Genomic DNA, 144,179 nt, shown 5'->3' on the forward strand with positions numbered 1-144,179 from the left:
CGGCCGGCCTCCTACCTCGATGCCTGTCAGCATGGCAAAATCATACGGGGCCATTGTCATATCCCCGGTGGTAGAGAAATGGAAAGAGTTGGTGGTATCCCACCATCTCTCTACCAGCATGCTCAGAAGGGTCCTGCTCGCCATGAGGTACGATAGCCCCATACAGAACAAACCAAACCTAGCCTCATCAATGATCTGGCGGACACCATTGGGGAGGTCCATGTACCAGTCCCTCGCTGAAGTGGACCCATATCCTCTGGTACAGCAAGAGTCTACCTGTGTTCAGAATGAGCAGAAGAAATACAGTGTGCACATGTGTTCAGAATAAGTAAATAAAATATAATGCAGAGATGCGAACTATGCAGGAAATGTAAAGTGCATCGCGAAAAATATAAGAATACAGTGCATACCTCGGAGGCACCATGAGACAAGTCAGACTCTGGCTCTCACAGCAGGAGATTTACTAGTGCGCCTCGGGCAAATCCACTAAAGTGACGGACTGCATTGGGTGGTAGTGCATGCGCCTCGGGGCGGTACCTCTCCAGGTGGAAAGGTCGAACTCTAGGTGGTAATGGTATGTAGTCGAGATCTCCCTCCATCCCTAGAGGACCTCCATACGTTGTTTGTCATCTGGAAAGAATGAGAGAAAGTAGGCGAAAATGAGCAAAATAGGTGAAAAATGCCAAAAGTCAACAAAAGTCAACTCTCGGAGAGAGAAAATGGGAGAAAAAGACAAAGCTCAGGAAAAGGTGCCAAACTCAAGACAAACTTGAGGGGAACAAACCTCAAGTGGTGAAAATGGAGAAAAAAGCTCCAAAAACAAATTTTAATCGGTTAAGCGGAGGAAATCGAAAGGTTTTAGCGAATCAACTTTGCGTGGGGCGTTGAAAAACGCGTGTGAAGCATAGATCTAGGAGGAAAAAGTGTCTAGGGATGAAGAGCAAGCAATTTCGGCACTGTGGGTGTGAGCAAATGTGATTTGGAAATGTGTTTTTAAAGATCTCCATGTAAAAAGATCAAAATGGCCCAGATTTACCACAAATGGCCGACCGGCCAATTTTTGTGGCCAACAACATCTTCAAGTGGCCGACACTACTTAAAAGTGGCCGGCAGGCTTCCAGTGTGCTCCCTATGTGTTTTTATGGTGTTTTGTGTCCTTGTCTCTTGAGAAAGTGCAAGAAAAGTTCACTTTTTAGCTCAAAGTGTCTTTGCGGAAGCTTCGAACCATGTCTTCGATGCATGACTCATCGTCAGCTGGCATGAACGAGGTGTACCCTTTTGAAATATATTGTAACTCCTCCGAGAGGTAAATCAGAGGTTGCAATTGAATTGGTTCTATTAAGGCACGTTCTGTTTTTCATTACATAGAAGCACGTTTCTTTATTCGGTGTTTTGCATCGAACGTGCTATTGATGTTGCATTGAATATGCATTGTTATTGTGTAGCATGTGCATGATGTGTTGCATGACATTACACATGCTCTCATGTTTGCATAGACTATTCATATTGCATTGTACATGCCTGTACATTTGCATAGAAAATGTTCGTACCTATTGCATTGAACACACATTTGGTGTTGTATAGAACATGCTCCATTTTTCGTTACATAGAATATGCTTTTATTTTGTGTCTTGCCTACTGTGCATGAAACATGCCTCTAACATTGTGTCACGGTTATTCTTCTTGCATAGAACATGCATTCTTATTGTATTGTACCTGTCAAGTTTCTTTCTTATGCAGGCACGATATTGTATGTACAGTTCATTCAGAGGAACTCCAGGTAAGATCATTCCTGTCCTTTGAATCCCTTGTTGGTTAGAAACACTCGAGTGCGCCCGGTGTTTACACCACTCCTTTGTTGGTTAGAAACACTCGGGTACCCCCGGTGTTTACACCACTTCCTTGCTTTGGTTAGAAATATTGGGGCGTGTCCCTGATGTTTATACCACCCCTCTTTGTTAGAAGCTTTTGGAACGTGTTCCGACGCTTATACCTTGTTGGTTAGAAACATTAGAACGTGTTCCCGATGTTTATACAACCCCCTTGGTTAGAAGTGTTTGGAAGATGTTCTGACGCTTATACCTTGCTTTTGTTAGAAACATTGAGGCGTGTCCCTGATGTTTATACCCCTCCTCGGTTAGAAGCGTTTGAAACGTGTTCTGACACTTATACCACCTTGTTGGTTAGAAACATTAGAACGTGTTCCCGATGTTTATACCACCCTCCTGGTTAGAAGCGTTTGGAACGTGTTCCGATGCTTATACCTTGCTTTGGTTAGAAACGTTGGGGTGTGTCCTTGATGTTTATACCACCCCCTGGTTAGAAGCATTTGGAACGTGTTCCGACGCTTATACCTTGCTTTGGTTAGAAACGTTGGGGCGTGTCCTTGATGTTTATACCACCCCCCCCCCCGGTTAGAAGCGTTTGGAACGTGTTCCAATGCTTATACCACCTTGTTGGTTAGAAACATTGGGACGTGTTCCCGATGTTTATACCACCCTTCCAGTTAGAAGCGTTTGGAACATGTTTCGACGCTTATACCACTTTGTTTTGGTTAGAAACATTGGGACATGTTCCGATGTTTATACCACCCTCTGGTGTTTGCACCGCTCTCTTTTCCCTCTCGCGCGTGACGCATTAGGACGCTTTGGTTAAATGCATCTGGACGGATTCCAATGCTTATACCGCTCTTTGTTTTGGCTACATAATATTTGGGACGTCTTTCACTTGTTATCACCCTTCTTTGTAGTTCGGAACCTAAGGGTGTGTCTCTAGGTTCACACCATCTCACTCCCCGCTTGTGCCACGCATTAGGATCTTGTTTCATGCCTCGGGCTTGCCCAAGGGTTGTGTTGTTCTTTGCCTTTCCTGCATGAGGCGCAATTAAGCTTGCATAATTTCCTTACATCCTTTCTGCATGAAATGTGGTTTGGTTCATGTTTACTTGCTTATAAATGAGTTTGCTATAACGTTTCTTTGCCTAACATTTGCATCTAGATGTTTCATTACAGCCCTCATTGCATGATCATAAGTTATGTTTTGCATTGTGCATATTATTTGCATCTTGCCCCAGAACTACGCTGGTTTGATTCCTTACAAAGGGATACGTAGGCAGCTTGCGGGCGCAACCGTTCTTTGTTTTGTTTGCTTGTTTGTCTGAGTCTTCGGCCTTGTCAAAAATGAGTCGTCTCTAGGCTTTGACATTCACTCCCGTCATTTCATGACTTTCGAGTTTTGTCAAAGAGGGGCAACTGTAGACACCCCATTTTTGACCAACCTCAAGACTTAGACGTCATCGTTCGTGCACTCGATGATTGTGCTTGTTTGTGCTTGTTTTGAGCGCCCAAAGTTCTCAGCGGAACGCCTTGTCTGTGAGCCTCTAAACCCTCTTTGTTTTGTGCTTGTTTTTGGGCCAAACCTTGTTACCTCTTGCCTGGAAGGGAGAGGGGACTTGTCGGCCAGTTTTTAGCCTTGTTGACTAGTTTAAGTGGCCGGTCGGTTAGTTGAGGTGGCCGGCCGGCCACCTAAAGTGGCTGACAACCATTTGTTCCCTTTTTCAGATATTTGTTTGCTAGTTGTGCCAGTTGTTGTTCACTGAAGGCCATCTCCATACACGTATATGGAGGGATGAATACAAGCCTTTAGCTTGATTTTCTATATATAGGGGGGTCTCTCCCCCATTTGGAGAGGTTGGATAATGTTGAGCAAATTTCTCCATTTCTCTCTAGAATTCTCTCTCTCTTCTTGTTTTGTGCCTTATAGTCAAAATTCTCTACACATTTGCACACTAACCCTTAACCAAATTGGACCACCTTGGAGATGAGGTCCCTTGGAGCCTATTTTGGGCTGTTGGAAGGTTGTTTGAGCCTAAGAGAGGGCCTGCTTTGTGCTGTGCTTCAAGAGGTATATTACTTACCTTGTAGGCTTAGTTTTGATCACTTGCTTGGCCATCTTTTTATACTGTTTTGGGCCTAGTTTTCAACTACAAAGGGCTCTAATTTTTGGGCCTTAGCATATTGGTTTGAAGCCATTTTGTGCTAAGAGGTTGTCTACCCTTCTTGTTGCTTACTTATGTGAGCCTTTACACCATCTTTTAGCCTATCAAAATCGAACTTTTTGGGCCTTTAAACCACTAAAATTCAGAGTGATTTCAGTGGTAAAAAGCATGTTTTGAAGTCCAAAAATGGAGAGGTTAGCCTCCCCTCCTTGTGTCTCACTTCCATGCCTAGTTAGCATCACATGGTAGCATGTTTTTGTGGTTTAACTTAGCTTATTTCCAGCATGTGTTTGCCTCTGATTTGGCATGATTTAACTCTGTTTTGGGCTGCTTTGGTCATGTGAGCCTTGTTTTGCATAGTCATAGTGCAAATGGCTTCATTAGCTTGGCATTTTAGGCCTCTAAACATGTTTTTCTTGAGATGATTGCATGTTGTAGTGTCATTTAACATGCAATTTCATTGTATATAACTCTGTCACATGCTCATTTGTTCCGCTCTTTCATTACTTTTGAGAGTTGTGTCTTGAGTTTTGTTTGCAAGCTAACATGCGAGCATGTTTTTCTAGCCTTTTGTACTTCAATCTCAGCATGATTTAGTCATTGTCTTGACCCTTGAGACTTGCTTTGTATGCTTGTAGTACAATTGTGCTTGATAGTCTAGTTTGTGCTATGTTTTGGCCTCTTATTCTAGCTATTTTTAGCTTACTTCAACCATGTTTTAGGACTCCTTTTAGGCTGTTTCAGGACTATTTTGAAGTGTTTGTACCTTATGAGCCTTGTATTGCATGCCTATAGTGTATTGATATTCACTAGTTTGGTGTTTTCGGCATTTAAACATGATTTGCATGAGTTGCTCACATGTTGTAGTGTCATTTTGCATATAATTCCAACACTGAAAAATCTGCAACCTCCCTCATTTCTTCACTTTTTCATTTACTTTGAGGGTTAGTTAACCTTTGAGTTTTGTTTAAGTTTGAGATTGAGATTTGTGCTTAATGGTTTTAATCCTCTTTTGAGGGTTTCTACTAACCGACGGCATGATCTCTCTCATGCCTTAAATCTTCCCTTGGTTGACACCTCTCTCATTAGAGGATACTCACCTTGGACTAAATCAACTAAAGAATGAGTTGATAATTTAAAATGTGTAAATAAAATTGGACAAGTAAAAGAGGTAAGCTAACCATCTTTGTATTGCATTGCATGTGTTCAGATCAGACGTTAATCCGAACACAAGAAAAATGGGACGTTTCATACTCAAAGTGATGAAACGTGCCATTATTCTTGGTCACCGTCACCCTTGATCATGCATGATAGGGTGGTGGTCATTTTGGTCTTGTTTGTGCATTCATTGACCTTGTACAAGCTTGGTTCCCTAGCCATCATGCATTGAAAATGCTTGGTTGATGGCTTGAGAGCCAAGAGCTACACTCCTTTGAGCTTGAGAGATAATAAGGAGGGTAGCAGTGCATATATTTCTTGAAAATGCCTTGCTTTGCCTCTGTTTGCTCTCTGTTGTAGCAAAATAATAAGTCCAGAAAGTGGGTGGCCGACCGGCCACTTAAAATAGCCGATCGGCCAGTTGGGGTGGCTAACAGCCACTTTTTGTAGCCGACCGGCCACTAGTGAATTTTTGCACAAATGTGTTCCTGTGTTAGAGCAGAGGCAATCTAGAAGTTTGTACAATTTTCGGTGATCAAAACGAGTGCAAACAGAGGCATTCGATGGCAAGGCAAGGGCATTTTCGAGTGGAGCAACCGAGCATGCATACGTCCCTCGCCCTCGAGGCCATTTAATCACTTTTGTTAACTTAGCAAAAGTTAGCTAATTCCTTCATACATGTGTTGTAATTAATTAGCTTAATTCGTTTTATAATATTTTAATTAGCTTGGCATAGCTAGTTATTCAATTGTGTTGTAATAATTAACTAACTAGAATAGTTAATTAGTTTTGTATTGTAATAGTTAGCTTAGCTTATTCATTCAGACCCTCCTTCGAAAGGGCGCAATGTTGTAATAAGTGTGCGTGCGTGTGTGCATGTCTTCCAACCCCACTTCTTTCTCCTTTTTATTTATCCGCTTTTGATGGTTAAATTAGGGACATTTTTTATTAGCATACCTTATGCTTGCATGTTTGTATCATTCATTTGTATTTCATGCGCCGAGGCTCGGCGCATCATTCAAATTGCATTGTATTTCAACACTTATTTGAATACGTGTTTCAAAGCATGTTATCAAATTGTATCATATGCCATATTAGTAGCCGAGCATATTAATTGCATATTGCATGTATTGCATTAGACACTTAACATAGTTAGGATCATGCATTCTTTCTAACTAGTTTTTGTTTTGGCTTGGAGTACTCGGTAAGCTTTTACGCTTTAGCATGCTTGCATGAGTGTGAGTGTTGCCATGATAGCATGCTTGCCATGAGGCTATTTGCTTAAATGATTAACTGCATGAATGCCTGTGGATGACGGCTTTGTTATTTGAATTGGCACAATTCAACGAATGTATGTTTTAAGCCCACTTTGCGAAGTGGCAAATTATGTTTTAAGCCCACTTGAGGTGGCAAATCCGCATTTCTAAGCCCAGGGTGGCAAATTCAAACCACTTTCGAAAACAAACATGAGTCGAAATGTTCCAATTCTTATGATTTTAGTCTATACTTGCTTGTGTGCGTCACATAGTAAAGTTAGCTAAATAACCGGAATAAGAACACATGAGATTTATAAAACAACATATCATGATAGTAGAGGCCGATCTTTGATCGGGCGAGCGGGGGTGCTCATTTCAGGACCTTCCTATCTCATACCCAAGTTCTCGAGCCAAGGTAACTTTGGTGATAATAGACACGTGGCCTTTGGCACGAGTCAGGGTTTCCTAAATTTTCCAAAAATAAAATATTTAGGTGGTGACTCTGTAATCTGGCAAAGCAGTCCAATTTTGGAATTATTTGATCTAAAATCAATTTTCGAAAATGATTTGCCTGATTGGACTCTTTAGTGTTTATCAGTTTTACATTGCACCATGTGAGACTAGATTCAGAACCGTGACAGAAGTCCAAACTGTAGGACCAATTCGAGCTCTCCAAAAGGAGGATGCGAAAAAATCGAGCTATACTAAGAACAACTTCTTGTTTGACACTTCTCTTCATTAGTGGATGAAGTTATCACTTTTGGGCAAAAATGAATAAAGAATGACAACGTAATGTAAAAGAGGTGAAAATTGGACTAAAAGTGGTAAACAAGAGTAATAAAATTGGTTTGGGTTCAATTGGACATTACATTGAACCTATTACGTCTCAAGTCATTACATACTCTTTAGTGATGTTAATGATTCAAGAAGCAATGTCTGCCACTTCCCTTGCGGTAACTCTATGATATGGAGGATATAGCGATTCCGGTTTGACCCAACCCATTTGATTTTCTGGACTCAGGTTTTATAGTTTCTAAATGTCGTTTATGTCTTTCTCCCCTTATTCTTACTTGAGTTTGGCTATTGAGTTGTTGTAGTTGCGTTTAGAACAGGTTGATTGCTTAGTTTCCAAACTTTTGTTGCCCAGATTTTTGCCCCTCCGCTCTAGCGGCACTTCTTGGGCTTGAGCAGGCTTTGCAAACTCTCAGTACTTTTGCAGGTCTGCAAAACTACTAGGAGAGTATATTCTACGCTCGAGAGGTTCTTTCTGCGCTCGAGTGGGCTCAGCTCGAGCGGTCTTTTTTGCGCTCTAGCGTTGGTTTGTTGTCTATAAAACTACTAGGCGTGTGCATTTTGCACTCGAGCATTGTTTCTTACACTCGAGCGGAACAATTTATTGTGTCTGATGCTCGAGCATCAACTGTTACGCTCAAGCGGACTATGCGTATATCAGTTCACAGCAACACCTTTTTATATCACTTTTTCACTCTAAACCCTAGATAAGAACCCTCTCCCTCTAAAACTCACACTTTCTCTCTATATTTTCTCCTAGGTCCTTTGGTTTTCTCACCCTAGTGTCTTGGGGAATAAGGTAGAGCATTTCAAGAGCTCCATTTTGATCCGAATAGATCTTGATTTCGGCATTTTTGAAGTTCCTCCACTTCTTCCTCAGTCTTCTAAGCTTGAGGTAGGGACTTTCTACACTCTTCTATGATTAACTTAGTTATTTGTTATTACGTAAAGAAATGTTGGGATTTGGAGGATTTTAGAAAAAAGTAAGGTTTTGGTTTAAAATCAAAAGAGGGGTTTTCAAATAAAGGTATTGAAAATGGTTATGGGTATAGATATAAGGATGTATTGTGTTGAATTTGTTGATTTTGACACATTGGTTGGTTTGGGGGAGAGAATGGAGTTTTGTCCTAAAATATTTAAAATAATTATTTTATGTAAATAATGAAATTGGCATTGGAAATCTTAAATTAGACGAATGTTGATATCAATGGTGGAGTTGGATGTGTATTATCTCTCACCTATAGAAATTTAGATAATTTATTTGTCGTGGAGATTGTATATCTATACAGAAATATCTGTTTTGAGCTATCGGTGGAGGATAGCTATGATTGTTGTAGAAATTGCATGAGGATTAGGTGAACTAAAACTAATCTCTTATTGGTTGTCATTGAACATGATTTTGTTTTAATACATTGTATATATATGATGTTTGAGAGAAGAAAGGGGATGGACTCCAATGAATTAAGCCGGCCTGTGTGTCCGGGGTGAAAGTACTGAAAACTACTTGTATACATGGGTGCCGATTCTGCAGATGAAATTGTCGTAAAATGTCAATGAATGTGTTTGTATGATAACGATATTGATTTGAGACCCGATGAGTTGTATTCTCAGATTGGGTGATTGAACGAAATGAATATGAACAATAAAATGAGATATAAAACTTGGCATATTATGATCTTATAAATTATGAATGATTTTATTGCAGACATTGTATATGCACATTATACTTATAACTTTGTTAAGATTCATATATTGTGTAAGATTGTTTCTACTGGGCTTTGGCTCACCCTAGTTGGGAAAAACCATTTTCAGGTGTTGGTGATATGCATCCGCCAAGGACTTAGCTTGGGAGGATTATGGAGCTGAAGGCTCACTTTTGTTTATTTTATATTTACCTTTTGTACAAGCCTAGGGTTTTATTTGTACTAAGCTTATGACTCATTTTGTTGTAACCAAGCACGGTTTTGGAAAGATGTAAGCCATTAGGGTATATGAATATATGTTTAGCTTTTATTCTTTATTTACGTCTTGTAACACATGTTGTAGATTCAGGATGAACGATTTATGAATGTATATCGCATGTGTCACATTTTGTATATTAACTCTGATTAATGGAAGCTTCTTATTGTGTCTATACCACTTTGTACTGGTGCTTGGAGTTAGATTATTGTAATTATGTTGGGGGCGTTACAAAAGAGGTGTTGTTTTTTTTTTTATTATTTCCATTTATTGATCTTTTGTCCTATTGGTTCATAAATCATCACGCAATAACTTTGCGACAATTGATGGTTTGCGAATTGAGTCTACTCCTCCCTTGATCAGTTTCATGATAGGAAAAGGCAGAAAGGACAAATATCTCCTAGAAATACTCTATTTTGCTCTGTTTCATTTCTGTGACAGCAGGGCAGTACCTAAAAGTAGTGGCCGGTTGGCCAACTTCTGCTCAGCCAACCACTTTCCAAGGCCGGCTGGCCACCCTATTTTGTGCAAGCAGTGTCATTTTCATGGCAGAATAGAGCAAAAGCTGAGGCAAAAATAGAATAATATTCTAACTGCAAACAGAACATATTATGGCAACAAAACAGAGAGGTTTCTGGGAGGACGTTCTCATTTGTGCGCATGTGACGCTTCATTTCCTGTGGTCCGTTTAAAATTAATGCTTTGATAGTAGTATGTTTAAATTAATTAGATTTGTTCGAAATGATAATAGCTAGTTAAATTTAATTATTTGTAATAGCTAGTTAAAATTAGTTAATTTGGTGTTGTAATACTTTAAATTCAGACATTCAGACCCTCTTGTATGAGGGCGCACTTGTAATATTGTGTATGTCTTCCCACCTCCATTTTTTTCTCCCTTTTATTTATATGCTTATAATGGTAGCATCATGTTTTACATTTTCATATCATTGCCATGCCTTGTATATATTTTTGCATACATTGGGTTCGGTTCATCATTCTAAACTTGTTGTTATTCCCTACTTAATTGAATACGTGTGCTATTGCATGCTTTGAGTTGAGCCATATGTCATGTAAGGAAACCGAACCTAATAGTTGCATTTTGTATGTGTTGTATTAGTCATTTGCATATTAGAAAATGCATTTTTCTAACTGTTTTCTCCTATTGTGGCTTCCCTCGGTTGAGTACTAGGTGAGCATTTTTGCTTTAGCATATTGCATAAATGTTTGTGTTGCCATAACAGGCATATTACTATAAGGCTACGTGCTTATTTGATATACCTCTTGAATGCCGATGGATAAAGGCTTTTTCGCTTAAGTTGGGATTATTTTATTAATGTACATATGAGCTTGCTTTTTCAAGTAACACAAATTCAAAACACTTTTTCCAAACAAACATGAAATCAAAACATTCCAACATGAGTGACACAGTCTATACATTGTGTGCTTCACATAGTAAATTAACATTAATAATCAAAACAAGAGCATATAATGTACATAAAAATCACATTATGATTAGTGGAGACCGATCTTTGATCGGGTGAGTGGGGTGCTCAATTCATGACCTTTCCCTCTCATACCTAAGTTTCCAAGCCGAGACACTTTGGTGATGACAGACAAGTGGCCTTTGGCACGAGTAACGGGTTTCCTAAATTTTTCAAAAATATTTAGGTGGCGACTCTAAAATTTGGCAGTGCAGTCCATTTCTGGCATCTCTGGTGATAAATGGATCTTCTAAAGATTTACCGGATTTGAATCAATTTCACATTGCACTTTGTGAAACCAGATTCAAAACCACGAGAGTCCGAACTGTAGTGTTATCGTATCCAAGAAGACTAACCCCTCCGAGGAGCACGAAATGCCACCTACAGTGGTATCATTAATTAATTCCTAAAAGTCCCTTAAAATTTTGTATTATCCATTCTTATTATTACTCTCTTCATATTATCAAATAGAACTAATAGGATCTAATCAAACATTCAAAGAAGATCTAGTGACACATATAATAAGCAAACCTATTATTGAGCATACAAAATCTAAATTAAAATTTGAAACCCCACATTTGAAAAACTAAAAAGTATTCAGATGCAAAAAAACAAAATCAAATCTACAACAATAATTAGTTCCAAACAAAACAACTATTCAATTTCAATCATAAGAAATGCAAACTCACTCTACAACCAGTATCAAGAACAGAGGCTTATATAATATACACACACATATATATAACCTATAACATATACATATATATATATATATATAACTTGATACATATATATACACATATATAGAACCTGAGACCAAATTCCAATCTAAATCAAATTCATTATCAGCAAATGCAAACCTAAATCACTACAAAACAACTAAAAAATAAATAGATACACTAGATCTGCTCGAAGAACAACAATCTGAAGCCCTAGGTTGAGATGAGAGAAAAAGTAAGAACACCTCAGACATTTTGGATCTCTCATAGGTCGTCTTCATTGTCGTCGGTTGCCTTTTCAGTCGCCGATTTTCAGTCCTTCTTTTGTCTGTTCAGGTCCTCCGTTCCTCCTTATCTTCGTTTTTGTCGATCATGGAGTTTGGGACTGCTTCTCAAATTTCAAAATGCCTAACGAATAAGGGAAAGAAAAAAAATAACAAAACTACATTGTTTCACGAACAGTATAGGGAGCACCACAAGGTAACCCTACAGAGGATCTAGACTTCATCCAGACAGCTCTAAATCCTTCAAGGTTGTTCCCCACGTTCTGGAATCTTCAAGGCCACTCCAGACCCTTCTACCATATTCTAGAGTCTTCCAGCGTACTCTAGCACATTCTCATACCATCCAAAACCCTCTAGTGCTTGCCATAAATGTCAAACTCTTCTTCTTGTGTCACAAAAATTCTCGGGACATGACATTATTGCTTGCTTGTTTGGCCCATTCAAATTATGATTAACCATTAATTGACACACACACACACACAAAAATAAAATAAAATAAAGTAAAAAATTATTGGGCTAGCATATATTCTCAAATAAACTGAGACTTGGCTTGTATATAACCATTCAAATTATGATTAACCATTATTTGATAAACAATTTATGAAGCTAGTATAGATTCTCAAATAAAGTTAGACTTGACTCATATGTAATGAATAATTTTGAAGGGGATGTATGCAAAAATAATAATAAATAAAAATGAAGAAAAGCATGCCTTTTAGTTTTAGAGAATTTTTGTAGTTTTCTTTTTTATAATTATTATTGTTCCTTTTTTATTTATCAAATAATAATAATAAAATTAGTCGTTGAGATTATCAAATTAAAATCACACTTGTGAGAATAATAAATTTCATTTCTTCATTTTTGAATTGCATTACTGTCACGTATTAACATTTAGGGTTGTTGTCAGGCTACTCAATCAACACCTTATCCTCTTCCTTGCGGCGACGGTGGCAGGGGAGCTTTGTTTCATATAATGCTATAATAATAATGACAAGTGCTTATACTTTTCCAAAATATTGGTTCATCAGACATAAGTATGCTTACAAACATCCCAAATCCTATCGTTAGCGTCTATAATTTAACAGAAATTATTATTGTGACATCCAACCTTCATCTAAAATTTTATTTTACCGTCAAACTATTCTTAAAATATCAATTAGACCTTTCAATAAAATGAAATTTTTTTACATACTAAACGGAATTTTTTTCATACTAAATTAATCAACATTGTCTTCATATTTTTCTCCCTCACAACTATTTATACCATTTATTATTATTTTTATCTTCTTCTGGCTAGTAGTTCTTCTTTCAAAGTCATCATTGTCCTGCTACTACTGTGTTTCATTTTAATTTTTTAAATTTAATGTTCTAAAAATTGAGTTTATTATTTTTCATAGTTTTTTTTGTTTTTAGTGAATATTTTTTAAATTTTAAGTAATTTTTTTACTTTTTTAGATAAACATTATTTAGATGTATCTAAAAAGTAAAATATTTATAAAAAAAATTAATAAATACACAAGAATACGAAAAATGTATTGAATTTTTTATTATATATTTTTGATATTTAGTGAATTTTTTAAAGATTTGTTTTTACAAATATTATACTTGTTAAGTGTATTTATGTTAGATGTATCTAAAAGTTTCAAAAAATTACTTAGGGGTGATTTAGAAAGTTGGTTAAAAACTGATTTTTGACTTTTTTTACTTTTTTTTTATTTATCTTTTTGTGTGTAAAAAATGTGAAGTGATGTGACCCAAATTGGGTTAAAAGTTAAAGGGTAATTCTAGTTACACAACAAAAAATCTCATTACACCAAATTTCTAATTTCACAACATATCAAAATTCAAAATTTTGATTTTATCTCTTTACTATCCTCATAATACCAACTATACCCTCTTATTTACAACCAACTTACAAACCCTAATTCTACCAAATCCCAACCACCTCCTCCAACAGCCATTGCCATCTGCAATAGCCGACCCACAACTTCTCCACCATCACTACCACCATCTAGATTGCCTCACAACTGCCATCTCTGACGACTGCCAGCCCATTCCCCCACTGTGATCACCTTCCTAGCTCACCTCTACTGTTGCGTCTCCCATTCTATATTCATCCTCATCCATCGCACCTTCCCTTCCAGCCGCTTTCTTCGTCACAATCCTGCTCTCCGATGGCGAATTGTCTGCACCACAACCCATCTACACTGCTGTCATGACCCAAATCCGCCTCTAAAAGTTTGGATCATAACTGGCCAATGATCACTTGATTACCTTTGGCCTCATACAAACATACGGAATAATTATAATAATGGGGCCATAAGCGAAAGCATACAACAAATGAAGAAGTTCATTGAGTTGTGCCAATATGAGCCAAATCATAAAGCTTACACGTTAACACATTCACACATTTATATGCCCATGCAAAAATAAAGTATCGTAGGAAATTTATACGTATTGTTTACATATCCCAAGACCATAATAGCAAAAACAAAATAAATTCAAAGCATAATGTGAGTCAAAGGTAAAACTCTATCTCGGAGACATGACTCGACAGGTTTACAAAATAGCTCCTGAAGCAGACTCTAAAGGTGGGCTCTATGCTGCGGATCACCTACATATACATACATAATATTGCGTGACCGACGCTCAATAAGTAATAATACAGTAAAGCAGTGTAAATAAATGAGCATAAGGTTTTCACAATATCCATAATCATAATACAGAATGGCCTCGAGCCCAATATAACACATAACGACCTTGGGCCCACCATATAAGCAAAACGGCCTTTTGCCAATTACATAAACAGAACGGCCTTAGGCCCATAACATGAATAGAATGGCCTTAGATCCATCGATATCAAAACAGTCTCAGGCCCACATAAGGTACAGAACGAGCTCGAGCTTACATATTAACAGCTATTCAGAACGATCTCAGGTCCAATCACATATTATCATGTCATTAACAGAACGGTCTTGGGCCCACATATGACACAAAACAGCCTCGGGCCCATAGAACGACCTCAAGCTCAAACATAAGCGAAACGACCTTAGGTCCACATTGCACATGTCTAGGGCTGAGCAAGGAATCCATGAAATCTGTAATCCGATCCAGTTTAGTCCAATTCGATAGGTTTGGATTGGTCTTTTGAATCCGTGGTTCGATTTCGGATTGAAGAATTAAAAATCCGTAGTCTAGAATTGGTTCCAAATTGGACTCCACGGTTCTGGATTGGAACTGATTTGGACCGTATACAAATAGTCTATATTTTTGTTATACATCCTCCCTCATAGTATCTTCTCTTATTCCATATAAAACCTAAACTCAAACCTAAACCCGCATAATATCTTCTTTTATTACTTTTGTTTGTTAGTTTTTAATTTTAATTTGTAATGGTCTAAATACTTATGGTGAAACCAATTTTCTTATGGTTGTTTAAATTCTAGAACAGTATGTCGCTATTATAAAAAGACATATTGCTATTGTGGAACTAATACAGCGCTGTGTTTATATTTTTATGAAATTAAAGTGTTATATATATATTTTTTGTTATTTAATTATTTGAATCCGTGGTCCTAAAACGATCCAATCCGTATTTAAATGGATTGGTTCGGATTCGTTCCATGGTTTAAAAAATATTTGAATTCGTTCCAATTTTTCAATGGGTTTCTAACCATCATTTCACTTCCTGGGGGGTTTAAACAAGGTTGGGAATGCATGCCAAAGGTCGAAAGGGTCAACACAAGAGAGCAGGATTTTCACCCCTGCTGGCCGCTCATGCGGCAGGTCCAATCGCTCGAGTGAAAGTGTGAAAGTGTGAGCCGCTGAAACATACAGAAAGAAATCCTCAGACCTGGTTCATGCTCCGCTCGTACGAAACCTCAGCCACTCGAGCGAGCAGTGTAACATCCGTCTCCTTACTTAATTGTTACATTATGTGATTTGCCTTAATTATGTGTTTATTATGCCAAATTATATGTCATGTGCTATATGTGTCATGTGTTATTTGTGCTATGTGTTCATTGTATTGAATTAGTGGAAAAAATAGATGGAAATGGGAAATAAACCTATTTGAATCAGTAAACCATAAGATTGAAATTAAATATTTGAAATAGGCAATTAGAGCCTAATTCACAGTAGTACGTTGCAATTTGGTGTTAATTGAAGAGGCTTGTGATGAGAATTGAGTCATTAAAAATTAGACTTAGAATTAGGAAGACACAAACAAGGCCTAACTCTACTCATCAAATAAGAGGTAGATAGAGATAGATATTTTGTAGAGACTTGAGAGAATTCTAGAGACAAGAGAGAAAGAAAGAAAGCTAGGGTTCAAGGAGAAGAAAGGGGAATTAACCAATCTTCATCAAATCATTAACTTGAGGTAAGAACTTTTCCCTCAATCTCATGAATTTGGGTTGTCTTTATCATGGAATTAGAGAATCAAAGTTGAATCAAGAAGTATAGTGGTGTAAACTTGTTGGTATGAACCTAAGGAGGAAATAGAGGAACTATGGCATTCTTCATACTTTACCACTTGCTTTTGCATGATTTATGAGCAATATGGAGGAAACTCCATGAATTAGAACTTAGCCCCCATGTTTTATGATTTCCATGTTTTTTATGTGTATAATTGATCTTTTCTTTGATAACTTAAGTGTGAATTAGATTATGATTCATATTGAAGTTAGATATGGTGAATTCAAGTTGTTTTGATGCATTTTGGACCTTGATTTTCATTAAATTGAGTTTGGGTTTGAAAGGGGAAAAGTTCCATTTTTAGCAAAATTTTCTCACTGATTTTCACCCAAACCGCTCCATTGGCCCAGACCACCACATGAGTGGCCGAGTCTCCTCTGCCCAAAAATGCACACTATTTCACCACTGAGCAGCCAAGGCCACCGCATGAGCGGCCAGACCACCGCACGTACAGCCAAGGCCACCACACGTGCACCCAACAAGGTAGATTCAACCCATTTTTCTAGCCATGTCTCAAACTGTTGGCCCTTTGTTTGCATGGTTTTCAAGTGGTTTTCATGTGCATTCGCATCTTATAAACATGCAGGAAATGAAGGAATGAAACGGCGAGATTTAATGACTAAGTAACGAGTAATTGAACCATTGAAGCTATATGTTGAACCATTGTGCTTATATGTGTTGATGTAATTCAGACGCCGCATCCGAGCCACCTACTCCATGGAATTAACTGTGAGTAACAATGTTGTAAAGATATGTTTAAGTTGTTCTTCCTGACTGTTATTGTTATTGTTAAGAATTGTTTCTACAGTGATATGATTTACCAAATGACTAAGTATCCCACTTCATGCACTATGTTCACGTGGCCCGTACCTGGGGGTATAATAATACTGTCCTTGCCTGGGGGTAACAATACTGAGGCCTATATGCACGTGGCCCTTACCCAGGGGTATAATAATATCGTCCTTACCTGGGGGTAACAATACTGAGGCCTATATGCACGTGGCCCTCGCCTGGGGGTAATAATACCATGGCCAAATGTGTATAAGACATCGAGTTATATGATTATTTGTATTGATTATGATTTGAAAGACCACTACATACACGTAGATCTTTATGATTGCTATGTTTTTCTTTAACGAACATGCTATTGTTATGTGAATTGAATTGACCTTAACGTTTAAACAGACATTATTCTGAACCTCTTTAGACAGTTGTTGTTCACTAGGCTTTAGCTCAAAGGTTATATTTTCCATGTAGGTGATCAAACTCAAGAAAGGATTTAAGGGGGTCACCTTACCTTCTAGTTTGTCAAGCCAACCATTGTGCCTCCCTTCGAGGTTTTTTTTGGGTCCAACTCCAAGGCTTTTGGGTGATTTTGAATTCACCCTTTTGTATAGTGATCAAGCGACTTATGGCAAAGATCTTTTGTGTTATGAATATATTAATTAAGGGATTAATTCCCTAGGTATTGTATCCCCTTTTGGTACATGTGTATGATATAATATTGGATGATTGTACAGTGATGCATATAAAGGTTGTTTATTCATTGTAGTTTCATAGCTCATTAGATGATGTTATGTAATGTCATTGGCTTTCGCCAGTCCCTTATACTATTTACTGTTAAGGAGGCTTTTGGTAATCTTGGATTACTAGCAGGTTACGTCTCTAATCCTGTGGGGCGAGGGTTGGGTCGTGACAAGTAGAATGCACAACTCTGGTTCAAGCCATGGCCGCTCGTGCGGAGCCCGTGGCCGCTCAAGTGGTCTCGGCATAGACAACCAGTCCGAAATTGGCACAAAATGCAAACTTTCCAAATTCATTTCCAAGCCAAATTCATTTCCAAGCCAAATTCAAAGCAAAACTAACTCAAAAACATGGTATACTAGCATGAGTCAATCGTAATTACATCTTAAACACATCTATCTTGCCTAAACATTAAATTCATGGCCTTAACTATTTCATGCATCCATAAATTACATCATCAAGCTCAAAACACATATGAACATGGTGAATCTTTCAATAAAACTTGGTTGTATGCGCAATCTAGAGCTCATTTCATGCATTAAACACAAGATTGGACTCAAATCAAACAAACATGAGGAGATTTCTTGCATTTAGTTCAACCCATTACACAACCCAAAACCCTAGCTCAAAATTTCTAATTTCTTCTTGATTTCATGCCAAGGGGGAGCTGAAGACAAAGATTCTAAGTAAATTTCCATATCTTAGCTTCAATCTAGGGTTTGCTCTTTGAATCTCTTCCAAAATCCTAGCTTCTCCTCTTTCTCTCTTTCTCTAACTCACTTTCTAGCAAGTCTCTCAACCAAATGATGAACACAAGAGCTATACACATATATAGCTTAACTCATAAAACTTAATTTAATCGTTACAAATCGTAATTTTACAAAATTTCACCGTAAGTTCTAAAAATCATGCTAATCATAAATATGAAGTCAGTTTTGGTTTCTGGCGCCTCAAAGGCTTTCAATTTCAGTTCAAAGTTGTAATTTCAACAAATGCTCCTACATTCAACACATATAAATCTAAAATCATATAATTCACATACTTAAACTTGCAAATTCATATCAAACAGATAAACACATGTATAATTAAGCATAATACGGGCTGGCTTATCACAACTGCCATGAACCGCCCTACGAACCTACCCATGCCCTCTATTATCATGAGCGATTGAGCGAAAGAGGGAGAAGTTTCAGATCTGGATAGCGGCGGAAGAGGAGGAGGAGAAGAAGAATTGCGATTCGCAGAGAGGAAGAGCTGACCTAGGTGGCGGTTCTGGGAAGGAGAAGGGTTTTCAGAGGTAAAGGAAGGGTTTTTGAAGGATTGAAAGAGGTAGGAGAGGGGTGTGAGAGGGTTGCCTGCGTTGGGAAAGGCTTGTCAGAGTTAGAAGATAGCTAGCCGGTGGGGGGAGGGTTGCTGGAGGTGAGATAGCAGTGGTGGAGAATGGTGAGTGGCGTAAGAAAATTGTTAGTTGAATTTTTAGGGTTGGAGGGTTAATTGGTAATTTTATGGAAGGATAAAATAGTAATAAAAAAAATATAAAAAAATGAGGGTGTAGTGAGTTGAAAGTGTTTTGTAAGTAGAATTACCCAAAGTTAAAAGCTAACTTTTTACTAGTTTCCCAAATTGCCCCTTAAAATATTAAAAAAAAATCAGCGGAAAAAAAAAAAAAAAACACGAAAAACAAAAAGTTTTAATTTTCTGAAAAGTGAATTCAGGAAACTCAAACCAAACAATATAAACTTTTATCAATAGCAAATTGTCCTTTTTATTAAAGGTACGTTCACAATTTAGTTATTTTTATTTGAGTTTTTTTTCTTTATTCATGTGTTCTAATAATTGAGTTGTCAATATTTTTTTTTACCACATAGGAGATGTAGTATGGAAAAGGGTAATTTTACATGTAGCAATTTTTATTTTTATTTTTTTGTTGTGCTGCTGTGGGAAGAAGCTCAGAAAAGCAAGAGGAAATTACAAGCATTGTCTAGAATCAATGTGAATTTCTTGGCCAGCCACATGAGGAACATCACCCATCCACACATTAAGACCTTCCTTACTGAGAGCCAACCTGGCAAGACAATGCACCACTTTGATTACCACTGCACTTCACATGACCAATAACCCAATTTTGTGTGCCTACGAGGTTTGATCAAACACACTCCGATACTGATCCTATACTTGAGAGATCGGCCTCATCAGACTTCACCAAATTGACCACTGTGAAAGAATCCCCTTCAATATGGACAGAAGAAGAGCCCAGATCTTTGACAATTATCGATGCCCGAAGAGCTCCCAAAGCTTCCACATGATCGACATCATTGAAATACAAAATTTGCTCCGTGCATGAGGCCAAAACATTGCCCCTGAAATCTTGAGCAACAACACCAACACCAGCCAAGCCATTCCTCCCCACGACGCCGTTGAAATTAAGGCTATGTTTGTTTGGACGGACTAGATTAGGTTGGATTAGCATTCTCATGACTAATAGTCTTAGAACTACGAATCTTTTAGATTGTGTATCCTATCTTATGTTTGAATTTAGTTAGGATTATAAGGAGTGATTAATAAAATATTATCGAATCCGATGTTTGTTTAAGGGAATTGGAATGGATAGGACATGGGATATCCAATATATTAACCATAATACCTCTATTATGATCATTTGACAAGTTAATTCAGACTCTGACCTAGTCTCCCAATTTATATCACACCCCATATATGGAATTGAATAGTCTATCATATGTGGGATATTATATCCGGATGGATTGTTAGTCCGTATTTTAATTTTTTAACCAAACATCAGATTAATAATTTTATTGAACTATTGGTTCATTTCCAAGCATATGTCCGCCCAAACAATCATAGCCTAAGTTCAACGAAACCCACTTCCAACTGTTTCCATGATGTGGCAATCTTGATAGAATTATGGAAAATGTTTGGGATCTCCTTTTGGAGAGACCCCACTACCCCCACAATGATGTGGACCAATGATATGTTTGTATTTTTTTTTTCTTCTCTTTTTTACTTGGACCAATCACAAATGAGCAGGGGCTGTAGGGGTGATGTTTTGTGGGAGTCTGAATCATTACTGTAGAATTATATAACAAGAATCCTTTCATGAATGGTGTTGAATTCTGGAATGTAATTTGCAAACCTTGATACAATATTTAGTATCATCAATATGTGCATCGATTCTTGAAAATAAAAAATATTTTTCAATAATAAAAGATATTGTAGAAAATTGTTAGTGTTTATAATTTAATAGATGCTAATGATTTTTTATTATTATTTATATTTAAAATTTTCCAATCAAAATATGATGGTACATCAAGCATTCTTGAAGGAAATGTTCAATTTTAACAAAAAGAACTTCAAAATTTTGTTAAAGAGTTTATGTAGATTACATATAAAAGTTTTGAGTATTAACAAATTGAACCCAGTAGACCTAGAAATAAAATACTAAGTGTGGGGATATATTTTCTGAGTACCAACACGTGGCCAAGGTGATGCCGATATGTCAACTGAGGTGTCACGTGTCCTGGTCACGACGCCGAGGTGATCTCGGCTAGGCCGAGGTTATTTCTAAAGATATCGAAATTCGAGATAAGCGGATAAGGGACAAGAGTCCTAGAATGGGAGAAGACTTCAGTTTGGATAAAGATAAGACTCTTAGAGAGTTTATCCCAGTCCTACTGGGAGTCCAAGATTAGCAGTAATCCAAAGTCCATTGAAGCAAGGCTTCTATTGGGATTAGGTAAGTGGTGGCTATAAAAGAGAGGCACCTCCATGAGTCTAAGGTACATAATTTGTATTATGAATAGTGAGTTAAGCACTTGATTTATCTTTCAGTGCTAACTGACTTGATCGTCGAAGTGCCCCCGGGTGGACAAACCATCGCCGAAATCTTCTCTTTCTGTTACAAATCAATCAGGCGCCATCTATTATGCCAGTGCTCTCCAGCTGAATACTAAGTTGGCAGTGTGGTCGAAAATTGACACACACAATTTGGCGCCGTCTGTGGGAAAAAAAGGAGAATAGAAGGCTAGCGACGGACAGAAGGATAAGGTTGGGGACGAAACCCCTATTGGGAACGGTAAGCACATTGATCCTAATATGGAGGAAGATGGTCGCAATGAGGAGACTCAGAACCAGAATCACGGCAAGAAAGACGTCGGCCAGGATGGCGACATGCCAAAGAAACCAGATCGAAGCGGATACTACAACGAGGACGACCTCCAGGTATGGAAGGTTAGATGCCTGCGGAGGGACGAAGAGGTGAAAGAGATGGCAAACAAGTTGGCAGACCTGCAATCGGTCGTCAATTTGATGATGCAAAATAATGTCATGCAGCCACCATTCTCGCTGCAGGACACGCCGATTCCAGCGGCCAATGCCCATAAGGGAGGGCAGAAACGAATCCCAATAGCCCCTCAGCACACCAAAAGTGAAAAACAATCTCACCGGCCTTCCAGGGAGGTCGGGCGAGGAGAGTCGAGGAGAGAATAGTCACATAGGACACATCGCACTAAAGAAGCAGAACCCAGAGAATATCGGCATGTTCAAAGGCAGGAGCTATGCTTCGACACAACTCATGGAGAAAGGTCGAAAAAGGGCCCACAACGAAGCTGAGAGTAGTATGCCGAAAAGACTGAAGTCAGGAGATAGCCGAGCTCCTGGGCGGAGCAAAGAAGACTTGAGAGATTACCTCAAGAGGAAACAACAGAATGCCGATGCCGAGGTAACTTCACATGTTAAGCTGAGAACACCATTCTCGGTGGAATTGGACAAATTTGAGGCTCCAAAGAGATTCAGTATGCCGAGGTTCCAAATATACAATGGTAAGTCAGACCCCAACTTTCACGTTGGATTATACCTGAACTCAATGGCATTGTATAGTGGGAACGAGCCGCTGCTCTGTAAGGTGTTCTTCTCATCCTTCGAGGAGATTGCATCAGATTGGTTTCACAAACTGCCGAAGGAAAGTGTGAAGACCTGGAAAGGCCTGGCCGAGATGTTTGTGGCCAGGTTCATGACAAACAAGCTACAGCCATTAAGGGTGGACACATTGATGGCTTTGAGAATTAGTAAGGATGAAGGCCTTAGGGCCAATGCAAAAAGGTACTATGAGGTGTTCAACCGAATACCCGAGTGTAACTAAGAGGAGGCGGTCATGTCTTTCAAGAACGGCCTAAAAGACGACTGTCCACTACGAAAGTCTTTGGCAAAGACATTGCCAAAAAGCATGGAAGAGCTCATGGCCAGAATCGAGAAGTATGCTAGAGCCGAGGAAGACACGTCAGGAACTAAGGAGACAAAGCAAGAGAAAGGTAACGGCTTGCCGAAGCGAGGCCGAGGTAACAATGGATCCAACAAAGAGGTAGGACAGAGTGCTGCACAGGCAGTCACAACTGTGTTCCGAATCCCAATCCACAAAGTCTTGGACAAAATCCGATCCCAACCCTATTTCAGAGCACCAGCTAGGGTGCCAGGAGAATTTATGGGAAAAAGCCTTGGTAAGCATTGTGCTTACCATAACAAAGATGGGCATATGACTCAGGGTTGCAGAGCCCTGAAAGCACACCTGGAAGACCTGGTAAGGCAAGGCCATTTAAGGGACCTTGTAGATGAGGCCAGGACAAAGGAAGAACAGACAACACTACCTCAGGCACCAACAGCTCTGCCTCCCCCAGCACAGCAACCACAGGTACGAAGACCTTGGGTAATTAATGTAATTCACTCGAAGGTCAACGAAAACGAAATAAGGGGGGAGACCCAGGAGGTAAAACACTTGCAGCACGTGTACCAGGTCGGGAAAAACAACATCGAGCCGAGGTGTACCAAGGACTAGCAGTGTCCTTTACTGAAGCCGACCTTGAGATGGTCCAACATCCCCACAATGATGCCTTGGCAGTATCCTTCCAGGTCGGGGAGTGCCAAGTGAAGCGCATCCTAATCGACCAAGGTAGCTCTTGTGACATCATGTACGTCAGGTGTTACAAAGAGCTTGGCCTTCACCCAGACGATATGGAGCAATCCAATGGCCCAATGGTCGGGTTCAATGGAACGCCGACGTGGCCACTGGGAACAATGAGCTTGGAGGTGCAGGCTGGCACCAGGAAGATAAAGACAAAGTTCACCGTAATCGACACGCCCTCCCTTTACAATGTTATCCTGGGAAGGCCATGGTTGCATGCAATGAGGGATGTTCCCTCAACATTGCATCAACTATTGCAGTTCCCGATAGAGCATAGGATAGAAGAAGTTAGAGGAGATCAGCTACAGGCAAAGAATTGCTCCATGACAGCAATGAAATCCACCTGCAGCATATGAGAACCAGAGAGGCAGAAATCGAAGACGAAGATGTGGAAGTCCTAGAGGACGTCGACAAGGAGCCAGCCGGGAAAAGTGAAGAAGCACTGAAGAAAATCCTCGTCCAGGAGGGGGATGAAGAACGCTTCTTCCTTCTCGACTCGGGCTTAGCTGAAGAAGAAGAAAAAGAGTTGGAGGCTTTCCTGTGAGCAAACATTGAAGTGTTTGCCTGGACGCCTTACGAAATGCCTGGCATTGACCCCGAGGTCACTTGCCATAAACTGAACGTTGACAGGTCGGCCAAACCTGTAATCCAACGAGCAAAAAGATCGACATTGATGTACGTCGAAGCAGTGGAGAAAGAAGTAGACAGACTTCTGGAGGCCAGGGCTATTCGAGAGGTAAACTATCCGACATAGCTATCAAACACAGTAGTGGTGATGAAAAAGAATAGAAAATGGAGGGTCTGCGTGGACTTCACCAGCCTAAACTAGGCCTGTCCCAAAGACAGTTTTCCTTCACCCAAGATTGACCAGCTGGTGGATGCCACATCAAGGCATGGAAGGATGAGCGTCTTGGATGCCTACAAGGGGTACCACCAGATAGCCATGTACCCCCCAGATGAAGAGAAGACTGCGTTCATCACCCCAAAAGAGCTGTATTGCTACAAAGTGATGCCTTTTGGGTTGAAAAATGCAAGAGCAACTTACCAAAGATTGGTAACCAAGATGTTCAGACACTTGATTGGCCGAACGGTGGAAGTTTACATCGACGACATGGTCGTGAAGACCAAGGAACCTGAAGGTCATCTGGCCGACCTAAATGCAGTATTTGAAATCCTTAAAACATATCGGCTCCGACTCAATGCATCGAAGTGTGCATTTGGAGTTGGATCTGGTAACTTCTTAGGGTACTTGGTGACCAGAAGGGGCATTGAGGCCAGCCTAGATCAGATCAAGGCCATCCTGGAGTTGAAGAGCCCGACGTCAGCAAAACAGGTACAAATGCTGACTGAAAGGGACGCAGCCCTGAATAGGTTCATAAGCAGAAGCTCAGATAAGTGCAAACCTTCCTTCAACTTAGTGAAGAAAGCCACAGACTTCTTATGGACCGAGGAGTGCGAAGCCGCCTTGGCCGACTTAAAGAAATATCTGACCACAGCTCCAGTTCTTTCAAATCCAGAACCTGGAGAGGAGCTGTTCCTGTACCTGGCAGTTTCAGAACATGCGGTAAGTGCAGTGGTAATTCGAGAAGAAAAAGGGGAACAAAAGGCTATTTACTATGTAAGCAAAACCCTAGCTGATGCAGAGACTAGGTATTTACCCCTAGAGAAATTGGCGCTGGCCTTAGTAATGGCTTCAAAGAAGCTGAACCATTACTTTCAAGCCCATAAAATTGTGGTGCTCACTGAACATCCATTGAAGTCCCTGCTGCAGCAGGGAGACCTGACAGGGAGAATAGCCAGATGGGCAGTGGCCTTGGGCCAGTACGACCTGGAGTTCAGACCCAGAACAGCAATCAAAGGCCAAGTTTTGGCCGACTTCGTGGCCGAGTTCACACCAGAATCCATCATACATCGATCTCCGATGAGCCGAGGTGAACGATGTCATACCAAGCAAGGAGGAGCCCAGCCGAAGGCGACAGAACAAAGGAAAGAAGAAAAACTCAGACCCTGCAGCATCTACATCGGCGACTCATTCCGACTATTCATCGATGGGAGTTCAAACCAACAAAGAGCGAGGGCAGGAGTAGTACTAGTATCTCCGGATGGACAAATATTAGAACAGTCTATTCATTTGGGGTTCAAGGCCTCAAATAATGAAGCAGAGTATGAAGCATTGATTGCAGGATTGAAGCTGGCAGTAGCATCAGAAGCAGATAAGGTAATAGTCTTCTGTGACTCCCAGCTCATAGTCAACCAGACGACAAGCAAGTTTGCAGCCAGAGATGAGAGACTGTCGGCCTATGCAAAAGAGGTCAACATGTTGGTGGCCTTATTTCAGAATTGCCGACTACATCAGGTTAGCCGAGATGATAACAGTCACGCCGATGCACTGGCCAACCTGGCTAGTGCAATACAACTTGGAAAAGCAAGGACGATAATGGTCGACTACTTGTCGGGCCCGAGCATCGAACCACTAACCACAGAGCATGAAGTAATATGTGTGGACATAGGACCAAGCTGGATGGATGCAATAGTAGCATTCCTGAAAGAAGAAAACTTGCCAGATGATCACAAAGAGGCACACAAGATCAGATTGAAGTCGGCAAGATACAGTCTGACAGTGGAAGGACATCTCTACAGAAGATCCTTCACTGGACCCCTTTTGAGGTGTGTACATCCTTCACAAGTTGAAGATTTTTTATATGAAATACATGAAGAAATTTGTGGAAGCCACGCTGAGGGCAGATCACTAGCTCATAGGGCCATCACCCAGGGATATTGGTGGCCCTACATGCAAAAGGATGCAGAGGCCTATGTCAAGAAGTGTGAAAAGTGCCAAAGGTTTGCGCCACTGATTCACCAACCAGCAGCAGACCTGAACCCAGTATCCAGTCCTTGGCCGTTTGCCCAATGGGGCATGGATCTCGTTAGGCAACTGCCCCAAGCAACTGGACAAAGGAAGTACCTGCTAGTAGCAACAAATTACTTCACCAAGTGGATAGAAGCTGAGCCCCTAGCCAAGATCTGAGATGTGGACGGGAAGAACTTCATATGGAGGAACATCATCACCAAATTTGGGATTCCAAGAGCAATAGTTGCTGACAATGGAACACAATTTGACAGTAAGCTAATCAAGAGCTTTTATGCAAAATTCAAGATCAAAAATTATTTTTCAACCCCAAACTTTTCTCAAAGCAATGGACAAGTAGAAGCATCCAACAAAGTTATCCTGGATGGGATAAAAAAGAGGCTGCAGGTAGCGAAAGGAAAGTGGGTGGATGAACTGCCAAGTGTACTCTGGGCATATCGGACTACGCCGAGAAGATCAACTGGGAAATCCCCATTTGCCATGGCTTATGGCACAGAAGCAATCATTCCTCTGGAGGTCGGCATCTCAAGGATCAGAACCCAAGGAGTAGAGAATGGGACCAATGATGTATTATTAGCCCGAGATCTGGATCTACTAGAAGAAAGAAGGGAGAGAGCTGCAATTCAGCTGGCAGCATACCAGCAGCAGCTTGCCAGGGCTTATAATAAGAAGGTTAACCCAAGGTCTTGAGAAAAGTCGTCGGCAACAAAAAGGATCCAGAGAGGGTAAGCTTGGCCCAAATTGGGAGGGACCCTACAGAATCACTTCGGTATTAGGCAATAGGGCATATCGGCTTGAAGATAATGAAGGCAAAGAGTTGCCAAGACCTTGGAATCCTTGCAATTTAAAATTTTTCTATCATTAGACTTTTTTGTTCTTTGTTATTTGCCAAAGTAAATAAATAAAGTTTTAGCTTGACTTCTTACAATTATACGATACTTGCCGATGTTCCTGGAATGCATGCATAATGAGAACCCAAGTGGAACTTAAGTTCACATTAGGGAGCAAATAATTGGAAAATGATTCCTAGAAAGATAGAATATACAAGCTAAAATTAGGTTAACACTTGTTGAAATTTGTGAAAAATTTACAAGTTGAAGTTAAACTGAGGTTATGTCTAACAATTGTTGAAATTTGTGAAAAATTTACAAGTTGAAGTTAGGCCGAGATCATGTTTAACACTTGTTGAAATTTGTGAAAAATTTACAAGTTGAAGTTAAACTGAGGTTATGTCTAACACTTGTTGAAATTTGTGAAAAATTTACAAGTTGAAGTTAGGCCGAGATCATGTTTAACACTTGTTGAAATTTGTGAAAAATTTACAAGTTGAAATTAAACTGAGGTTATGTCTAACACTTGTTGAAATTTGTTAAAAATTTACAAGTTGAAGTTAAGCCGAGATCATGTTTAACACTTGTTGAAATTTGTGAAAAATTTACAAGTTGAAGTTAAACTGAGGTTATGTCTAACTCTTGTTGAAATTTGTTAAAAATTTACAAGTTGAAGTTAGGCCAAGATCATGTTTAACACTTGTTGAAATTTGTGAAAAATTTACAAGTTAAAGTTAAACTGAGGTTATGTCCAACATTTGTTGAAATTTGTGAAAAATTTACAAATTACAGCCAAGGTTGTGCTGAACTGAGTACTTATGTATTTGCCGATGTAAACTGTTATTGGGTATGGCCAAAGTGTTTCACCCCGAGAAAACTACACAGATAAAGTGTGTATTGAAGATATGCAAAATATTCTAAGTATGGAATCATACAAGAGCATTAAAGGGAAGACAAATATGCAAACAAAACAAAGAAGTTGTATTTATAAGAAGGCACATCGGCCATGTGAAGAGCTTACATTGTTTAGAAAACCAAAGTGCAAAGTAGAGAAGCAAAAGAAAAACATCCAAACTAAGACTCTTCTGCGTCTTGAGGAGGATGGGTCTGGAATTCAGAAGACTGTTGAGAAGACATCTCAGCGTCCTTCTCAGCCGCGAGCTTGGCATCTATCTCTTGAAGGGTTTGATCGAGGCTCTTGTCGGCAAGAGGGACGTCCGATGATGCCTTCTCAGGAGGAGCATCCTTGAGAACCTCCTCACCCTCCTCATCTTGAGTCAAGTCCAGGACTTGCTCAATTGGAGTAGGGGACTTGGCCCCAGCAGGTTCCTTTGACTTCCTCACCAAAGCCTCCTCCTCAAACTCAGAATCGTCTTCAGACTAGATTGGAGTTGGAGGGGAATGGCAGAGGAAGGACGTCGGTATTCCTGAGGAGGGAGTCATCGGGGATTTCAAGCTTTTTTAGCAAGGTCATCCAATCAAGGGTGAAACCCTTGTTGCATACCTGCTTTACCTGTTTCTCATAATTTGTCGTGACATCGGCCACCCCCTCATTGTATCCCTTCTAATCGGTGGCCTTGAACTCAGCGTCCTTCGTGGCCAAGGCATCTTGCAGCTCTTTCTAGACCTCGGCCGCCTTTTCCTCGGCCTCTTTTCTCTGGGCCTCAAGAACCTTCTTTATGGCATCAGCAGCCTCTGCATTTTCCTCGGCCACGTCTTTGGCTTTGACAGCAGCCTCGGCCTAATTTACCAAAGTCTTCATTTTTTATTGCAAGTTTTTGTTGGTCTTTTGCAGACCAGCGGCCTCCCTAGTCTTGTCGGCAAGCGCCTTCCTTGTCTCAAAAGATTGCATTGAGAAGGAGTGGGCGTACTGGATTCCCTGAAGAAAATAGACAAAGAAAAAGTTGTTAGAAAAATTTTCTAAGTATAAAGAAGAAAAGAAAGACACCAAGTGTGAAGACTTCCTTGAACAGAGCACTGGAGCATCAGAGCAAAATTTTCATACTCGCTCATCTCAGCGTTTCGGTCGAGATTGCCAGGAAGCAGCAGAGCGATACTAAGAGCGACGCCAACGTTAACATCATCGGCACTATTGCCAGCCACCACTGACTTGTCTTCTAGTGTTATTTGGGGGGCCTAGGGGGAATCATGCTGTAGAGACCCCGAGGTGGCTGCAGCGGATGACCTTGGCTTCTTTGATTTGATAGACTCAGAAGGTTGGGCCTCGGCTGACCTCTTCTCGGAGATGGGAGTGGTTTTCTCGCTTGAAGCCAATTTCGAAATTGGCAAGGTATCCTCAGTGTCAATCTGAGTTAACGTTGCCTTTGGCTGAGCCTTCTTTATCTTTTTTTGCTTTGGCTTTGCCTGAGATTGCGCAGGTTGGGCGTCTACGGTAGAGGAAATGCTGGCTAAAAGATATTTAGCAACTGCTTTCTGGCGGCCCATCTCGACAGAAAAAACAGTTCGTTGCCGGTGTTTGCACTGGGATATTGGGATCAGATATGGAGCCAAAGTTGACGGCTGTTCCACTGGATCAGAAGTCGATCCTTGATCTGGTCGAGATGTGAAGGCATCTTGAGGAGTTGTGGCGGAAGGAGGAGACAGACTCTTCTTCTTCTTCTTCGGAGCGTCGGGAAGAGAAGACTTGTACGTAGGAATGAAATTGAGTGCCAAAGGGGCTCTTCTCTTGTGGACTGGCAGATCCAATTGTTTTCTTAAGTCTTTGCTGGGAAAGAAAGATTGGCGGAAGCCCTTTGGCGGCTGAGAAAGAACTGCCAAAAAAGAATAGCGCAGACATTAGATCAAAGTATTGGAGACTTTAGAAAACAAGTAAGTGTAAACACTAGGCTCTTACCATTACCCTCTACAAAAACTGCTCGAGGAAGAGGGTAGAGGTGGAGGTCCTCGTCTGGAGCGAACTCCCAGTTCCACGAGGTAATGAAGTAATTATCCCCAGCTCCCTTGTTAGATTCTGGGAGGTTGGCCATGATTTTATACTTTGTGGACCTCGGCTTGAGGTAATAGATATAACCTTTCTCTTTCAGTGAAAGGCCGCGCATAGTATAACAGTACTGGATGTCGGCTAAGGTAACCCCAGCATTCTCTTGTCAGGCTAAGGCTATTATGCCATTGATGACTCGATAGGAATTGATGGCGAGTTGCATCGGGTTCAACTTATAGTAGTGGAGGACCTCTCGAAAAAGGATGTTGAATGGAAGCCTAAGATCACACTCAATAAAGGCCACAACAGGGAAAGGCATAGAATCAGCTGTGGGCATGATAGAGTCATCCTCCCCAACCAACCTCAAATGGACGTCAGCCGGGATGTCAAACTCTCGCCTAAAGTGCTCTAATTTGGTCGGGGTGTCTACCCTATGCTTCCACATACCCATGATATCTGCTTAGCTAGAGGAGTTAGATTTCAGATGAGAGTGTTTTGGAGGATTTAACGGACCTCGGCTAAAACCCCAAAATACACAGAATCTATGGGGAATCGTTTCAGTTTTTCCTAAGATTCGTGGGTTCTACAAACAAATCCCAAAACCTAGATCTAGGGAAACGAAGATTGAAGGCACGAATCTGGCAAAATCACAGAAAATAGAAAAGCAAGAATGTGTTTCAGAATCAAGAACAGTGATGAACTATCAAGAACATTGTGCCAGAATTAGTGCAAGGGTATAAGGCCAAGAACAGTGGCAAAAGTGCAAGAAGATTGTGAGCAGTATGTGTATTCAAGACATGGGCAAAAGCAAAGTCATGCAATAAACATACTCAGATACATGATTCATAAATTGAATACTTGAACAAAACAACAATGGCAACAAGTGATGAAGCGGAACTTCAGGAAGAGCAACAAGAGATAAAACCAGGAGGAACAGTGGCTTACCAGAAAAAGTGAAGCCGGTGTTGAGATCGCCGAAGTCAGACTAACGGCAGCAATGGAAAAGATTAGCAAAAACCCTTGCCGGAAGGGAGTGAACGGAAGTAGTTGCAGAAAGCTTCGCGGGAGCAACAATAGTGTATTTTGAAGAAGGAAGCTAGAGGGAGAGAGAGTTGAGACCTTGAAAATGAAAATACAAAAGTGAAGAGACAAAGAGAGAGAAATTGATTTTGATCAGAACGCAAAAACGGCGGCAAAGAGGCTATTAATGTGCTTAAAAGAACGTATGCGTCAGACGGCGCACGCGAGAAACATTCGATTTACAGGCACGTAACAGATACGATCTAGTAAGGGGTAGACACATGTCCTAAACGGTTGAGTTATTATGCATGACAGCTCATACGCGTGAAGGAGCTCTTGGAATTCTTGTTCTTTAAAAAGACATGTCGGCCTTTATAATGATTTTGGCTAGAGAAATTTTAAGCCGACGTACTGGAAGGAAGTTTTGATATAGGTTCCATCACCTCAGAGTGCCGAGGTAATAGAACCTAGGGGGCAGTTGTGGGGATACATTTTCTGAGTACCAACACGTGGCCAAGGTGACGCCGATATGTCAACCGAGGTGCCACGCGTCCTGGTCACGACGCCGAGGTGATCTCGGCTAGGCTGAGGTTATCTCCGAAGATATCGGAATCCGAGATAAGCGGATAAGGGACAAGAGTCCTAGAATGGGAGAAGACTTTAGTTTGGATAAAGATAAGACTCTTAGAGAGTTTATCCCAATCCTACTAGGAGTCTAAGATTAGCAGTAATCCAAAGTCCATTGAAGCAAGGCTTCTATTGGGATTAGGTAAGTGGTGGCTATAAAAGAGAGGCACCCCCATGGGTCTAAAGTACGCAATTTGTATTCTGAATAGTGAGTTAAGCACTTGATTTATCTTTGAGAGATAGCTGACTTGATCGTCAGAGTGCCCCCGGGTGGACGAACCACGGCCGGATCTTCTCTTTCTGTTGCAGGTCAATCAGGCGCCATCTATTATGCCAGTGCTCTCCAGCTGAATACTAAGTTGGCAGTGTGGTTGGAAATTGACACACACACTAAGTTTTGAAAGTTTACAAATTGACCCCAATGGAGTTAAAAACAAAAATCAAGCCTGATGTTGAATTTTTAATCTTCTATAAATAAATTCATAATTTGTTTATGTTAAGACTTATTCCATATCATTTTTGTAAACCCCTCAAGTTGAGTTCATATAATCTAGCAACTACTCCATTTATGGCCAATTAGTGTCATAATGCAATATATTTTGTTTGTCTTTGTACCGCTTATTTGTTGATTTGTTTGCCTATTTATTTGAGATTTGTCCCACATCACATCTCTAAATTATCCAAGTTTGATTCATCCACATCTTCTCGAAATCACCCAAGTTCGAATTATATAATTTAAAGGCTACTCCACACATAACCAATTGATTTTATGTTGGATGTCTCAAATAATTCTAACAATTAGTTATGTTGCGTTTATCCTCGAATAATTCTAACAATTTGTTCTCCGTCAAGTCACGACAATTTAGTTCTCTAACAACCACTGTAGTGTTTATTCTCATAATTTATTTTTTTTAATATTAGGATTTGTTTTTTAATCTAGTAATTTGAATTTTTTTTTCAATTTAATTGAAAATATATATGTGATTTACAAGTATTATGTGAATGCTAATATTATTAATAGGTTTTGTATAACTAAAATTACAAAATAATAACATTAATGATGACTTGTTAAATGACATCATTGATTGAAATTTCTAGTTACGCCACTGGATGTAAAGGATAGGAACAAAATTATTCAATTTGAATCAAAGTATAAGGATTAAAAGTATAATTTATCCTAAAGTTTGAAATAAATTCTTCATAAAATAAGTTATCTGTGCCAATCGTATAATATAGGTTAGATGGTGACACCCCAAAATATTTAATTAATACCACAACCAACCACGATTATTAATAATAAAAAAATAATAATAATCTATAATAGTAAATAAAAGAATTAATTTTGTGATTGTATGCGATAAAGTAAAATTTAATAATAATAATATAAATAATAATAATGGAAGTAATAAAATAAATAAGCTATACGTGTTGTGTAAATTAATTTGTCATTGTGGTTATCAAATATGTGATGTGGAAATTTATTTAGGGCTAAGTTAATCACTAATTAATGTGAAAAGATTAGCATGTATAAATATAATTAAGGGATTTTTATTGATAAGTCCAATTTAGAAGTGTTTTAACCCAAGAAGTCCATGAAGGAATTTTTTAACCCATTTAGTCCCATGTATGTATAGTTTTATTCCATAAAGTCCATTTTCTTGATTTACACTATTTTCTTGGACACTTATGCCCTTATATTTAATTTTGATACCCTTATAAATATTTTTTGAACGATTAGCAATTTAATGATGTGAACATTCATATTTTAAAATTCACATTAGTAGGAATGTAAAATTGGCCCGTGGGCGGCCCGAAACCCGGCCGCAAGCCGAGGCGGGCCCGGGCCGTTGACAATGTGAATATTCACATTGACATATTAACATTCACATTAATAGAAGTGTAAAATTGACCCTCGTCCTGTGGCGGCGCGAAACCCGCCCGCGACCCATGGTCGGCCCGGGGCGGTCCCGGTCCGGCCCGTCGACAATGTGAATATTCACATTGACATGTTAACATTCACATTGATAAGAGCATAAAATTGGGTCGCGGCCCATGGGCGGCCAAAAGCCCGCCCGCGGCCCGGGGCGGGCCCGGCCCGGCCCGTTGACAACGTGAATATTCACATTGACATGTTAACATTCACATTGATAGGAGTATAAAATTAGCCCGCGCCTCATGGCTGCCCAAAACCCGCCCACGGCTCGTGGGCGGGCCCGGCCTGGCCTGTTGACAATGTGAATGTTCACATTGACATGTTAACATTCACATTGATAAGAGTATAAAACTGGACAGCAGCCCAGGGCGGGCCCGACCCGGCCCGGCCCGGCCCGTTGACAATGTGAATATTCACATTGACATGTTAACATTCACATTAATAGGAGTGTAAAATTGGCCCCCGTCCCGTGACGGCGCGAAACTCGCCCGCGGTCCATGAGCGGCCCGGGGCGGGCCCGGTCCGGCCCATTGACAATGTGAATATTCACATTGACATGTTAACATTCGCATTGATAAGAGTATAAAATTGGGGCGCGACTCATGGGCGGCCAAAAGCCCGCCCGCGGCCCGGGGCGGGCCCGGCCCGGCCCGTTGTCAATGTGAATATTCACATTGACATGTTAACATTCACATTAATAGGAGTGTAAAATTGGCCCCCGTCCCGTGGTGGCGCGAAACCCGCCCGCGGCCCATGGGCGGCCCGGGGCGGGCCCGGTCCGGCCCGTTGACAATGTGAATATTCACATTGACATGTTAACATTCACATTGATAAGAATATAAAATTGGCCCGCGGCCCATGGACGGCCAAAAGCCCGCCCGCTGCCCGGAGCGGGCCCGACCCAGCCCGGCCTGTTGACAATGTGAATATTCACATTGACATGTTAACATTCACATTGATAAGAGTGTAAAATTGGCACACAGCCCGTGGGCGGCCCGAAGCCTGACCGCAGCCCGAGACGGGCTTGGCCCGACTCGTGACAATGTAAATATTCATATTGACATGTTAACATGCACATTGATAGGAGTGTAAAATTAGCCTGCGCCCCGTGGCTGCCCGAAACCTGCCCACGGCCCGTGGATGGCCCGGGGGGGCGGGCACGGCCTGTTGACAATGTGAATATTCACATTGACATGTTAACATTCACATTGATAAGTGTGTACAATTGGCCCGTGACCCGTGTGCAGCCCGAAGCCTGACCTAAGGCCGGGGCGAGCCCGGCTCGTTGGCAATGTGAATATTCACATTGACATGTTAACATTCACATTGATAGGAGTGTAAAATTGGCCCGCAGCCGGTGGGCGGCTCGAAGCCTGATCGCAGCCCGAGGCGAGCTTGGCCCGACCCGTGACAATATGAATATTCACATTGACATGTTACCATTAACATTGATAGGAGTGTAAAATTTGTCCGCCGCCCGAAGCTCGCCCGCGGCCCGGGGTAGGCCCGGACCCAAACCCGGGCTGCCCACGGGCTTCAGGCCGCCCGTGGGACGCGAGTCAATTTTACACTCTTATCAATGTTAATGTTAATATGTCAATGTGAATATTCACATTGTCAACGAGCCGGGCCGAGCCCGCCCTAGGCAGCGGGCGGGTTTCGGGCCGCCCACGGGCCACGGGCCAATTTTACACTCCTATCAATGTGAATGTTAATATGTCAATGTGAATATTCACATTGTCAACAGGCCGGACCGGGCTCGCCCCGCGCCGTCCACGGGCTTCGTGCCGCCCATGGGACGCGAGTCAATTTTACACTCTTATTAATGTGAATGTTAACATGTCAATGTGAATATTCACATTGTCAACAGGCCGGGCCGAGCCCATCCCGGGCTGCCCACGGGCCGTGGGCTAGTTTCGAGCACCCACGGGGCGCGGGCTAATTTTATACTCTTATCAATGTGAATGTTAACATGTCAATGTGAATATTCACATTATCAACGGGTCGGGCCGGGCCTGCCCAGGGCAGCCCACGAGTCGCGGGCGGGTTTCGGGCCGGCCACATGCCGCGGGCTAATTTTACGCTCCTATCAATGTGAATGTTAACATATCAATGTGAATATTCACATTGTCAACAGGCCGGGCCGGGCCGGGCCCGCCCCGACCCGGGGCCGGGCTTCGGGCTGCCCACGGGTCATGGGCCAATTTTACACTCTTGTCAATGTTATTGTTAATGTTAATATGTCAATGTGAATATTCACATTGTGAACGGGCCGGTCCGGGCCCGCCCCGGGCGGCGGGCTGGTTTCGGGCCGCCCACGGGCCGCAGGCCAATTTTACACTCCTATCAATGTGAATGTTAACTTGTCAATGTAAATATTCATATTATCAACAGGCCGAGCCGGGCCTATTTTTTTGGCCTGTGGGCCGGCCCGGCCCGACTCGAATTTTTCCGGGCACCCACGAGGATCGACATGGGCCGGGCCCCTACACATTGACGATATGAACATTTACGTTGACGGTGTGAACATTCACATTAAGGGTATTTTGGTAATTATGTCACCCATAGGACTTATTGAAATATAAGAAAATAATGTGAACTAAATGGAACATAAGTAGATGAAAAGGGTATTTTGGTCTTCTTATCTCAAATTGGACCTAATGGAATAGTCAAAAAGAATATGGGTTGGATGGAATAAAGCTCTTAGAAAATGGATTTATCAAAAAAGCTCCCTATAATTAAACGAATTAAATATCACATAAATATTTATAGTTAAATATAATTATGGTTGTATGTGATGATATATTATTAAATAAATATATAAATCTAATTTGGCATTGGGTTATCAAATATGAGATTAATTAGGAATTATTATTTGAGACTAAATTAACATAAATACAAAACTATAATACTAGTTGGGCCAAATTAAAATTAAAGATAATAAATAAATAGTAATATTAATAAGCTCATATGAGATAAGGCCAATCAGTTTTCGTCATTAATTAATAGATTATAATCTTTTAGGAGAGATAGTTAATTGCCACCTGTATCATCTAGCTTTAGGAAGCATGAATCACTCTATGTAGGCATCATTGGTTTGTAAGAAGTGTGAAGCATGAATCACTCTGTGTAGGCATCATTGGTTTGTAAGAAGTGTGTGTGTGTGTGTGTGTGTGTGTGTGTGTGTGTGTGTGTGTGTGGTGGGGGGGGGGGGGACTGCATTAGAGGAAAAGGAATGAGGAAAATATAGAAGACTGAAATAAAGAGAGACCGAAAAGAGGAATAGCAGTTTCGAAAAGATAAGAAAAATTGAAAGGAAATAATAAGACTCAATTTTAAGGTGAGTTATATTATACCTTGAATTACTATAATATATTTTATGTATGTTTTGACATATTAAAATTTATTTTATATAAGTTATATTTTATAAGTTATATTAATTCAAGTTATGTTTTAGAAATATTTTAGTTACGTGGATTAATTTCTAAACTCTATTTGTTTAAATGAAACTCATGAATATGTTTATTTAAATTTTAAAGAATATTTGATTATAATCTTATAAATAATTATGTTTTGTAAATACCACTACAGGAGTCCCACGCCTTGGGGGACTTAAATAACCATTGGTCTTTGTTTGGTCACTTTGTGGTCCTCTGTTTGTCATGGATCCATTGACCTCTGTTCTGATTGTCACTTCTGTGACCTATGTTCTGTTCTGTTCTGTTCTGTATCGTGGTTATGATTAGTTATTTACATAATTTCTGTATTTCAGTTTCTGCCACTTAAATGATTTATTTACTAAATTGAGTTATGTAAATGTTTTGGCTTAACTAACTATCCATGGTTATTTTGTATTCCCTATACTCTTGGCATAATATTTCTTACTCTGGTGTGTGCTTATAGCTGTTATCCTTTCAAGTGACGAGATGTAGGGGAAACCCATAACCTCACCAAATGGAACCCGCACGTGGATTGATGTTGAACCACTTTTTTTTTATCTTTCTTCCTTTTTTTTATATTTTTGCTCCCTTTTGTTCTACTCGGGGCTGGTCACTGAATAATAAAATAATAAAGGTCCTATAAATGTATTTTCTCTTATTAAAATAGTAAAATGGAGTAATTTCTTGTTTAATTATTTTTTTTTCCGCTTACGCAGTTTAATTTGCTACGAATAGAATAAGTTAGTAAGTTGCGATTCCAACCCTAAGCCCCTTGGGTTGGGTCGTGACAAATGTGGTATCAAAGCAATGGTTCAAAAAAAAGGGAGGGGGGCTATTTTAATTTGATCAGAAAGTTCAAAAAGTTATAAATAAATCTATAAATAAAACTATATAGATAGATAAACATAATAAAATAAAATAATAATAAATATTTACTTGCAACATTAGTTCTTTTGTGTAAAATCTCACATTTATTCTGGTGTTATAGGAATGTCATGAGCTCCAGGCCATTAATTTAGACGAGATTTTAGCCGAACACCCCCCCTCGCCTCACCTGAGGGTTGGGGAGATTCAGAGGACATAATCAGAGGACTGCACCCAGGCCTTGGCCGGTTGATGGGTTGGCCGGTTTATATCCAGGCTGATCCTACCGATGTCCCACATTTACTATGGAGGCAAAGCCTTATCGATACACACAGATGTTTTCTTGGACCATCTCGTGTCCTTGGTGTTATCTTGGGACATGACCGCCCGCACTATATTATAGGTCCTCTACCCCCAGAGTTTGTGACTAGAAAGGGGAACGTGTACCCTGAGGATTATATTTTCACCACAGTCCCTAACCCGCTAGAGATAATTAATATTCAAAATGTTGACTTTAATAATGACCTGTCATATATTGAGACACCCAGCTAGATTATCAACAGAGCATTTTTGGGATACATACAATCCATCCCCATTTTCACAGTCCAAGTAGCATGGATGTGTTTTGGTGTAGTCCAGTTGGGGTGGGAATTTGAGCTTTTTATGCAGCACTATTTCCCATGGTTTTTCGGCCCATTTGACCCACCACTCTAGATTTGGGTAGAGGAAAATCTTTTTGTATGCTGACTATGATGTGTTCTAATCCCTTTTTTGTTGTCTTTTTGTTTTTGTTTGCCACAGGGATGGGACACTAACATATTCTGACTGATGTAATATGAATTGTAAAAAAATGTAAAGTTGGCATTTCATATAAATATAGATTGCGCTAGACATGTTTATATATATGTTGCGTTGTGAATGTAATGCCTTGTTTATTACTTTGTAGAATGGCCAATAATGGTAACGGAAGTGAGTCATCAGTCAGTGGCACTGAATCGATGGAAAGAATAATGAAAAGAGTGGTTACTAACTTTCTGCAAGACTTGCAGACCAACATCAACAATGGGATGCCGGAACGGCGAAAAGAGTCAGTTACCATAAAATAGTTCCAGGATCTGAAACCCACCACATTTACCGACGGCCAAAACCCAATGGTAGCAGACGCTTGGGCTAAAGACATGGAAAAGATTTTTTGCGTCTTACCCTGCACCGAAAGACAAAAGGTAACTTTCGCCACTTTTACTTTCAAAGACAATGCACAGGAATGGTGGCTTCTCACTCTAGCCAAAGAAAAAATTACGACTTAGGCAAGATTCTTGGAAGTATTCTACGAAAAATACTTCCCAGATTCTTTGCGGGAATAGAAGGCATCTGAATTCATACATCTAAAGCAAGAAACCATGATGGTGGCCGAATACGAGAGCAAGTTCACTCAACTCGCTAGGTTTGCAACATACATCATCCCCACCAAAACTCGAAAGGTAAAAAAATTTGAAACAGGATTGGATGCTGAAATTAAAGACAGGCTGGAGGTCTTAAGACTGCTAACCTATGCAAAAGTGGTAGACCGGGCGTACATTGCAGAAAAGGGGATTAAAGCCTCACGTTCCGGGGAACCAAGCCACAAGAAGCGATTCTAGGAAAGAGACAAAAAAAGACCCGGTGTTGCGCCTCCTAAAAAGGTGAATATGGGCACAACCAGCTCAGGCCATCAAGGTCCTACCAACCCCTGAGGTGGCACTGTTCCAATTTGTCCCACTTGTGGGAAGGCTCATTGGAGACAATGCCATCGAGACACGGGAGCATGTTTTAAATGCAGTCAAGTTGGCCACTTACTGAAGGATTGTCCAAAACTGACTAATCCTACAGTCAACCCCTCTGGCCCAGTCAGGAAACCCGCAGGACCTAGAGGAGAGAGGAATGACCAAAAACGTCAAGGGCGGGCTTTCGCCTTAGTACTTGGAAAACCAGAAGTTACCGAAAATGTTGTGTCAGGTATACTTTCTATCTATGGTCATTTAGCTCATGTCCTCATTGACTCTGGGTCAACTCATTCTTGTGTTGCACCACACTTTGCTGCCAAGTTGGTATTAACACTCGAACCATTAGGATATATATTGTCTGTGTCTTTTCCTTCCGATAAGTCTGCCTGTAGTACTGATATGTATAGATCTTATGCTATACTCTTAAAAGGCAAAAACTTATAAGTAGACTTGATTCCCCTCTGCATTGAGAACTTTGATGTGATCTTAGGTATGGATTGGCTGGCTGCCAACCACACCTCTATTGATTGTAAAGCCAAAAAGGTCTCCCTCAGGTTACCAAACCAACCCGAACTTGTCTTTGATGGGGCTGGAGTTTCTAACCCTCCCTGTATTATATCCTCCATGACAACCCAACGACTTCTAAGAAAGGGATGTGATAGTTATATTTGTTATGTGATTGATACACAAAAAGAGGCCCCCACCGTTGATGCAATCCCCGTGGTTCGAGAATTTCCGGATGTTTTTCTTGAAGATCTACCCGGTATTCCGGTTGATCGGGAGATCGAATTCACCATTGAAACCCAACCTGGCACACAACCAATATCAAAAGCTCTTTATCGTATGTCGATGACAGAATTGAAAGAGCTGAAGACTCAACTCCAGGAACTGCTGGACAAAGGTTTCATTCGACCTAGTACCTCACCCTGGGGAGCTCCAGTATTGTTCGTATAGAAAAAGGATGGCACGATGAGATTATGCATCGATTACCAGGAGTTAAACAAGGTCACCATCAAGAATCGATATCCTCTGCCGCGTATCGATGACTTGTTCGATCAACTTCAAAGCGCCCAAGTATTTTCCAAAATCGACTTGCGTTCTGGCTATCATCAGCTAAAAGTCAAAATAGAAAGAATCGAAAAAACTGCCTTCAGAACTCGTTACGGGCACTACGAGTTTCTTGTCATGCCTTTTGGCATCACAAATGCCCCAGCAGCCTTTATGGACCTCATGAACCAAGTGTTCAAACCCTATCTTGATGAGTTCGTCATCGTCTTCATTGACGATATCCTCATATACTCCAAGTCACCAGAGGCCCATGAGCAGCACTTGCGAACAGTTCTACAAACACTATGTGATCACAAACTTTATGCTAAGTTGAAGAAATGCGAATTCTAAATCACTAGTGTAGACTTTCTCGGTCACGTCATTAACAAAAATGGCATCTCAGTTGACTCCCAAAAGGTTGTAGCAATCGTGGACTGGCCACGACCTACTAATGTGTTAGAAATCTAAAGTTTCTTGGGTCTAGCTGGCTATTATCGACGCTTCGTGCAAGATTTCTCAAAAATAGCATCACCTTTGACCCAGCTAACTCAGAAGAACACACCCTTTGAATGAACTGATAAACAAGAGCATTGCTTCCAAGAATTAAAAAGTCGACTTGTGTCAGCTCCTATACTAGCACTCCCTACAGGAGCAGATGGGTTCGTAATCTATAGTGATGCCTCATACAATGGTTTGGGTTGCGTTCTCATGCAAAACAAAAAAGTCATTGCTTATGCGTCGTGAGAATTAAAGACTCACGAGAAGAACTACCCGACTCATGATTTGGAATTGGCTGCGGTAATCTTTGCTCTCAAAATCTGGCGTCATTATCTCTATGGTGCAACTTGCGAGATTTACACTGATCACAAGAGTCTTAAATATCTGTTCACACATAAGGAACTGAATATGAGGCAACAGCGGTGGCTAGAATTTATGAAAGACTATGATGTAGAGATCCATCACCATCCAGGCAAAGCTAACGTGGTGGCAGACGCGCTGAGCCGAAAGACGACGAGAAGTTTGGCATGTACTCTTGTTTCCCGCAAGATCAATGGACTACTCGTCAACATAACCGTGGAACCCACATTGATTGAAGAAATTAAAGCGCGCCAATGGGAAGATAAACTTTTGAAGAAAAAGTACGAAGAGCAAAAGAGTACGCCTGATCCTGATTTCACTATAAGCAATGGGATACTAAAATTTCAGAATCGAATTTGCATACCTGACATCCTGAAACTCAAGAAGAAGATGCTGGAAGAAGCTCATAACTCGAGATGTGCAGTCCACCCTAGCAACACAAAGATGTACCATGATCCGAAGGAACACTACTGGTGGACAGGAATGAAAAGAGACATAACAAGCCATGTCTCCAAATGTCTGCATTGTCAATGTGTTAAAGCAGAACATCAGAGACCTGCAGGACTGCTGCAACCACTCCCTATTCCTGAATGGAAATGGAAACACATTACTGGCCCCGTTTGGTAGAGCTGTGGGAAAGTGATTATAGATTATAGCTTAACAAATTATAACTTACAGCTGTGAACAAAAGCTGGTAACCTGTTTGGTGCAGCTGTGAGATTATGGATTTAAGTAGCAGAATAGTGTTTGGTAAATAAGCTGTAAAATAGCTTTTTGCTGTATAATTGTCATTTTGCCCTTATAAGATATAAAATTTATGATTTCATTTATAATACATTTTTTTCATTTTTTTTTTCTTTTCTTTTCTTTTCTTTTCTTTTTCACCTTATTTTCTTCTTCTTTTTAAATTTTTTTTTTTCTTATCTTCTTTCTTTGTTAATTTTGTTTAATTTATTAATTCATTAAAATTAATATTCATGTTCTAATTTATATTAATGTTGTGATTTCATTACATATTATTTTTTATATATTCATTTTTATTATTTATATGTGTATTTATTTTCTTTATTATTATTATCAATTTGCTCATCAATTATTAAAATTAGTATCAATTATTATTATTATTATTATTAATTTGTTCATCAATTATTAAAATTAGTATCAATTTGTCCATCAATTATTATTATTATTATTCATTTTAATTATTTTTAGTGATATTTCATTTTTTTCATTTTTCGTAATTAATTTATTCATTCGACAAATCCTTTCATTTTTTTCAATTTATATCATTTTTTCATTTTTAGTAAAAATATTTCATTTTTTCATTATAAATTAATTAGTGTCAATTAATGGCCTAATTAGCATCAATTAATAGTAAAATTAATTTTTTTTCATTAATGGCCTAATTAGCATCAATCAATAGTAAAATTATTTTTTATTCATTAATTATTATTTTTTTAACTAAAAAAAACACTGAAGCTCCACCAAAAAAAAAAAAAAACCAACCTAAAAACCCTAGCTCCGGCGCTAGGGTTTCAGATTGATCCACAAAGAAAGAGCCGTTGTCACGCCGGCGTCGATCGCGAAGAGGGAGAGAGAGCTAGGGTTCAAATCACGATGGTTGAAATGTTCAGATCACAATGATAAACCCAGAGCGATGGTTGAAATGTTTAGATCGCGATGATAAACCCAGATTTTTGTAACATCTTCGATCATCACTATGGCCATAGCTCCGAGATCACAATGGTTTAGATCGCGATGATAACAGTGTTGAGTCAGATTACGATGATAACAGTGAGAGTGAGAGTGAGAGAGAGAGAGAGTTGAGAACAGTGTTGAGTCGCCGGAAATCGCCCTTGCCGGAAATGGCCTTTGTCTCTCTCTCACAAGTGAACAGTGCTGAGAACAAGGCTTATATAGTGGGTTTTTGGTAATAGTTGGAATATCTGAGGGGCATTTAAGTCATTACACACCTCAAGGATGGGCTGCGCGCTTAAGCTATAATTTGTAAACATCCCCTGAGCAGCTTCTCCATTTAAGCTGAAAATAGCTTTTTTAAAGCTATAATCTGATAGTTTAAGTTGTACCAAACACAACAGTATTGCTTAAATTAAGTCAAAAGCTGAAATAAGCAGGTTATAAGTTTTACCAAACAGGCCCACTATGGACTTCGTGGTCGGGCTACCATAGTCATTTTTGAAGAACGATGCAATATGGATTATAGTAGACCGATTGACGAAGTCAGCACATTTTCTACCAATCAAAATCATATACTCCCTTAATAAGTTTGCCACTTTATATATCAAGGAAATTATTCATTTGCATGATATCCCAGTTTCGATCGTGTCTGACTGAGACCCCCGCTTCGTGTCTCACTTCTGGAACAAATTGCAAGAAGCTTTGGGAACCACACTGAAATTTAGCACTGCGTATTACCCACAAACTGATGGATAATCTGAAAGAACAATCCAAACGTTGGAAGACATGTTACGTATATGCGTGTTGGACCTCAAAGGTAACTGGGATGAGCACCTACCTTTAGTGGAATTCGCCTATAACAATAGCTATCAAGCAAGCATTGGAATGGCGCTGTACGAAGCTCTGTATGAAAGGAGATGTCGATCACCTCTGTGCTAGACGGAAGTCGAGGACAGGAAATTGTTAGGCCCCGAGATCGTGCAAGTCACAAGTGAGAAAATCCAACTCACTCAACAGCGAATTCGCACTGCTCAGAACTGCCAGAAAAATTATGCAGATACTCAGAGACGGAACTTGGAATTTCAAGTAGGGGATCATGTGTTCCTCAAGATCTCACCAACAAGAGGAGTGATCCGATTCGGAAAGCGAGGAAAGCTAAACCCATGTTACATCGAGTCATTCGAGATACTAGAAAGGATTGATCCTGTAGCTTATCGCCTTGCACTACCTCTTGAACTATCCAATGTCCACAATGTGTTTCACGTTTCAATGCTCCGACGGTACCTCCGAGATCCAGAACATGTCGTCGACTATGAGAACCTGAAAGTTCAAGAAGATCTCTCTTATGAAGAATAACCAGTGCAGATTCTCGATCGTCGTGATCAAATTCTTCGAAACAAGACCATACCACTAGTAAAGGTCTTATGGCGAAATCATTGTATCGAAGAAGCTACACGGGAAACGGAAAGTCAAATGCGAGCCAAATACCTACACCTTTTCAAAAATTAAAGTACGTCAAGTTTGGGGACAAACTTCTATTTAGAAGAGGAGAAATGTGACACCCCAAAATATTTAATTAATACCACAACCGACCACGATTATTAATAAAAAATAATAATAATCTATAATAATAAAATAAAAGAATTAATTTTGTGATTGTATGCGATAAAGTAAAATTTAATAATAATAATAATAAAAATAATAATAATGGAAGTAATAAAATAAATAAGCTATGCGTGTTATGTAAATTAATTTGTCATTATGGTTATCAAATATGTGATGCGGAAATTTATTTAAGGCTAAGTTAATCACTAATTAATGTGAAAAGATTAGCATGTATAAATATAATTAAATGAATTAAATACCACATAAATATTTATAGTTAAACATAATTATGATTTTATGTGATGATATATTATTAAATAAATAAATACATAAATTTAATTTGGCATTGAGTTATCAAATATGAGATTAATTAGAGATTATTATTTGAGATTAAATTAACACAAATATAAAATTATAATATTAGTTAGGCCAAATTAAAGTTAAAGATAATAAATAAATAATAATATTAATAAGCCCATATGACATAAGGCCAATCAGTTTTGTCATTAATTAATAGATTATAATCTTTTAGGAGAGATAGTTAATTGCCGGGGGAGACTGCGTCAGAAGAAAAAGAATGAGAAAAATATAGGAGAGTGAAATAAAGAGAGACCAATCATGACCCACTAACTTCGTATGCAATTTGGGCAGTATAATTGACATTTTTGAAAAACTCTATATATCTTATAAATTTGAGAAAATAAAAAAATAAAAAAACCTTAAGATTTGACCATTCTAACAAAACAAGTCTTGAGTTTTTAATTTTTAAATTTAAAATATAATTTTTTGATTTATTTTTAATCTAAATAATTTATCTATTTTTGTCAAGTAAAATTCAAAAAAAAATTCAATTATTAAATTTATAAAAATTTTAGACATTTTATGTACACCTGACTTTAATTATTTTTATTTTATTTGTTATTAACCCTATAAATTTTGATAGAAAGCCTAGTTATGTGTTGCTTGTTTATTTATCCGTCTTTGTTTCTTTGGATAATAGTTTCTCGTTGTTTGGATAGCACTCTCGATTGTTCTTAGCGATGGGGCTAGCACCATCGTGTATCAACGTTGCAAACCTCAATTAGGGTTGGGGTTGTTGTCAGCCTCTGCCTTGATCAAAACCACCAACTCCTCCTCTTTCTCCTTGCAGTCGCGATGTTGCGGTTGCGGTGCGACTGCAACAGCAGGATGGCTTTGTTTCATATAATGCTGGAATGATGATGACATTGTCAAGGGATGACGATGACGACTCATTTGATCTTTCTTGCTATACTTTTTGAACTTTTGGTTCGTCGGACATCAAGGATGCTTACAAACATCCTTGCAGAGTTTGCTTTGAAGGAACATAACAAAAAAGAAAAGGCCAATCTTCGCTTGGTGAGGGTGGTGGAAGCGTCTCTTTCTAGGAGTAAGGGCATAACTTACTACAACAAGACACTCAGAAAACTCATTCATTCGAATGATGCCATAACCTACCACATCAAGCTCGAGACAATCGATGATGATGATGATTCCGGCGAGACCTTATGTTAGGTTGTTTGGTGAATTTTAATAGGTAGGAAAATAGGCTTAATGAATTTTAATATATACACAAATTGTGTGATTTCAAGAATTAAGGTGATTTCAAAACATAGACAGATAGGTTGATTTCAACACATAGTTATGTTTTTGGACAAATTGCGTCTTTTTAGTCCATAGAGATTAGAAGTTGGACCTAGTGGCCCAAAAAAATTAGAAATAGACTTATGACATGAGTGTCCTAAAAAGATCAAAACTCAAAATTTGTTTTTAAAATTTTAAAAGCAAACTAAGCGATTGTTTTGTCTTGCAGTGAGCATCTTCAACCTATCCTCTAAATCTATCTCTATTTGGGAGAATGATGGGTTGATTGTCCATATTTGGAACGAGGGTGAAAAATATAAGACAATCTCTAACACTATTCATTTTATATTTTTGATTATATTACAAATAATTTTTAATATGTAAATTTAAATTGTTATAAAATTGGTATCATTAGAAAGGGTTAAATCATACCTTTAAAATGAATATAATATAATTTTATTAATAAACAAAAATTATTTATTTTTTGATGAAAATATTTTGGAGTGAAATTTTTAAAGAAGAAAATGTGGTTTGAATGAATAATAGCATACTCTATACTTAATTTTGAATAAAAAAAAATGTATTTTCATCCTCTAATTAAGAGTGTGGGTTGGACATGCTCTAAGGTATACAAAAACAGTAATGTTAGAAAAAACATAACGAGTTATAATCCTCTTACAAGAAGTGGGTCCTACATGGATTGGAAATGTTCCAAGATATACAAAAACATATTAGGAACACAAAACCCCCTTACAAGGGATGAGTCCCCTACATGGAAGTATCACCCTTGTGAGAGGATTATATTCCATTATGTATTTAGTTTTTATATACATAGACTTACTTAAATAAAAAAATATTTAAGACAATTAAATTTATCACCTTAAAAATTATTTCTAATAATATATTTGATAAATATTAAATTTTAATTTATCAAATATTCTATTATATTGCATGGGGTCTACATAATTAATTAAGAGTAATGTTAGGAACTCCAAATAATCTACAAAATATTTTACCAAACCTCTCACGGATCAAATATTTTATCAAACATTTCACATGAATGTGAAATCCGCACACATATTTATTTATATAGATTTCACATTTATATAAGAGATTTAACAAATCATTTAATAAATTATGAGAAAAGTTAGGGAATATGAAAAAATTTTCATAAAAATGATCATGAAAGATTTATGATATTTAAATTATCTTAATTAGTCTGTGATGTTTTATTTTAAATATAATTCAAAAATTACAAAACTTCTATAATTATTTTTATGAAAAAAATTTCATAGTACTAGCATTGCTGATAAATTATTTGCGATTCATAACCGTTTCTATTAATTATTTGGGATTCATAACCGTTTCTATTAATTAATGGTAATTATTTGGGATTCATAACCGTTTCTTTTAATTAATGGGCATTGATGAAGGTATATATATGTTGACGTGTGTCTGGAAACTTTTCCAGAACTTCCTTGAGACGTAGCATTTCTCTTTACTAGTGAGTGTCATCTCTCTCTCTCTCTCTCTCTCTCTCTCTCTCTAACTGGTTTCGAAGGGGAGAGGACGAACGAGCAAGACCATGGTTTCCACAAGAAGAAGTGGATCTCTCAACGAAAACAACACCAAGCGGTCGTCGCCGTCGTCGGAAGACAAGCCTCCGCGGCCAAAACAACAAAAGGTCTCTTCGTCAATCCAATCTCGCCCTTTGATCTTGATTCCTTTTTTCATTTTCTTGGTAATTGTCGCGTTTTTTGACCATTGATTTGCTTGAATTTCAGGTTGACAATGGCTCTGCATCAGATAAATCGACTCCGGCTGAGAATTCCAAGCAATTGTGCACCACTCCGGTGGTAATTCCACCGGAACGTGGCTCTGTTGATCCTCCGACCGCCGGAGGTGGTGGCGGAGAAGCTCCGAGTTCCGGGAAAGTGGATTCAACTCAAGCGGTTGCTCAAGGTTAGTCAATTCTTTCTGGTTCTTTTCCATGTATGTTTATTTCTGTGTAGAAGTGATAATAGACCGTTTGGTTTGAGTGATTTTAAGGGAAAATAAAAAGAAATTGATTTTCTTGGTCTTGAATCAAAAATTAAGTTACAATCCACTTTTTGAAAAATTGAAATTGGATTATTATTAATTTTTTGTATCCTATGAAAATTATCCTTGTAGATACTAAAGAAATATAAAAGCATTTAAGGTGGATAAACCAAAGAGTTCTTTATCTTAGATTTTCAAACATGGTGTAAATGTGATTTCCCAAACATAGTTGATGTCTTATATGAATTTAAGAGACTGAAATATATTGTTTTTGGTTGCGTCTTGGAGGGTCTTGGCCAATTGTGGCGGATAAACCGAAGATTTCTTTATCTTCACGGAGTGCTCATCAGAAGAAGAGGCCGAGTTTTGATCCTACAACCCCATGGTGCAGGCTTTTGTCGCAGTACGCACAGGTTTAAAGCTTTCTCCTGATGAGATTTAAAAAATTGTGTTCTTTTGGGGACCACAATTGGGTTTTCTACACTAGATGAAGCCACATTTTTTGAGTTCTCGGTGTTTTATGTACACATAAACGGGTTTATATTGTTTACTGCAGAATTCGAATGTTCCAATTTGCACATCAAAATTTTTAATCGGTTCAAGCAGATTCAATGATCTTGTATTGAAGGACCAGACCGTTAGTGCAAATTTGTGTGTGATCAAGCAGGCAAAGGTATTTCTTTGATTAAACTCATATCCATGAGGATTAATTCAATATTTATTTTGCAAATACATGGCGTGTTACTTGGCTATGTACTCATTGTTTGTGGAAATGGAAATGATCAGTACGCAGACACTTTTGTTGCTATGCTCGAAAGCAGGGGGATGAAGGGATCTGTGCAAGTAAATGGGAAGATTATTAAGAGGGGTAACATCTGTGTCGTCAATTCTGGTGATGAGGTGGTTTTTGGTCATTTGGCGAACCATGCTTATGTATCCATCTATTTCATTTCAGTGCGGCTCTTTGATCAATATTGAAGTTTTGCTCATGGGTTCTCAATATTCTTTAATACCTTTTCCTTGTTGGATTGTGTAGTGTGTGTGTGTGTGTGTGTGTGTGAATTCATCAATGTGACAATTTTCCTTAATTTTACTCTATATAGATTTTTCAGCTGCTAGTGACTGATATCGAAAGGAGGGTAGAGGATCCTTCAATTATGATGGGGGCTTCAATTTTGGCATCTCTTTCAAGCCTGCGGCAAGACTTGTCATGTTTGAAGCCTACTGCTCAGGCCAGTGGTAAAACACATCAAGGGACTAAGATGCCCCCTCATCATATTGTTCACGACAGTATGGAGATTGATCTTGATGGTCTGGACGCCAATTCGGAAACAAATATTGGGAGTGATAAAGCTGGTGACATTGGAGAGACTAGCAAGATCCTTTCTCTTGATGCCAACCCAGACTCTAGTATAGCGGCTGGGAATGTAATTTTTATTTTTATTTTTATTTTTTATGTGATGAATTTTTTGCTAAGGCCTTTATGTCTGGTATTAGCTCTCCATCAGCTAGTTATGACCTGTAATTGAGCAAAAGTATCTGTATACAGGTATTTGAAGAAAGAAGTGAGTGGACCAGGGATTCACTGCCAGCATCAGCATCAGGTATATCTCTGAGGCGTGCAGTATTGAAAGAAGACATTTATATGGGGATTCTTGATGGAAAAAACATGGAAGTTTCATTTGACAGTTTCCCATATTATCTAAGGTATGGATGTTTTGTTATATATTGTGCTATTTATCATGCTCCTGGTGAGGGGTGACTGTCCAGCCAGTGTTCTTTTTATTTTTATTTTTTTGGGTTAATTACTGTCACTTAGTATCACTTCACCCACCTCAACTATAAAATCGTATATTTGAATCCCTCAACTATTAAAAAAAATCAGATAAATGTCCTCTGTTGGAGGGGTGAAGCTGATACAATGTTTCAACTATAAAAAAAAAGGGTCCAAATAACCCCCTTTGGAGGGTGGAATTGATACAATGTTGCAGTTGAGGAGGTCCAAATGCATGGTTTTATAGTTGATGGAGTGTATGTGTAATTAACCTTTAAAAAGAAAATAGATTGTTATATGAGGCCTTATTGGAGGTACTGTTATCAATTATTTAATACGGATGATTTAAAGGTATAGTCTAGGAGAAGTTAATAAAGTGGGAAAGAGAAGCTTCTCAATGTCTATCTTAAAGTTAATAATACAATTCCATATTTTTTGGGCAATGATTTTTTGGGCAGTAATGAAGAGCTGGTCAGGCAGAAAGATGAGGTAGATGTGAAGGTTGGCGATCTGCAGAAGGAGCTGGAGGGCGAGTGGGCTAAGGCAGTGGAAGAGAGGAGGAGCCTTCAGAAGGAGTTGGAAGCAGAGAGAGCCAAGGCAACGGCGGAAAAGGAGAGCCTGAAAAAGGAGTTGGAGGATGAGAGGGCTAAGGCTGCGTCTGAAAGGGCGACCCTGCAGAAAGAGCTGGACGAAGAGAGGGCAAAGGCAGCCTCTGAGAGGGTGGCCTACCCTGATCTGTGCGACATCACGGTGCAGCAATTCAAAGGGTCTGCTGAATTTCAGATGGCAGTTGATGTCGCGGTCGCCAGCAGCTTGGCTAGGCAAGAATCGGGGAGGGCGGGCCCATCGAGGACGACCGCTGGACGCAGAACTGAAGCAGAAGTTATTGAGATCTTCCAGCAGTCAGATTTCTATAAACACGAAACGGCTGAGTTCTGGGACAGTGGCTGGAAGATGTGTAAGCGTAGAGCTGAAGAACTGTTCCCAGACTTAGACTTCAGTAGTGTAACAATTGGTGAGGATGATGTGGCCCAAACCCCCCTGGATGAGGGTATTGAAGAAGAGGATCTCATCTTTAGTGAAGAGGAGTAACTGGAGAAGAAGATGAAGACTGTGCACAGACATTGTTTTTGTTGTTGTTTTTTTTTTTTTTTGAATTGCTATAATGAACTTTTATACAAAGTTGTGGATAAATAAAATGTCAGTTGTGTTTTGCATTTCACTGTTTTTGCTTGTGCGTCTGAAATGGATGAAAAATGGTGATAAAACTTGTGATAGACTTGTGATAAAAACTGAATTTAGGAATTCCTCAAGGCAGAGTGGGATTGAAATCGTAATAAAAACTGAGTGCAGAGTAAAGTTAATAACTCCTCAATGCAGAGTGAAATTGAACTGGTAACAATGCAGAGTGAAGTTGAACTTGTAATAAAAACTCAATGCAGAGCGAATGTGAACTTGTAATAAAAACTCAATGCAGAGTAAAGTTAGGAACTCCTCAATGCAGAGTGAAATTGAACTGGAAACAATGCAGAGTGAAGTTGAACTTGTAATAAAAACTCAATGCAGAGTAAAGTTAGGAACTCCTCAATGCAGAGTGAAATTGAACTGGTAACAATATAGAGTGAAATTTAAAATGTAGTAAAATTACAAGTTTGCATTTGCCACAATGCTCAAGTAGGTTAGTGGTTTACGGGGTGAGGCCTGGTTTGTGAGTTTGATTGAGAAAAGAATAACCTGACTTTTGTAAGAACGGCTTTGGAATTCGACTGAGCGAAGAGTGGTGTAGACATTTGGAGCTGGAATTTGCATGGGTGGACTTAACCGAGTCCTGCATGCGTGCTCATTTGGGGCAAGACATTGCAGGTAACTGAGTCTGACCCTGAAACTATGGCGCTCGGTCTGGCTAAGACTTGTCAGGTAAGCCGAGTGCTTCATGTTCGGTCTGGAAAAGGCTATTAGTGCTCGGTCTGGCCGAGACTTTTTAGTGCTCAGTCAGTCTGGCTGAGGCTTTTAGTGCTCAGTCTGGCTGAAGCTTTTGGTGCTCAGACTGGCTGAGGCTTTATTGTGCTCAGTCTGGCTGGGGCTTTTGGTGCTCAGTCTGGCTGAGGCTTTTAGTGCTCAGTCTGGCTGAGGCTTTATTGTGCTCAGTCTGGCTGAGGCTTTTGGTGCTCAGTCTGGCTGAGGCTTTTTTAGTGCTCAGTCTGGCTGAGGCTATTGACGGTCGGACTGGCCGAGGCTTATGGCGTGACACTCGGTCTGGCTGAGACTTGTAATAAGTGCTGCAAATGAGAATGTTATTGAGACAACACATAGATAGCCAAGGTATAGAATTGTTGTCATGATCAGTGTAATCCAGTCGATACAAGTTTACATTATGTAACAAAACAAAAAGAAAATACAACAACTAAGCAATACTACAGTAGGAACTTATTGAAAGTAGCGTTTCAGGTGTTCAGCGTTCCAGGGGTGGGGGAGATCTCAACCTTCCATGTCCTGAAGTCGATAAGTGGCCGGATGTGGTTGGGCCTTCACAACGTAAGGTCCCTTCCATTTGGGTGCCAATTTACCCTCAGTCGGATTTTTGGTGGCAAGGATTGCTTCTCTCATGACAAGGTCCCCTACAGCGAACTCCCTTGGTTGGACTTTGCGGTTGTAGTGTGTTCTCATTTTCTGTTGGTATGAGGCCAGTCTGACAGTAGTGGTTTCTCTGAGTTCTTCAATTAGGTCCAGGTCTGCCCGACGGAGCTCTTCCGTTAGTGTTGGATCCGGATGTAAAACTCTAGGGGTAGGCAGACCGACTTCTACCGGAATAACAGCCTCAGCGCCGTATGTTAAGCGAAAAGGAATTTCCCCAGTGGGAGTCCGCGCTGTAGTTCGATAAGCCCAAAGTACATTTGGTAGTTCCTCAGCCTAAAGCCCCTTGGTAGCTTCTAGCTTGGTTTTGATGATCTTCAAAAGAGAACGGTTGGTGACCTCAACTTGGCCATTGGCTTGGGGATGTTCGGGGGAAGAAAAACATGGTTGAATTTGGAGGTCCGCACAGAACTTCCTGTGCTTGGCGTTGTCGAATTGTTTGCCGTTATCGGAAACAATGGCCTGAGGAATGCCAAATCTGCAAACGATCGACTGCCAGATGAACTTGGTTGTGTTCCGCTCAGTAATGGTGGCAAGGGGTTCTGCCTCTACCCACTTAGTAAAATAATCAATGGCGACAATGGCAAATTTGGTCTGGCCTCGGCCGGTGGGTAAGTGGCCAACTAGGTCAATCCCCCACTTGGGGAATGGGTAGGGGCTGCAAAGTGTGATCAATGCAGTAAGAGGGGTACGGGGGATACTGGCAAAACGCTGACACTTATCACATTTGAGCACGAAGTCAGCCGCATCTTGGTTGAGAGTAGGCCAAAAATATAGAGTGCAAAGTATCTTGTGGGCCAGGGACCTGCTGCCCGAGTGATTGCCACAGATACCCTCATGAATTTCTTGCATCACATAAGTTGCTTGAGTCGGATTGAGGCACCGCAGATAAGGGCGTGAGAAGCCACGTTTGTACAAAATGCCGCTGACGAGGATGTAATTGGACAACCGGGCCCTGACTTTGGCGGCTTGTTGTTGGTCGTCCAGAAGTTCCCCCGTTGTCAGAAATAGAAAGATGTCTGACGCCCAAGGGATAGGCTCATTTTGAAGGAATTGTATTTCATGCTGGTCGGGGGAAATGGAGGGGTGGGATAGGTATTCGAGGCGGACACCACTGCTAAGGTCGAACTGGTCTGCGGAAGCCAACTGGGCCATCTCATCTGCCTTAGAGTTCTCCGCCCGAGGAATGTGCTTGATGTGGAAGGTATTGAAGAGGCGAACAAGGGGAAATGCAAGATCCCTGTAAGCCCGCATTGTGTCCTCCTTGGCATCGAATTCTCTCGTGATCTGTCCGACGATGAGCTGGGAGTCGCTGAGCACTCGGATGTGGCTGACACCAATGTCCCTAGCTAGGCGAAGGGCTGCTATCAGTGCCTCATATTCGGCCTCATTGTTACTAGCCTCAAATAAGAAACGGAGTGCACATTTGAAATAACCACCCTCAGAGGCGGTGAGGATGAGGCCAACCCCACTACCTTGCCTGCGGGATGATCCATCGACGTTGAGAGTCCAAGAGTGAGGGTCTTCTGGCTCGATGGGAGCTGGTGAGGGTGGAGAGGCAGTGGTTGGGGTAGGATTAGTGAATTTCAAGATAAAGTCGGCGATAGCCTGCCCCTTAATTGCTGTTCGAGGATGGTAAGAGATGTCAAACTGGCTGAGTTCCACTGACCACTGCATGAGTCTGCCGGAAAGTTCTGGTTGCTGCATGACCTTCTTCAAGGGTTGGTCGGTGAGGACCACTATGGAATGGGCTTGGAAGTAAGGATGGAGTCGTCTGGAGGCGGTGACCAAGGCCAAGGACAATTTTTCTAACAGTGGGTAGTTCTGCTCCGCTCCTCTGAGGGCCCGACTGATGTAGTAGACCGGTCGTTGGACAGAGCCGTCTTCCCTGATAAGTGCTGCACTGACAGCGGTGCTTAATACGGCTAAGTAGAGGAAGGGGGGCTCGCCCGTGATTGCCTGTGAAAGGAAGGGAGGGTTAGCCACGCACTGTTTCAACTGTTGAAAAGTCTCTTTGGATTCAGCCGTCCATTCAAAAGTTTGCCGAAGAACTTTGTAGAACGGTAGGCACTTGTCTGTTGCGCGGGAAATGAAGCGGTTGAGGCCTGCAACTCGGCCAGTGAGTCTTTGGACCTTCTTCACCATTCTGGGTGACTGCATCTCGACCAAGGCCCTGATCTTTTCAGGGTTAGCTTCAATGCCCCGCTGACTGACCATAAAACCCAGAAACTTCCCAGATCCTACGCCGAAGGCGTACTTCTCTGGGTTGAGCTTCATTTGGTACTTACATAGGGTGGCGAAGGTCTCCCGCAGATCGGTCAGATGATCAGTGGAGAGTTTGCTCTTGACTAGCATGTTGTCGACATATACTTCCATATTCCGACCTATCTGGTGTTGAAAGACGGCATTGACCAACCGTTGGTAGGTGGCCCCAGCGTTCTTCAATCCGAATGGCATTACCCGGTAATGGTAAGTACCTCGGTCGGTGATGAAGGATGTATGTTCCCGATCGGACGGGTGCATCAGGATTTGGTTGTAACCAGAGAAAGCATCCATGAAGCTGAGCATTTGATGGCCGGCCGTGGCGTCGACCAGCAGATCTATGCGGGGAAGAGGATAGCTTTCTTTGGGGCAAGCTCGGTTCAGGTCAGAGCAATCAACATAGAGTCGCCATTTGTCATTATTCTTGCGGACTAGGACCACGTTTGACAACCATTTAGGGTAGTCGATGTTTTTGATGAATTGGGCCTCAAGGAGCTTGTCAACCTCTGCGGCTATGAGAGTAATGAAAGATGCGCTGCTTCTGGCGGTAAGGTCGGAAATGAGGTTCAATACTGAGGCGATGAGTTATGAAAGAATGGTCAATGCCTAGCATATCTAAATGAGTCCAAGCGAATACATCATTGTGCTCGGTCAGAAGGGCAGTAAGGTTGGCCTTAGCTTGGGGGGATAGTTGGTTGCCGATCTTGGCAGTTTTCATTGGGTTGGTGGAATCGATGGAAATCTTAACGAGCTCCTCCACCGATTCGCCTCTGACCAGCTCGTCCCCATCTCGGGCGTCAAGTCCTTCAATGATCATGGCCTCCTTCAGCTTGACTTCCTTGAGTGAGGCGACATAACATTCCCTGGCTATGGTCTGCTCTCCTCGTACTGTCCCGACGCCCTAGTCGGTAGGAAACTTTATGGCGAGGTGGTAGGTTAAAGTCATAGCTTGGAAAGCGTTGAGGGCGGTGCGACCCAGGATGATGTTGTAGGTGGAGGGACAATCGACCACAAGGAAGGTGATCAACTTGGTAGTCTGCCGTGGGTATTCGCCAATGGCGATGGGGAGATCGATGGAGCCGATGGAGGTCACCCGGTCGCCAGTGAAACCGACCAAAGGGGTTTGGAGGGGAGACAGACTTTCCTCCTCAATTTTGAGCTGGTGGAAGCAGCTGAGAAATATGATGTCTGAAGAACTGTCGTTGTTGATGAGAACCCGTCTGACCTAATAGTTGGAGATGAGGGCAGAAATGATGAGAGGGTCATCATGAGAATAACGGATGCCAGTACAGTCGGCGTCCGTAAAGGTGATGGGCTCTGTCCACTGCTTTGGTTGTTTGGAGGGTCGGTCTACCGTGGCAACCGCTTTGTCTGAGCCTTGCCTTATCTTTCTGAGTTCTGCCCTCTGAGCCGAGCAAGATGGTCCCCCACAAGCAAGGCCACCTGAAATGACTCGGATTTCACCGACTGGCGGAGGGGGATTGCCTGGTGGCCGAGGCTGTTGTGGAGGGCGATCATGGCCTTGGTTAGGTTGGGCTAGCTGCCGAGGTGGGGTGCACCGGCGGTTGTTTCTGAGGGGCTCGGTTCTTTGCCTCTGCTGTGGACGGGTGTCGGTGAACCGGCTGAGACGCCCTTGACGTATTAGGGTCTCGACCTGATCTTTGAGGTTGATGCAGTCATCAGTGTTATGGTCGTGGTCCTGATGGAAATGACAATATTTGGACTGGTCTTTCCGATTGGAAGAGGTCCGTGAAGGTAGGGGCCATTTGAGGGGGTAGTCCCGTTGGATCTAGTTGAGGACTTGTTCCATAGGAGAATTAAGGGGGGTGTACCGTTCGAACCAACTGGGAGGTCAGGCTGGTGCCGACCGGTCAGCGCAGGGGGGTCAGTCTGTATAGTGGGGTGTTTGGCTATTATACTGGGTGTTTCTAAGTTCTGAGTCTTTTCTCTTTTCTCTGGGGGTCGGGTTTTTAGCCATGGAATCCTGTCGGGCGGCTAGTGAATCTTCGTTATTCATGTATTCTTGGGCTTTGGAGAGTAAGGCCGCCATGATGGTCGGGGGGTTTTTGGAGAGAGAGAAGAGGAAATCGGACGATCGTAGCCCAACCATGAAGACCGTGAGGATGACCCTGTCATCGTTTTCCGTTACTTGCAGGGCTTCGGTGTTGAAACGGGTAAAAAAACTGCGCAGCGACTCCCCTCGGTCTAACGGATGTTGAGGAGTTGGGTTGCCGGGCGGCGTTGGCGCTGGGCTCCAATGAAATAGCTGAGGAAGGAGTCGCGAGGTGCTGGAAAGTGGAGACAGAGTCTGCTGGTAACTGGCTGAACCACAGTCGAGCTAACCCCTTTAGTGTCACGGGGAAAGCTCGACACATGACCTCATCAGGGAAGGCATGGAGGATCATGAGGGTGCGGTAGGTCTCCAAATGGTCGACTGGGTCCGTCGTACCGTCAAAAGAGTCAATGGTGGGCATCTTGAACTTGGCGGGCAGAGGTTTGTCCCGGATTGAGGCAACAAATGGTGAATTTGCCGTGGTAGAGAGTTTATGCTGAATGTTCTGCATGACCCCTTAGAGTTGGAGCTTCATTGCTCAGAGTTTAGCGTCCCAGAGGGGAACGTGGTCACCATGGTCAGTCAATGGAGGCTGGACGCTGCTGGCTTTCTCTTCAGGGACTGGTTCTACGACTGACGAGGGTGAGGGTGGTGGTAGTGGATTTATATGTGGGTGAGGAGGTTGCAAACCTTCCAAGTTAGGTGGATGGGGTTGCGGAGCGGTATGGCTCGGGGCTCTTTCTTAGTTGGGCGGAATATCTGGAGGTGGTGGAGGAGGCATCGAAAGGTTTCTTTGGTGTAAAACATTTATCAGGGCCTGGTTTTGCTCGGCCATGCGGTTAATGCTTTTGGTAAGCTCGATAAAATACTGCGGTGGGTTGTTTGGATTGGGGGGGTCGGCCTGATGGTCGGCAACATTATTGTGAGAAGCCATGGATCTAGTCGTGACCATACACTTTGACGGGTAGGAGGAAAAGGTTGTTAGAACGGGGTCTCCGGCGATAGTGAACATAACTGGCACGAGGAGCAAAGCGTTCCCACATACCGCGCCAACTGATGATACAGTTTATCCCAGTGAGTGGAGCGAACTGGTCCAAGCTCCTCAAGCCCAAGTCCAAATGATCAAGCCCACCGGATAACCTGCAAACAAGTTCCACGAGGAACGGGGTAGTCCCCCAGGAAACCCTCCGACGAGCAAGTTAGGAAGAGAAGTAGAGTATAGAGGGAGAGATTAGAGATAGAAAGCTTAACCTTCTTCTTGTCTTCAACGTTTTCTTATATCCTTTGGTAATCATTTCACTGTCCCTTCCCACCTGCCCTCCTCGCCGAAAGTCTATGTTGTAGCTTACCTTGTTCAGGGTAAGGGGGTCATGTTCTGACGGGGAGGTGTTGTCGTAATAAATGCTGTGATGGGCTGCATTAATGGTGATGTGCAGTGGCAATAACTTTGCAGATCTTTGTCTGCTGATGTGGCTCGTCCTTCACCTGCCATGTGTCTGAATGCCACCAGCTGGGTTATGTATTGGGCTCCAAGTGATGGGCTTGGGTTGTCTATAATGATTCATGGCCTTTGTGGACTTGTATACGTCAAAAAATAATAATAATCTATAATAATAAAATAAAAGAATTAATTTTGTGATTGTATGCGATAAAGTAAAATTTAATGATAATAATAAAAATAATAATAATGGAAGTAATAAAATAAATAAGCTATACGTGTTATGTAAATTAATTTGTCATTACGGTTATCAAATATGTGATGCGGAAATTTATTTAAAGCTAAGTTAATCACTAATTAATGTGAAAAGATTAGCATGTATAAATATAATTAAACGAATTAAATACCACATAAATATTTATAGTTAAATATAATTATGGTTTTATGTGATGATATATTATTAAATAAATAAATATATAAATCTAATTTGGCATTGGGTTATTAAATATGAGATTAATTAGAGATTATTATTTGAGGCTAAATTAACACAAATATAAAACTATAATGCTAATTGAGTTAAATTAGAATTAAAGATATTAAATAATTAATAATATTAATAAGCCCATATGAGATAAGGCCAATTAGTTTTCGTCATTAATTAATAGATTATACCTTGAGTTACCATAATATATTTTATATATGTTTTGACTTATCATAATTTATTTTATACAAATTATATTTTGTAAGTTATATTAATTCAAGTTATATTTTAGAAATATTTCAGTTACGTGGATTAATTTCTAAATTCTATTTGTTTAAATGAAACCCATGGATATGTTTATTTAAATTTTAAAGAATATTTGACTATAACCTTATAAACAATTATGTTTTGTAAGTCTCACGCTTTGGGGGACTTAAATAACTATTAGCCTCTGTTTGGCCACTTTGTGGTCCTCTGTTTGTCACAGATCCATTGACCTCTGTTCTGATTGTCACTTCTGTGACTTATGCTTTGTTCTATTCTGTACCGTGATTATGGTTAGTTATTTACATAATTTATGTATTTCAATTTTTGTCACTTAAATTATTTATTTACCAAATTGAGTTATGTAAATGTTTTGGCTTAACTAACTATCCGTGGTTATTTTCTATTCTCTGTACGCTTGGCATAATATTTCTCACTCTGCTGTATGCTTATAGTTGTTATCCTTTCAGGTGACGAGATGTAGGAGAAACTCAGAATCTCACCAAATGGAACCCACACGTGGGTTGATGTTGAACCACTTTTTTTTTTTTTATCTTTCTCCTTCTTTTTTTTTATATTTTTGCTCCCTTTTGTTCTACTCGAGGCCGGTCACTGAATAATAAAATAATAAAAGTCCTATAAATATATTTTCTCTTATTAAAATAGTAAAATGAAATAATTTCTTGTTTAATTAATTTTGTTTCCGCTTAATTTACTACGACTATAAATTAATAAATTGCGATTTCAACTTTAAACCACTAAAATTAGGTGGTGACATAAATACTAACCAAACCCATTTAATATTTATGATACTCTCTCGTGGAATATATATGTTCGTGTGTCAAAAAATTAACAATCATGACCCACTAACTTCGTATACAATTTGGGCAGTATAATTGACATTTTTGAAAAACTCTATATATCTTATAAATTTGAGAAAATAAAAAAATAAAAAAACCTTAAGATTTGACCATTCTAACAAAACAAGTCTTGAGTTTTTAATTTTTAAATTTAAAATATAATTTTTTGATTTATTTTTAATCTAAATAATTTGTCTATTTTTGTCAAGTAAAATTCAAAAAAAAGTTCAATTATTAAATTTATAAAAATTTTAGACATTTTATATACACCTGACTTTAATTATTTTTATTTTATTTGTTATTAACCCTATAAATTTTGATAGAAAGCCTAGTTATGTGTTGCTTGTTTATTTATCCGTCTTTGTTTCTTTGGATAATAGTTTCTCGTTGTTTGGATAGCACTCTGGATTGTTCTTAGCGATGGGGCTAACACCATCGTGTATCAATGTTGCAAACCTCAATTAGGGTTGGGGTTGTTGTCAGCCTCTGCCTTGATCAAAACCACCAACTCCTCCTCTTTCTCCTTGCAGTCGCGATGTTGCGGTTGCGGTGCAACTGCAACAGCAGGATGGCTTTGTTTCATATAATGCTGGGATGATGATGACATTGTCAAGGGATGACGATGACGACCCATTTGATCTTTCTAGCTATACTTTTTGAACTTTTGGTTCGTCGGACATCAAGGATGCTTACAAACATCCTTGCAGAGTTTGCTTTGAAGGAACATAACAAAAAAGAAAAGGCCAATCTTCGGTTGGTGAGGGTGGTGGAAGCGTCTCTTTCTAGGAGTAAGGGCATAACTTACTACAACAAGACACTCAGAAAACTCATTCATTCGAATGATGCCATAACCTACCACATCAAGCTCGAGGCAATCAATGATGATGATGATTCCGGCCAGACCTTATGTTAGGTTGTTTGGTGAATTTTAATAGGTAGGAAAATAGGCTTAATGAATTTCAATATATACACAAATTGTGTGATTTCAAGAATTAAGGTAATTTCAAAACATAGACATGTAGGTTGATTTCAACACATAGTTATGTTTTTTGCCAAATTGCGTCTTTTTAGTCCATAGAGATTAGAAGTTGGACCTAGTGGCCCAAAAAAATTAGAAATAGACTTATGATAGGAGTGTCCTAAAAAGAACAAAACTCAAAATTTGTTTTTAAAATTTTAAAAGCAAACTAAGCGATTGTTTCATCTTGCAGTGAGCATCTCCAGCCTATCCTCTAAATCCATCTCTATTTGGGAGAATGATGGTTTGATTGTCCATATTTGAAACGAGGATGAAAAATATAAGACAATCTCTAACACTATTCATTTTATATTTTTGATTATATTACAAATAATTTTTAATATGTAAATTTAAATTGTTATAAAATTGGTATCATTAGAAAGGGTTAAATCATACCTTTAAAATGAATATAATATAATTTTATTAATGAGCAAAAATTATTTATTTTTTGATGAAAATATTTTGGAGTGAAATTTTTAAAGAAGAAAATGTGGCTTGAATGAATAATAGCATACTCTATACTTAATTTTGAATAAAAAAATATATTTTCATCCTCTAATTAAGAGCCTGGGTTGGACATGCTCTAAGGTATACGAAAACAGTAATGTTAGAAAAAACATAACGAGATATAATCCTCTTACAAGAAATGGGTCCTACATGAATTGGAAATGTTCTAAGATATACAAAAACATATTAGGAACACAAAACCCCCTCACAAGGGATGAGTCCCCTATACATAAGTATCACCCTTATGAGAGAATTATATTCCATTATGTATTTAGTTTTTATATACATAGACTTACTTAAATAAAAAAATATTTAAAACAATTAAATTTATCACCTTAAAAATTATTTCTAATAATATATTTGATAAATATTAAATTTTAATTTATCAAATATTCTATTATATTGTATGGGATCTACATAATTAATTAAGAGTAATGTTAGGAACTCCAAATAATCTACAAAATATTTTACCAAACCTCTCACGGATCAAATATTTTATCAAACATTTCACATGAATGTGAAATCCGCACATATATTTATTTATATAGATTTCACATCTATATTTATTTACAATCCACTTTTTGAAAAATTGAAATTGGATTATTATTAATTTTTTTGTATCCTATGAAAATTATCCTTGTAGATACTAAAGAAATATAAAAGCATTTAAGGTGGATAAACCAAAGAGTTCTTTATCTTAGATTTTCAAACATGGTGTAAATGTGATTTCCCAAACATAGTTGATGTCTTATATGAATTTAAGAGACTGAAGTATATTGTTTTTGGTTGCGTCTTGGAGGGTCTTGGCCAATTGTGGCGGATAAACCGAAGATTTCTTTATCTTCACGGAGTGCTCATCAGAAGAAGAGGCCGAGTTTTGATTCTACAACCCCATGGTGCAGGCTTTTGTCGCAGTACGCACAGGTTTAAAGCTTTCTCCTGATGAGATTTAAAAAATTGTGTTCTTTTGGTGACCACAATTGGGTTTTCTACACTAGATGAAGCCACATTTTTTGAGTTCTCGGTGTTTTATGTACACATAAACGGGTTTATATTGTTTACTGCAGAATTCGAATGTTCCAATTTGCACATCAAAATTTTTAATCGGTTCAAGCAGATTCAATGATCTTGTATTGAAGGACCAGACCGTTAGTGCAAATTTGTGTGTGATCAAGCAGGCAAAGGTATTTCTTTGATTAAACTCATATCCATGAGGATTAATTCAATATTTATTTTGCAAATACATGGCGTGTTACTTGGCTATGTACTCATTGTTTGTGGAAATGGAAATGATCAGTACGCAGACACTTTTGTTGCTATGCTCGAAAGCAGGGGGATGAAGGGATCTGTGCAAGTAAATGGGAAGATTATTAAGAGGGGTAACATCTGTGTCATCAATTCTGGTGATGAGGTGGTTTTTGGTCATTTGGCCAACCATGCTTATGTATCCATCTATTTCATTTCAGTGCGGCTCTTTGATCAATATTGAAGTTTTGCTCATGGGTTCTCAATATTCTTTAATACCTTTTCCTTGTTGGATTGTGTAGTGTGTGTGTGTGTGTGTGTGTGTGTGTGTGTGTGTGAATTCATCAATGTGACAAGTTTCCTTAATTTTACTCTATATAGATTTTTCAGCTACTAGTGACTGATATTGTTATCAAGACCCCCTCATCAGCTGGTGGTGCAGAGGTTCAGGCTACTGTAGGTAGATTATTACATATCGAAAGGAGGGTAGAGGATCCTTCAATTATGACGGGGGCTTCAATTTTGGCATCTCTTTCAAGCCTGCGGCAAGACTTGTCGTGTTTGAAGCCTACTGCTCAGGCCAGTGGTAAAACACATCAAGGGACTAAGATGCCCCCTCATCATATTGTTCACGACAGTATGGAGATTGATCTTGATGGTCTGGACGCCAATTCGGAAACAAATATTGGGAGTGATAAAGCTGGTGACATTGGAGAGACTAGCAAGATCCTTTCTCTTGATGCCAACCCAGACTCTAGTATAGCGGCTGGGAATGTAATTTTTATTTTTATTTTTATTTTTTATGTGATGAATTTTTTGCTAAGGCCTTTATGTCTGGTATTAGCTCTCCATCAGCTAGTTATGACCTGTAATTGAGCAAAAGTATCTGTATATAGGTATTTGAAGAAAGAAGTGAGTGGACCAGGGATTCACTGCCAGCATCAGCATCAGGTATATCTCTGAGGCGTGCAGTATTGAAAGAAGACATTTATATGGGGATTCTTGATGGAAAAAACATGGAAGTTTCATTTGACAGTTTCCCATATTATCTAAGGTATGGATGTTTTGTTATATATTGTGCTATTTATCATGCTCCTGGTGAGGGGTGACTATCCAGCCAGTGTTCTTTTTATTTTTATTTTTTTGGGTTAATTACTGTCACTTAGTATCACTTCACCCACCTCAACTATAAAATCGTATATTTGAATCCCTCAACTACTAAAAAAAAATCAGATAAATGTCCTCTTTCGGAGGGGTGAAGCTGATACAATGTTTCAACTATAAAAAAAAAGGGTCCAAATAACCCCCTTTGGAGGGTGGAATTGATACAATGTTGCAGTTGAGGAGGTCCAAATGCATGGTTTTATAGTTGATGGAGTGTATGTGTAATTAACCTTTAAAAAGAAAATAGATTGTTATATGAGGCCTTATTGGAGGTACTGTTATCAATTATTTAATACGGATGATTTAAAGGTAAAGTCTAGGAGAAGTTAATAAAGTGGGAAAGAGAAGCTTCTCAATGTCTATCTTGAAGTTAATAATACAATTCCATATTTTTTGGGCAATGATTTTTTGGGCAGTAATGAAGAGCTGGTCAGGCAAAAAGATGAGGTAGATGTGAAGGTTGGCGATCTGCAGAAGGAGCTGGAGGGCGAGTGGGCTAAGGCAGTGGAAGAGATGAGGGGCCTTCAGAAGGAGTTGGAAGCAAAGAGAGCCAAGGCGACGGCGGAAAAGGAGAGCCTGAAAAAGGAGTTGGAGGAGGAGAGGGCTAAGGCTGCGTCTAAAAGGGCGACCCTGCAGAAAGAGCTGGACGAAGAGAGGGCGAAGGCAGCCTCTAAGAGGGTGGCCTACCCCGATCTGTGCGTCGTCACGGTACAGCAATTCAAAGGGTCTGCTGAATTTAAGATGGCAGTTGATGTCGCGGTCGCCAGCAGCTTGGCTAGGCAAGAATCGGGGAGGGCGGGCCCATCGAGGACAACCGCTGGACGCAGAACTGAAGCAGAAGTTATTGAGAGCTTCCAGCAGTCAGATTTCTATAAACACGAAATGGCTGAGTTCTGGGACAGTGGCTGGAAGATGTTCAAGCGTAGAGCTGAAGAACTGTTCCCAGACTTAGACCTCAGTAGTGTAACAATTGGTGAGGATGATGTGGCCCAAACCCCCCTGGATGAGGGTATTAAAGAAGAGGATCTCATCTCCAGTGAAGAGGAGTAACTGGGGAAGAAGATGAAGACTATGCACAGACATTGTTTTTGTTGTTGTTTTTTTTTTTTTTTTGAATTGCTATAATGAACTTTTATACAATGTTGTGGATAAATAAAATTTCAGTTGTGTTTTGCATTTCACTGTTTTTGCTTGTGCGTCTGAAATGGATGAAAACTGGTGATAAAACTTGTGATAGACTTGTGATAAAAACTGAATTTAGGAATTCCTCAAGGCAGAGTGGGATTGAAATCGTAATAAAAACTGAGTGCAGAGTAAAGTTAGGAACTCCTCAATGCAGAGTGAAATTGAACTGGTAACAATGCAGAGTGAAGTTGAACTTGTAATAAAAACTCAATGCAGAGCGAAGGTGAACTTGTAATAAAAACTCAATGCAGAGTAAAGTTAGGAACTCCTCAATGCAGAGTGAAATTGAACTGGTAACAATGCAGAGTGAAGTTGAACTTGTAATAAAAACTCAATACAGAGTAAAGTTAGAAACTCCTCAATGCAGAGTGAAATTGAACTGGTAACAATATAGAGTGAAATTTAAAATGTAGTAAAATTACAAGTTTGCATTTGCCACACTGCTCAAGTAGGTTAGTGGTTTACGGGGTGAGGCCTGGTTTGTGAGTTTGATTGAGAAAAGAATAACCTGACTTTTGTAAGAACGGCTTTGGAATTCGACTGAGCGAAGAGTGGTGTAGAGATTTGGAGCTGGAATTTGCATGGGTGGACTTGACCGAGTCCTGCATACGTGCTCATTTGGGGCAAGACATTGTAGGTAACTGAGTCTGACCCTGAAACTGTGGCGCTCAGTCTGGCTAAGACTTGTCAGGTAAGCTGAGTGCTTCATGTTCGGTCTGGAAGAGGCTATTAGTGCTCGGTCTGGCCGAGGCTTTTTAGTGCTCAGTCAGTCTGGCTGAGGCTTTTAATGCTCAGTCTGGCTGAGGCTTTTGGTGCTCAGTCTGGCTGAGGCTTTTAGTGCTCAGTCTGGCTGAAGCTTTTGGTGCTCAGACTGGCTGAGGCTTTATTGTGCTCAGTCTGGCTGAGGCTTTTGGTGCTCAGTCTGGCTGAGGCTTTTAGAGCTCAGTCTGGCTGAGGCTTTATTGTGCTCAGTCTGGCTGAGACTTTTGGTGCTCAGTCTGGCTGAGACTTTTAGTGCTCAATCTGGCTGAGGCTTTTTTAGTGCTCAGTCTGGCTGAGGCTATTGACGGTCGGACTGGCCGAGGCTTATGGTGTGACGCTCGGTCTGGCTGAGACTTGTAATAAGTGCTGCAAATGAGAATGTTATTGAGACAACACATAGATAGCCAAGGTATAGAATTGTTGTCATGATCAGTGTAATCCAGTCGATACAAGTTTACATTATGTAACAAAACAAAAAGAAAATACAACAACTGAGCAATACAACAATAGGAACTTATTGAAAGTAGCGTTTCAGGTGTTCAGCGTTCCTGGGGTGGGGGAGATCTCGACCTTCCATGTCCTGAAGTCGGTAAGTGGCCGGATGTGGTCGGGCCTTCACAGCGTAAGGTCCCTTCCATTTGGGTGCCAGTTTACCCTCAGTCGGATTTTTGGTGGCAAGGGTTGCTTCTCTCATGACAAGGTCCCCTACAGCGAACTCCCTTGGTTGGACTTTGCGGTTGTAGTGTGTTCTCATTTTCTGTTGGTATGAGGCCAGTCTGACAGCAGTGGTTTCTCTGAGTTCTTCAATTAGGTCCAGGTCTGCCCGACGGAGCTCTTCCGTTAGTGTTGGATCCGGATGTAAAACTCTAGGGGTAGGCAGGCCGACTTCTACTGGAATAACAGCCTCAGCGCCGTATGTTAAGCGAAAAGGAATTTCCCCAGTGGGAGTCCACGCTGTAGTTCGATAAGCCCAAAGTACATTTGGTAGTTCATCAGCCTAAAGCCCTTTGGTAGCTTCTAGCTTGGTTTTGATGATCTTCAGAAGAGAACGGTTGGTGACCTCAACTTGGCCATTGGCTTGGGGATGTTCGGGGGAAGAAAAACATGGTTGAATTTGGAGGTCCGCACAGAACTTCCTGTGCTTGGCGTTGTCGAATTGTTTGTCGTTATCGGAAACAATGGCCTGGGGAATGCTAAATCTGCAAACGATCGACTGCTAGATGAACTTGGTTGTGTTCCGCTCAGTAATGGTGGCAAGGGGTTCTGCCTCTACCCACTTAGTAAAATAATCAATGGCGACAATGGCAAATTTGGTCTGGCCTCGGCCGGTGGGTAAGGGGCCAACTAGGTCAATCCCCCACTTGGGGAATGGGTAGGGGCTGCAAAGTGTGATCAATGCAGTAAGAGGGGTACGGGGGATACTGGCAAAACGCTGACACTTATCACATTTGAGCACGAAGTCAGCCGCATCTTGGTTGAGAGTAGGCCAAAAATATAGAGTGCAAAGTATCTTGTGGGCCAGGGACCTGCTGCCCGAGTGATTGCCACAGATACCCTCATGAATTTCTTGCATCATATAAGTTGCTTGAGTCGGATTGAGGCACCGCAGATAAGGGCGTGAGAAGCCACGTTTGTACAAAATGTCGCTGACGAGGATGTAATTGGACAACCGGGCCCTGACTTTGGCGACTTGCTGTTGGTCGTCCAGAAGTTCCCCCGTTGTCAGAAATAGAAAGATGTCCGACGCCCAAGGGATTTTGGAGGAATTGTATTTCATGCTGGTCGGGAGAAATGGAGGGGTGGGATAGGTATTCGAGGCGGACACCACTGCTAAGGTCGGACTGGTCTGCGGAAGCCAACTGGGCCATCTCATCTGCCTTAGAGTTCTCCGCCCGAGGAATGTGCTTGATGTGGAAGGTATTGAAGAGGCGAACAAGGGGAAGTGCAAGATCCCTGTAAGCCCGTATTGTGTCCTCCTTGGCATCGAATTCTCTCGTGATCTGTCCGACGATGTGCTGGGAGTCGCTGAGCACTCGGATGTGGCTAACACCAATGTCCCTAGCTAGGCGAAGGGCTGCTATCAGTGCCTCATATTCGGCCTCATTGTTACTAGCCTCAAACAAGAAACGGAGTGCACATTTGAAATAATCACCCTCAGGGGCGGTGAGGATGAGGCCAACCCCACTACCTTGCCTGCGGGATGATCCATCGACGTTGAGAGTCCAAGAGTGAGGGTCTTCTGGCTCGATGGGAGCTGGTGAGGGTGAAGAGGCAGTGGTTGGGGTAGGATTAGTGAATTTCAAGATAAAGTCGGCGATAGCCTGTCCCTTAATTGCTGTTCGAGGCTGGTAAGAGATGTCAAACTGGCTGAGTTCCACTGACCACTGCATGAGTCTGCCGGAAAGTTCTGGTTGCTGCATGACCTTCTTCAAGGGTTGGTCGGTGAGGACCACTATGGAATGGGCTTGGAAGTAAGGATGGAGTTGTCTGGAGGCGGTGACCAAGGCCAAGGACAATTTTTCTAACAGTGGGTAGTTCTGCTCCGCTTCCCTGAGGGCCCGACTGATGTAGTAGACCGGTCGTTGGACAGAGTCGTCTTCCCTGATAAGTGCTGCACTGACAGCGGTGCTTAATACGGCTAAGTAGAGGAAGGGGGGCTCGCCTGTGATTGCCTGTGAAAGGAGGGGAGGGTTAGCCATGCACTGTTTCAACTGTTGAAAAGTCTCTTTGGATTCAGCCGTCCATTCAAAAGTTTGCCGAAGAACTTTGAAGAACGGTAGGCACTTGTCTGTTGCGCAGGAAATGAAGCGGTTGAGGCCTGCAACTCGGCCAGTGAGTCTTTGGACCTCCTTAACCGTTCTGGTTGACTGCATCTCGACCAAGGCCTTGATATTTTCAGGGTTAGCTTCAATGCCCCGCTGACTGACCATAAAACCCAGAAACTTCCCAGATCCTACGCCGAAGGCGCACTTCTCTGGGTTGAGCTTCATTTGGTACTTACATAGGGTGGCGAAGGTCTCCCGCAGGTCGGTCAGATGATCAGTGGAGAGTTTGCTCTTAACTAGCATGTTGTCGACATATACTTCCATATTCCGACCTATCTGGTGTTGAAAGACGGCATTGACCAACCGTTGGTAGGTGGCCCCAGCGTTCTTCAATCCGAATGGCATTACCCGGTAATGGTAAGTACCTCGGTCGGTGATGAAGGATGTATGTTCCCCATCGGACGGGTGCATCAGGATTTGGTTGTAACCAGAGAAAGCATCCATGAAACTGAGCATTTGATGGCCGGCCGTGGCATCGACCAGCAGATCTATGCGGGGAAGAGGATAGCTGTCTTTGGGGCAAGCTCGGTTCAGGTCAGAGCAATCGACATAAAGTCGCCATTTGTCATTATTCTTGCGGACTAGGACCACGTTTGACAACCATTTAGAGTAGTCGATGTTTTTGATGAATTGGGCCTCAAGGAGCTTGTCAACCTCTGCGGCTATGAGAGTATTGCGCTCCAAATGAAAGATGCGCTGCTTCTGGCGGTAAGGTCGGAAATGAGGTTCAATACTGAGGCGATGAGTTATGAAAGAATGGTCAATGCCTAGCATATCTAAATGAGTCCAAGCGAATACATCATTGTGCTCGGTCAGAAGGGCAGTAAGGTCGGCCTTAGCTTGGGGGGATAGTTGGTTGCCGATCTTGGCAATTTTCATTGGGTTGGTGGGATCGATGGAAATCTTAACGAGCTCCTCCACCGGTTCGCCTCTGACCAGCTCGTCCCCATCTCGGGCGTCAAGTCCTTCAATGATCATGGCCTCCTTCAGCTTGACTTCCTTGAGTGAGGCGACATAACATTCCCTGGCTATGGTCTGCTCTCTTCGTACTGTCCCGACGCCCTAGTCGGTAGGAAACTTTATGGCGAGGTGGTAGGTTAAAGTCATAGCTTGGAAAGCGTTGAGGGCGGTGCGACCCAGGATATTGTTGTAGGTGGAGGGACAATCGACCACAAGGAAGGTGAGCAACTTAGTAGTAGCCAATGGCGATGGGGAGATCGATGGAGCCGATAGAGGTCACCCGGTCGCCAGTGAAACCGACCAAAGGGGTTTGGAGGGGAGACAGACTTTCCTCCTCAATTTTGAGCTGGCGGAAGCAGCTGAGAAATATGATGTCTGAAGAACTGCCGTTGTTGATGAGAACCCGTCTGACCTAATAATTGGAGATGAGGGCAGAAATGATGAGAGGGTCATCATGAGGATAACGGATGCCAGTACAATCGGCGTCCGTGAAGGTGATGGGCTCTGTCCACTGCTTTGGTTGTTTGGAGGGTCGGTCTACCGTGGCAACCGCTTTGTCTGAGCCTTGCTTAATCTTTCTGAGTTCTACCCTCTGAGCCGAGCGAGATGGTCCCCCACAAGCAAGGCCACCTGAAATGACTCGGATTTCACCGACTGGCGGAGGGGGATTGCCTGGCGGCCGAGGCTGTTGTGGAGGGCGATCATGGCCTTGGTTAGGTTGGGCTGGCTGCCAGGGTGGGGTGCACCGATGGTTGTTTCTGAGGGGCTCGGTTCTTTGCCTCTGCTGTGGAAGGGTGTCGGTGAACCGGCTGAGACGCCCTTGACGTATTAAGGTCTCGACCTGATCTTTGAGGTTGATGCAGTCATCAGTGTTATGGCCGTGGTCCTGGTGGAAATGACAATATTTGGACTGGTCTTTTCGATTGGAAGGAGTCCGTGAAGGTAGGGGCCATTTGAGGGGGTAGTCCCGTTGGATCTGGTTGAGGACTTGTTCCATAGGAGAATTAAGGGGGGTGTACCGCTCGAACCAACTGGGAGGTCAGGCTGGTGCCGACCGGTCAGCGCAGGGGGGTCAGTCTATATAGTGGGGTGTTTGGCTATTATACTGGGTATTTCTAAGTTCTGAGTCTTTTCTCTTTTCTCTGGGGGTCGGGTTTTTAGCCATGGAATCCTGTCGGGCGGCTAGTGAATCTTCGTTATTCATGTATTCTTGGGCTTTGGAGAGTAAGGCCGCCATGATGGTCGGGGGGTTTTTGGAGAGAGAGAAGAGGAAATCGGACGATCGTAGCCCAACCATGAAGGCCGTGAGGATGACCCTGTCATCGTTTTCCGTTACTTGCAGGGCTTCGGTGTTGAAACGGGTAAAAAAACTGCGCAGCGACTCCCCTCGGTCTGACGGATGTTGAGGAGTTGGGTTGCCGGGCGGCGTTGGCGCCGGGCTCCAATGAAATAGCTGAGGAAGGAGTCGCGAGGTGCTGGAAAGTGGAGACAGAGTCTGCTGGTAACTGGCTGAACCACAGTCGAGCTGACCCCTTCAGTGTCACGGGGAAAGCTCGACACATGATCTCATCAGGGAAGGCATGGAGGATCATGAGGGTGCGGTAGGTCTCCAAATGGTCGACTGGGTCCGTCGTACCGTCAAAAGAGTCAATGGTGGGCATCTTGAACTTGGCGGGCAGAGGTTTGTCCCGGATGGAGGCAACAAATGGTGAATTTGCCGTGGTAGAGGGTTTATGCTGAATGTTCTGCATGACCCCTTAGAGTTGGAGCTTCATTGCTCAGAGTTTAGCGTCCCAGAGGAGAACGTGGTCACCATGGTCAGTCAATGGAGGCTGGACGTTGCTGGCTTTCCCTTCAGGGACTGGTGCTACGACTGACGAGGGTGAGGGTGGTGGTGGTGGATTTATATGTGGGTGAGGAGGTTGCAAACCTTCCAAGTTAGGTGGATGGGGTTGCGGAGCGGTATGGCTCGGGGCTCTTTCTTGGTTGGGCGGAATATCTGGAGGTGGTGGAGGAGGCATCGAAAGGTTTCTTTGGAGTAAAACATTTATCAGGGTCTGGTTTTGCTCGGCCATACAGTTAATGCTTTTGGTAAGCTCGATAAAATACTGCAGTGGGTTGTTTGGATTGGGGGGGTCGGCCTGATGGTCGGCAGCATTATTGTGAGAAGCCATGGATCTAGTCGTGACCATACACTTTGACGGGTAGGAGGAAAAGGTTGTTAGAACGGGGTCTCCGGCGATAGTGAACACAACTGGCGCGAGGAGCAAAGCGTTTCCACAGACCGCGCCAACTGATGATAAAGTTTATCCCAGTGAGTGGAGCGAACTGGTCCAAGCTCCTCAAGCCCAAGTCCAAATGATCAAGTCCACCGGATAACCTGCAAACAAGTTCCACGATGAACGGGGTAGTCCCCCAGGAAACCCTCCGACGAGCAAGTTAGGAAGAGAAGTAGAGTATAGAGGGAAAGATTAGAGATAAAAAGCTTAACCTTCTTCTTGTCTTCAACGTTTGCTTATATCCTTTGGTAATCATTTCACTGTCCCTTCCCACCTGCCCTCCTCGCCGAAAGTCTATGCTGTAGCTTACCTTGTTCAGGGTAAGGGGGTCATGTTCTGACGGGGAGGTGTTGTCGTAATAAATGCTGTGATGGGCTGCATTAATGGTGATGTGCAGTGGCAATAACTTTGCAGATCTTTGTCTGCTGATGTGGCTCGTCCTTCACCTGCCATGTGTCTGAATTCCACCAGCTGAGTTATGTATTGGGCTCCAAGTGATGGGCTTGGGTTGTCTATAATGATTCATGGCCTTTGTGGACTTGTACACGTCAAAAAATAATAATAATCTATAATAATAAAATAAAAGAATTAATTTTGTGATTGTATCCGATAAAGTAAAATTTAATAATAATAATAAAAATAATAATAATGGAAGTAATAAAATAAATAAGCTATACGTGTTATGTAAATTAATTTGTCATTATGGTTATCAAATATGTGATGCGGAAATTTATTTAAGGCTAAGTTAATCACTAATTAATGTGAAAAGATTAGCATGTATAAATATAATTAAACGAATTAAATACCACATAAATATTTATAGTTAAATATAATTATGATTTTATGTGATGATATATTATTAAATAAATAAATATATAAATCTAATTTGGCATTGGGTTATTAAATATGAGATTAATTAGATATTATTATTTGAGGCTAAATTAATACAAATATAAAATTATAATGCTAATTGAATTAAATTAGAATTAAAGATAGTAAATAAATAATAATATTAATAAGCCCATATGAGATAAGGCCAATTAGTTTTCGGCATTAATTAATAGATTATAATCTTTTAGGAGAGATACTTAGGTGGTGTTTGGCAAGTGGGTTGGGGCTAAAATAGCCACAAAAAAACAAAACAGGCTATTTTAGCCACAACAAACAAAACATCACATCCAACCCATAATCATTACACTCTTCTCTCACAAAAAAAAGCCAAAAAGCCAAAAAGCCAAAAAGCCCTTCCCAAACCAAGCTTTTTAGCCCAGGCTAAAATAGCCAAAAAAGCCAAAAAGCCAAAAAGCCAACCCACTTCCCAAACGGAGGCTTAATTGCCGGGGGACTGCGTCAGAGAAAAAGGAATGAGAAAAATATAGGAGACTGAAATAAAGAGCGACCAAAAAGCGGAAAAGCAGTTTCGAAAAGACAAGAAAATAGGAAGAATAGTAAGATTCAATCTTAAGATGAATTATATTATATCTTGAGTTACCATAATATATTTTATATATGTTTTGACTTATCATAATTTATTTTATACAAATTATATTTTATAAGTTATATTAATTCAAGTTATATTTTAGAAATATTTCAGTTACGTGGATTAATTTCTAAATTCTATTTGTTTAAATGAAACCCATGGATATGTTTATTTAAATTTTAAAGAATATTTGACTATAACCTTATAAACAATTATGTTTTGTAAGTCTCACGCTTTGGGGGACTTAAATAACTATTAGCCTCTATTTAGCCACTTTGTGGTCCTCTGTTTGTCACGGATCCATTGACCTCTGTTCTGATTGTCACTTCTGTGACTTATGCTTTGTTCTGTTCTGTACCGTGATTATGGTTAGTTATTTACATAATTTCTGTATTTCAATTTTTGTCACTTAAATTATTTATTTACCAAATTGAGTTATGTAAATGTTTTGGCTTAACTAACTATCCATGGTTATTTTGTATTCTCTGTACGCTTGGCATAATATTTCTCACTCTGCTGTATGCTTATAGTTGTTATCCTTTCAGGTGACGAGATGTAGGAGAAACTCAGAATCTCACCAAATGGAACGCACACGTGAGTTGATGTTGAACCACTTTTTTTTTATCTTTCTTCTTCTCTTTTTTTTTTATATTTTTGCTCTCTTTTGTTCTACTCGGGGCCGGTCACTGAATAATAAAATAATAAAAGTCCTATAAATATATTTTCTCTTATTAAAATAGTAAAATGAAATAATTTCTTGTTTAATTAATTTTGTTTCCGCTTACGCAATTTAATTTACTACGACTATAAATTAATAAATTGCGATTTTAACTTTAAACCCCTAAAATTAGGTGGTGACATAAATACTAAACCCATTTAATATTTATGATACTGGCTCGTGGAGTATATATGTTCGTGTGTCAAAAAATTAACAATCATGACCCAGTAACTTCGTATACAATTTGGGCAGTATAATTGACATTTTTGAAAAACTCTATATATCTTATAAATTTGAGAAAATAAAAAAATAAAAAAACCTTAAGATTTGACCATTCTAACAAAACAAGTCTTGAGTTTTTAATTTTTAAATTTAAAATATAATTTTTTGATTTATTTTTAATCTAAATAATTTGTCTATTTTTGTCAAGTAAAATTCAAAAAAAAGTTCAATTATTAAATTTATAAAAATTTTAGACATTTTATGTACACCTGACTTTAATTATTTTTATTTTATTTGTTATTAACCCTATAAATTTTGATAGAAAGCCTAGTTATGTGTTGCTTGTTTATTTATCCGTCTTTGTTTCTTTGGATAATAGTTTCTCGTTGTTTGGATAGCACTCTGGATTGTTCTTAGCGATGGGGCTAACACCATCGTGTATCAATGTTGCAAACCTCAATTAGGGTTAGGGTTGTTGTCAGCCTCTGCCTTAATCAAAATCACCAACTCCTCCTCTTTCTCCTTTCAGTTGCGATGTTGCGGTTACGGTGCGACTGCAACAGCAACGGCAGGATGGCTTTGTTTCATATAATGCTAGAATGATGATGACATTGTCAAGGGATGACGATGACGACCCATTTGATCTTTCTTGCTATACTTTTTGAACTTTTGGTTCGTCGGACATCAAGGATGCTTACAAACATCCTTGCAGAGTTTGCTTTGAAGGAACATAACAAAAAAGAAAAGGCCAATCTTCGGTTGGTGAGGGTGGTGGAAGCGTCTCTTTCTAGGAGTAAGGGCATAACTTACTACAACAAGACACTCAGAAAACTCATTCATTCGAATGATGCCATAACCTACCACATCAAGCTCGAGGCAATCAATGATGATGATGATTCCGGCGAGACCTTATGTTAGGTTGTTTGGTGAATTTTAATAGGTAGGAAAATAGGCTTAATGAATTTTAATATATACACAAATTGTGTGATTTCAAGAATTAAGGTGATTTCAAAACATAGACAGATAGGTTGATTTCAACGTATAGTTATGTTTTTGGATAAATTGCGTCTTTTTAGTCCATAGAGATTAGAAGTTGGACCTAGTGGCCCAAAAAAATTAGAAATAGACTTATGACATGAGTGTCCTAAAAAGATCAAAACTCAAAATTTGTTTTTAAAATTTTAAAAGCAAACTAAGCGATTGTTTGTCTTGCAGTGAGCATCTCCAACCTATCCTCTAAATCCATCTCTATTTGAGAGAATGATGGGTTGATTGTCCATATTTGGAACGAGGATAAAAAATATAAGACAATCTCTAACACTATTCATTTTATATTTTTGATTATATTACAAATAATTTTTAATATGTAAATTTAAATTGTTATAAAATTGGTATCATTAGAAAGGGTTAAATCATACCTTTAAAATGAATATAATATAATTTTATTAATGAACAAAAATTATTTATTTTTTGATGAAAATATTTTGGAGTGAAATTTTTAAAGAAGAAAATGTGGTTTGAATGAATAATAGCAAACTCTATACTTAATTTTGAATAAAAAAATGTATTTTCATCCTCTAATTAAGAGCGTGGGTTGGACATGCTCTAAGGTATACGAAAACAGTAATGTTAGAAAAAACAGCGTGGGTTGGACATGCTCTAAGGTATACGAAAACAGTAATGTTAGAAAAAACATAACGAGATATAATTCTCTTACAAGAAGTGGGTCCTACATGAATTGGAAATGTTCTAAGATGTTCAAAAACATATTAGGAACACAAAACCCCCTCACAAGGGATGAGTCCCCTACATGTAAGTATCACCCTTGCGAGAGGATTATATTCCAATTATGTATTTAGTTTTTATATACATAGACTTACTTAAATAAAAAAATATTTAAGACAATTAAATTTATCACCTTAAAAATTATTTCTAATAATATATTTGATAAATATTAAATTTTAATTTATCAAATATTCTATTATATTGTATGGGGTCTACATAATTAATTAAGAGTAATGTTAGGAACTCCAAATAATCTATAAAATATTTTACCAAACCTCTCACGAATCAAATATTTTATCAAACATTTCACATGAATGTGAAATTTACACATATATTTATTTATATAGATTTCACATCTATATAAGAGATTTAATAAATCATTTAATAAATTATGAGAAAAGTTAGGGAATATGAAAAATTTTTCATGAAAATGATCATGAAAGATTTATGATCTTTGAATTACCTTAATTAGTGTGTGATATTTTATTCTAAATATAATTCAAGAAAAAAAATGTCTAAGACCCTTTTTTTTCTCACCCCTTTGACTCCCTCTCTTTCTCATTGATTGAATTTTCTTTTTCTTTTTCTTTTTTTTGTTTCTCTTGCCCGCCAATCACCACCTACCACATGTGTGTGGGGGTGATGGAGGTGGTGATTGGAGGGGATTTCCATCCCTCCTCATTCAAGAAATACAAAACTTCCATAATTATTTTATGAAAAAATTTTCATAGTACTAGCATTGCTGATAAATTATTTGGGATTCATAACCGTTTCTATTAATTAATGGTAATTATTTGGGATTCATAACCGTTTCTTTTAATTAATGGGCATTGATGAAGGTATATATATGTTGACGTGTGTCTGGAAACTTTTCCAGAACTTCCTTGAGACGTAGCATTTCTCTTTACTAGTGAGTGTCATCTCTCTCTCTCTCTCTCTCTCTCTCTCTCTCTCTCTAACTGGTTTCGAAGGGGAGAGGACGAACGAGCAAGGCCATGGTTTCCACAAGAAGAAGTGGATCTCTCAACGAAAACAACACCAAGCGGTCGTCGCCGTCGCCGGAAGACAAGCCTCCGCGGCCAAAACAACAAAAGGTCTCTTCGTCAATCCAATCTCGCCCTTTGATCTTGATTCCTTTTTTCATTTTCTTGGTAATTGTCGCGTTTTTTGACCATTGATTTGCTTGAATTTCAGGTTGACAATGGCTTTGCATCAGATAAATCGACTCCGGCTGAGAATTCCAAGCAATTGTGCACCACTCCGGTGGTAATTCCACCGGAACGTGGCTCTGTTGATCCTCCGACCGCCGGAGGTGGTGGCGGAGAAGCTCCGAGTTCCGGGAAAGTGGATTCAACTCAAGCGGTTGCTCAAGGTTAGTCGATTCTTTCTGGTTCTTTTCCATGTATGTTTATTTCTGTGTAGAAGTGATAATAGACCGTTTGGTTTGAGTGATTTTAAGGGAAAATAAAAAGAAATTGATTTTCTTCGTCTTGAATCAAAAATTAAGTTACAATCCACTTCTTGAAAAATTGAAATTGGATTATTATTAATTTTTTGTATCCTATGAAAATTATCCTTGTAGATGCTAAAGAAATATAAAAGCATTTAAGGTGGATAAACCAAAGAGTTCTTTATCTTAGATTTTCAAACATGGTGTAAATGTGATTTCCCAAACATAGTTGATGTGTTATATGAATTTAAGAGACTGAAATATATTGTTTTTGGTTGCGTCTTGGAGGGTCTTGGCCGATTGTGGCGGATAAACCGAAGATTTCTTTATCTTCACGGAGTGCTCATCAGAAGAAGAGGCCGAGTTTTGATTCTACAACCCCATGGTGCAGGCTTTTGTCGCAGTACGCACAGGTTTAAAGCTTTCTCCTGATGAGATTTAAAAAATTGTGTTCTTTTGGTGACCACAATTGGGTTTTCTACACTAGATGAAGCCACATTTTTTGAGTTCTCGTTGTTTTATGTACACATAAACGGGTTTATATTGTTTACTGCAGAATTCGAATGTTCCAATTTGCACATCAAAATTTTTAATCGGTTCAAGCAGATTCAATGATCTTGTATTGAAGGACCAGACCGTTAGTGCAAATTTGTGTGTGATCAAGCAGGCAAAGGTATTTCTTTGATTAAACTCATATCCATGAGGATTAATTCAATATTTATTTTGCAAATACATGGCGTGTTACTTGGCTATGTACTCATGGTTTGTGGAAATGGAAATGATCAGTACGCAGACACTTTTGTTGCTATGCTCGAAAGCAGGGGGATGAAGGGATCTGTGCAAGTAAATGGGAAGATTATTAAGAGGGGTAACATCTGTGTCGTCAATTCTGGTGATGAGGTGGTTTTTGGTCGTTTGGCGAACCATGCTTATGTATCCATCTATTTCATTTCAGTGCGGCTCTTTGATCAATATTAAAGTTTTGCTCATGGGTTCTCAATATTCTTTAATACCTTTTCCTTGTTGGATTGTGTAGTGTGTGTGTGTGTGTGTGTGTGTGTGAATTCATCAATGTGACAATTTTCCTTAATTTTACTCTATATAGATTTTTCAGCTACTAGTGACTGATATTGTTATCAAGACCCCCTCATCAGCTGGTGGTGCAGAGGTTCAGACTACTGTAGGTAGATTATTACATATCGAAAGGAGGGTAGAGGATCCTTCAATTATGACGGGGGCTTCAATTTTGGCATCTCTTTCAAGCCTGCGGCAAGACTTGTCGCGTTTGAAGCCTACTGCTCAGGCCAGTGGTAAAACACATCAAGGGACTAAGATGCCCCCTCATCATATTGTTCACGACAGTATGGAGATTGATCTTGATGGTCTGGACGCCAATTCGGAAACAAATATTGGGAGTGATAAAGCTGGTGACATTGGAGAGACTAGCAAGATCCTTTCTCTTGATGCCAACCCAGACTCTAGTATAGCGGCTGGGAATGTAATTTTTATTTTTATTTTTTATGTGATGAATTTTTTGCTAAGGCCTTTATGTCTGGTATTAGCTCTCCATCAGCTAGTTATGACCTGTAATTGAGCAAAAGTATCTGTATACAGGTATTTGAAGAAAGAAGTGAGTGGACCAGGGATTCACTGCCAGCATCAGCATCAGGTATATCTCTGAGGCGTGCAGTATTGAAAGAAGACATTTATATGGGGATTCTTGATGGAAAAAACATGGAAGTTTCATTTGACAGTTTCCCATATTATCTAAGGTATGAATGTTTTGTTACATATTGTGCTATTTATCATGCTCCTGGTGAGGGGTGACTATCCAGCCAGTGTTCTTTTTATTTTTATTTTTTTGGGTTAATTACTGTCACTTAGTATCACTTCACCCACCTCAACTATAAAATCGTATATTTGAATCCCTCAACTATTAAAAAAAATCAGATAAATGTCCTCTTTCGGAGGGGTGAAGCTGATACAATGTTTCAACTATAAAAAAAAGGGTCCAAATAACCCCCTTTGGAGGGTGGAATTGATACAATGTTGCAGTTGAGGAGGTCCAAATGCACGGTTTTATAGTTGATGGAGTGTATGTGTAATTAACCTTTAAAAAGAAAATAGATTGTTATATGAGGCCTTATTGGAGGTACTGTTATCAATTATTTAATACGGATGATTTAAAGGTAAAGTCTAGGAGAAGTTAATAAAGTGGGAAAGAGAAGCTTCTCAATGTCTATCTTAAAGTTAATAATACAATTCCATATTTTTTGGGCAATGATTTTTCCAAGGGACTCGAGTTATGTTTGAAGTTTTAAGTCAAAGAAGCTTGAAAAGACTAATAATGGGACTGGTTTTGGATTGATGTTGTTCTCATTGAGGCTTGCAGATGTGTGGACAATGATGCATGGTGTGGTTATTTAGGAGCAAGTGTATTCAGAAGCTACAAGTGGAGTGTGAATGTCATTACTCATTTAAAATGAATAATATTTCAAAGAAGACGGCCAAAAAACATTGGAAAAGTTTTGTAATATTTTCATACAAGGAAAAAGGTGACATTTAAGCTTGTTTGATAGTTTATTTGTTTCATGTTTCATTCCCACTAACAGTTCTCAAAAAATGGGGGAAAAAAAAATGAAAAAAAATATATATTTTCACTTTTCACTTGTTCTGGAAACAAGTTGTGACTTGTTTTTAAAACTCCCCGTCTCCAAAAACTGACCACACATGTCATCTTATTCTTGTTTTCATTTGTTTTTAAAACATTTGGGTGTACCAAACATCTTTTCTTGATTTTAGTTTTTTTCAACAAAAAAAAAAAAAAGAAAGAAAGGAAGACAAATGAATGTGTTTCTTTTTTTCTTTTTCTTTTTTTTTTTTTGCTGTTGCCAAAAAATGAAAACGCAACCTTAGAGTTGCATTTTGCTTTTGACATGCCATTTGCCATTTGGTGTGGATGGGATGAAGTATGGTAGTGGATTACCTTAGGTTTTTGGAGATTAGCATGACACAGCATTTTATATTGTTGTATGTTGGTTGATTAGCTATACAAGGTTAACATTAGTGAGGGTGGGGAAAATGAGGTGTAGCTGGAGGCTGGAAAATATGGAGGTTTGAAGTGAAACCCAATTACTGGATTTAATTAGAGACTTGGAGGAAAAGGCATTTTGGGCTAAGATCCAAGGTGTGTTCTTTGCTCATAAGGCAAGGTTTGTGAAATCCTGATGTTTGAAAGCTTAAAAGGGGAAAAGTGTCTCCAAAGTCATATTTTATGTGGAAGGCAAAGAAAATATCCTGATGTTTGACAGCTTAAAAGGGGAGAAGTGGTGTTCCTTTAATTTAGCATTTCTTGACTAAGTTATTTTCAAATCCTAACTTAATCTATAACTTCTCTCCCAAGCTCCATTTTGAGTTCAGTTTTACTGCAAGTTTCTATGCACGAGGGGAACGTGTGTGCCTGCTTTAGTGGACAACCCAACCTAAATGGATTAGTAGAGGTGCGTGTAAGCTAGCCGGACACCCGGTTATCAAAAAATCAAAAAAAGAAAAAAGTAATGGACGATTTTGCCCCACATACCTAAAATTTAACATTTTTGAACTAAGTTGTTATTCAAATCCTAACCTAATCCATAACTTGCTCTCCCAAGCTTCGTTTTGAGTTTTGTTTTTTTCCCCAGCCCCTCCTGACGCAGCCTCATCTTACACCCAGGCTAGCCCTCCTATCACTCGAAACAATTTTATGAACACTTTGAGAGCACACCCCTCCTCTCCCACCCCGAAAAACCAGCACACCCCTCCTCCCTCACCGAAAAACCAACACAACAATGGAAATCAAACCTTGGCATTTTGCAAATAAATAAAAATTAAATAAATAAATAAAGATGAAAATAATACGGCATACCTGTAATGCTCTCGAGTCCATGCAATGCAGAAAGCCTCCCTTAATATTCATTGCTGGCAGAGAAGAGGGAGGGATTTAGATCAATTTTGGAAACAGGTATTACTTATGGTGTTAGGGTTAGGGTTAGGTGCCAAGGTTTAGATGATCAATTTTGGAAACAAATTGGAAGGCTGACTTTAAAGCCACTTATAGATGCTTTATGTGATCCTGGACAATGCTTTCATCCTTTGTTTACCACGGCTACCAGTTTTTTTTTTTTTTTTCAAAGTGGTAGGATACTATGGGGTGAAAAGGTTGCTGGAAATTTTGGATGGCTTATTCTTGAGTTTGGGTTATATACTAAATAGCTTATAGTGTAGGAGAAGAATTAATATTATAGAACTGGATTCTTAGGTTGGAGAATCATTGACTATGGTCTGACTAACAAGATTTTGGCCTTAAAATGCATCTAAACTCTGTAACTTACTACAGACTATTTATATAGACTTGATCATAATTTGCAAATTAAGATCCATGGACCACCACTATAGCCTATGTCCAAAATATCTTGACCTTATTTTGACTCTAAAACTTTATAAACCATGAATAACATGGGATGTTGCTTAATTAATTTTGAAGGTGCTTTCAGAGCTATCTTGCATATTTTAATGGTTTCCTTAGAGGCAGCATTACTTATAGGATGTTGCCTAGCAATAGCAGGATGATGCATTTTAGGGAGTGAAATCTAGGAAGCTCGACTGTAGTATTTCAAGGATATGGCATTACGAGCTGCATTTTCTGTTTGTGTGGGAGTTGATGATGATAAAGGCTGAGGTAATATATATATCGGTCTTGGATGGAAGTAATGGTAGGTGAGTGATTTGCTAAGTCAACAGAAATACTGAACATGTTGGGGGTGAAATTGTGATGAGTAGGTTGAAGCTGTGCTGGTACAGTTTTTAATTTTGGTGATGGTGCAGAAAGATAACACTGATAAGAGACAATTGTGGTAGCAAGGAAGGATGAAGCAGAGGTGAGGGGGTCTGTTGCATTGGTTGTTGGTCAAAGGTTGGTCAATTGTGCAAATGGTGTTGTGATGTATAAGTTATCGGTGGTGGCCCACTTGACAATAATTGTTATTGATGATGATGATAGTACAGAAGATTTTTTTTTTTTTTGGGGGGGGGGGGGGGGGGCGCATTTTTTTGCTGATGTTTGTTGGACTTGGTGGTGGCATTTTGTATCTTGAAGTTTTCCTATGAAATTATAGAAAGCAACATTCTTTTTATTGTTACATTACATCCCTTTCCCCTTGAGATTGGCAAATTTCAATTGTACCTCATCCTACTAAACTATGCGGCTTGTGTTATGCATTTTTAATAATTTTTAATAATGTTCAAACTTCAAAGTGTATGCACACATCAGATTGACCACTTAGGTATTTTTAAACACATAACAAAAGTTTAACTACAAACTTCTAGGTTTCGCTGTCAAAACAATTCTATAACATTGTTGTTTTCCATCTTATTTGATTTCTTTTATATGTTGTTTATTCTTTGATATTTCATGATTTTTATTATGTGCTACTTCTTTGTGCATATTAATCTACATAAATGAATATGGCCATTGGTAAGTGGTTGCTTTCTTTCTGTGAACACCCATGGTTGTTGATTTCTTATGTCCATTCTTTGACTGCTGAATGGTGCATTGATGATTGTTAATCCTGAATGGAACATTATTAATATGTTAACATTTTTATACTTTCTTCCCCTCTCGCAGTGAAAACACAAAAAATGTGTTGATTGCACCTTTGTATATACATTTCAAACACAGAGAACAAGTTAAATATACCTTTGAACTTTCTGCCATGAACCCGAGGATTTTGCTCTCTGGTCCTGCAGGTTTGTGAGTATTTTTAAGTTCTCAATTTATTTGGGGGTTGTAATTTGTCCTGTTTAAGAAATGCTGTGTAAGGGTTTAGTTTCAGTTCTGATATTGTTTTTTGGGCAGGGTCTGAGATATACCAGGAGATGTTGGCAAAGGCACTTGCCAGATACTTTGGGGCTAAATTGCTTATTTTTGATAGACATTCAATTCTGGGTGTAAGATATAAATCTCTGGAATTGACTCTGATACAAGAATATCATCTTCTTTGTATAAGTTTTGCATCATGTGGCATATGGAGGATCATTTCTTGTTATAGCTTGTTTTGGTTGTTCTTATTATTGACTTGTTTAGATGTTATTAGGGTTTATCGAAGGAAGCAGAGTTACGGAAAGAGGGATATAATGCAGATAAATCCTGCAACATTAACAAGCCAAGTGTTGGAGCCACTGAGCTCGCTAAGGGCATGGGTCCTTCAGCAACTGAGGTAGATACGCCCATCTTGTCAAATGTTCCTTCTTGTGGCCTGGAGTCCCAACCAAAAATGGAGAATAACACTGTACCCTCTTCTTTTGGGACATCTAAGAGTCCTTTGTTTAAAACAGGTATTTCACATCTGATTCCATGCCAGGGACGCCTTCATAGTTCACTTTTCAACCTTCTCTAGTATACTGTAACCGTTATTATATCTTTGACATTGGCTGAACTATTTTTAATTGAATTAAATCATGAAACTTTTAGGTGATAGAGTGAGATTCGTCGGTTCTTCTTCTGGAAGCTTATATTCAACATCATCTCCATCAAGGTATAATTTTACAAGGACCTGTTTTCATCTGCATCTGTTTTTTTTTTTTTTTTTTTTTTTTTTCAACAAGAAGAAAAGATTTTATTAAAAGAAGCAAGAAAAAGTACAAGAGGAGGAGGACAAGAAGTCCACCAAGAAAAGAAAAAAGAAAGAAGAGAAAAGGAAAATACAATCTCACATTCTACAAATCGCTTTCCAATCCCTGGAACCACTTTCAAAGGAGGAGCCACTGACACCAAAACGAGGCCTCCCAAAAAAATTATTTCCTAAAAAACCTCTAGCATTCATCTCGAGTCATAAAATCCGAACACACATTTCCATAAATCATGTGCCTTGTCATTTGATACAAACTCCTTAGGTCATGTTTGTTTGGGTGGATATGAGCTTGGGATTGGACTAATAGTCCAATAAAATTATTAATCCGATGTTTGGTTAAACAATTGAAGTACGGACTAATTATTTTAAACTTGACTATTAGTTAAGATAGGATATATAATCCAACGGATTCGTAATCCTAGGACTATTAGTCATGAAAATGCTAATCCAGTTCGCTCAAACAAACATGGTCTTAAAGTCAATGCAAAGCAAATGCTAATCTCTGCCAAATAAAAATTCCACCATAAGAAAATAGCTAAGGAACAATGCAATAAAAGATGATCCATGTTTTCCTCAACCTCCTACACATAACACACCATTGTGGGAACAAGTAACAATTAGGCTGCCTTGTCTGGATCATGCCATTAGTATTAAGCTTCTTGTGAGCCAGTTATAGACACTTTAACCTTAAGGAGCAAGGAAGCATCCCAGACCATGTTGTTAGGAGGAAAAGAAATAAACATTTGGAGAATCAATCAGTGATTTGGAACATTCATGGAGGCTCGTGGAGACTTTATTTACAGTCTCATAATTTTATGATGTCTTTAATAGTTTATTATTTTATAATTCATTAGGATCTTAATAAAGTCGGTGTTTGGGAAGTGGCTATTTTAGAGGCTTTTTAATTTTTTTAATAGGCTATTTTAGTTTTTGTGTTTGAGAAGATGTGATGGATTTTTATTTGAGGTGTTATATTGAAAAATGTGTTGAAATGATGTTTAAAGTTAAAATGACAAATTTATCCCTAATCCCACATTTTTCAAAATTAATATAAAGTGGTAAAATCGTCATTTACCAATAATGGGACAACTTGTCAATGGTGACAGTGGTATACACTGTCACTGTGACAGCCCACCGTTTCAGCTTCTTTTTTTTTTTTTTTTTTTTAGTTTGAGGCTATTTTATCCTCAAACTCAGCTTTCCAAACACCCCCAATATTTGATTTCTTATATTTGGGGATTTAGTTTCTCAAGTTAATTAAGTTATATGCAGACTCTATGTTATGATTTAGTCTCCTATATTAAATTAGGGTTTTGTGACATATATTCGAGGTTTTTGCAGTGTAATAGATAGCTTTGATTAATGAGAATTTTACTGTTAAAGGCTGTGGCCGTGTGTTGGTTGTGGCCCTATTCTTCCTCCCTTTTCTTTCTTCTATTGCGCTCTACATCAATTTGGTATCAGAGCAGAAGCTCCGATCCCTTTTGCCTCTGGTCTCTCTCTCACTGCCTTGACCAGCCTTGGTCGGGCTCACTCCATCATTGCCTCGCTATCATTGTCACACTACCAAAAAATTCCATCACTGCCATTGCCTTCCGTCGCCAGCAATGGCCATCATCAACACAGTCACAACTGTCACCGTCACCCGCGATCACCGTTTCCAGTTGTCTCACATTGTCATCGCCTCTGTCAGTCTCCTCCCATTCTCTCTGCTGCGATTCACCTTTGCAGGTGGGTTCTTCGCATTGTCTCTAGGAGAAGACTGAAAAAAAAACAAACAAACAAAAATTACCAGCTTTATAACCCACAATAAACCAAGCCACAAGCACCTGTGCCAAAAATTACCAGCTAGATCTAACCCAAATCCAGCCACTTAAACCGTAACTCTAGCCCAACCTCAGACCAGCCCAAACCCAATAAACCCAAACTAAACCCAGGTAGACTTCAAGCAAATCCAGCCCACTGTTAAGCCTTAAATGTGGCCCAAAGCTCACCTATTTAAATTAGCATCTAACCCAAACACCCAGGTCACCCCAATCAGGCTATATCACCCTGTTCTGCCCAGGTACACTTTATTAAAAAAAGAAAAGAAAAAATAAAAATAAATAAATAAAAATAAAGAGCCCAACCACATACTTCTTCCCTATGCCCAAACCACATCTAGCCCAACTAACCTACATCTACACTAGGGGTGAGCATGATCCGGATTGGACAGGATTTAGGTAAAATTGGACTGGATTTAGGTAAAATCAGGACTAATCCGTTATCTACGGTTCCTAAAAAATTAAAACCAATCCAATCCATTTAAATCATGGAACCAATCCGAACCAGCTTATTTAAACACGGATTGGATCGGTTTAGGATCACGGATTCATATAATTAAATAACAAAAAAATATATATAGAACATTTTAATTTCATAAAAACATAAACATAGCGCTATATTAGTTCCACAATAGCAACATATTTTTCTATAATAGCGACATACTGTTCTAGAATTTAAACAACCATAAGAAAATTGGTTTCACCATAAAAATTTAGACTATTATAAATTAAAACTAAAAACTAACAAATAAAAGTAATAAAAAAAGATATTATACAGGTTTAGGTTTGAGTTTAGGTTTTATATAGAATAAGAGAAGATACTATGAGGGAAGATATATAATAAAAATATACACTATTTGCATATGGTCTGGATCGGTTCCAATCCAGAACCGTGGGGTTCAATCCGGAACCAATCCGTAGACTATAGATTTTTAATTCTTCAATCCGGAACTGAACCACGGGTTCAAAAAATCAATCCAAATTTATCGGATTGGACTGAGCTAAACTCTACACTGCTATCTCAAACCTTTGAAACCAATCCGAGTTGAGCCCAGCCAAAAAATTCAGGGAAAAAAAAAAAGAAGCCCTTTGACCCCTTTAATCTTGGTAACTAATGCAGAGGTATATTCACATTTGGATGCTTTCCATCAAGACCTAAAAGAAATTCCCACCAAGACCTAAAAGAAATTCCCACAACCAAATGTCAACTCAATTGTTCCAAATCCAATCAACTTTGGATAACTTGGTGGTCCATTTTTTGGTAGAAAATTCAAGATTTTCTCAAAGTGCTAGTGAAGAACATGTGGACTTTGTTGATCAAGTCGTTCCAACATCCGAGGTAAGTGAACCTATTTTGGAAGAAAATCCGGAAGTTCAAGAAGCCGCTCCTGAAGACAGTGACCCTACATAAAGAAGTTCTTGAAGATTAAGGCACACTCACTTGTCAAATCCTTTGGACGTGCCTCCAACCGATTATTTTATCAAGATAGAGTTGATTGACTCTGTTGGTATTAAGGATTTTCTTTGCATGTTTAACCCGTGTTGGGGCTCATCAATAGCTTGATCAAACTGATTAGTTGGAACAAGGATAAAATCAAATAATTGGCTTATTTGAAATATTTGATTTGTTGGCATGGCCAAGTTCAGTATTTAAAGAGGAACTCGGGGAAAAGTTCTTCTTTTTAGTTGGGGAGAATGATGCAAAATATTCATGGGGGCTTATGGAGATTTTATTTATTTATTTATGTCTTTAATACTTTATTTTTTTATTTATTTTATAGTTCATTAGGATCTTAATAATATTTGATTTCTTATATTTGGGGATTTAGTTGCCTAAGTTAAGTTTTATTCATAGTCCATATTATGATTTAGTTTACTATATTGAATTAGGGTTTCGTGGTCTATATATTTGAGGTCTTTGCAATTTAATAGATAGCTTTGATTAATGAGAATTTGAGTGTTAAAGGTTGTGGCCCTCTTCTTCCTCCCTTCTCTTTCTTCCATTGCACTCTACATCCATCAGCTTCTCAAAATAGGGGACTTACAAGAAAACAAATGAATGGCCACCACACCTATCAAGAGAGAAATAAGACAAAGAAACATTCTCAAGAATTGTCAACCAAAGCTTCTCTCAATCATTAACATTTCTTAAAAAACTTAAAATTCCACAAGATAGAAAATGAAGAAGAGGACACCTTGGAAGCAATAGAAGCATTATGAGATCTAGATGTCCGATACAAGCGAGGGAATAACTGAAAAATGGCCACTCCAAGGATACCCCCGAAACCAATTGAATTCCACATTCTCAACAAAAAGACGTTTTGAATTGAGAGAACCTAGCAAGTTCATGTGAGATAAATTTCTAGGAGCACAATAGGCCCCCCTTTGCACCACATTCGAATACCATTCCTTAGCCTGGAGCCCAAACATACTCTTGATAACTACATTCCATGAAGACTTTCTCTCGAAAACCTCCATAACCATTTATCTAGCAATGCAATATTCTTTTCAACAATGTGACCCACCAGATGCTTGTGTCTTCCTTCTCCAATGAATGCCTTCGTCCACCCATCCAATCTTTTTCCGATCTTCTTCAAGACTAGTGCCCAAAAGTCTTCCCTCTTCAGATCCCTTGCTAAGGGCAAGCCTAAATTCTTCATTGGTAAAGACTCAACTGGGCATCCCATGATTTCCACCATTCTACTCAACCTATCATGCAAAAGATTTCCCCACTAATGTACTCTTCTTCAAGTTAATCCCAAAAACCATTTCAAACAAAAATGATGGAACACAAATTCACCATTTTATTCTCCTCTCCTGAAGGAAAAAGATGGTATTGTCTGCAAATTGTATGCGTGATACTAAGACACGATCTCTTCCTATCTCAAAGTTGTCCAATAAATGCCTCGAGTGCCGTATCAACCATCCTACTCAGCACGTCAACAACTACGGTGAACAAGAATAGAGATAAATGATCCCCTTACCGTAAACCCTTCGAAGCTTCAAAAGTTCTCCCTGGTTTCCCATTCAATAGAACTGAGAGATTGGATGAAGCAAGACAACATAAATTCATTTTCCCCATCTCTCGCCAAAACCTGGTTTCACCAAAACAAAATCCAGAAATTCCCATTCAACATGATCACAAGTCTTCTCAAAATTGGCTTTAAAAATCACCCCTTCCCTATTCTTGGCTCTATACTCCAAAACCACTTCATTTGTAATCAAAGCTACATCCAAAATGTTATGGCCCTCTATAAAAGCACCTTGATTCTTATAAATACTGTTGCCCAAAACCACCCTCAATCTTCTAGATAAAACTTTAGCCAAACTTTATACGATGAAGCAACCAAACTAACCAGTCTAATATCACCAATGTTTAAGGAGTTGACTTTTTTTGGGATTAAACAGAAAAGAGAAGCATTTGTACATGCATTGACAATCACATTTTCAAAAAATTCCTCAAAAACCTTCATTACGTCCCCTTTGTTCATCTCCCAATAATCATGAAAAACTGCCACAGTGAAACCATCCAGAGTTGGAGACTTGTCTCTCTAAATCAAAGACTACCTCCTTGACTTCCATTTACTTATTCAAAAGGTCTTTCTAGCAAAGCAGAACTAGTACTACTTATTGAATGCCAATCAAGACCTTTAATCCTCGGTCTTGGAATCCCATCCAAGAAAACAATCTTGAGTAAAATGAAAAGATTTCATTAACATTCTAATCCTCTCTATTCACCACCTTACCTGTAGTTGCCTAATTCTTTTCTTGCTTTGCTTGTCATTTGCCACCTTATGAAATAATTTAGAATTATTGTCTCCACTAGTAACCACTACACTGATTCTATATAAACCACTTTCTTAAATTCAATCTTTCCCTCATGAGTGCCTCATCCACTCTCCCCTAGATTCAAGACAGTCAAGTACCTCAATCTTTTTCGCAATCTCACTTTTCTTAACTCTTAAATCTCCAAAAACTTCTCTATTCCACTACTTTAATTTTCCTGATCATTTTCAAAAATTTCATGAATTTGAAACCTTGCCATCCATTAATCCTACAACACTCTCATCATTGTTTAAAATTCATTTTGGATGAAGGGTCACCCAACCACATATTCTCGAATCTAAATGGAGTAGGGCCCCACTTAAGAGGATTGCTTTCCATGACCAATGGACAATGATTACAAAGCACTCTAGGAAGTACCTTTTGCCTTACACTAGGGAATGACTCTTCCCAACCCAATGAAAATAACAATCTGTCTAATCTGTTGCAAACCAAATTTTTCTGAAAATTGGACCAAGTAAATGAAACACTCAACAATGAGGGATCAATCAAATCGCAATCCCTAATGAAAGTATCAAAGTCTCTTGTGGATCGATACACGATTATCAACCTAACTATATGTAGCATCAGTTTGGTATACATTACCAAACCAAACTAAGCATTGTGTCCCACTCAAGTCAGGTTGTCTACATGAATCTTTTTTCGCTTTTCTTCTTTGTCAAAGGGTATATGCTTAGTTAAATTAAACAAGTTCATATGTTTTTTGATGATGCATCCCATGTAAGTTTAGGTCTTCCCCTTCCCATAACATTCCCATTTATGGTGATCATATCAATCTTCTTTACTGTTGCATCTATAGGTCTTTGTTACACTCAGTTTGGTATACATTATTGAAGGTAATAGTTGTTAAAAGCATTGTATTCGATTTATTCACACAACACAGAAAGGTTGCACCCACAGTTGGCCTCCACTGCCACCCCATTGGTTTGTGCCCAAAATTTATACTAATGCATCCTCCTTTACAAATTGATGATTTTGGAGAAGATAAACCAGAAGGGGATGGGATCAAAGATGTTGACAAAGACATAAGCTTTTCATCTAAATTGGGACATCTTAGATTAAAGTGTTGGCAGTGCTTCTTTAAGGGGGGAAAAAAAACAAAAGAGGTTGATGGGGTGGAGAAGAAGTTGGTAGTGCTGGTATTGGCATTTCGAGTTGGATTTGTTTGTAGTGAATGCTTTGGTACAATTTTATGGGAGTTGTCAATGCTTGCAGTCAAGGATTCAGTGGAAGTGATGTGAGAAATGTTGAAAGATGGGGGTAGTGGTTTGCATGAGGGAGGGAGGGAGGGAGGGAGCTAAGTAGATTATGTACTACTAAGTTAATTATAAGAGTGTATTTTTTTGGAATACTATGAGTTTATTTTTAAGTTAATTACAAATAGTATTATTTTGGAGTAAAGATTTAAAGGAAATTTTTTTGCTTATTACTTCAAAACAATTACATTATTAATTTTTTAAGTTACAAAATAACATTGTTTGGATTGAATACTTAAAATGGATTCAATTTGGTTGGTTTGAGTGTTTGGTCACAAGAGGGGAAAGGAGAAAGAATAGCGGGATCCATCTACTGTGGAATTATAATTTTGTACAAGGACCAAAGTGTGAAAAGTATATGTTTGTCAATATTTATTAATCTACAACTCTAACAAGGGAAGTTAGTGTGATTTCATAAACCATGAGGGTGGTCCACATGTAATTGTCAAAAATCTCAGGGTAGATACATCTAATTATCCCACATACTTTTTTTTTTTCCAAATTTGGTGCAATGCATTTATAATCCATGTTAAACATGTAATTTGCTTATGTTGTACCTCTCTCTTGTCTATTTTTTATGAAATGTGAAATTTACTATGATCCTGATGTTGTTCATGCCTTTTAAATTAAACCTTTAGGGGGCGGCCACCTTTTGGAATTCAAGGAAAGGTTCTACTACCTTTTGAAGATAATCCTTGGTCAAAAATTGGTGTAAGATTTGATAAACCCATACCTGATGGGGTTGACCTTGGGGCCCTATGTGAGGGAGGTCACGGATTCTTTTGCAATGGTAATGACCTAATGTGCTATTAATTTCTGTTTCCCAGGTCCTTGTTAATTATGTTTTGTTCTCATAATTTCTTACTCTCTCTCTCTCTCTCTCTCTCTAGGTAATGATCTTCGTCTGGAAACTACAGGGGTGGAAGATTTGGACAAGTTACTCATTAACATGTTATTTGAGGTGGGGTTTTCATTTTGTTTGAATAATTGGGTCTGTTGTATGTCAGTTTTATGCTCATCACCAATTCATGAGCTTCTCATCTAACACCATTTTTTTTTTCTTGTTCAGACTGTGTTTAGTGAGAGCAGAAGTTCTCCGTTTATTTTGTTTGTGAAAGACGCCGAGAAGTCCATTGTAGGAAATTCAGAATTATTTGCAACATTTAAAAGCAAACTTGAGAAACTCCCTGATAACACCGTCATTATTGGTTCACACACTCAGACTGACATTAGTAAGGAAAAGGTAATTATAGTCTAATTTTGAGAAGCTCCTGTTATGGTGACTTTAGTTTGATTTTTGTTTAAAAAAGCGAAGGAGAGTATTTATAAGCATGAGAGTCAAGCTTCTCCTAAAATGCTGCAAATGTTCTTTACATTTTTGATGATTTTGGTTTTGAAATAAGGAAAGTCAAAATGGTGTTCATTCTTAAAATTGTATTTCTGAATTAGATTTAAAAGGTTTGCATCCAAAGTAGAAGAAAGGAAAAAGGCAGAGAGTTGGAAATAAGTGCTCACCAGACTAGTTGCCTAATTTCTTTTAATATGTAGAGTGGAAAAGAAACCCAAAACTGTTAATATTGCTAAGTTTGTCTTCTGTTCTAGATCCATTAGTGAAGTCCCAGGCCTTCAAAGGGGAATTGTTTTATGAAATACTATTAAAATTGTTCAATTAATCTTGAGGTTGAAACTTGGCCTACTAATCTTGAGGCAGTGGATTCAAAACCAAGGGCAGCCACTTGGTGCCAATTATGCCAAAAGTTAGGTTTGTAGACTGTACCCAATCTACTCCTAGACCCCCATCAGATGGGGACTAAATAGGGTTTACTTTTTTTTATTATTCAAATTGTTATACTGCACTTATTTTTCTATGTATTAGAGTGACGCAGACCTTGGAAATCCAAGACTCCACGGTCTAAACCTGAATTACTTTTTCTTGTAGCCTCTCTTAGGAGAGACTCATGGCTCGAAACTCGAATACCTTAAAAACCATACCTTTGTTGGAAATCCAAGACTCCATGGTCTAACCTGAATTACTTTTTCTTGGAACCTCTCTTAGGAGAGACTCATGGCTCGAGCCTCGAATACCTTAAAAACCATACCTTTTTTGTGGGCCCAACAAGTTATGAAAAACTATCTATTAGCTTACCTCATAGCATCTTCGTAAACAAATTCCATTTGCTTCTCTTGCAGTCACACCCTGGTGGTTTGCTTTTTACAAAATTTGGCAGCAACCAAACTGCTCTTCTTGACTTTGCTTCCCCGGTAATGTTTACTCTTTTTGACTTGGCTTTCCCCATAATATTTTTCAGTTGCAGTGTTGAATGCTTTGTTTCTAATTGTTGCATATCCATGTGTTGTAGAACATTATAAGGGAAGAGAGAGAAAAAGGGAGAGAGGAAGAACACAAGGGCCACAACCCTAATCACATTGGTTATAGCCTTAAGCTCAATATTATAAATCCAAAATTGTCTAATACAATGTCAAAAACCTAATATTTATAAACCACTAACTGTTAGAAATGATGTATTATTGATTGATGTTATTTATTGAATGTTACAATGATTCCTATATATAGAAGAGTAGGTGGTAGTAGGTGGTAGATGGAGTAGGTAAAGTGGAGGTGGTAGGTGGAGTAGGTGAAGTGGAGGTGGTAGTGGTGTAGTGGGTTATGTTTAGTGGAGTGAAGTAGGTGATAGGTTTTAACAGCCCCCCGCAAACTCAAGGGGGATAGGAACTAACCAACTTGAGTTTGGAGAGAGTAACAAAACAAGAAAATACATAAAAAATAAAAGAGGATAGGAGACACTGTATGGTCGTGTCAGACCGTTGTAGAAGACTCTGGATGGTGGTGTCATAACGTTGTAGAGGACACTGTATGGTGGTGTCATAACGTTGTAGAGGACACTGTATGGTGGTGTCATACCGATGTAGAAGACACTTTATGGGGTCATGTCGGACCGTTGTAGCAGACAATGTTGTGATAGTTGTTGTGACAGTTTACGGAGTCTTGCTGGACCCTTGTAGAAACTAACCGGAATCAATGTCGGGACAGTTTACAGAGTCTTGTCGGACCCATAAAGGAGCTAACCGGAATCAATGTCGGGACAGTTTACAGAGTCTTGTCGGACCCATGAAGGAGCTAACCGGAATTAATGTCGGGACAGTTTACAGAGTCTTGTCGGACCCATAAAGGAGCTAACCGGAAGTAATGTCGAGACAGTTTACAGAGTCTTGTCGGACCCATGAAGGAGCTAACCGGAATCAATGTCGGGACAGTTTACAGAGTCTTGTCGGACCCTTAAAAAGTCGCACCCTCAAAAGGTGTGTCCAATCTATCAAAAGGCGTGCCATCAAAAGGCGTGCCCAATTCATCAAAAGGCGTGCCATCAAAAGGCGTGCCCAATTTATCAAAAGGCGTGCCATCAAAAGGCGTGCCATAAAAAGGTGTGTCCAGGTTGGCGTCGAGCGCCAAGCGGCGCATGATGCGCGTGGCTGCCTTGGCTATTTAACCAAGGTTGATGCTGAGGCTGAGGCAGACAAAAAACTTCTGAAAATCCTCTGAAAAAACTCTTCCTTTACTGAGAGAGAAACTCTGTAATACTCTGTAACCAACCCGTCTCTGAAACACTCAGCAACATGGCCTCTTCTTCCCGTCCAGCTACCCAGAACATGGCCTCCTCGTCCCGTGGGCTGCTCACGCTCTTTCCAGAACTGAACGAGTCCACAAGAGAAATAACTGGTGCGGTGGCCAGTGAACCTCAACCAAACACCTCTGGTTTTGCTCCGTTGAACTTTCCGATGCGGTCGGTGGAGCAAAAAATGGCGGTGCAAACTGATATTGAGGCCAATCAGTATACTCTGAAGTCATGTGTGGAAACCATGACTGCGGTCACAAACTTGTCGCACCGGCTGCAGAGCAGGACAAATGAGGTGCAACAGTTAAACTCCCAGCTGGCTCTGCTCCAACGCATGTATAAGGATGCGCGAGCAGAGATAAGTGTGCTAAAGACAGAAAACAAGGAGCTGAAGCGGAAGGCCACCGTGATGTTCCGTTTTGGAGGTCCGCCATATTCTGCAGTGGAGGAGCAGGGAGTAGTGATCATGCCCAGTGGAGTGGGAAATACGGAGGCAACACCGGCAAAGGCCGCCCAGGACGGAGGCAAGAAGAAGAGACCGGCGGAAGAGGCGAAGAAGTGAGGTCGGTGGGTGGCCGTCTGCAAAGAAAACAAATCTTTGGTTGTTGTGATGGTGTTTTTTTTTTTTTTTTTTTTTTTTTGAGTTGTGGTGTAAAATGGTGATCGGGGTTGATCCCGGAGATGAATAAAATATGGGTGTTGTGCAAATGTGTAAATTGTTTTTTTTTTTTTTTTTTGTCTGTGTCTATGGGTGGAGGCATACACTTGTGGGTCCACGGTTTTGGTCAAAAAACACCAGCCCAGAGTTTGGGTTTTGCATAGTGGGTCGATTGGAGATGGGGCCCGCCACGACACATGTTGGGCATCTAATATTGTTGTTAAAGCCATGTTTGAGGAGCTGCTTTTGGGTAGTGGGATTTTTTTTATTCTTTAAAATCATGCTGTGTATCCCCCCGAGAGAGAAGAGGAGGATGGTCTGTGCAAGAGATGTGCAAGATATTAAAATAAACATAGATATATATATATATTAAAATAAAAGAAAGTTGAGTGGGATTGGTGGGTGATAAAAAAAAAAAAAAAAGCTGGATGTGGTGGTGAGTGCTGTGTGCGTGTGTCTAGGGCGGAGCATGTGCTGTGTAGCCAATGTGTCAACAACATGATCAACACCCATTATGCTCTATCCCTCAGCAGCTCAAAAAATGCATGTCCAGATCCCTCCCCTTCTCATTCATTGTGTGTTTGCTACAGTCAAATACATACATTTCAGATCCACTAGTCTTCGCTGCAACAAGAGATGGATTCTGAAACATACAGCGTGCCCTATTCCCTTCACCGTCAACATATATCTTTTGTATTATCTCAACCTTGGGAATCGCAGAGTCGTGGTCGGGATCAGTCACCGGAGCCGTGGCCGGATTAAGGGGGAGATGCGCATCGGCGACCATGAGGAAGTTTGGGAAATCATCAGATGTATGGGTCCCTAGAATCAGCTTGTGTACAGCGAATAATCCATCTGTGAAGACGGGTAGCGGAGGCGATGGAAGCCAATGGACGGTGAGAGATGGCCATTCGAGTGAGTGCGAAATGATCAGATCGTAGAGAAGTGGAGTGTTCTTCTTCCATACCGTGAATGCGGAGAGGGCGAGAAGGCCGAGGAGGATTGACACTTGGAGGAGGAGACGATGGTGGCTCGATGTCGCCATTGATGAACAAATATGTGTGAGGCAGAGAAGAGTTCAGCTATGACTTTCTGGCAGCGGAGTGAAGGTATGTGTAGAAAATAAGCGGACTAGATTGAGGTCCGGCGGGCAGCTAAGGTGAGTTTGCCGCCCGCCGGGAAGCGAAAATATTAGATTCTAAACCTGTTCTGATACCATGTTAGAAATGATGTATTATTGATTGATGTTATTTATTGAATGTTACAATGATTCCTATATATAGAAGAGTAGGTGGTAGTAGGTGGTAGATGGAGTAGGTAAAGTGGAGGTGGTAGGTGGAGTAGGTGAAGTGGAGGTGGTAGTGGTGTAGTGGGTTAGGTTTAGTGGAGTGAAGTAGGTGATAGGTTTTAACACTAACCATAATTAAATTAGGAAACTAAATCCTAATAAAATAGGAAAAGTAAATATTAAAGAATACTAAATACTAAACAGAATATCAACTATAATAAGGACAATAGTTAATAAAATTGTAAATGAGCCCTTTGTTCTTTCTTTCTACTGTCTTTTTGTTTAATCAAGGATGGGAATGGGACTTATTCCCATTTCGCCGTAAGCACGGACACTTTTAAGAAGGTGGCATGTTCATTTCCGTCACTCATTAAACACTTCTTGGCACTCATCCAAATGTGTCCTATAATTTTTTTGAATGATTTTATATCCGGACATTCTTCATACACTATGGGGGACATATGTGTCCATCACTACACACATGAAACTACTAAAAAGTTCGAACAAAATAACTTAAAGACATAAACACTGTAGATTTATAGGAACTAGTATTTTGTTACATTTTGTTATCTTTGAATGATATATTCATATATATGACTAATAATAAATATATAAAGCTCTATATTTTGTGTGTGTACTCCATGTGGGGTGTTTTGTATTTTTAAAAAATTGTCATGCTGACATGTTTGTGTCGGGTCGTGTGTCCGAGTTCATGCTTCTCAGGTATTTCGCCATATTTGTCATGTAGTTTTGATAATGGGAATACCATTTGTACTTGAATGAGATAACCTCATATGGTGGGTTCTCATTATGATACAGTGGGGTGGTATTCTCATTCCCATTCTCATTCTATTTGAGCATTTTTTTGTTGATAAAGTTAGTTTGTAATTGATTCTATTATATGTTTACATATAGTATTAAACCAAATATAAAAGATGAAAATGAGGTTTTCTTTTTTTGATCAACAACAAAGAATATCCATTGAAAAGTAAAAAAGTACAAAAGGAAGGAGGACAAGGTGCTATCCCAAAGAAAAGGAAATGGTATCATTCACATTCTACAAGTGAGACACAAATTATGTCCATTCCAATCACAAAACCGTCAACTAATCATGCCTCTCACCCCGTTAACTATTCTACCCAAGAGAACTGCCACTAGGATAAAAAAGAAAAAGGAGAGGATTTTCCTAGCTTCCCATTTACAATAAGTGACATGTTTCATGTCGAAAGACACCTCCAAATTCACCACCTCCATCTCTCTTCGTATCCCTCCTTTTGCATCACAAAATCCAAAAATGACAATCTACATGATCATATGCTTTCTCAAAATCAATCTTAAAAATGAGACATATCTTCCTCAAATCCCTATATTCTTCAATCAATTCATTTGCCACCAAATCTATATCTAAAATTTATCAACCCTTCACAAAGGCACCCTAAATTGTAGAGACAGTATCCCCCACAGATATGTCGTTTATCTTTTAGACAAAACCTTCCCCACAATCTTATAAAGAGATGTAATAGGCTTGTAATCACTAATCTTAATGAGTTCTCTTTTTTAGGAATTAAGCATATGAATGATGCATTGGTGTATAATATAAAGACTCGCATCAAATCCGCCTTGACCACCTCCCAACATTCTTGGAAAACTGCCATGGAAAACCCGTCTGACCCTAAAGCTTTATCTCTCTCACAATCAAATACTACCTCTCTAATGCCTTCAATCCTTGGTCTCATCGCCTCCCCTTCCAAGTACAATTTGAATAAAAATTATAAAATTTATTAGCAATTTGATCTCTTTCCACAATTACAATTTAACTCACCTCAAGTTTTTTGATGAATTTCATTTTCATTTTCCCATATGCAACCTTATGAAAAAACTTTAAATTAATGTCGCCCTCCTTCATCTGTTTTAATTTTCCTTTTTGAGCCCAAAAAATTTGTTCCCTAAAGATTATCGTTTCCAATTTTAATTTTAGCTCCTCCCTTGCTCTCCTCATTGAGTCATCCAAACCCTCCTTAACCTCAATAGCATCCACCTCTTCAAGTCAACGACTAATGTCGCTCTCTGTGAACTTCAAGTCACCAAAGACATCCCCATTCCATTCCTTCACTTTATCCTTGATCATTTTCAAGTTCTTCATAAATTTAAAACATTCCCATCCTTGACACCTATTGTTGGTCCACCAATCTTAAAATTATCTTTGAAGAAGTGATGCCCCCATTTGAGAGGTCAACTCTCAAATACCACCGGACAATGATCAGACCTGTCTCAAGTTCGGGGAAAACTCTTCCCATCCCAATAAAAAGAAAAACTGGTCCAATCTACAGCGTACTAGATTTTCCTAGAGGTTACCAAGTAAACATAACATTAAACAAAGGAGGATACACTAGAACGCACTTTCTTATAAACGAATCAAAATCCCTCGTACCTCTATTAGTTGAAGTTCCATTAAGTTTCTCCTAGACCAATCTAACCGCATTATAATCTCCTCAAACACACCAATTTGGAAAGCACAACCATAAAGTCCAAATAATTCCTCCCACTATTCCATTCTCCTAGAAGGTGAATTAGGGCCATAAACCACGATCAAACACCATTGATTATTGTCATGGTTTCCAAACCTAATTGATAATGAAAGCTCCCCCATAATAGTCTCACAATCTAAAATAATTCTCTCACCCCATATAATCAAAATACCCCCAGATGTACCACAAGATGGCAAAGAAGCCTATTTCCTATGTTTAGTTCCCTAAATGCTCTTAATAAAATTCCTATCACTTTCCTCCACTTTAGATTCTTCGAACATTACAATAACTGGTTGTGAGGATTTCTTTTCAAGCCATATTCCTAGCATGTCCAAACTTTAAATGGGAATATTTGATTCTTTGGTATTCCTAGATATCTATACCCTAGTTTGAGACGTTGATTCCTGAACTCACCGTTAGTTTGTATGGATCCTTGTGATTAGGACGCGTCATTATTTATTTCATTCTACTTGTTATTGCCTAGTTCCCTTCATTGAGAATTTGCTTATCATTGATTTGAATTGGAAGAGAAGGGTTTCGATCTGTGTCCTTAAGTCAATTTGAGTATGTAATAATCTCCTTTGTCCCTTTATGGTTTCAATCTCAAGATATCCTGTCCTTAAGTCAATTTGAGTATGTAATAATATCTCGTTTGTCCCTTTATTTTGGCGGTCCTTCCTCCTTTTGGGGGGTGAAAATGATCGTCACAATTAACTTTTCCCTAATTTTGTTACTCCATTTGAGATGCCTTATATTCAGTACTTTCCTCTTCTTCTTCTTTTTTTTTTTTTTATTGTCCCGCGGCATCTTGACTAATTTTTAAAAAGGAAAAACCCATTGACCTGCTGTGAGATTTTTGGATTTGGCATTGAAACCAGAAACCAGCTAAGATAAAATTTTGATGGGAAATGTGGTTTTTGGGAAGCATACTTCTTTCCAATCTTGTTTCAGTAGGGGGGATGAAACTTTAATGAAACCATTAGAAAGGTATTAGAAAATGTTATGAAAACCTTGGGGAACTTCTTGAAAATATTCTAAAAGCCTTTGGAAAGGAAAGGAGAGGCAAATTTTTGGGATATACGGTTTCATATATGCTTCTCCCTTTCTCTTTCTCATTTTATACATATTGATAAATAGTAATTTCTTTTGAATCCTTTTTTATTTTTGCAGTTATAATCTACAATTTTCCTTACAAGTTTTTAAAGTGTTTTCAAAAGTTTAATACTTTTTGTTGATCTTTTCCTTGTGGTAGTACTAGTTTTTAAAATGTTTTTCAGCACATTTCCCCAAGAGCTTCCCATTTGATTCCGGATCATTCCCTACTTCATCTTTTCTGTCTTTTCCTAAGCCATTTTTCACTTTCATCTCCCACTTCAGCTTCCCATTCTGGTTAATGTAGTTAGTTCGTGAGTGTCTGGGATGAGTAAGAGAGAGGATGTAGAGGAGAGGTGCGTAAGGCACATATATACTCAAGTTGATTACATTCATGTCTGCAGTTCTGCTAACAAACAATCTTGTTTCGGTGATGTTTAATTAAAGTTCACCTAGAAGTGATAATCTACTTTCCCTTCAATATATATATATTATCTTTTTGTAGTTTTTGATTCTATAGTTTTTTTTTTTTTTTTTTTTGTTCTTTTTTTTTTGTTTTTTGTTTTTTTGGCTGGGCTTTTGATTCTGTAAGTTTTCTGATCGTAGGCATTCTTTGTAATGTCTTCCCTAAATGAGTCAGAGTACATAAGGCATTTGGTTTGACATTTTTTCATTATGTTTGATTGAACTGGTTCTCCTGCTGCTTGTGCTTGTCTTAGCTTCCATTTGCAGAGGGTCAGAGACTTCATATTATTGTAGTTTGTTTTCTCAGGATAGTTTTGGGAGACTGCATGAGAAGGGGAAGGCGGTTCCCAAGGAAACAAAGCTGACAAAACTTTTCCCCAATAAAGTAACCATTCACATGCCACAGGTATGTCCTTGCTGTTCTGGGAAAATCAGTTGGCTTGTGTTTTTTACAATATGTAATAGTAGGTTATAAGCCATTCCAGGATGAGGGACTTCTTGTGAGCTGGAAGCATCAATTGGTTAGAGATGCTGAGACTCTTAAAATGAAGGGAAATCTGAATTATCTGTGTATGGTGAGCAATTCTTTTATAACTAGATTATTGAGTATTATGAAGTCGTCTTGTTTTTTAACATTATCAAATTAGTGTATATGTTTGCTTTATGGATGGAGTTTCAAGTTTCCTCCACAAACTTATTAAACTTTCTAGTCTTGCTCCAAATGGTTAAGTCTTTGAATGTTTAGTTTTATACTAATACACCTAAATTTACTCCATGAAGTGGGATATTGACTTCAGTCTAATTCCTCGAACTTTATAGAATTCCAACTTACAGTTAACTTGAAGACTTTTAAACTTAATTTTTCAATTGATGTTGTCTTTGATTTTTAACTTCTTGGGCATTTAAGTTTCAAAATATCGTGAAATGCAACACATCAGTGTTGACATCATTGTCATGCTGTTTATTAAAGGGAAAAAAAAAAAGAAAGACCTTTTGGCATTGTATTGTTATGTATCTATGTCTTGGCAAAAGGCAAAAAAGGAATCTAGGAATGCCCAGGCTCTAAGCATGTTAAAAAATTTCATACTTTGTTTTATAGTGTAGGGTATTTTCTTCAAGGTTTGATGCTTAAAGATGTCACATTTAGAAATGATTCACATTTATAATCTGCTGTTTTTGTCTTGCATAGGTCCTGAATCGGATTGGGTTGGAATGTGATGGATTTGAGACATTGTCCATCAAGAACCAAACACTTACAAACGAAAGTACGTTTTGGTTTTTGTCACACAAGGAAATCCAGTATTGCCCTTATAAATGAATAATTCCTGAATGAACAATAACTTGGTAAAATTATGTATTGGCATGTATTGAAGGTGCAGAGAAGGCAATTGGGTGGGCTTTGAGCCACCATTTAATGCAGAACCCCAAAGCTGATGCTGATGGAAGGCTTGTTTTGTCTAGTGAGAGGTAATAGAGATCTTGCCAGTGTAAATTGGAGTATTTGTTACTATGTATTTGATACTGACATATTGCAATTCTGGCAGCATCCAGTATGGGATTGGAATTTTACAGGCTATCCAGAATGAATCCAAGAGCTTGAAGAAGTCACTAAAGGTATTATTTTTGGATTGTGAAGTCCAGAAGTATGTTTATAAAATTTTATTTATACATGCATAAATATAAAGGAAATTCTGGTGTGAAGCTTTTTCTTAATTTCTTTTCTAGGGTTACATATTAATTAAATTTTTGGGCTTAATCGCAGGATGTCGTGACAGAAAATGAATTTGAGAAAAGGCTTTTAGCTGATGTTATTCCACCCAGTGACATTGGACTGACTTTTGATGATATCGGAGCTCTTGAAAATGTCAAGGATACACTAAAGGAGTTGGTGATGCTCCCTTTACAGAGGCCTGAGCTTTTTTGCAAGGGTCAATTAACAAAGGTTTTCACATCTCTCCTTTTTTCAGCGTTGATAATGGTTGCCTTAGCTGAAGAATAGTTTAGGCTATAACAAATTGTGGTGTTCGTATGCGTCATGTAGTTTTGGTTAAAATGTTTTCTGTAGTCTACGGTGCGGATGAGATTATTAAAAAATAAAATAAAATAAATTATAAATGTACACTTGTTTGAAATCACCAGCTTTTTCTCTTTCAATCAATGATTCTTTGACAAAATATGGTTGGTTATCTAATTTATTGTACTATTTTTTTATTTTTCTCTGTTCTGGTGCAAATGCTTTTGTTGACCATATTCCTGTAAACATCATTTTTTGATGTGTTTCTGCTGAATGGGTATTGTTGACCTATGTTTGGAGTCAGGCACCGCACATTTTCATGCATGAACACGACACTCTAATTGCTTATTGATACCATATGCTTTGAAGTAGTCTATAGAGTATATAATTATTCTAAAACTGGCATATAAAGATCTGTGTGTGTGTGTGTGTGTGTGTGTGTGTGTGTGTGCCCATGGTTTTATGATTCATGTCTGGTATATTGTGTTTTTTGCCCTTACCAGATTTTGGCACTTCCTTTCTGTTGGTTTTTTTAGAGATGATTTTATGAGTCATCAAGAGTATGTAATTCTGATGCTTTGATTTACAGCCATGCAAGGGTATTCTTTTATTTGGGCCCCCTGGAACTGGAAAGACAATGCTTGCAAAGGCTGTGGCCACTGAAGCTGGTGCAAACTTCATCAATATTTCTATGTCAAGCATCACATCTAAGGTTAATATTGATCAGGAGATTCTATTAACTATGGTTATATCTCTTTGATGATTTCACCTACTAGTTTTCAACTCACTTCTGTCCCCATCTTACTGCAGTGGTTTGGCGAGGGTGAAAAATATGTGAAAGCTGTCTTCTCACTAGCTAGTAAAATTGCCCCTAGTGTTGTATTTGTTGACGAAGTATGCTCTGCTTATGACTCCTTTAGGCTGTGTTTGGATCATGATTTATGGATTTAGATAGGAATTCGGAAAGGGAAAGGAAAAGACGAGAGAAATGTGAATGAAGCATAAGCTAATTTTTTCCTCCACTTGCCTTGCCTTTTTCTTTTTTCTTTGAACATCCCTATCCAAATCTTTGATCTAAACACAGCCTTAATATTTTGGATTTTGATTTGCGTCAACTTATTGAATCCTTTTGCTTGTCTTTTTTTTTTCTAAAGGTTGATAGCATGTTGGGCCTGAGCGAAAATCCAGGGGAACATGAGGCCATGCGTAAGATGAAAAATGAATTTATGATGAACTGGGATGGCTTGCGAACAAAAGATACAGAACGAGTTCTGGTACTTGCAGCTACAAACAGGCCATTTGATCTTGATGAGGCTGTTATCCGAAGGCTGCCGCGTAGGTAAAACCACAGTTCAAAATGGGCCCAAAAATTACACTGCCGACTTATCTTTGCCCCTGCATTTGGGAGTTTTTTAGGTTGTGACGTGTGTTTTTCAAATAGATTGATGGTCAACCTGCCGGATGCTCCAAATAGAGGAAAGATATTGAAAGTGATCCTAGCCAAAGAGGATTTGTCTCCCAATGTTGATTGGGATTCAATTGCAAGTATGACAGGGGGATATTCTGGAAGTGACCTTAAGGTACCTTTTGGTCTCTTTTTTTCCTCGCATAACATGAACTCTTATTATTGTTGATGCGTGCTGTGTTTCTGCCACACTCAAAAGTAAATTTTTTACATTGCAGAACCTATGTGTAACCGCTGCCCATTGCCCAATTAGAGAGATTTTGGAAAAGGAAAAGAAGGTTTGTTTCTTTCGGTTAATGAATGAGCAGCCTATTGAATTGGAAATAGAATGATATCATTTGTGTATAGTAACAACTGGAATTATACTTGTGCCATAATCATATTTACTGCCCAAATGTTTGGTGATTGTTGTCCTCAACAATGTGTTTTCCATTTTATTTCTGGCTGGGAAATAATTAAAATGAACACTGAAAATTTGACAGGAGCGAGCTGCAGCACTATCAGAAGGTAAACCCGCTCCAGCATTGAGTGGCAGTGCTGATATCCGTCCTTTAAACATGGACGACTTCAAACATGCTCACGAACAGGTAAAGAGGAAACAACTGAAGATTACATATGATTTATAATTCACTCAATCATCTTATATTATTTCAGTTTTATTTATTTTATTTTATTTTTGAACTCGCCTTCTTACCCATTACCATACTAGGTTTGTGCAAGCGTTTCATCTGAATCTATAAACATGACGGAGCTCTTACAGTGGAATGAACTCTATGGCGAAGGGGGTTCTAGAAGGAAGAAGGCTCTCAGTTACTTCATGTGAAGGCTTGTCATCTCTGTACAAATGGTTCTTTCTCTTCCTCAACTCTCTGTACTTTATTTTCTCCTCTCTCCTATAGGCGAAGCTTAGTCACTGCTCTCTCAGAGCTGATGTGAAGCCATTTTGTCTTTAAAATTAGGTTAATTAAGCTACATTTTTATATCGTTTACTTACAAGATAGTTGGTATGAAGGTTGTATAGCCTTGCAAATTTTGGCATCGCTTAGTTTTTGTTTGGTCCCTCCCATCTCCTTGTTCTCGATGTGAAGAGAACCACTGCTCTATTCTAGTGAAGAAAAAAATAATAATAAAATAAATAAATAAAAATATATAGTTTGTACATATATTTGTAGTCAATTCTTAATGGTGATCTTTAGAATCCAATCAAACAATAAGAAAATCTAAAAATGCATAATGTTTCTTTGCACCAATTTTTCCCTTTTCATTCAAAGTTCAGTCCTAAATTTGGTTTTGGTGTGGTTTTTGTTTTTGTTTTTAGACAAAATTGGAAAAAAGAAAACCTATTTGACAAACTAATATTGGAAATATTTTTTGTAGACATTTCATTTTTTAGGAAACAGTTGTAAGTTAATTTTGAATTTTTAAAAATTGTTTTTGCACCAATATGAAAAGGATGGATGTTTTCAACCATTTAAAAATTTTTTGCTTGAAATAAATAAATAAAGGGTTAATAACGCAAAGTCCGCCTTAAGGTTTCTGACAAATGTATAGATGCCATCTAGTGTTTGAAATTACACCGACCTCCTCTTTTAGAATGAGTTGTTGAGTAGGGGATGGAAAGTAACATATTGTAAATTTACTTCTTTTTAACTGTCCACCAAATTCAATTTCCATTGTACAAAATTCGTTCTCAAAACCCAAACTATATCATTTATTATTCCATATCTAATGCCATCTATCTAGATCTAGTAACCAAATTATGTTTCTTACTTCTCCATGTGACGAGATTGCCTTCAACAAATGTGCAATATCTAGAAAGTAATCGTTTGTTAGTGATTGATCCAACTCAACCCGCATTAGTAAATGCCTTCACACTGAGATGTCTATGTTTTGAAAAATAGAGACCCTTTTTAGGAGAAGCCTTCAGGTATCTCAGAATTCTCGAGTTCAATGAGCCTAAGTACACCATATGTCGTGATTATAAGCACTTAGTTTATTTTATTTTCATCCCAAGGTTGAAGTGCTTGGTACCTGTGTCACTTTGCAAGCACAACTCATTTTGATCACGAAAAATCCACACTTCACTTGTAGATGTGGGCACCGTCAATATCCCACCATCTAGGCAGGAACCAGCAATATTTGATCCTTGGGGATGTGAGATGCTAGAAATTGGATCAAAAAAACGGATGGGCACCAAATGATATGTCATTCGCATGTTGAAACCTCCGCGTGGGAAGTTATTTTATTATATTTTTCAAAAATTTATTAAAACTAAATTTGTTAAAGTAGAATTAACATTAAAATAAAAAAATTACTTGGCATTTTGGGCTTTTGGTGAAAGGTCACTCAACTTTTCTTGCAAAAAGGATAAGCTAAAATGTTTTTATTCATTAAGGACAAATATCATAATATCATTAAAATATGACAAAAATACTCAAAGTTTTACTAGTTTCTTCCCCCACCATCTTAGGCTACCACCACCGCCAGTGACTAGCCACCAATGACCACTACCTTTAGCGGTCGTCGAAGATTGCTTTCTGACCATTGATCACCGGCCACCATTTTTCAAATGAATCTCCAACGGCCATTTTTCAATGACAACCACCACCACCACCACTACCCTATAATCACCACTTAGCAAATAACAAAAAAAAATTATTTAAACCTCACTATTTTATAGACAATAAAAATTTACTCTATTATAATAATAAAATTTTACTGTATCAATGACAGTGGAATTTTGCTATGTCAATGACAGTAAAATTTTACTATATGAATTTAACATTTAAATGATAAAAAATTTCGACATCGTTTCAACATCACCAATCAACACACTTAGAGCATTTTCAAGTGACTCTTTAAATGAGGCTTGTTATAGCTAACATTTATCATATTTTAGTCACTTCAATGAGCTCGCTATTACAATAGCTATTTTAACAAAATTCTTCAAGACTAATTACATTTGAAGGGTCTTAAGAGGCTCTTTAAACAACTTGTGTGTATAAATAGATAAAATAAAGAAGAATTACTTTCTCTTTTTTTTTTTTGGTATTTTAGCTAGTGAAAAATGAAGAGTACATGATTTTACCATTGCTAGTAGAAATATTAAATAAAAAAAATTATCAAAACATTTCTAGAGTAAAATTTTACTCCATGTTGATAGTAAAATTTTCTTGTTTGCTACAAAAACGGAATGGACAACTCAAATGGCCTTTTTCTAACAGATCTATGGTCGTTAGCCTCATATCTGAGTTTGTTAATACCAGATCTATGATGATGGAGGTTGACGGTGAAGATGGTGGTCGTCGATGATAGATTTGATACGGCAATTTGTAGTAGAGATAGTAAGTAGCGCCAACTATAGACATCTCATTTTGACTGACCTTAAGACCTAAACATTTGGATGCTTCCTAATGATAAAAATAGTACACTTTGATGAATAAGTATGTCTGGGCCACTATTCGGCTCGTTCAACCACTTTTTATTCCCAAAAACCATTTTCCATCAAAACATCTATCATTTTAGTATCTTTTGGAAAGATGAGGAGGACAGAGACCCAATTAAAAGTTGACAAATTTTACAAACAATAGCCAAACTTATGATCCAAAATGTCAATTGGGGTTTAATGGGGCTTTCTTGTGTAACAAGAGAATCCAAGAATTGAAGTGTGGACCCAAAATCATAGAAGGCTCGCAAGATTTTCTACTTGAGACCACATATCTTTGGTCTACCCATAGATTCCACTTGCGCCCAAATTATAGGTTTACGGCCACACAATTTATGTTGTGCGGCTGCATAACCTTTGTGTAGTCGTACATGCAAAAGTGTGGCCGCATAAGGATCTCAATATTTGCATATTCGATTTCGGAAGATCTTATTGCCATATCAGAAGAGAGGCACTACAAGATAAAGTGTATACTCATTAATTTTAGCCCTATTATGCATAAATTTGCTCCCTAAGGCTCCTAGGCCTATATATACCGCCTACCTTCCTCCTTTTTGAGAGAGAGAACTCAACACGCCAACATCTGCCAATTTTACTCCCTGGCACATACAAATCCAAAAATACACGTACATATTCGCATATAAAACAATCTAGGCAATGCTTAAAATACTCTAAGTTAAAGAAAATATAACATCCCAAATTTTATTACTCGAATGCCATTACCATATTCCTTATTAGGGTCTATTTCCATAATCATAAAGCGGAAGCTACAATCATTCACTTAAATAATCAATAAATATTCTCTCTCACATATATAATGATGAAGCATTTAATTACAATTGAAGAAATGCCCTTAGGCATACAATTTACATAAATAAACAGGGCTTAACCCATAACAAATACAATGGCATTCAACCTACACAAAAGAAACCTTGTGATCGAAAAAATGAGACAAACTTCTCAACCCAAGTGAAGTCCTTCGTGCCTGCATCTGAAAAAGGTTTAACAATGTAGGATGAACATAACATCCAATAGGGGTCCCAATAATTATTATTAATACAGCCTAGACATGTATATGATCATGAATGCTCCATATGCTACATATATAAGTAATGTTCTCTTTTCATATCCAAAATATGCAGATACATAGGTATACTTTTCCTTAAAAAATAAAATATTAGTTCTTTAATATTTTAAAAGGGACCAATGTCCTTAACTTTCCATTTCATCTTCAATAACTTAAAGAGATTTCATCACTTTCCAACATTTGAAAATCATTTGTTAAAATATTTCCCGTTTCCCTAAGGTAAATCAATTAAAGCCATGACAACAACCATACTACAATTAAACAGTAACGATTTCACATAAATTATAAATAGCTTACAACCATCTATCACATCATACAACTCACACGAACTTCAACTACCATTCCAATTCACAATACTCTATTAAGACATTTCCCATATTTTCTGGTCATAAGCGTAGGGGTAAAAGGGTCATCCACTACAACACATACACATATATAAACAACAGAATTCTCACATAACACAATCCGGCTTCGTCAAGCCATAACCATCCTCTTTACCAGGCAACGCTAGCTAGAAAGAAATTGGTACCTCTCATTCAAAGTGTATCCCACTTTACCAGGCGCTAACTGGAAGGAAATTTGTATCTCTCATTCAAAGCGTAACCACTTTATTGGGTGCTAACTGGAAGGAAATTGGGACCTCTATATAGCACTCTCATCACATACCACATCAATTGCGTAATTAAATAATCAAAACTACATAACACATAAGAGCATCTCCAATGGTTGTTGCTATATTGCCATTGTTATTGCTATAATTTGGCAATAAATAGTGCTATTTTGCCAAATTATAGCAATGGTGCTCCAATGGTCATTTGCTATTTTAGCAAATCCTAATTAACTTTCCCTCTAAGTTTGTATGTGTTGTTTGGATACAAGTTTTTTTGTAATTTTATTTTTGTTTATTTTTTGTCTTTTGTGATTTTTTTTAACTGTTTGTAAAAAAAATTATATATTTATATTATTCCCGACTAGACAAATATAAAAATTGAAAAAATTGGGAAAAAAAATATATTTAATGAAAAAAATGTATTTAATCTTTTTATTGCCTTCATTTCAAAAATAGTTAACATTATACATTGCAAAAATAATATTACCATTCTGTTGTAGAAAAAACTCAAAAATACAAAAAGAAAAGAAATTTCATTACAAAAATAAATAAAAAAATGACATTGTAAATAAAGACTAACAATTACATTAAAAAAATAAATGACATTGCAAAAAAATACATTATCCCGTAATTATTCATCAGGAGGCATGGGGAAATAGTAATTTGGGCTGCTGACATTTGAGGACCACTTGGCAAATATCTCATTTTTTTGCATTGTGTAATACGCTTTCGTCTGAGGGTCCAAAAGAGAAATGTCCGTAGTCATTATCTCATGTTCTTGTTTTTTGATCTTAAGTTCTTTCATTCCCTGCAGTGCTTGAATCCTTCTTTTTTCTCTTTCATCTTTTTTCTTTTCCTTCTCAGCAAGGTGTTGGTTAAATGTCTCCAATTGTATGCTTATTTTTTGGACTTCAACTTCAACGACTTGATTTCTCCGAAATAATTCTTTTGAAGCTTTCCTACGCATAGGTCTTTTACCCCTTGCAGAGACACTGCCCTCACCAACAGTTGGATTGTTACCAACACTTGGACTGGTGTCATCTTCAAGAGAAATACAGTTATCCGTAGGAGAATCGGGGGCTGAATCAAGAGAAAACGGTATATGTATCCTTGACTTCACCGTGTTCATAGGAGCTTAATCTTGCCACCTGATATTGTTTTGCAAGATTGGCCAACAATGTTCAAAAACAAAATATTTGTTTTCATCTTGATGGTATAATAATTTTGTTTGAAGCATTTGTATCAATAAAATATTAAATTAATTAATTAGTTAAATTTTATATAAGACAAAATAAAATAAAAAAAACTAACATAATAAATGAAGATGAAATCTTACTATATCAACTTGAGACATCCCACTTGGGTGTAGATTTTCGATTTGCGCTAAACACCCACGAAATTTGTTGCAACGTTTCATGATTACACCCCATCGAGATGAGATAGACACTTACGTTCTTAAGTGATCATTCTGCAATGAACAATAATTTTCAAAAATTCTTCCCCCAAAATGAGCATGAGATTGTGAATTCCCAACAATTGGGTCTTCAGTAATGTGATACAAAGCTCTATAAATTGTCACATCTTCTTGAGTGGCGAATGATTTTTCTCTCTTTATTTTTGATGAACCTTCCATAATGATTGTGTGAAAAAACTAAGAAGAAAATAATTTGTAAAGTTTGGTGTGAAATGAAATTTAGATGAAGAGAAGAGAAAAGAAAAATGAAATTTGAAATGTTTGGTGTGAAATGAAATTGAGATTAAGAGTTTTTATTTATAGAAATACAAAATATGACCGTTTGTAGAAAATGACCGTTAATTTATAGTTGTTCTTTGAAAGAGAAAGAAAAAGAGTCGTTGCTCAAACCCATGTGCATTCCAATAACAAAATTGCACCGTTGGATTATATAATCCAACGGCTCATCTATCTATCTATTTAGAACAATCCATGTGCATTCCAATGTCTATCTATCTATCTATCTACCCTCTAGAACAATCATCTCCCAAGTCTGTTTATGACACCAAGCTCTCTCTATATCTATCTCTCTGCTCTCTCTTCATTCCTCTCACCAGTCTTCATCTCTCTCTCCTCTTTTCTCCTCTCCTCTCCTCAGATCTTCCAAATCAAACCCTAACCAAGCCATTCTTCCTCAAACTCTCTCTCTCTCTCTCTCTCTCTTTCTCTCTTAGATACGGAAGCTTCCTGATCTCACGCCTCTGCAAGCTACACAAACCTCCTTTTGTCGTTGTGGATTTATGTAGTTTTTTCTCAATCTAAAATAGAGAAAAATTATATCAGCTTAGATCTGACCCACACGCATGAGATGATAGTGGTTTTTGTGTCAGAACGCACAAAGAAGACCGCGTGGCCGTCGATTTAGCTCCTCCGGCGAGTCAAAGCTCAATTTCATGAAATACCAAGAAAATTAGGAGTCCATTCATAGAATATATATATACATACCTTTAGTAGTAGCTTTCATAGAAAATATATATATATATATATATATACCTTACACAGAAGCTTTCATTTTCTCCATGTGCTTGATCTCTCTGTCTCTCTCCCATGTTCTTTTTTTTTTTAGTTTTTCATATATATAATGTATCTATATGCATATCATGTTTAGTTTTGAGTTTAATTAATTTGAATACTCTCATCTCTGTTCTTTGTCTTTATAGGTATATATATCATCAGATTTGAGGGTTTTTTTTTTTGTTGTTGTTGATGACGATGATGATGATGAAGAAGATGAAGCCAAATTCCTTTTCAAATTGTAGGTATTTTTTATGATATTATCTTGCTCAAATTCAATTTATTTTTATTTTTATTTTTGAAATTCATTACTTGAAATTGTTGAAATTGATTCATTCATATTACTTGAAATTTTGAAATTCAATTTTTTTTTTTTTTCGTTTCAGATTGATTTATTGATTTTGAAATTTTTAGCTTTAGAAATTATTTTTTTTTTTTTTGGGTGAATGTTTGCTTTTGTTTTGGAAAATACTTGCTAGGAAGGATGATGAGGGAGGCAGGGAGGGGGAAACGGTTGGTTTTGGCGACTTGGCAACTTTGGCAGCTACTAAAGCTTATGCCATATTTGACACAAGTTTTGGCATTTGACAAAGATAGCATGTAGCGATCCCAATTTTTCCACTTCGCTGAGTATGTCGAGGATCAAGCTGCCCGGTCAGCTCGCGGGGGTCCAGGGGGCAATGCTCCTTGGCGGGTCCAAGGGCAGTGCCCTGGCGGGGATCGAGCTACCCGGTCAGCTCGCGGGGGTCCAAGGGGCAACGCCCCTTGGCGGGTCCTAGGGCAGCGCCTTGGCGAGGTTGAGGGATAGCGCCCCCAAAGCAAAAATGTAAAATGCATTAGAAGTTACTTGTTCACTCGAGCGACCGTTTATGCGCTCAAGCAGAGAATGTTAGGTTCCACAAGTTTGACCTATCTGCAAAAGTACTGGGAAAGTGTATGTGACGCTCCAGCGGGGCTTTTCATGCTCGAGCAAACCATATTATATCAGTTCATGAATCTGATATTTAGATCACTTTTGTATATCTCTCTCTAAAAACTCTTTCCTCTCTCTTCTCTCTACATTTCCCTACGCCAAATTGGATCAAAACCTTGATTTCTCTTGATCCATTGGAGTTCTGCCATAAGTTATTCATCAAAGTTGGTTAACTTCTCGAGGGCTTCGTTGTGTGCAGTGAAGATCGAGTTTCGACACCGTTGATTTTGAGGGTTTCATCTCATTTCTTCTTCAAAACTTGAGGTAGGGATTTTCTTAGAGTTATATATATTTTTGTAAGATCTATATGATTTTTGAAATCATCTTTCAATAGCTTTGAAAATTGATTGTTGATTCAAGAAGTTGAGCGATTTTGAAAGTGGGTTTGTCTCTTGTTCTTTTAAAATGATCTTATGAGTTTTGATCTTCATTGATTGAAGAAAAGATGATTTTGGAAATTTTCTTTCGAAAGATTTGAGTTGTATAGTTTTGATGAGAAAACCTAGAATTTGAAAAAAAAAATTTAAAGAGACTGAAAACCCATGAATGATATTGTTATATTATTTTGTGTGTCAAAATAAATAGATGTTTGGAAAATTTCTTATTTATATTTATATAAATGATGAATTTCAGGGAATATGAGAATTGTTGTTCATTTTGGAAATTATTATTCAAAACGTTGAAATAGTCTTGAAATAACTAATTGTCGAGGATACTTGAGAAGAGGGAATTGTGTTATTCCTTGGATGATGAATTGGAATAAAAGTATTTATATTCATCTTGTGAAATTGACATATCAATTCATTTGATTACATTAAACTTTGAAAGTTGATTTGAAAACTTGCATTGAGAAAAGAATGTTGAGAAACAAGTTTTCATGGAATGGTTTTGGGGTAAATACGTTGGTAAGTCTTGATAGGTGGTGTAGATGATATTGAATAAGTTGACCTGAGAGTCTGAGGTGAAAGACCAAAAATCCGTGCGGATAGGTGTCGAGCCTTCCGGTTAATACCGGTAAAAATGACAATTTGGTAGTACTTGTATAGTCTACTTGCAGTCACCGACCTAGGACAGAGTCGTATTTACTGCCCTTGAAATAAATTGTTAAGTTTTGAACAATTGAAATTGCATGATATTATTGAGCGTGATGATTTTCAAAAGATGAAAATGTGATTTATCTTCAAAAAGCGCATAGCATGGCATGTGCATTTCATCTCTTGAGACTTGTATAAAATGTATATACTTTGCTAGAATTTCTTACTAGGCTTTATGCTCACCTACGAGATTTTTGTGCAGGAAAAGATGTGGTGATCTCACCAAACTAGAGGCATGGAAGTATGTGTGTTAGGAGTACAATGCTCTCATTTTGCTGTGACTCTGTGTGTAAGCCAAGGGCTGTGTTTGTGTGGGTTTGAATAATCGTTTTGCGTAACCAGGATCAAGCCTTGGAAACTTGTAAACCCTTGGGGGTATTTACATGTTGGATTAATGTATTGTTGCACGAAGAACTATTGTATCATGTAATGTAAGTTTGGGGATTTATATATGGTTTTCCTTGAAAGAGCCATGATTGTTGTCTTATCATTTGGGCGAGAAATTTGGGGCGTTACACAGCAGCTACCGAAACTTGCCATTGGAGAACACTTTTCACTAACACCTGCTATAAAATGGCTTTGGCATCTCCAATGGCAAACCATTGGAGATGCTCTAAGGGTTTGATTCACGTAGTTCCACATCAATTCTACAACAAACAATGCAATCCTTTACCGATTGTCAAAACAGATATCTTTACACAATTTATTTTAATATAAATAACATTCAACCTATAAATTTGATCAACCACACATCTTATACAATATTCTTTAAACCATTTGCAATTCTCATTACTTGCCCAATTTATAATTCCTTGATACTCGTCATTGTCCCATCTATTGACAGAATTAAATTCAATCCTCTTAAGTGATTATAAATCTCAAATTTTCCCAATTCATACCATTCTAAAAGAAAATTAAGGCTTTTCATTTTAATGTATCAACATGCTTCAAACATTCCATAAATCAACATATCCAAAATTGCCAAGTTAAATCATAAAATCCAACACATATAGATAGGTATTTCTGACCATTTATCAATTTACATTATTTTCTAATTTCTCTAATTTATTATAAACTTCAACAATTTCATTTAAAACTTGAACTCTCTATACTTATCATTTTCTCAATGAATAAAATTTCAATTTCAATTTTCTCAAATGATTCAACAACTCTCTATTTTTCCAAAATCACATGGTTCCAAGAATATTAGGGTTTCTCTGTAAGAATTTTAGGGCTTTTCCATTCCAAGCTTGCCATATGTTCTAAAATCTTACATAAATCACAATACATGATGAAATACTTAATAAATATCAAACACAACACTAGCCTTAACTTATATATCACATGCTTTGAAAATCTCTAAAATTTATGTAATGAAACTACCACATATCCATGTATAACAGTTACAATAAAAAAAATCAAAGAAATTCTCACCTCTTGAAAAGAAGAAGAGAACCAAGCTCAAAACCCCCCAAATTTGAACTCGTTGGAAATTGATCTCCATTGTTTAAAATGTAGTCATCGACACGTTCGTCGTTTTGGTCTTAAGAACTACTATCTAAAACTCAATAGATTTTGGCAGATTGAAGAGAAAATGAAGAAAAACGGTGGTTGTAGAGAGAAGAGAGAGAAAGAAAAAGTTTAGAGAGATAGATATATAATGAAATGAGGGAAAAAAGGGAGATGAGTCAAGAAAATGGCTGAAAAGCTCAAAATTCACGGCTGAGTCAGACCTGGCCGCATGTGTTTTTGTTGTAGGCCCAAAACTCAATTTCTCACCCTCACCACACATGCAGCCTAACTTCTCACACATGTAACCCCCATTCCGCACGTGCAGCTTTAGTCCTTACACGTGCGAGACCAAGCCTTGAACTCCAAAATTCTCCTGCACTAATCCGCACGTACAGGCCTACCTATTCTAGTACAAGACTGTAACAACCCGACCCTTGTTTATGATTCTGGTGTACTTTCAGTCCCTGAATCTGTGCCTTTATATGCTTATTGTGAAATTCCATGTAGAATTAAGTGTAATTAAGTAAACTTTATGATTATAGATTTATATCTGTTTAATAAGAAAACATATCTGTCACAATTAAAATGGTTGCATCAGGGATTGAAAGCCTTAGGAGATCAATAACTCGAAATTAATTTTATATTTGAGATCAGCATGATTTTTAAGCCATGATAAGCATTTTTGTGAAATGCCAATTCGGAGTGATTAAACTGAATCAGTTTTGTCCTATTCAATTTATATATATATATATATAGCTTTAGCCATTTGACATAATATATATGTATGCTTAAGTCATTTGACTTGGAACCTAAAAAAACTAAAATATCTCCTGAGAGGGTTAGGAGAGGAGAATGAGGGAGAAAGAAGAGAAGTCTTCTAAGGAAGAGATTGAGAAGGTTTGAGGGATTTAAAAGCTCAAGGTATGTTGATTATAATTTAATTAACTCCTCTCTTTAATATGGGTAAGAATTTCTTGGGTATTCACATAAGTTGGGGTTTGGATAGGTGTTTTCATCATTTGATTAATGGTGTTAATTGGAACCATGTAAAGGAAATTGCATTCTAGTCTTAGTTCTACATATTTGCATCCAATTATGTGTGTAATGGATCTATGTGTGTGTTTAGATGTTAAAGAAAATGAATTATAGTGTAGTAGTAAAGATCAAGACCCAAGTTATGTTGAGATTGTTATGTGTTATGATGTCTATGTACATGATTTTTGAACCATACTTCATCAATTAAAGGACCTATTTGAGCCTTAAGAACACTCACCAAAAAATGGGATTTTGTCTGAATTTCGAACTGCATTCTGTCCAGATCGCCACACGTGCGGGGCTTACTACCGCACGTGCGGGGCTCACAGCCGCACGTGCGGCCCAAGCTGAAAAAAATGTTCAGCTCCGTTTCGCATGCTCGACCCTCTGATATTTTTAAAATATTTTTCTGATGATCTTAAGATGGCGGTAAATTCATTCGAGACGTAATGAGTCAGGAAGTAATTTAACAAGGAAAGAGGGAAGTTAATTTGTGAACTTTGTATGTGTGTAGGACACGCTTCAGGGGGAAGTAGCGCTCCGCCTCAACACTGTGAGTAGTAGTACTCGATGTATCTTTAACTGTTGATGATTATTGTTATTGACGCTATGATCTTCGTCATAAGAATTATGTTGACATGTATGTTATGTATGCTACGTGAATATTGTGAAATTAGGAAAACATCAAAAAGGATTTGTGAAATATGCATATCGAATTTGTGAAGTATGGATCACCAACTTGTGAAATATGAAACGATGTGGCCGAGGGCCATTTGTAAAGTATGAATTTCCGAATTGTGAATTGTGAAACTATGAAGCCAAGAGCCGAATTGTGAACCTATGAAACCCAAAAGCTAATTTATGTATATGTGAATTTATGAGGCCAGGGGCCGACTTGTGAATTTATGAGGCCGAGGGCCGACTTGTGAATTTATGTGGCCAGGGGCCATTTGTGAACTATGAACCTATGTGGCCAAGGGCCATTTGTGAAATTATGAAGCTATGAGGCCAAGGGCCAAACTTGTGAACTTGTGAATCCAAAGGGGCTGAAGGCCGATGTGATAAGTTGTGTATCTATGAAACCTAAAGGCTATCGTGAATGTGTGAACCCCTCAGGCCAAAGGCCGAACTGTGGAATTGTGAAACCGATAAAGTCATCTGTAATCTAATAAAAATGTGCTTACTTTGTCCTGTTAACTTTATGTTAATTATGTCAACTCGTGGGAATGATGTAACGGTTACCATTAGGACTCTATTAATTACAAGGCAAGGCAACTATGTTAACAGATAAGAACGATTAAACAACGGTGTATACTATTGATTAATAGAGCACGTAAATTAAGTCATTTACCCAAAAGAATTTATGTTCATTCTTGAAGAATAGATTCTGAGTAAATGTAAGAGTAGCTATGTGTATCCATATGAATTTGAAGTTATTTTGCTATGTTGCTTATGAATTGGAAGTTATTCAGAATCTACGATATAAGTGCAAAGTTTAGCATTATTATGTGACTCTCACGAGAATGTGAATTAGTCTCGTATTGTTAAGCGTACGATAATGACATGATACAACAAGAAACACTCTAGTTATAATATGTTCCGTTTGAGTTAATGAATGATGTTCAAGTATGTTTCAGGCATGTTTCCAGTATGTTACAAGTTCAAGTATGCTCAGGTATGTTTCACGTATATGTTACGAGTTTGAATATACTACAAGGTCAAACAAGTTTCAAGGGCTTTATGCCAATGTCTCAAGGGCCTCGTGCCACCACATTTCAAGGGCTTATAGCCATCAAGCTTATGTTGCAAGATTGGGTCTAAGGCCGTTATGTACTTAGCACAGAATCAAACTATTACATTGACATGTATTATGTTTCAAGTTAAGCATCATTTTATTTATGTATTACTATTCATTGAGCCCGACTCACTCTTTATTATGTCTGTTTCTGTAGGTCACCAATCAGGTGGTCAGTCCTAGCCAAGACGCCCGCTTTCTTTTGTCAACCTTCGTATGTCCAGGCACTGTATAAGCCATTTATTTTGTCAAGTTGTTAAGATGTTGACTTGCTTATGGGTGTCCCTCTAAGGTTGTTGTATATACTTTCATGTTCGTTTTTTTTATATACGCCCCATCATGGGGCTGGCATTGTAAATGTGTATGTATATGCTCCGGGTTATAGTTGGAACTTTATCTATCCACTATAATGCATGTGATGAATGAGATCCTGGCATGTAGAAGTAGCTCGATGGAGGTTACTTGTTTCATTATTTCCTTTTTTTTCGTGCTTCCGATAAGGCCCCGTATGTTATGTACCAGGTTACATGTCCGTTTCTGAATAGGTCATGCCCAAACTTTTAGGGGCGGGTTTGGGGCGTGACAAAGACTTTCCGAGGTGATTCCAAGCTTTTGTTTTTTGTCCTTATACCCAAAACTCAAAAATTTCTAACTCATAAAACGATAAAGAAGGTTAGACATGGTTCAAATCATAGTTACAACACATTACACGACACGCAACTTTTCGAAGGCCACTCAGTAAGTCCAAGATGGCACAATCAAGTCAAGTCAAGGACCCGAGACATCACAGCAAATCAAGCAAAACACTTCCCAAGACTTGAGGGAAACATCCAAGCCACCATTCTTTGCTAGTTTCTAGTGTTTTCTTTGGTTTGACTCAACAAACCAACAATTAGTCTTCCTTTTCTCTTTTATTTATTATTTTCAATCATATTCAATTTAGATGATAATAGTTAGGGTAGTATTCATGTATATATTTTCGTGTAAAATAAAATATTTTACTATTATTTTGTCAAGATTATGGCTTATTTGCATTGTATCATTAGTTTGGGTTGCATATTATGCATGTAGGCCAAGTTAGATACCACGTATTCATATATTTCATCGTTACGTTTTTTTGTTTTAAATGTTTCATGAGTTTAATCTATGAATTTATTGTAAGGAATTTTCTGTAGGTGAGCCTACTTAGATCAAATAATTATACATTGTATTATCACACCCCACTTTTTATTACCCGAATAACTTTACCATATCCATTAAAATAATTCCATTTCTATTAAAAATATGCGAAACTATATATACATTACATCCATAAGAAATGAAATTTCTCTCAAAATGTAACAGGAATTACATTTAAACAAAATGCCCATAGGCTTACATCTTTACATTAAAGTAAGAGTTCAACCCTTTTACAACAATGGCGTTCTACCAACAAGTATAGGCCCCGTGGCCAACAATTTAAGGAAGATCACTGATCTTAAATTATCTCTCAATTTGCTCCTGAAAAAGTATTAGCAATGTGGAATGAACATAAAGTCCAATAGAGATCCCAACATAATCCTAAACAATAACAACATAAATATATCTATGATCATGAATGCACCATGACGTACAATATAAAAATGTGATACTTTAATGTTCAAAATATACTTATATAAGTACATTTTCTCCAAAAACATCAATTTGAACACTACAAAGTGTAAAACCATTTGTTTTCTTTCCAATTATCTAGTTTAGTTCCAAAAGCATTTCTTCACATACAACCTTGATTATTTAAACCTCAACATTAATAAAATAATTCCGTCTCCACATTTATTTGAAAGCATGTTCACATACGAGTCATAACCCAACCCCATATCTAAACCCACTACACACACTTGAGTAACAACACATCTATTATCTTCCCTAGCCATAGGCCCAAGGGTAAAGAACAACCATAATAGGTTACCAAGAAGACATATTTCTAAATATAAACAACTAAATGTAATACATACTTCCATTTCCACCGGCCTACAGTACGGATGGCAAATGCTGCAACCCACATAATACATAACGCTTTATTGGCCTCACCCAGAGGGGAACGACTCCAATGTCACACTTTACCGTGCGCAAACCGGAAGGGAGAGAAACCTATCACAAGGTGCCACGCTTTACCGGCTCAATACGGAAAGAAACGGACCTCATTTCATACTTTACCGGGCACAAACCAAAAAGGACGAAGAACCTCTGTCAAGGCGTCACGCTTTACCGGCTTCACCTAGATGGAAACAGACCCCCAAACAATAACACAATAACAACACAACATGCTAAACTACATAACACCATACAAGTGTAATGCATACACATCATCTACTTAACAACAACAATGTCATCCTCTGCCAATGACCAAGGTCAAAACCTCTAAACATATAAACAGATACACGACTCATACAATATAAATCCATAACTAATTTCACCTTTTCAAATCAACCATTTCTCATTTCATTGCAGAAAAGAGTTACACATGCCATTTTATTTCCAAAACCAAATACGTTATTTTAAAACCATTAACTACGCCCACCCTTAGCCAAAACTTCATATTCTTCCTTAAACCAATATAATTCATAAAATACAACTACAATACAAAGTTAATCAAAAACCACTACTAAACCCACTTAAGTTTCATTTCATAAAACTAAATCACTATTCAAATTCTTTAACACATAACTCAATTATTACACATCTTCATCCCTTTAGGATTAATTAAGCCCACAATGATAAATTAGGATTTTTTCCACTCTCAACACAAACATGCCCAGCTACCTCTCAATTAATTGAAACACCCTAACTCATCCAATTCCAACTTCCAAAATCCAAACCCCAAACCTCTATCATGCTTTTTGTAAAATTTCTTAACAAACTTGTTTTTAAATGCTATAAAAACTACCACATGTATATCTATAACGAGGTATTGAAAAGGAGTATAGAAATCCTTACCTTAAGCAAGAAGATAAGACAACCCGAAAATCTAATTTCGACAAAAAACACGATCCACTTAGATTAAATGGAAGCTCTCGCCGAGTTCTACGTTTTGGCATATGGAACTAGGGGTTAAAGATGTATAGAATACAATATAGTGCCCTAAATTAACATGGAGTTAGGGTTTCACATTAATGAAGTATTCACATTAATGACCTTCCCATTTTATACCTAAACTCTTGAACTAAGATCTTTGGTTGTGACAGATTAGTGGCTTAAATTAACATGGAGTTAGGGTTTCTTAGTTTTCCCTAAAAATTAGGTGATGGCTCTAATCTTTTGTGAATTGGTCTATTTTTTACAATTATGGGCTAAATTGATTTGTGGGATAAAATACAATATATTGCCAATTTTTTACCTTGATGATTATATATTTAAAAAGGTCAAATCTGACATGCAGGTGTGCCAAAAGGCGTGGTATCCACACCAGTGAATGATGAAGATGGTAGCTTTTGGCAATAGATCTGAGAGAACGACAAATAGAGATGACGATGAGCAATATCGACCGATGCTAGAGATGGTGGAGATGATGTTGAGAGACAATCGATAAAGATGGTGAAACTTTGTGTGTGTGTGTGTGTGAGAGAGAGAGAGAGAGAGAGAGAGAGTTGTAACATACAGAGACAAAGTTGTAGAAGAGAGAAACCTATGAATAGATATAATAGTGAAATTTATTCTTAAATGAAGAACAAAGTTGTCCATTAATTTAATGCATTATATTTTCAGTTATGTTACATGCACCAATTAAAGTATACACTGGTGTATTAACTAGTGTTATACCATTACTACTGACCCCACCTATTATATAAATTACAAATATCCAAAACCTCTAAAATTATACCATATCATCTGTTAGTATATTAGTTAGCACATTAATTAGTATATATAACATTATTCTTATATTTTTTTGTCCTGTACATCTACAAAAAATTTAACCTAACACTTTCCAATATAATTAATTAGTGTGTCATTTTCCCAATATAAGTGAGTAGTGTGAGTGTTACCGAATATCTCAAACTAAATTAGTTAAAAGTAGCCAATCAATTGGCCAATCAATTTGTAAAAGCAATGGGCAGGAATCAATTGGACAATATATCCTCATCACAAAGTTACACACCATCAATAATAAATGTGTAACCTTATCGCTAATTGATTTAACGAACATATTAATAACAAAAAAAAATTGAAACTATAAATGTTATAACTAAACACAAAATTTTATAATATCAATTACAAAATGCGTAATTATATGACTAATTAGTGTAAAAAAAAAAATATTTAGCAACCATAAATGTCGTAACCAAAGTACAAAATTTCGTAACATCAACCATAAAATGAGTAATCAATCACTAATTGCCATAATAAAAATGTCTAAAATTTTTAGAAATCACAAATGTCGTACTCAAGTCACAAACTTTTGTAATATCAACTATAAAATGTATAACTTCTCATAACTTGACATAACATAGGGGGTGTTTGGGAAGACATTTGGGTTAAAATAACCCACCAAAAGATAAAATAGACTAAAATAACTAATAAGACAAAATGTCACATTCAACCTATAATCATTTTACTTTTTTCTCTCACAACCATCAAATCAACTACAAAAAAAAAAAAAAAAAACAACTATCTTCCTAAACACAACTATTTTAACTAGGCTAAAATAGTCAAAAAACTAAATAGTCAACTAAAATAGCCTACTTCTCAAGCAAGGCCATTATAGTGTAGAATTTTTAGAAATCGCAAACGTCGTAATTAAATTACAAAATTTTATAATATCAATCGCAAATGTTAATTAGCGTAACAAAAATGTTTAAAATTTTTAGAAACCACAAATATCATAACCAAGTTACAAAATTTCGTAATATCAACCACAAAATGAGTAATCAATCACTAATTGGCATAATGAAAATGTTTAAAATTTTTAGAAGTCACAAATGTCATAATCAAGTCATAAAATTTCATAATATCAAACACAAAATGAGTAACACATCACTAATTAGTGTAACAAAAATATCTATAATTTTTAAAAACTACAAATGTCATAGTCAAACCACAAAGTTTTGTTACATCAACCGTAAAATATGTAACCAATCATTAATCAGTGTGATAAAAATGTTCAAAATTTTTAGAAACCATAAATATCGTAACCAACTCACAAAATTTTGTAATATCAAACACAAAATGAGTAAAATATCACTAATTGGTGTAACAAAAATATTCAAAATTTTATAAATCACATATGTCGCAACCAAGCCGTAAAGTTTCATAACATCAATTACAAAATGAGTAATTAATCACTAATTGACGTAACAAAAATATCTAAATTTTTTAGAAATGACAAATGTTGTACCAAGACACAAAATTTCATAACATCAATAACAAAATATGTAACCTCCCACAACTTAACATAGGAAAACTATGCAAAAGTTTTAGAAACTACATATGTTTGAACCAAACCACAAAATTTTGCAGCATCAATTACAAAATGTGTAACCTCATACAACTTAGCATAACAAAACAGTGAAAATTTACGGAAATCACAAATGTCATAACTAAAAGGGCACAATTATTCAATTCTATTTGTATAAGGTCTAGCCTGGCAAGAAGAAGGTCCTTACTGTGAAGAAGGTTCCCACACCTAGCCTAGAAAGAAGAAGGTTCCCACTTCGAAGTGGGCTCTTTACTCCACTCTAAAGTGGGCTCCTTACTCCACTACGAAGAGCATCTAATATGTCGAAAGAGCACATGACACCCGCGAATAACGAAACCACTTACTTAAGTGCCAGACAGAATCATTGTTATCCTTCAATGATTAGCGACAAAGGTGGTAGTAATGGAGGCGCTTGGTGAACAAGTGTAAAAAGCAACCTAATCCTCCTTTACATAGGGGAAAAACTGAATTATTTCTTATCTTTATATACTCTCTTCTTCTCTACTCTTTCTATACCAAACACTGGTACAGACCAGACCATTAGAGGGGTTTCCAACCAAACCCCGATCGGGCAGCCTAACCATTTGTTCCTTGTGCAGGCCTTCACCATGACTGCATCATCTACTATATGAATTTGGAGATTGAGGAGCTACGTGCTCAACTAAGGAAGTAGATGATGCCTCAAGAGGAACCTAGGAGATCTAGAAGAGGGTTGTCGCAGCAAAAGATACGTACTCCACCTCCGCCTTCATGAAAGAAAGGGTCCAATCCAAGACCTGCTCGTGGTGAGCATAGCCAATTAATTCTGGTACACAGTGAGGGGGCTAGTAGTAGGATAAACAATCCCATAATGAAGAATCATCGAGAAGACTCTTGCAAGAGACAAAAGACCATCAATCATCATTCGGTAGTCCCTCATCCTTTGTGCTGTTGTGACGAGAGACAGTATGACTTGAGGTCATAGTTAGACAACAACCGAAGGGACGACCGACGGTCGAACAAAGAGGCAGAGCTATGACTAGAAAGGGAGAAGGAGCATTTAGACCGATCCATTCATCAGATGGAACGTCGTGCTCTAAACCGACTAGTCACTTACAGTCCACCGAAATTCATCATGTATGATGGAAAGTCGGATCCCTTGACTCACATCAGCCACTATTGCCAAATGATGTCACTTTGGAACCAGAATGATGCATTCATGTGCAAGGTTTTCGCCTCTAGCCTTGGTGAGCACAACCTCTGGTGGTACGAAAAACTCCCTCCACAATCCATTTATGATTAGGCTCAACTCTCTAAGGCCTTCTTAGCACAGTTCATTTCCAACAATCGAATCCCAAAAGGGTTGGACACATTGTTCAATATCCGGAAGAATAAGAAGGAATCTTTGCGTGAATATGCCTGGCGGTACTGGGAAGCATATGGCAACTTAGAAGAAGATGTTTGTAGTGAGCCATTGACGGCACTGTATTTCGAACAAGGCTTCCCCCTTCACACAACCTTAGGCAGTCGTGGACGAAACGACATGCCTCCGACTTGAAAGAGGGCCCGGATAGAGGAGCCAGCCCGTGTGGAAGATGACACTGCCTCTATACAAGTGTTAGTCGCTAATGACGACGCTAAGGCCTCTTGGCAACCTAAGGCCGAGCAGCCAAGGAGGGAGGACCAGCGACGGAGATATAGCTGAAATAGACAAACCACAATGGAAAATAAGAAAGAAAATGGCAGATTCTACAAAGCCATAACCACTGTATTCAGTGATCCAATATATAGACTCTTGGAGAAAATCAAAGAAGAGCCTTACTTCATCTAGACTCCCAAGATGATCCCTGCTCGGCACAATCAAGAGTGGCGGTGCTCCTACCATCGAAAGAAAAGGCATAAGAAGTAGAATTGTCGGTACCTTAAGAGGTACGTAGAGGACTTGGTCATTGCTGGCCACCTCTAACAATGGATTGATATTGAGAAGACAAAGGCAAAACAAGGGCAACCCCTAGTTCCTCTACTAGAAGACCACGCCCCGAGGATAGTGATCAACATCATCCACGGGATAACCAACTTTTAAAGCAAAAATGCCCTTTGTGGCGAGGTTCAAAGAGCCACACACCTACAGCAAGTAATATCAGTGGAACCTCCGCCTAAGAAGTCTAGAACTGAAACAAGGTCTTCTTAGTTCAACATTGTGTTCACTGAGAAGGATTTAGAAGAAATCTAACACCTCCACACTGATGCTCTGATCGTCACCGTCATTGTGGCGAACAAGTTTGATGTGAAGCAAGTTCTAATCGATCAAGGAAGCGCTGCCGACATTATGTACTTTGAACTTTTTAATAAACTAGACCTCAGCGAGCAACACCTAACCCCTGCAACCTCCTCTCTGGTCTACTTTAATGGGAAAACCGAGTGGCCGCATGGTCGGATCACCTTGCCTATCACAACAAAATCCAAAGTGGTATCTGTCGATTTCTTGGTGATCAATACTCCGTCTCTTTATAATGTAATCCTTGGATGATCTTGGATTCATGCAATAAAAGCGGTGACATCTACTTACCATCAGACCGTCCGTTTCTTAACATAACATGGATGGAGGAGATCAGAGGCGATTAGGTTGCAATGAAGCACTGCTTCATCACAATAATGAAGTCTAAGCAAGCGTGCAAGGAAGTACAAATGGTCGAAGTGCCTAATCAGCCTGTATTGGAAAATGTTGGTAGAGTACTGGCAGAAAAGATGGTTAAGGACCTTGAAAGGGTCTTGGTGGAAGAAGAGAAGTCGGACAAGTTCTTTTTGCTTCGCACTTCACTCCTCGTCAAAGAGAATGAGCAATTGCTAACTCTCCTCCACAAAAACATTGATGTGTTTGCCTGGTCTGCATACGAGACTCCTGGGTTAGATCCTGAATTCGCTTGTCACCAACTCAATATCCATCTAGAAGCTTGACCCGTAGCCCAAAAAAGTAGACGATCGCCCGCAGAGCATGCTGAAGTAGTGGTTTGAGAAGTGGGTAAGTTGCTAGCAACAGGAGTCATACATGAGGTGCAATATCCAAAGTGGTTGTCCAATACCATCATGGTGACAAAAAAGAACAACAAGTGGAGAGTCTACGTTGACTTCACTAGCCTCAACAAAGTTTGCCCTAAGGATAGTTTTCATTTCCCGTTGATAGTTCAATTGGTTGATGCCAGGGCCAGACATGAACGAATGGGTTTCTTGGATGCCTACAGTGGTTATCACCAAATCCCCATGTTCAGCCCTGATCAAGACAAGACGGCGTTCATCAGTTCAAGGGGCACCTATTTCTATAACGTGATGCCCTTCGGCTTGAAAAACGTTGGTGCAACATATCAACGGATGGTCACCAAGATGTTTAAAAACCAACTTGGCAAGACCATAGAAACCTATATAGACGACATGGTCAAGAGTAAATTGGCCGAGCACCATTTGAGAGACTTGGAGGAAGTGCTTCAAATCTTGAAAACCCACAAACTTTGCTTGAATGCCTCGAAGTGTCTGTTCAGGGTAGGTTCAGGGAAGTTTTTAGGATATATGGTGACTAGACTAGGCATCGAAACCAACCCCGACCAAATCAAAGCCATCCAAGACATTGGAGCGCCTACGAAGGCCAAGGAACTCCAAAAGCTCACTAGTATGGCCACAGCATTGAACCGTTTCATTAGTCAGTCCTTCGACCGAATGAGGCCCTTCTTCTAGCTCTTAAAGAAGAAAGCAAGCTTCGAATGGGATGACCAGTGCTTCGAAGCACTCACAGTGTTGAAGAAGTACCTTTCTTCCCCTCCTCTTCTGTCCACCCCAGTCCCCAACGAAGAGCTATTTTTCTACTTGGTTATCTGCAATCATGTTGTGAGTGTAGTCTTGATTAGAGAAGAAGGGAAGGAACAAAAGCCAATATACTACGTTAGCAAGACCCTACTAGATGCCGAAACCAAATACTTGCCACTAAAGAAATTGGCATATGCCCTATTGATCGCCTCCAGAAAGCTTGCTCACTACTTCTAAGGGTGCATCATCAATGTCCTCACTAAGTATCCTCTTAAGTTCGTGTTCAGCCGAGCTGATATCTCGGCCTGAACAGTAAAGTGGGTTGTAGAACTGGTGAATTTGACATTAAATTCTAGCCACAAACTGCCATTAAAGCTCAAGTATTGGCGTATTTTGTTGCTGAATTCACACTAGGACCGACCAACCCCTTCGAAGGGAGCTCGGCCCTAGCAACTAGAGTCCACAACACTTACCAAACTCCCACTGAGGCATGAAAACTTTTCATTGGAGATTTCTGGCAGCTATTTATTAATGGATCCTCTAACCAAAAAGGTTCTAAAGCAGGAGTGGTTCTTATTTCACTGGAAGGATTTGTTTGGGAGTAAACCATCAGACTAGGATTGAAGGCTTCCAATAACGAGGCAGAATACGAGGCCCCGCTAGCTGGTCTACGAAACACTGAACATTTTAATGCAGAGGACTTGCTTGTTTATAGCGATTCCCAACTTGTGGTGAACTAACTAATTGGAGTATATGAAGCTCACGATGAGCGGATGGCATTCTATACTAAACAAGCCAAGCACTTCATTCGTAAATTTCAAGCTATTAAGGTTAAGAAAATTGGCCAAGATGGAAACAGCCATACCGATGCCTTAGCTTGGCTTGGCTCCTTGGTGGATTCCAGAAGTGACTGCAAGATATGGGTCAAGTATGTTCCTCAACCAACTGTCAGTCCACCCAACTCAGTTCTCTATACTGACCTCGATCTGAGCTGGATGGACCCTCTCATTGCCTTCCTAAAAAATGGTACCCTCTTAGATGACAAGAAATAAGCACATAAAATAAGGCATTGAGCTACGTGATTTTGGATCTCACCCTCGAGTAAGCTCTACAAGAAGTCTTATCTTAACCCGTATCTTCTTTGTGTTCATCCCAACCTTGTAGAGAATTTGCTCTATGAAATCCATGAGGGGATTTGTGGTAGTCACACTGGAGGTCGGCCCTTGGCACACCAAGCCCTCACTCATAGCCGCGTATGCAGAAAGACACCCAACAGTATGTCCGACAATACGACAAGTGCCAAGGATTTGCTCCACTTATTTATCAACCAGCCAAGTACCTAACTTCCCTTACTAGCTCGTGGCCATTTACATAGTGGGGTTTGGACATCGTTGGACCTCTAGCAAAGGGTACTGCCAACAAAAGGTTCTTCGTTGCTGCCACCAATTACTTCACTAAGTGGGTGGAGATTGAAGCCTTAGTATGTATCAAGGAAGCTGACATGAAAAGGTTCATATGGAGGAATGTCATTACTTGGGTTAGTATCCCAAGGGTCTTACTCTCTGACAATGGCACCCAGTTTTATGGGAAGACTTTCAAGAAGTTCTACTCTGACTTGAAATTGAGTTCAGAAACTATACTCCAGTCTACCCGCAAGGCAACGGTTTAGCTGAAGCATCTAACAAGACAATCGTCAATGAGATAAAAAAAATGGCTAGAAAAGGCCAATGGCAAGTGGATGGAAAAATTGCCAAATGTCTTATCGGCATACATAACTACACCAATTAACAAAAGAGACGACCTACTCTCTCACCTATGGAATGGTGGCCAGCATTCCCTTGGAAGTCAATCTTCCTACAATTCGGTCAGAAATCTTTGAACCAGCAAATAATGATGAGGCCATCGCCCAAGCTCTTGACCCTACAGAGAAACACAAAGAGTCCACCATCATTTGTCTGGCAACCTACCAGAAGTTTCAATAAAATGTGTTAGTTAGGCAATTTTAACCCGGGGATCTGGTGCTAAAGAAAGTCATTGATCATAAGAAAGCCCCTAGTGAAGGGAAGCTCGACCCTAACTAGGAAGGGCCCTACAAAGTCACCTTAGTCTTGGGCAATGGAGCTTACTACCTGGCTGACCTAGCAGGCAAACCCATTCTTTGTCCTTGGAATGTTGCAACTTGAAGAAATACTATCAGTAATGTAATGACTTGAACATCTTTCGAATGTGATTACAATTTTCCAAGTACCAACGAAATCAACTCTTCTCTACGAATTGTATTCTTTTTCATATGTGTTGTATATATTTTCGCTTGCTAATTGAGCAAGAACGGGTTATGGGTTTTAACCTACGCCCCAGCCTACAAGCTCGGCCCTTTGGTCAAAGTAGGGCGCCAAGTGGTATAGCTTGGTGGACTTTGTGCCAAGTGTCGTTATTTGAAAGCATGGTACATGGTAACAACTCGCGCTTAACGAAGAGCTGAGTTACACTCTATGATGAGTTAAACTTGAACGAATCAAGTAAAGATCGAGCAACGCAATGCTCTGCCTAATTCACATAAAACTTTTTTACAATGTGTCACCCACATTGGGGGCACACCATATTTTTTCAAAATTTTTCTTTTTAACTACTTTTTTCCAGGCACGAAGTCTACTCTGTCCAAACAGACAGTCTGCTCGGCCTCGAAGTCTCTGCTTGGCTGTGGAGGCATGGGAATTTCTTTCTTTCAATTTTTTAAGACACGATCTGTAATCATTTTTACATATTATTTTATTGGGCATAATTTGCATGATTATGTGTTTATGTGACACATATCTGTTTGTTTGTGAATTATCTGTTTAATTGTCAATAGAATATGAAATTGAAGGCCCAAGCAAATTCAGAAATCAAAATTGGTTAATTCAATAGGCTAATTGGGAATTTTAGAACCGTATGGTAAGTTTAATTAAAATTTGATTCAAATCAAAATAATTAGAATAAAATAAGTATAATTGATTAGACTTAAGCCAATTGTTTAGCCTTAATCACAATTAATTAGCTAAGCCTAATCCACCTATATATATATGTTAATCATGCTTTAAACTTCATTTTTGACATTAACTTGTGCTGAAAATTGAGAGCTAGAGAGGGAACTCAACATCTTAGAGAGAGAGAGAGAGAGAGAGAGAGAGAGACAAAGAAGAAGAAGAAGAAGAATTCAAGAGAATTATGGAGAGATCAAAGAGTTTAAGTTTATTTAAGGCCTAATTCAAGCTCTAAGTATGATCTTTACCTATAATTCATGAAGTTAATCCATGTAGGAAGATGAATTCACCAAATTGTAGGACCATTTGCATGTAATTGAAAGAAATGAGCACGAATTATCAAGAGTTTAGTGAGTTTGAGCGAATTGTGTACATGTATGCTTATTTCTTCACTTTTGAACTTGGTTTTTTACAAATTCACACATGCATGGGACTTACATGAGTTATTTCTTAAGGTTCTTCATGATTTGCACTCAACATCTCATATAAACATGTTTTTTAAAAAGAAGAGAGTTGGATTTCCTACACGCATGTCAAGAACATAATGTTTTGAGTTTTGTTTTGAAGAATTGGAAAGGGAATTGAGATTATGGTTTCATATTTTCCAACAATCCATGTTTTATAAAGTGTTTCTAAGCTTTTGAGACTAACCATACAAGTTTTGAACATGAAAGAAATGTTTTTGAACTTCAAACACAATTCTGGAAAACCCAGAATTCGTTCAGTTTGCTCAAGTGAAGAATCTGTCGCTCGAGCGAAAAACGAAGACATCCAACACTTTTGTAGACATTTGGCTGTTGGTTCGAGTGACCAAGTGTGCGCTTGAGGAAACCCACTTTTGTTCAGCACTTGGCTCGAGCAACCATCGAGCGTAAAATTCGAGCATCCAGTACTTTTGCAGTTAGGCCACACTGCTCGAGTGACCAAGTGTGCGCTCAAGTGAAGGCCCTATTTTCAACAAGTTTTGATTAACACTCCTAAGTGCATATTTGCATCCTCATGCCCATTTAGGCATTCTTTTGCATCATTTGAACATCCTTAGTCATCGAACAAGCTAGAGACACACATAAGGGAAATGAATTAAGATACGTTACTTGTTCGAACGTGTGTTTCAATGTGTATTTGTGTTATGTGCTTTGTGTAGAAGGTCAATCGAGGTCTATTGTCAGTGCCAACCTATTGTGAATAGTATCTTTGTAAAGATATGTTATTAAAATATATTTTGGCTTGTCACAAGAGTGTTATTTTGAAATGTTATTTTGTTATGAATGAATGGTGGTTTATTTGGAAATGGAATTGTGGCATCCTTAGTATAGGCCTCGCCCAATGGTAACAATACCATGGCTTATGCTATATGGCTCTCGCCCTGGGGTAACAATACCGTGGCCTATGCTACATGGTCTTCACCTGGGGGTAACAATACCGTGGCTTATGCTATATGGCCCTCGCTCGGGAATAACAATACCATGGCCTTTCGTTACAGAGATCTCTGATATAAACCCATGTGATCCCTTTGTGCACTAATGGATATGCCACATATGAATATAATTTGTGAAATTTGATATGACAAGTACTCATTTATTATTTGTTTCGAACTCATATGATATGATTTTGTACAATAATGTACATCATTCATTTGACCTCTTTATACTGGTATCACTCACTGGGTTTTAGCTCACACTCTTCCTTTATATATACGTAGGTGAGCAAATGGAACGTTAAGCATAGAGCAACCTCAGGAGTCCACCGTTTTGTCAGCCGTTTTAAAGTGCCTTCGTGATGGGCCGATCTTGGTCTCATGCGTCAAGTGTGTCAACCTTGTGCATCATGATGCTTTGTTTTATTTCTTTTGTTTAGTTTCTTTTGTTTTGGAACTTGAAATGAATGGATAATTTGTATAAGTGTTAAGATGCTATAATATACTTTAGTATCCGTATCTTTGAAGGAGTTGAAGTTTTAAATTCATATGATTATCATATATACACCGCTCGATGGACGAGTTTATATCTTAATATTGCTTCCGCAGTGCCCCTTTATTATTATTAATTATCAGTTTTGTCTTTGCGGCCGGAAGTAATCTGGGATTACTGGCCGGTCACGGCCTAAATCTCTAGGGGCTAGTCCGGGTTGTGACATGAACCCTAATCTGATTGATCAGACACCCTGTGTGGTTTCGAAGCCTCTACTCGACCGAGGGGCATGAAAAGTTTTAATTCTTCAATTTTGTAATTCAATTTTATGAAGCCTGGTCTGATCGAACATATGGCCTTCTTCTCTATAGAGCCCATTCTCAGTCAAGGGCAAACATAACATATACATGCAAAAATTAAGGATAGAAGTTCAAAACTTGCAAAAATTCAAGAAGAGCACATCATTACTACAATGCATCCATTACAAAAAGAGAAGCTCGACCTTACAAAATAAACATGTCTAGCTAGTCGAACTTTAACACTTGCAAAAATAAAGCAAAATAAAGTTTAAAAAAAAAAAAAAAAAAAAAAAGAAGAAGACTGTTAGTCCTTATCTTGGGGCTGCTCTAGCTTGTTCAGAATAAGGCTTGGCAGACGAAGGAAATGGAGAAACGGAAGGGGTGGCCTCCGAAGTCTTAGCCTTTAAGGATGCCTCATTTGCTTTGGCAGCCCTTACAGCAGCAACTATTGACAAAACAAGGATGTCCTTGAAAAGAGCAGAGGTCTTCTCAATCCCAGTACCACGAAGGGCCTCTGTCCAACCCTTGACAAATAAACCATCTCTCAACTCCAACGTCTGTTGGGCATAATCCGCCTTAGCTTCATCCCAACTGTTCTGGTTGGCCTCTTTAATAAGCTTAGCTTGGTTAGCCTTCATCGCCTCCAGCTCGACCTCCATTTCAGTCCTTCCCTATTCGACCTCTTTCTTGGTGTCCAGAGCCACCTTAGAAACTCTCTCAGCCTCCAACACCACCTTCTCCTAAGCAATGGCTGACATCCTAGCAGCGACGGTCTCCTTCTCGGTTGACTTCAGAGCAAGGTCAGCGTCAACTAGCACCTTTGTAGTTTGGTCACAGTCTACTATTTGCTCCAAACGACGTTGCTCCATAACATGAAACTGTCAGCCCAATTGTCAAAGACCACGATAAAACACTAGAGAGAGAAAATAAAGGAAATCAATCAAATCAAGAAGAAAACACTTACTACGGTCACCATCTAAAGGGATCCCTATTTTTAGGGATTTAGAGTCCACATTACTCTCAACCATAAGGGTAGAAGTAACACCTTGAATAGATTGAAAGCCAACTCACGAGAAGCTGTCACATTGTCGGACATAGTGATAGGGTGACCCTCATGCTCCAAAGGCGGCAGCCACTCCTCAACCAAAGTCAGCTCCTCAAAGCCCTCAACAACATCTTTTCCCTTATCCCTCTTCCACTTGGATGCCTTCGGTGCTTTAGTTTGAGTGGTGGTAGGTAGAATAGGAATGAGAACCTCCTCGGTAATCTACATAGATTGCTTTGGAACTGAGACTCTTTGCTTGGCCAGTTGTATAGTCACAGCAGCCACTTCAGCAACAGGGTCTGTGCTGTAAACTAGAGCTGCAAGGTCAAGCTTTTGGTGAGTCATGGCTTCTTGCTCATCAGGAAAAGGGTCCTCACTCGTAGTTCCACTTGATGACCGAACAACAGCGAAAGTAGAAGCACTGGTGTTGTTGCAAGCTTGTTGCTCGACCGACCTTTCCAAGGACCCCTTAAGGTAATCAATCACGTGAACCCTCCTCTTGTTAAGCTTATGCTTGTTAGTGGTTACGTATCCAAGCAGCTCTGTCATGGTTCGGTTGGGGTACGCGAAGGCAGTCTCAAGGTTGGTCGGATGTTCTTTGTTCATATGCCTTCTCGTCTGAGAAGCATCTATCAAAGCCATAACAAAAGTTAGAACCAACATCAAAAGCATGAAAGTAAAACCTTAAGGACCAAAGCTAACTTGGACCACCCCCCTTATGCGACACCCATGTTAGTCGATCCTTTATGCCAGTTGGATACTTGAAGTTTCCTCCTATGATGAAGAAGTCTTTCGAAAACATATTGGCATCAGGGAGGTCTAGGATCATTTGGGGTACATTGGTCTAAATTTTAAGGTAGTAGGTGCAATCTGGGTTATAGGAGAAGGTGTAACAATGGAGTATGTCCCATACTCCTAAGCTAAGGCCAAGCAACCGGTTAAGGGCAATGAAGCCACCTACAACCCTAAAAGTATTCATAGATATCTCCATGGGGTGGAATTTGAAGTAATGGAAAAACTTAAGCTACAAGGGGTCCAGAGGAAACCGAACTTCCCCTTCTACTATGGATTCTACAGGAAGGGGCACGGTATCGGCGGTCAGTGAACGAAGTGTGTTTAAACCCCGTAACACCGGAGTAATGTCTTTTGGAATATGGTACTTTTCTAAAAAAATGCTAGTTTGGATGATGTGTTTATTAGCCTTCTAAACTTACCCATCTCCTAAATCTAGAATACAAAATAAATAAAGGAGAGACAGAGGATCAAGAACTTACAATGCTGAAATTAGGGCATCAAACAAATGTCGGAGTCAAGCCAAACCTGCCATGAATTTCAAGGGAAATGATGAGGATGCAAAAAGGAAATTCAAAACCCAACCAAGAAAACAGAAGAAGGAATTGAGTTACTGGGTGAAGCAAATTGGGTGAACTCACAATATCAAGCTAATGCTGCAAGCTACGAAACAATGACGACCACTAAGCAATGAATGTCGTGTGAAGCCCACAACAGCAAGACCGACCTGCCAGAAGTTGAAACAAATTCAAAGACCACACTTGTTCAAACCAAGATTCATATCAAGTTATAATGAGAAATTGAAGGGAGTCTCCAACAATAGTGGAAAAATTCAGACACTTGGGGGGAAAAAAAATGATGAATTCATGGACTTACAGGATCAAAATAAAGTGGCCCCTGCAATTAATGATGAACAACCAAAATCAAGTCGAAGCCAAGAAACGAAGCTGGAAACCAGCGATACAAGCTTGCCAACAGCAAGGTAGCGGCGCTATGGCAACAACCCAGCGCCGGTGAAGAAAACATCAAAAAAGAAAATCAACCATGAACCCGTTGGAAAGAATGGTGAGTCGGCGGCGGCAAGAGGCAAACTCACGGTGAAGCAGGACAGAGTTGTCGCCCACGTGGGGTGGCTCCGACACGATGCTAACAGATGAACTCCGACGACAACGACGGGACGGCTGCTGGAGATGAAGACAGCAACTGAGTTCCAGACTGGTTTTGGCCTTCCGTCTGTGAAAAAGTGGTTTTGGAGTTGTTTTCGAAAATTCTTACCGCTTGTTTGGTTGGAGATTTAAAAGAATAAATAAATAAAATAAATAAAATGTATAATTTTACCACGTAAAGGTGATAGAGTTGAATCATGTCTAATAAGGAAAGATAGCTGCAAATTTCAAAAAAACACTCCAACCAATGCCACATGTCCGAAATTAGCTAACAGGTGGACAATTTTGGGAGGACCGAGCTGAAAGAAATAGAAAACTGAACTCAGACGAGGGACCGAGCAAAGGAGTGGAGTTCATAAAGAGCACCAAATGTGTAAAATAAATAAATAATAAAAAAAGGGTGGGTGGGTAGAACAAAAACGAGTCTGGGTCCTCGGCCGTTTATTCCTGCTGCTTTTCCTGCAACACCTCTAAAACGACGCCATCTTGAGAAAAATTTCAATTAAAAAAAAAATAAAAACAAAACAGAAGCACACCAAACCAAAGAGAGGGAGAAAAGGATCTGTAAACTAAATCAGAGAGGGAAAGAAGAGGATCCGCAAACCAAACCAAGAAGGGAGAAGAGGATGTCTAAAAAAAAACTATCAAACCCACCCTAGCTCTTTACACAAACCCAAATCAACTTTCTCTCCCTCTTAACCACACAAACAACCCCATATCTCCTCTGATTCTCTCTACAAAGGCAAGATTTCTGGGTTTTGTGATTCACTCATTTTTGTGATTCTCTCTACAAATAGCCATGAATATTAGAAATTGGGCGTCCATGTGGCATGACCCATGACCTTCTGAACCTATGTGGCATGACCCATGACTCTTTTTGAACCTTATCCATGTAAGTTTTGAATTTAAATTCAAAACCTATTTGGATAACCCACTCTTGATATCTATATCTATCATATCAACTGATATGGATAGGTTAATATATATGGTTATATATCTGATTTTATATTTGAATAATATATTTATATCAGATACGTTATGTGGTTTTTACCTATAACATTTTTATATACTCTCTCTAACTCTCTTCCATTATGAGAACGATTCAACCTTTGCACTGTGACTTGTGTGGGTGATACTCATATTGTGGTATCACTCCATGTAGACACCCAATTTTCCACCGTCCTCAAGACTTGGACGTCATCGTTCGAACACTCGATGATCATCCATGCTTGTGTTTGTTTTGAGTTTCTGAAGGTCTCGGCTGTGCGCCTTGCCTTGGAGCCTTTCAACTTATCTGTTTTGTGCTTGGTTGTGGACCAAGAGCTTGTGGCTTTGTTTCTGAGGGAAGAGGATGGCTTGTTGGCCAGCCTTACAACCCATCGGCCAGGCCTCTTGCCTATCGGCCATTCATTCTTTCCATCGACCATCAGTGGTGGCCGGTCGGCATCACTAATGGCCAGTCGACACCTTTATTGGCTGGTCGGCCATACTTTTTGGCCAAGACCTTTTTATTTGCTTTTGCAGATATTTTATTGCCAGCTGTGACAGCTGGTAAGCATAGAACTCATCCTCCATACACACGTGTATGGAGGGATTGAACCAAGCCTCTAGCTTGTTCAACAAACTTGAGACTTGGATTTCTATAAGAGGGGAGGTCCCTCTCCCTTTCCAGAGGTTCAAAAAAATTGATATAGAGTGATACATATATCTCTCTCTATATCTCCCTCTCTCTCTATATTTGCATTTGTTTGTGCTCAAAAGTGTGTTTTCTCTTCACTTTTGCACTACAACACCTAGTACAGCACCATTGCTTTGTTGTTAAGGTAGTAGAGGACCTTGTTTGGACTCTCAAAGTTTGCTTTGTTAGCTCAGAAGTTGCTGCTTGGCTGTGGTTCTTCAAGGGTGAGTTATTACCCCCTTTAAGCCTTGTTTTGCTTGAGTACTTAGCCACCTTTGCATACTTCTTTTGGCTTAACTTTCAACTGAAAAAAGTTCTATATTTAAGTGTTTAAAATGGTTGTTTAAGACTTCTTTGGTGCTAGGGGTGGCTTACCCCCTTTTGTGCCTTACTTGGCCTTGTTTTAAGCCATCTCTTTTAGGCCTTTGGATCACCTTTGTTTGGCCTCTTCACCACTGAATTCCAGAGAAATTTTAATGGTGGAAAGTGTGTTTTGAGACCCAAAATAGGTAGGGGTGGTCCCCCCCTCCCTTTTGTATCTTGTGTGCTTGTGTTGATGGCTCACCAAGTTAGCATGTTTTTCTACCTCCTTGAGGCTCCATTTCAGCATGTCTTAGGCCTTATTTTGCCATGATATAGCTCTGTTTTGGCTTGGTTTGGTCACCTCATGCATGCTTTTTACACTTGTAGTGTAATCCTCACAAACTAGCCTTGTATGCTTAAGGTTTTGGCTCATCTTTCTAGCATGTGTTGGTTTCATTCCAGCATGTTTTTGGTCATTATTTAACATGCCTTAACTCTGATTTTAGTTGGTGAAGTCATCTCATGCTTGGCTTTGGTAGGTGTAGTGTAATCCCCTTTGTTGGCCTAGTATGCCCCATGCTTCATGCCTTTAATTCTAGCATATGTTGGCTATGTTCAAGCATGTTTTTGGCCTTGTTTTGACTTGCCTTAGGACTGTGTTAAGTCACCTTAGCCCTTTGGGGCTTGCTTGATATGGCTATGGTGCAAGTACCGTTGTTAGCCTTAAGCTTTGAGCCTCCTAGCATACCTCATTTGTCATATGTGCATGTTTTGGCATCATTTGGAATGATATTTCAGAGCATATAGTATTGTCACACTTCTATGTTTTTCACTCTTTAAGCGCTTTTAAGAGTTGACCTTATGCCTAGTTGATGAGCCATCATATGAGCATGTGTTTTTTTGCCCCTTTTGTGCCTAAGTTTTTGGTGTGTTGGCCACTGTTTTGAAGCCTCTTAGGTCTGTCCATATATGGTTTAAGTCCATGGAGCATTGTATTGCATGCCTCTTCTATGATGCTCTTTACTTGCTTTCATGCTTTAGCCTCCAAATATGTCATGCATGCATTGTTTGCATAGTAGAATCTTGTGCATGCCATTCTAGCATTATTAGGAGAGCATGTTGTTGCATTGCATGTTGTTTGCATGTTGTCGCATTGCATGTTGTTGCATTGAATGTTGTTTGTATGTTGTTGCATAGCATGTTGTTTGCATGTGTGTTGCATTGCATTGTGTTTGGATCGGATGTTGATCCGAACACGAGAAACAAGGGACGTTTCATACTTGAAGTGATAGAACGTGCCTCATTTCTCGGTCGCCGACCCTCTTGATCAAGCATGATAGAGGTGTAGGCTCATTGTGTCATTTGTGCATTTATTGACATTGAATTGTGCAAACTTGGCTTCTTCGGCCATCATGCATTGAGATGCGTGATTGATGGCCCGAGAGTCGAGTACCGCACTCCCTTGAGCTTGAGAAATGATAGGGAGGGTGGTTGTGCACACATACCTTGCAAATACACTGCCATGCCTCTGTTTGTGCTTTGTTGCAGCAAAAGGAGAAATTGCAAGAAGCAGTGGCCGACCAACCATCAGAGCTACCGACTGGCCACCAAGTCTGCCGATCGGCTATCAAAAGTGGCCGATGACCATTATCTTTGGGCGATGGCTATTCCCCTTGGCCGACCATCTCTCAGCATGTTCTTAAGGTGGATCAGAAGCATCTTGGAAGTTGGCACAATTTTCAGAAGTCCAAAAAGGTGCAAACAGAGGCAACATGAGGCACGGTAGTGGATTTCCGAGCGAGGCGATCGAGCATGCATGCACTTCTCGCCCCGAGGCCATTTTAACTGCTTTGTTTAGCTAGTTAATTTGCTTATTTTGTAATTAATTAGTTAATGTATTTAGCTAATTTATTTCGTCTTTGCAATATTCTAATTAGCTTAGTATAACTAGTTTCAATTTGGTTTGTAATTAATTAGCTTAGCATAACTAGTTAGTTGATTTATTCGGACCCTCCGTCGAGAGGGCGAATTTTGTAATAAGTGTGCGTGTGCGTGATGCATGTCTTCCAACCCCATTTCTTTCTCCCTTTTACTTATTAGCTTTTGATGGTTAGTTTAGGGCATATCTCAATTAGCATCCTTATGCTTCGCATGCGTGCATCATTCATCTGTTTTGCATGCACCGGACTCGGTGCATCATACAAACTGCTTTGTATTTCAATACCAATTTGAATACTTGTTATCAAGTTGCATTCATATGCCATTCTAGATACCCGAGCCTATTTTAGTTACATTTTTGCATGTGTTGCATTAGGCATCTTAACATAGCTAGGATCATGCATGATTACTAACTAGCTTTTGTTTTGGCTCGGAGTACACTGTAAGTGTTTATGCTTTAGCATCTTGCATGTGTGTAAGTGCTACCATGACAGCATGCTTACCATGAGGCTATTTGCTTAAGTGTTTAACTGCATGAATGCCTGTGGATGAAGGCTTTATTGCTTAAATTGGAACAATTCATCAAAATGTGCGTTTTAAGCCCACTTAAGAGTGGCAAATCATGTTTTCTAAGCCCACTTGAGGGTGGCAAATCCGCGTCTTAGCCTACTTGCGAGTAGCACTTTCAAACCATTTTCGAAAACAAACGTGAAATGTTTTGTTCCAATTCGAGTGATTTAGTCTATACTTGTATGCTGTGCGCATCACATAGTAAGCTAGCTAATAAACTGGAATAAGAACTCATGTGTTTTCAAAAATAACATATCATGTTTAGTAGAGGCCGATCTTTGATCAGGCGAGCGGGGGTGCTCATTTCAGGACCTTCCCTTCTCGTACCCAAGTTCCTGAGCCGAGGCAACTTTGGTGATGACGGACACGTGGCCTTAGGCACGAGTCAGGGTTTCCTAAATTTTTCAAAATAAATAATTTAGGTGGCGACTCTAAAATCTGGCAAAGCAGTCCATGCTTTGCGCTTTTTTATTAAAATCGATTTTCCAAAACGATTTGTCAGATTTGAACTCTTTGGTGATTTATCAGTCTTACATTGCACTTTGTGAGATTAGATTCAGAACCGTGACATGAATCCGAACTGAAGTAGCTAGAACAACAATTCGCGCCCTTGCGCGCGAAGCGGAGTTCGGGCGGTCTACACACCACTACTGGGAGTTCGTTGTTCGCATTTATTGAAGCACGTGATTTACCCCCAAGATTCTTCGCTTCTATCACCTAAGGTATGATCTGAAATTTTTTCCTGCTGCGTCATACTAGTTTTACAGATATATTCATTTTTTCGATTCACTCATTAGAATATTGAAGAAGAATTAATCAATAAATAAAAAAAATCAGTTTTGTGATTCGTTCATCAAACACATGAATTGGCTTACATATATACATGCATGTATGTGTAGAGAGAGAGAGAAAAATAAGAAGAGAGAAAGTTGCAGAGAGAGACGATAGATGGGAGCCGGATCAGAGCCCCAACGTTGAAGGAGAAAGAGACAGAGAATGACAGGTGGGCGGCGATGGCAGTGGGTGCAAGCTAGCGATTTACAAGGATGACCCAGAGAAGAAGTTTGGATCTGTTGCTGCCTTCCTTCTTCTACCTTCTTCTTTCCTTCTTCTCCCTCTCTGGTTTGCTCAGATCTGTCGCTGCCTTCTTTTTCTCCCTTCCTTCTTTTCCCCTTCTGCTTTGTTTCTGTTCGGTTTTTTTTTTTAAATTGAAATTTTTCCCAAAACGGAGTCACTTTGGGGGATCCGTAGGAACAGCCGCAAGAATGGACAGGCGGGGGTTTGGACTCGAACAAAAACACCCAAAACTAATAAAAAAGGACCAAGCTATACGGAGGGCTGAAGTAAATTTTTTTTAAAAAAAATGCAAGACCGAGCAGTACCTAAAGGTGGGACCAAGATGATGAAATAATGGACCGCGCAAAGACCACCAATGTGGGCCCAACCATGCAATTTGTAACCTGTCAATAAATCCATTTTGATAAGGCACAACAAATCAAAGTCAAAAGTTGTGGGCCCAAGCGAGCATTCAAGATGTTTCTTTTGAAAGGCCATGTACAAAGGACCAAACAAATGAAATAAGGAGCTAAATGGATTTTTGGGACTCACCTAGAATACCCGTGCAAGATCAATTATTTGAATTGGCAAGCAGTACAATTACGTGGCAACCAAAACAACCTTCATACCAGCTTAGCCTACTCAAAAATTGTGAATGGGCCGAGATGCTCATAATATATATATATGGTCGTCTTATTGAGAACTCGAGAGCCAAGATCTATGTATAAGCACGAAGGTTGAAGTATACTTTTGAATAAATTAGGCTATGATACAACAAATAGCTTCTACTCAACAAATTTAAGTGCAACCTAGGGGGCAAATAAAGGGGCACAATTATTCAAGTTCAATTGTGTGAGGCTTAGCTTGGCAAGAAAAAAATCCCCACACCCTCCTTATCAAAGGCAACTTGATCCTCCTTTACGTAGGGAAAAAATGAATTCTCTATTTTCTTTATACATTTTCTTCTTCTTTACTTTTTCTCTACTCGCTGTCAAAGGGGTTTCTAACCAAACCCTGGTCGAACAGACTAACCATCTGTTCCTTGTACAGGCCTTCACCCATCGATGCACCAGGACTCGTCTACGAAGTTTCATCTCTTTTTATTGCAAAAATCAGCCCGCACAATAACCAAACCACAAGAATTTGTAACAATAATTACAAAATGAGTAACCAACCACTAATTGATATAACAAAAATGTTAAAATTTTTCGAAACCACAAATATTGTACCTAAGTCACATAATTTTGTAACATAACTATAAAATGCAAAATCTCCCACCAATTGGTACAACAAACATATCCAAAATTTTTAGAAATCATAAATATCGTAACTAAGCTACAATAATCTCCCACTAATTAACCTAACAAAATTGTCCATAATTTTTAGCCATGTCAAAACTAAATCACAAAATTTTATAATATTAACCACAAATAAATATTATCAACAAATTTTGTGTACAAACCAACCTAATGATCTTACACCCAAAATTATCCATAAAATAAATGAGATCAGCTTCTCTCTCCTATTACAATCCTACAGTTGATACAATAGTACAATCCCTCTGAGGCTGTGACTCTCCTTTGGTCATACATAAACCTGTCCAAAACTCCTAGGGGTGTACACGGTCCGGATTGGTTCGGTTCTAAGAAAATCCAAGAACCAAACCGATCCTAACGGTTCTGGGATTTTGAGAACCAGACCAAACCGTTACACTTGTAAAATCGAACCAGAACCAAATCGAAATAACGGTTCGGTTGCGGTTTGGTTCACGGTTCCAAAATTTTCTATGTATAAGAATAAATTGTTAATATTAGCAAAATAATTACATTTAACCCATGATAAAAACTAATAATATTAAGGCATTACTCAATATTACATATCTATATCATCCTAATATTATTAAAATTATAAAAAACCAATTAATAAAAATAAAACTTGATATGATAATAACCATTACATACCATTAAAATTTGAAATCATCCAAAAGCATTTAAAAACATTCTAAACATTGTAAACAGTCAATAGAAACTTTTTCAAATAAAAAACAACAAAAACATAAGACAAGTTAAACAGTATGGATGCAAATACAGTAGCCAAAAGACTCTTAACAGCAACAAAAGAGAGCATTCCGAGTTTCTAGCAGCAACAAAATGGAAACATTAACAACAACCAGCAACATTAGCAGCCCGGCAAAACATCAACAGTGGTCTTTTCCAACTTTCCAAGAGCCAAATCAT

General features: G+C 38.9%; 4 protein-coding genes and 1 long non-coding RNA gene across 10 annotated transcripts; 4 read left to right on the forward strand and 1 right to left on the reverse strand.

Annotated features, from left to right (window-relative positions):
* Positions 1-40,396: 40,396 nt before the first annotated feature.
* Positions 40,397-40,858, forward strand: LOC145813051 (uncharacterized). Its single transcript, XM_082908313.1, has one exon. The coding sequence runs from the start codon at positions 40,397-40,399 to the stop codon at positions 40,856-40,858; it is 462 nt and encodes a 153-aa protein (XP_082764439.1).
* A 1,026-nt stretch (positions 40,859-41,884) lies between these two features.
* Positions 41,885-44,863, forward strand: LOC114261351 (uncharacterized). Its single transcript, XM_028201626.2, has 3 exons — positions 41,885-42,316; positions 43,540-43,739; positions 44,464-44,863. Exons 1-3 carry the CDS (start codon positions 41,885-41,887, stop codon positions 44,861-44,863), a joined length of 1,032 nt encoding a protein of 343 aa, XP_028057427.2.
* Positions 44,864-48,160: 3,297 nt separating this feature from the next.
* Positions 48,161-65,630, forward strand: LOC114261360 (uncharacterized). 3 transcript variants are annotated; one of them, XM_082910260.1, is made up of 8 exons: positions 48,161-48,398; positions 48,499-48,676; positions 49,043-49,167; positions 49,311-49,427; positions 49,541-49,687; positions 63,672-64,064; positions 64,187-64,344; positions 64,871-65,630. In XM_082910260.1, exons 1-8 carry the CDS (start codon positions 48,300-48,302, stop codon positions 65,502-65,504), a joined length of 1,851 nt encoding a protein of 616 aa, XP_082766386.1. In that variant the 5' UTR covers positions 48,161-48,299; the 3' UTR covers positions 65,505-65,630. The 3 variants fall into 3 exon arrangements, with proteins under 3 accessions (XP_082766386.1, XP_082766385.1, XP_082766387.1); XM_082910259.1 differs by lacking the exons at positions 49,043-49,167; positions 49,311-49,427; positions 49,541-49,687 and adding exons at positions 62,845-62,969; positions 63,113-63,229; positions 63,343-63,489; XM_082910261.1 differs by lacking the exons at positions 63,672-64,064; positions 64,187-64,344; positions 64,871-65,630 and adding exons at positions 49,858-50,181; positions 50,304-50,461; positions 50,987-51,745.
* Positions 65,631-77,490: 11,860 nt separating this feature from the next.
* On the forward strand, positions 77,491-106,016 carry LOC114261625 (uncharacterized). Of its 4 annotated transcripts, XM_082910257.1 has the most exons (29): positions 77,491-77,764; positions 77,865-78,042; positions 78,409-78,533; positions 78,677-78,793; positions 78,907-79,053; positions 79,226-79,618; positions 79,735-79,892; positions 83,783-83,904; positions 84,014-84,105; positions 84,252-84,374; positions 84,474-84,492; positions 84,629-84,692; positions 92,349-92,500; positions 92,601-92,671; positions 92,780-92,953; positions 93,901-93,972; positions 101,684-101,782; positions 101,862-101,951; positions 102,566-102,641; positions 102,750-102,843; positions 102,921-102,990; positions 103,139-103,318; positions 103,980-104,102; positions 104,201-104,284; positions 104,545-104,729; positions 104,832-104,970; positions 105,074-105,133; positions 105,338-105,442; positions 105,565-106,016. In XM_082910257.1, exons 1-29 carry the CDS (start codon positions 77,666-77,668, stop codon positions 105,676-105,678), a joined length of 3,525 nt encoding a protein of 1,174 aa, XP_082766383.1. In that variant the 5' UTR covers positions 77,491-77,665; the 3' UTR covers positions 105,679-106,016. The 4 variants fall into 4 exon arrangements, with proteins under 4 accessions (XP_082766383.1, XP_082766381.1, XP_082766382.1 ...); XM_082910255.1 differs by having other exon boundaries at positions 84,252-84,492; XM_082910256.1 differs by lacking the exon at positions 93,901-93,972 and having other exon boundaries at positions 84,252-84,492.
* A 27,653-nt stretch (positions 106,017-133,669) lies between these two features.
* Positions 133,670-136,572, reverse strand: LOC145813911 (uncharacterized). The gene is made up of 4 exons (XR_014357338.1): positions 136,108-136,572; positions 135,873-135,958; positions 135,714-135,759; positions 133,670-135,068 (listed from the first exon to the last, which is right to left on the reverse strand). It is a non-coding gene; the product is annotated as an uncharacterized LOC145813911 (long non-coding RNA).
* Between the last annotated feature and the right edge of the window lie 7,607 nt (positions 136,573-144,179).

Source organism: Camellia sinensis, chromosome 15, assembly GCF_055761805.1.
Source record: "Camellia sinensis isolate YWXY chromosome 15, ASM5576180v1, whole genome shotgun sequence".
NCBI lineage: Eukaryota > Viridiplantae > Streptophyta > Magnoliopsida > Ericales > Theaceae > Camellia > Camellia sinensis.

What these genes read in the sequence shown, in the direction of transcription:
- LOC145813051 (XM_082908313.1), top strand. Translation starts at nt 40,397, where the DNA reads ATGGATTGGCTGGCTGCCAACCACACCTCTATTGATTGTAAAGCCAAA.
- LOC114261351 (XM_028201626.2), top strand. Translation starts at nt 41,885, where the DNA reads ATGAAAGACTATGATGTAGAGATCCATCACCATCCAGGCAAAGCTAAC. An exon ending in AAAGAGACATAACAAGCCAT is followed by an intron (nt 42,317 to 43,539) that starts GTCTCCAAATGT and finishes CTATGGCCATAG; the next exon opens with CTCCGAGATCACAATGGTTT. An exon ending in GCTTATATAGTGGGTTTTTG is followed by an intron (nt 43,740 to 44,463) that starts GTAATAGTTGGA and finishes AGTCGAGGACAG; the next exon opens with GAAATTGTTAGGCCCCGAGA.
- LOC114261360 (XM_082910260.1), top strand. Translation starts at nt 48,300, where the DNA reads ATGGTTTCCACAAGAAGAAGTGGATCTCTCAACGAAAACAACACCAAG. An exon ending in TTTTGTCGCAGTACGCACAG is followed by an intron (nt 49,168 to 49,310) that starts GTTTAAAGCTTT and finishes TGTTTACTGCAG; the next exon opens with AATTCGAATGTTCCAATTTG. An exon ending in GTGTGATCAAGCAGGCAAAG is followed by an intron (nt 49,428 to 49,540) that starts GTATTTCTTTGA and finishes GGAAATGATCAG; the next exon opens with TACGCAGACACTTTTGTTGC.
- LOC114261625 (XM_082910255.1), top strand. Translation starts at nt 77,666, where the DNA reads ATGGTTTCCACAAGAAGAAGTGGATCTCTCAACGAAAACAACACCAAG. An exon ending in CTGACATTAGTAAGGAAAAG is followed by an intron (nt 92,954 to 93,900) that starts GTAATTATAGTC and finishes CTTCTCTTGCAG; the next exon opens with TCACACCCTGGTGGTTTGCT. An exon ending in TTTTGGAAAAGGAAAAGAAG is followed by an intron (nt 105,134 to 105,337) that starts GTTTGTTTCTTT and finishes AAAATTTGACAG; the next exon opens with GAGCGAGCTGCAGCACTATC.